Raw genomic sequence first — 144,179 nt, forward strand, 5'->3', positions numbered from 1 at the left:
CCCTCCTCTCTGGACCAGCTCTTCAGCCGTGTGTTAAACTATCTTCCTGTTCCTTGCCTTGCTACCAGATGGCATGGGAAATAATCCTGAGATTACAACACTGGAAGTCCTGCATTTCAATTTGAGGCCTGGCTTCCTGAACCCTCCTTGCAGGACCTTGTTACTCTTCCTTCCTATGACATCAGTACCAATGTATTTCCTGGCCTCTGACTGTTATGTGTCCCCTTCACTACATTCTGAGCATATTCAGAGACATCTTTGACCCTGGCATCAGGGAGGAACACACCATCCTGTAGTCTCATTTGCAGCCACAGAAACACCTCTCTGCACCTCTAACTATTGAGTTCTGAACTATCACTGCCTGCCTACACTTTGACCTGTCATCATTTTCGCGAGGAGAGCGAGAGAGCCAGACAGAGAGAGCACCAGGAGGCTGCTGGGAAGGAAATTTTTTTTAACCACTTTAAAAAGCTTACCTACAGCGGGAGCGGTCTTCATTTATTTGGGCAGCAGCTGACAATATCACAGTCGCACTGAAGGAGGGCCGCATGGAGGACTCAAGCAGTGAGGCAATATGGGTAGAACTCAGAAATAGGAAGGATGCAGTAACAATTCTGGGGCTGTACTACAGGCCTCCCAACAGCGAGCGTGAGATAGAGGTACAAATATGTAAACAGATAATGGAAAGGTGTAGGAGAAACAGGGTGGTGGTGATGGGAGACTTTAATTTTCCCAACATTGACTGGGATTCACTCAGTGTTAAGGGTAGAGATGGAGCAGAATTTGTAAGGTGTGTCCAGGAGGGTTTTCTAGAGCAGTATCTATGTAGTCCAACTCGGGAAAGGGCCATACTGGACCTGGTGCTGGGGAATGAACCCGGCCAGGTGGTTGATATTACAGTAGGGGACTACTTTGGAAATAGCGACCACAATTCCGTAAGTTTTACAATACTCATGGACAAGGATAGGAGTGGTACTAAAGGAAGAGTACTAAACTGGGGGAAGGCTGACTATACCAAGATTCGGCAGGATCTGAGGAATGTCGATTGGGAGAAACTGTTTGAAGGTAAATCCACATTTGATATGTGGGAGGCTTTTAAGGAGAGGTTGCTTAGCGTGCAGGAGAGACATGTTCCTCTGAAAATGAGGAATAGAAAAGGCAAGATTAGGGAGCCATGGATGACAGGTGAAATTGTGAGACTAGCCAGGAGAAAAAAGGAAGCATACATGAGGTCTAGGCGACTGAAGACAGACGAAGCTTTGCAAGAATATCGGGAATGTAGAGCGAATCTGTAAAAAGGGATTAAGAGGGCTAAGAGAGGACATGAGATATTGCTGGCAAACATGGTTAAGGAAAATCCCAAAGCCTTTTATTCATATATAAAGAGCAAGAGGGTAACTAGAGAAAGAATCGGCCCACTTAAGGACAAAGAAGGAAAGTTATGCGCTGAGTCAGAGAAAATGGGTGACATTCTTAACGAGTACTTTGCATCGGTATTCACCAAGGAGAGGGACATGACAGATGTTGAGGTTAGGGATAGATGTTTGCTTAGTCTAGGTCAAGTTGACATAAGGAAGGAGGAAGTGTTAGGTATCCTAAAAGACATTAAGGTGGACAAGTCCCCAGGTCCGGATGGGATCTATCCCAGTTTACTGAGGGAAGTGAGAAAGGAAATAGCCAGGGCCCTAACAGATATCTTTGCAGTGTCCTTAGACACGGGTGAGGTCCTGGAGGACTGGAGACTTGCTAATGTTGTCCCCTTGTTTAAAAAGGGCAGCAAGGATAATCCAGGTAATTATCGACCAGTGAGCCTGACGTCAGTGGTAGGGAAGCTACTGGAGAAGATACTGAGGAATAGGATCTATTCCCATTTGGAAGAAAATGGGCTTATCAGTGATAGGCAACATGGTTTTGTGCAGGGAAGGTCATGTCTTACCAACTTAATAGAATCCTTTGAGGACGTGACAAAGTTGACTGATGAGGGAAAGGCTGTAGATGTCATATACATGGACTTCAGTAAGGCATTTGGTAAGGTTCCCCATGGCAGGCTGATGGAGAAAGTGAAGTCACATGGAGTCCAGGGTGTGCTAGCTAGATGGATAAAAAAACTGGCTGGGCAACAGGAGACAGAGGGTAGTAGTAGAAGGGAATTTCTCAAATTGGAGACCTGTAACCAGTGGTGTTCCACAGGGATCTGTGCTGGGACCACTGTTGTTTGTGATATACGTAAATGATCTGGAGGAAGGTGTAGGTGGTCTGATCAGCAAGTTTGCTGATGATACTAAGATTGGTGGAGTAGCTGATAGTGAAGGAGGCTGTCAGAGATTACAGCAGAATATAGATAGACTGGAGAGTTGGGCAGATAAATGGCAGATGGAGTTCAATCTGGGCAAATGCGAGGTGATGCATTTTGGAAGATCAAATTCAAGGGCAAACTATACAGTAAATGGAAAAGTCCTAGGGAAAATTGATGAACAGAGAGACCTGGGTGTTCAGGTCCATTGTTCCCTGAAGGTGACAGCGCAGGTCAATAGCGTGGTCAATAAGGCATATGGCATGCTTTCCTTCATTGGGCGGGGTATTGAGTACAAGAGTTGGCAGGTCATGTTGCATTTGTATAGGACTTTGATTCAGCCACATTTGGAGTACTGTGTACAGTTCTGGTCGCCACATTACCAAAAGGATGTGAATGCTTTGGAGAGGGTGCAGAGGAGGTTCACCAGGATGTTGCCTGGTATGGAGGGTGCTAGCTATGAAGAGAGGTTGAATAGATTAGGATTATTTTCATGAGAAAGACGGAGATTGAGGGGGGAACCTGATTGAGGTCTACAAAATCACGAGGGGGAAAGACAGGGTGGATAGCAAAAAGCTTTTTCCCAGAGTGGGGGACTCAATTACTAGGGGTCATGAGTTCAAAGTGAGGAGAGGAAAGTTTAAGGGAGATATGCATGGAAAGTTCTTTACACAGAGGGTGGTGGGCGCCTGGAACGCGTTGCCAGCGGAGGTGGTAGACGCAGACACGTTAGCGTCTTTTAAGATGTATTTGGACAGGTACATGGATGGGCAGGGAGCAAATGGACATAGACCATTAGAAAATAGATGACAGGTTAGACAGTGAATCTTGATCGGCGCAGGCTTGGAGGGCCGAAGGGCCTGTTCCTGTGCTGTAGGTTTCTTTGTTTCTGTCCTGCTGAACAACAGAGCAAGTTGTGGTGTCACTGTTCTGGCTACTGTGGTTCCCGCGAACAGTATTTAGAATGGTATAAAAACCGAAAGAACTGTGGATGCTGGAAAGCAGAAACAAAAACAAAAGTTGCTGGAAAAGCTCAGCAGGTCCGGTGGCATCTGTAGAGAGAAATCAGAATTAATGTTTTGGGTCTGGTGACCCTTCCTCAGAACCTAAAATGGTATACCTGTTCAAGAAAGGGTCGGACACAGGGGTAGTGTGGCTTTTATTGTGAACCTTCTAGACAAGAGTTATAAGCCGGGCCACAGTGGATAGCCTTAGTGTCCAATAGGCACCTTTGATTTTCCATAGTGGTTCAAAGATAGTTGGCACCGCAGAGTAGCCGCCACAGAATGAAAGTTTTGTGGTGTCAGCAGGACAATTGTCCTTCCCTGAATAGTACAAAGCCTGTGATCACACGCCAACTGTGTACTCATTGGCTGAAACGTCTTTTGGTTCAGGTGAATGGTCAAGTTTAAAGGGTTCACAGAAAGTGATTTTTATATCAATACAGAAAAGATTAACCCATCTCTGTCTCCACAGACAACCTCAAAACTCCCTTATGCAGCATTCGGCTGCAAAATGTTGCTCTTATTTCTAACAGGTGGCTTGAAGAAATAAATTCGAGCAATGCTCACTTTGACAACCACAGGCAATACAGTTCATGCCCTGCCTTGAGGTTTCGGATATAATTGCAGCAATTAGCATATTTCTGTCATAGCCTCTTTAATGAAGGAAATGATCTCAAAAAATAGTCACTGAATTCATGTAAGATAATTGCTCTTTAAAGACAATCAGCAGATATGACCCCCTTCTCTCTTTTTTTCCTCCCTCTTCCAGCAGTTTATCCTTCTCTGTACGACCTCTCTTCATTCTTTCCATCGTGCTCAATTACAGTTCCAATGAAAGATCACAGAGTCAAAATGTTAACTTTACTTCTGACTCTCGTGTCAGGTAATCTAAACAGAAGTATGAAGCAGGATTTGTGTCTTTCTAGTTGAACTCATTTTATTTTTAATGTTTTCACAGTGTCAGTACTTCCTGTGACTAGTCTACGACTGAGCAGCCTAGTTTGTTATTTTACTAGACCATTGAGAGGCAACTAAATTGCTGTTCTTGCCAGGTCTGGCCACCATGTAGCTCAAAGACCAAAGCAGATCTTTTCCCCATGAAAGAATATTTGTAAAACAGTTGAGTTTTTACAACAAACAGTTGTGGCATCCTTAAAATTAAGTTTGTGTCCCAGATTTACTCGATCACGAGAATTTAAATTCCCTGACTGTCGAGATTTGAACTCCTGTCTCTGCAACTACGATGTGGCCATATGCTCAAATGGTGAGATAGTTGTGTGACATTCTAGAGGATAGTGGGTGGCATGGTGACTCAGTGGTTAACAGTGCTGTCTCACAGCACCAGGGAACCTGGGTTTGATTCCAGCCTTGGGCGACTGTCTGTGTGGAGTTTGCACATTCATCCTGTGATGATGCAGGCTAGGTCAATTGGCCTTAGGATAATTGCATGAGGGAGGTGTAGATTATTTAGGTTATAGAGGGATGGGTCTGGGCAGGATGCTCTGAGGGTCAGTGTGGGCTTTTTCGGCCGAAGAGATTGTAGGGATTGTAGGGATTCTATGATAATCCCAGCCTCTTTATATAATTGCAGATTATTAACTTGTTAATGTATTTCACAATCTCAGGGTAGCCCAAAGTTTTTTGGGGTGGGCACAGTGGCTCAGTAGTTAGCACCATTGCCTCACAGGTCTCGGGACCCCAATTTGATTCCAGCCTAGTTTGTTATTTTACTAGGCCATTGAGAGGCAACTAAATTGCTGTTCTTCCCAGGTCTGGCCACCATGTAGCTCTGTGTTTGCATGTTCTCCTGACGCCTCCATGAGCTTCCTCCAGGTGCTCAGGTTTCCTTCCACAGTCCAAAAATGTACAGGTTTGTTCAACTGACCATGCTAAATTGCCCATCGTGTCCAGGAATGTGCAGGCTAGGTGGATGAGCCATGGTGTTACAAGGATACGACAGAGGGGATGGGTAGGGGTGGGATGCTCTTTGGAAGGTGAATGTGGACCAGTTGGCCTGCTTCAACACTGTAGTGATTCTATGTTGCTTATAACCAATATTTTTTGTCACAACTGTAGATATATGGAAACAGCAGTAAATTTGCACACCATTTCTCACTGTCAGCAGGAAAGCAAATGACCAGATAATCTGTCTTTTGGTCAGGACACAACGTGGGAGGAATTCCCTTATTTTCCACAAATAGTATCATTGGATCTTTCACATCTGGGTCTAACGTCTTATGAACAGATGGCACATCTGACAGTGCAATACCCCTTGACTCCTCTGATGTTTAAAAGCTTGATTATGTGTTCTGAAGCGTGTTTTCAATCTAACAACTTCTGATTTACAAGCAAGAGTGCTACTTCTGAGCTACAGTTGGGAAGAAAGACATTTTCAGACACAAAATATGGTCTTCAATTACTGAAAATGAACTAATAATTGCTTTCTTTAATAACATATCAATGTAAGGACAATCATATGCATTAGTCGTTAACAACGCAGAATTTATTTAGCAATTGCAAGAGGCCAAAACATATCTAATTCACATTTTACCAGCTGAAACAGCCTTTAAATTCCAGCTACACCATTTTTTATACATAAAAATAGCACATCAAATTATTCTGAATGACTTCAGAATTGATAACCTTTCATAGAATTCAATAACAAAAAAATAAAATCCACATGAAGGTATCAAGTTAACAACTGGAAACTCTGATGGCTCACCAAAACCCTGCTGCGAAATCTGGGCCAATGTTTCTAGGTGGCAGGATACCTGACTCTTAACAAGCAGGCATGAGTTCAGTTCCAAAGATATGCCTCATTCAGTTGGCCTCCTTCCTGATAACACATTTAGCCACTCGCTTGGACAAGTTAGTGATGTGCTTTATGGCACAGGTCAGTACTTTGATGTGCCCTCCCCAAAATTGAGAGCTTTCTTGGGAACAAAGAACTTTATTTCCAATAGAAACCTCAGTTAACAGGATTGATTGTAATATTAGTGTGTATCCCAAGTTCCTTCTTCAGGCTGCACTTACATAATTTTCTTGTGACATATTATAATATTATAACAAGGACTTGTTATAAAGCAAAAATCATTCCTATAATAAATCAAGGATTTTTTTCAAATACCTGCCACTGTTGACCTGCTAATACCAGGGTGAGGCCTGAACAAATGGAGTTATTCCCTATTTATCATTTTTGGTCAATGGAAAATTTCAGTATCTAAAATTTAAAAAGAAACTTGGTCACTAAACAGTGATTAGGTCTGAGCAACCTTTGTGCTTAGATCTTTCAATGCTGAAAACTCTGAACAAAGAAAAGGAAATGTTTTTTGATGCTTAGGTTAAATTGCCTGAATCAGGAGATCTATCAGCATTGTTTTCATCTTTTTTCTATACTTAAACACTTACAATTTGATGCAGAGTAAGGCTTTAAAAAAAAACATGCAAAGAATCAGAAAATTGTTCTGGTGCAGCAAGAGGCTATTTGGCCCATGTTATCCAAACTGGCTCTCTAAAGAAGCATTATGATTTCTCCTGCTTTTTTCTATACTGCTTACCTAATCCTAAATAATAAAGCCCTGTAGAATCTCATTTGCTAGTATTCCTTTTGCATCTTCCAGAATATTCTTGTACAATCAGAGGTTGCTTACGTATTTTATCAACATTCAACTGTAGCATGATATGAACCATTCTGTCTTTTGATGGTCATTTAGTTCTTGATTTATTCTGTTTATAATCTGTGTGTTTGTGTTTGTTGCCATTAAATTGGAAAAAACAGTGCAAAGTTGGCAAGTATAGAGATAACAAAGTATGGACTTGGATGAACACAGCAGGCCAAGCAGCATCTTAGGAGCACAAAAACTGACGTTTTGGCCAGTAGGTGACTTGCCTGTATCATAGTTTCAGATAAACAATGGATGCCCTAGGACTTTGTTGTCAAAGTAATGAACTTGTTTATTTAGGCCTGTACAACAAACATCTCAGGTCCACCAAATGGTCAGAAGCCAGCATTGTCATAGTTTTATTATACTTTGTTGAAGTAGTGCTAAAATAGTGCAGGATCTCGATGCATTTTATTATACTTCATCTCAGCATCCTGAATCCTTAGCATCAGAACAAAAAAAAAGTGAATATTTAATGGGGCCAAATCTTTAGAAATGGAGGCAGAGGGAAGTTGGCTGAGGATTTAACTCGGAAAAGCGAACAGACTGCTGCCATAACCCTCAAGTTGGAAACCTGTCAAGTAAAACAATCCAAAATGTAGAGTTAACTGTCTATCAACTTTAAAAGGATATTAAAGTTTTCAAATACAGCTTATGGATGTGGAACTCAAAATAAAAAGGAGACAGATATAGAATACTTGAGTTTAGAAACTTTAAGATGGAAGCACTCTCAAAGTTTCAGGCATTACAGAGGATCTCAGTGTGGCCAATCAGACCTGGAGATCATGAGAAAGATATCTCCAGCACATCCCTCACCTTCCTGGACCTCTCAGTCTCCATCTCAGGCAACCAGCTTGTAATTGATGTCCATTTCAAGCTCACCGACTCCCACAGCTACCTAGAATACACCTCCTCCCACCCACCCTCCTGCAAAAATTCCATCCCCTATTCCCAATTCCTCCGCCTCCGCCGCATCTGCTCCACGATAAGACATCCCACTCCCGCACATCCCAGATGTCCAAGTTCTTCAAGGACCGCAACTTTCCCCCCACAGTGATCGAGAACACCCTTGACCGCGTCTCTCGCATTTCCCGCAACACATCCCTCACACCCCGCCCCCGCCACAACCGCCCAAAGAGGATCCCCCTCGTTCTCACACACCACCCCACCAACCTCCGGATACAACGCATCATCCTCCGACACTTCCGCCATCTACAATCCGACCCCACCACCCAAGACATTTTTCCATCCCCACCCCTGTCTGCTTTCCGGACAGACCACTCTCTCCGTGACTCCCTTGTTCGCTCCACACTGCCCTCCAACCCCACCACACCCGGCACCTTCCCCTGCAACCGCAGGAAATGCTACACTTGCCCCCACACCTCCTCCCTCACCCCTATCCCAGGCCCCAAGATGACATTCCACATTAAGCAGAGGTTCACCTGCACATCTGCCAATGTGGTATACTGCATCCACTGTACCCGGCGTGGCTTCCTCTACATTGTGGAAACCAAGCGGAGGCTTGGAGACCGCTTTGCAGAACACCTCCGCTCAGTTCGCAACAAACAACTGCACCTCCCAGTCGCAAACTATTTCCACTCCCCCTCCCATTCTTTAGATGACATGTCCATCATGGGCCTCCTGCAGTGCCACAATGATGCCACCCGAAGGTTGCAGGAACAGCAACTCATATTCTGCTTGGGAACCCTGCAGCCTAATGGTATCAATGTGGACTTCACCAGTTTCAAAATCTCCCCTTCCCCAACTGCATCCCTAAACCAGCCCAGTTCGTCCCCTCCCCCCACTGCACCACACAACCAGCCCAGCTCTTCCCCTCCACCCACTGCATCCCAAAACCAGTCCAACCTGTCTCTGCCTCCCTAACCTGTTCTTCCTCTCATCCATCCCTTCCTCCCACCCCAAGCCGCACCCCCATCTACCTACTAACCTCATCCCACCTCCTTGACCTGTCCGTCTTCCCTGGACTGACCTATCCCCTCCCTACCTCCCCACCTATCTTCTTTTCTCTCCATCTTTGGTCCGCCTCCCCCTCTCTCCCTATTTATTCCAGAACCCTCACCCCATCCCCCTCTCTGATGAAGGGTCTAGGCCCGAAACGTCAGCTTTTGTGCTCCTGAGATGCTGCTTGGCCTGCTGTGTTCATCCAGCCTCACATTTTATTATCTTGGTTTGTAAGTTGTTTGTTTTAAATATCTGGAAACCTGACTGCAGCATTGGTATACACCTAAAAATTCTACTTGCCACTTTAGTCAAAGGTATTCAATGGGCATGTAATGTTACAATCCCAAGGCACACAATAAGAGTACAAATTGCTCTTGCATTGCAATCAAAGTGAAAGTGAGTCAGTATTGCACAAACTGCCTGTTATATCCCCTGCCTAATATTAGGCCCGGTGGTGTGTACAATATGTTACTGATGCACTGTTACCTGCTTTAAGTGGAAGAATTTCTGCTCCAGATCCAGCAGTCATGAGCTAACAAATACAATCACAAGACCAGAAAAAATAAACAACAATTGCCTGCATTGTTCATAAGAAGGCAAACAACAATCTTTGGTTAACACAGCCATCAGAGCCCCGAATCTCTTAGCATTTCCTGTCCTAATATCAGTGTGAGGCTGGGGAATCAAATGGAGAGCTTTTTAATTCAAGCATTTTCCCTCGAGTTTGGGAGAAGTTGCTGCTGATTTCCTGCCTGGATTACGAAAGGATACTGTGGCTCTTTCCATGAATGTTAGAGCCTTTGCACTGTAAGTAATTACAGTTGCTCCCTGGACAGTAGTTCATAACAGAGCAACTTTTCCTTAATTTTATGAGATAAATGCATCATAAGAACTTCTGGCATCAGGTGAAGTTTAAGGGGTAAATTTGCACATTCAGAGATTCGACAGTCATCTGGAAGAGGAACAAATTGTTTGTTCAAATGAATTTCAAATTGAGGGTCATCTATTTGGCCAGGTTAAGGTCCAGACAATGAAAATAAACAGTTCACTCCACTTCCCCCTTCCCAATGAAGTTTATGTTTCTTTCCCTCAATTTAAAGAATCAACTAACTTAAGAGCCATATATTTAGAAAATTTGTGAGAAGTGACATTGCCGACTTTGGCAAAGTTATTACTGTACAGCTTGTGAATTTACTTCCCCCAACCTCTCACACCATCTAATGATCCTGACCCAGAATAATCATGTTACCCATGTTGATTTTAAGCAAGAACCTGTCAGCGCCATATGGAATTTATCTGGTAAATAAGATTTCATGCATAGTGATTATGTGACCATAGCCACACAATGAATGAAAGTATAGGTTCACCGCTTTGTTTTTATTAGAAGTTGCACAAAAGAAACTTGCTATACATTTGCAAACAGCAATAGGTGGCAAAGGAAACTGTCCATCAGGAAAGACCAACTGCCAGGGGGAGCAGACACCATATTTTTACACATTTATAACTTGATGAGTCAAAGTCCATTTTGCAGATTTAAATCAGCAAATAATAATTTGCATTTTATCTTGGCCAAGTACAGGCTTACTCCAGTAGATCCTGGTTTGGGGGAAAAAGGAAAAGAACATATTTGATATTAAAGTATATGTGTAACATGTATCATGTAATAGAACACCCATTCAAGGGAAGCCAAGACAAGCCAACAATTCTTTTCAGCTCACATTAGTCCACTCTACTTCATAAATAGCTGTTGGTCCAACATATATGGTCACTGACAACTTAAGTTGCGTGAATTAGAGTGTCAGTTCTGGGATAAATTAACAAAAATACTAAAATCAGGGAGACAATATCAGTCTATATTCAACAGCACAAGGTTTGTTCAATTGTGGCTGTGTCTTTGGTAAATTCTATCCTGTGCAATAAAATATTTTCATGAACTATGGGTGACCGGCTTTTTATTGATACAGTATTTGAGGAATAATAAACTTCTGACAGTGTAACCTTATCATTTTTTTTATTCCTTAATGGAATGATGGCATCACTGACTGAGCCAGCATTTATTGCCCATCCCTAATTTTCCAGAGGCTACTTAACAATCAACCACATTGCTGTGGGTCTGGAGTCACATGTAGGCCATGTGACTCCAGACCCAGGTAAGGATGGCGCTTTCCTTCCCTCAGGGGCATCAGCGAACCAGGTGGGATTTTCCTGACAATTGGCAATGGATTTGTGGCCATCTTAATTCCAACCTCTGCCATGGCAGAATTCAAACCCAGGTCCCCAGAACATTACTTAGGTCTCTGGATTTACACTCCAGCAATTAAGACTGTAAGTCTGTCGCTTCCCCAAGCATTGGAGCACAAAAGGGGGCCATTCAACCCATCACGCGTCCTTGACAGAAATATCCCATCAGTCTGTTCACTCCACTAGATTTTTCCCCACATCTCAGGGTTCATAAAATTATTCCACATTGCAGAAGGGCATCAAAAAACTACACATGCTATTTTAATTCGATTCATAATTTCAGGATGGAATATGGTCGCCGCAACCGCACTGGAGGCTAGGCAGCTGTCATAAGACGACAGACATTCCACAGATTCTCCTGTCTGTCTACTTTGGAAATCACAAGGTAGTGGCTTGAATGTTGGTGTACAAGAATAGTCCTCTTGCTGTGAAAAATTATCCCCAAATGAGTACAACAGTGCAGAATGTCCAGGTAATTTCAAAATGAAACGCAGGTCACCGTTCTTTTTGATGTCGGTTAACGTTCCCTGTGATGTATCATAAAGTCAGAGCCCTTTATGGCACAATGAATACCAAATGGCTCACTGAATATATGTTGCAGAATTGGCAGAGGGACCCACTCTGTCCCATCATCCGACTGCACCACTGTGGCCATGCAGGTGAAATTCCCTCAAGTGGTTATCCAATTTCCTTTTCAAGTTCAGTACTAAATAAGAACCAAAAGAACTGCGGATGCCGTAAATCAGGAACAAAAACAAAGTTGCTGGAAAAGCTCAACAGGTCTGGCAGTATCTGTGGAGGAGAAAACAGAGTTAACGTTTTGGGTCCAGTGACCCTTCCTCAGAATGAAGGGTCACCGGACCTGAAACATTAACTCTGTTTTCTCCTCCACAGGTGCTGCCAGACTGGCTAAGCGTTTCCAGCAACTTTGTTTTTGTTCCTTTTGAAGTTATTAATTATCTCAACTTCTACCACTTCTGCAGGCACTGAATTCCAGTTTAGAATGTAGTTTTAAGTTGGCCACAATGTAGCCTCATAATGGGACAGCCTGTAGGTAGTGGGAGTGAAGATTATTAGGATGTGGAAATGAAGTTAAGCCAAGTTTTGGCTGCCACAGCGCAGGTGAAAGCATTTTCATGTAGATCTAGTGTCGACATCAATCCTATCTGTTTCAGGCATGTGGCTGTTCAGTTATGCAACTACTTGGACAATTTATTTTAGGAGTTCAAATGTAATTACAATGTTTCCGTGGGGGGAGGGTGCACTGTATATGCTCCACCCATTTAGGAGAGGCAGTAGTCCAAGCGGTGACAGTTGGAGACAGCCTCACAAAAGAATCCCAAGTTGCCTTTGATTTTTACACACCGGCACTGAAAGAGTACCGTAGCTCAATGTTGGCCTATGATAATGGCCCAACCTCTTGGGCTCAACACCAAGCCAGCCATTTCCTGAATTCCGGGGGCTAGCTGTAATCCAAAGCAGCCCAGATCAGGAATTAGTTCCCGACTTCCTCATTCGACTGCTCTGTTCACTCACAATTCGCTCAGTTGGAAGATGAAAATCCCTCCTCTTGTTTGATTTGTAAGACTTGTGCACAATGCTCATGTAACGCAAAGGGCCCCAGCACAAGGTGTGCTGAGGAAAGCAGGTTTGCAGAATCAAGAATGCCATTTCCACGTCATTATAAAGCAATTTCTTTCCTAACTAAAGTAATAACTCGGCATTTAGGTGAGACCCGCTGGAGAAGTTGCTCATGGTCAAGATATTATCACAAATGAGGTAGCCACTTTTCTATAAGGTGATCAAACATTTGACTTTATTCTCTTACAATTCACTAGACAGTTGGAGTTTATATTCTTTATGAAGCCAAGGAACACGGGCTAGTTTTTTAAAATTGATTGGCTTGAAGTCTATAAGGGTAAACCATCAGTACTGCCACAACTGGGAACTTGTGGACCCACAATGTGAAAGGACAAAGTGCACTGTCAAGTAAACAAAGATCTGAACAATAAATACAAAGTAAATGCACCATCCTCAGCTCACTCACTGAACACTCTTTAAAATAGGTGAGGTACTCACAACATCAGAATCATCGTGATAAACTCTTTCAGTGTTTGTTCTGCTGCTGTCTAGATTATCAGCAATGCAGGTGTCATCAGTATTGGTTTGCAGGACTGAATAACGATAGATCAAGGTCCTACACAGAAAGAGAAGAAATTTAGCTGTTTTGGACAATTCCATTTTTTTGGAACCGATAATGATATTGGATCAAAGGTCTAAAATCTGATCACCCTAAAATGAAATAAGAAGACTGAAAGACTTAATCATAGAATCCATACAGTGTAGGAACAGGCCATGTGGCCGATCAAGTCCACACTGACCCTTTGAAGAGCATCCCACCCAGACCCAACCCCCTACTCCGATTCCTGTAACCCTGCATTTCCAATGGCTAATCCACCTAGTCTGCACACCCCTGGATATTATGGGCAATTCAGTCTGGTCAATCACCAAACCTGCACGTCTTTGGACTGTGGGAGGAAACGGTAGCGCCTGGAGGAAACCCACGCAGACACAGGGAGAATGTGCAAACTCCACACAGACAGTCGCCCTGGGGTGGAATTGAATTGGGGTCCCTGGTGCTATTAGGCATCAGTGCTAACCACTGATCCAATGTGTCACCCACAGGAATATCCTGCTATGAATTGGATGCACACTCAGACAGTCCTCTAGCCAGAAAGGTGTGAACCAGTGGTTCAAGTACCCACGTAGGAAATTAACATTCAAAAGTAAAAAAAATTGCAAACTCTTAATTGCTTATTGATGGTGCAGTTTGTGGCCAACTCCCTTATGTTTCTATATCGTAGCTTCTTAAGTGCCTCTAGGTATTGTTGGGAGGAGCTTAGTCTGATGATTTGCTTTATAAAAAGCAGAAACTTTCAAAACAGACAAAAAACAATTCAGCTGGAACAGCACCATTTATTTAAAGATCAGTCATAACAGATGATCAGTGCTCAGAACGACACTGTTTGAAATGAGAGCCTGTATCGTCCACACTATCAAGCTTCTGAGTGTGCTCACTCTGAAATGCATGATTGAAATACTGTACAGCAGAGGTGACTTTCACTTGTTTGACTTTGGAAAATAAAGGTGACTAAAACAAGGAAAACAAATTTGAAATTTCAAACTCTTACCTTCCTCCACATACATATTTCTTAAAAATAAGAACAAGGCTAGTCATCATCAGCGCTGATGCTGCCAACACACCTATTACAATGATGACAACTGTAATCTTGGGTAACTGTCAATAAAAACAACATTTATAGAATTCAGGCAACTGAAGCTCATTTTAATTGCATGCAATATGCATAAAGAATTTACACTCATATCACACTGCACTACATCTAGCACAGAATTTTCTTTAATTTATGCTTGAATAGTAGTGTTAGAAACATAGAAATAGGACAAGTCGTAGGTCAGTCAACCCTCAAGTCTGCTCTGCCACTAAATATGACCATGGCTTATGATCCAATTCAGTATGCCGTTCCTGTTTTCTCCCCCACACCCTATGATCTCCTTAGCCCCAAGAACTATATCCAACTCCTTTTTGAAAACATTCAATGTTTCGGCCTCAACTGCTTTCTATAGGAGAGAATTCCACAGGCTCACCACTCTTTGGTTGAAGAGTTTTCTCCTCATCTCAGTCCTAAATTGTCTACCCTCTATCCTTCGTCTATGACCCCTGGTTCTCCATTTCCCAGTCATTGGGAACATGCTTCTTGTGTTTACCTTGCCTAGGAAGCACAGTGTAGTACTAGAGATAATGGGAACTGCAGATGCTGGAGATTCCAAGATAATAAAATGTGAGGCTGGATGAACACAGCAGGCCAAGCAGCATCTCAGGAGCACAAAAGCTGACGTTTCGGGCCTAGACCCTTCATCAGAGAGGGGGATGGGGGGAGGGAACTGGAATAAATAGGGAGAGAGGGGGAGGCGGACCGAAGATGGAGAGTAAAGAAGATAGGTGGAGAGGGTGTAGGTGGGAAGGTAGGGAGGGGATAGGTCAGTCCAGGGAAGACGGACAGGTCAAGGAGGTGGGATGAGGTTAGTAGGTAGCTGGGGGTGCGGCTTGGGGTGGGAGGAAGGGATGGGTGAGAGGAAGAACCGGTTAGGGAGGCAGAGACAGGTTGGACTGGTTTTGGGATGCAGTGGGTGGGGGGGAAGAGCTGGGCTGGTTGTGTGGTGCAGTGGGGGGAGGGGATGAACTGGGCTGGTTTAGGGATGCAGTGGGGGAAGGGGAGATTTTGAAACTGGTGAAGTCCACATTGATACCATATGGCTGCAGGGTTCCCAGGCGGAATATGAGTTGCTGTTCCTGCAACCTTCGGGTGGCATCATTGTGGCAGTGCAGGAGGCCCATGATGGACATGTCATCAAGAGAATGGGAGGGGGAGTGGAAATGGTTTGCGACTGGGAGGTGCAGTTGTTTGTTGCGAACTGAGCGGAGGTGTTCTGCAAAGCGGTCCCCAAGCCTCCGCTTGGTTTCCCCAATGTAGAGAAAGCCGCACCGGGTACAGTGGATGCAGTATACCACATTGGCAGATGTGCAGGTGAACCTCTGCTTAATGTGGAATGTCATCTTGGGGCCTGGGATGGGGGTGAGGGAGGAGGTGTGGGGACAAGTGTAGCATTTCCTGCGGTTGCAGGGGAAGGTGCCGGGTGTGGTGGGGTTGGAGGGCAGTGTGGAGCGAACAAGGGAGTCACGGAGAGAGTGGTCTCTCCGGAAAGCAGACAGGGGTGGGGATGGAAAACTGTCTTGGGTGGTGGGGTCGGATTGCCTCTTTGTAGGTTACGTGGAACAGTCCATCTTCCGCACCTACACAGGCCCCAAACCCCACCTCTTCCTCCGGTACATTGATGACTGTATCGGCGCCGCCTCTTGCTCCCCAGAGGAGCTCGAACAGTTCATCCACTTCACCAACACCTTCCACCCCAACCTTCAGTTCACCTGGGCCATCTCCAGCACATCCCTCACCTTCCTGGACCTCTCAGTCTCCATCTCAGGCAACCAGCTTGTAACTGATGTCCATTTCAAGCCCACCGACTCCCACAGCTACCTAGAATACACCTCCTCCCACCCACCCTCCTGCAAAAATTCCATCCCCTATTCCCAATTCCTCCGCCTCCGCCGCATCTGCTCCCACGATAAGACATTCCACTCCCGCACATCCCAGATGTCCAAGTTCTTTAAGGACCGCAACTTCCCCCCCACGGTGATTGAGAACGCCCTTGACCGCGTCTCCCGCATTTCCCGCGACACATCCCTCACACCCCGCCCCCGCCACAACCGCCCCAAGAGGATCCCCCTCGTTCTCACACACCACCCTACCAACCTCCGGATACAACGCATTATCCTCCGACTCTTCCGCCATTTACAATCCGACCCCACCACCCAAGACATTTTTCCATCCCCACCCCTGTCTGCTTTCCGGAGAGACCACTCTCTCCGTGACTCCCTTGTTCGCTCCACACTGCCCTCCAACCCCACCACACCCGGCACCTTCCCCTGCAACCGCAGGAAATGCTACACTTGTCCCCACACCTCCTCCCTCACCCCCATCCCAGGCCCCAAGATGACATTCCACATTAAGCAGAGGTTCACCTGCACATCTGCCAATGTGGTATACTGCATCCACTGTACCCGGTGCGGCTTTCTCTACATTGGGGAAACCAAGCGGAGGCTTGGGGACCGCTTTGCAGAACACCTCCGCTCAGTTCGCAACAAACAACTGCACCTCCCAGTCGCAAACCATTTCCACTCCCCCTCCCATTCTCTTGATGACATGTCCATCATGGGCCTCCTGCACTGCCACAATGATGCCACCCGAAGGTTGCAGGAACAGCAACTCATATTCCGCCTGGGAACCCTGCAGCCATATGGTATCAATGTGGACTTCACCAGTTTCAAAATCTCCCCTTCCCCCACTGCATCCCTAAACCAGCCCAGTTCATCCCCTCCCCCCACTGCACCACACAACCAGCCCAGCTCTTCCCCCCCACCCACTGCATCCCAAAACCAGTCCAACCTGTCTCTGCCTCCCTAACCGGTTCTTCCTCTCACCCATCCCTTCCTCCCACCCCAAGCCGCACCCCCAGCTACCTACTAACCTCATCCCACCTCCTTGACCTGTCCGTCTTCCCTGGACTGACCTATCCCCTCCCTACCTCCCCACCTACACCCTCTCCACCTATCTTCTTTACTCTCCATCTTCGGTCCGCCTCCCCCTCTCTCCCTATTTATTCCAGTTCCCTCCCCCCATCCCCCTCTCTGATGAAGGGTCTCGGCCCGAAACGTCAGCTTTTGTGCTCCTGAGATGCTGCTTGGCCTGCTGTGTTCATCCAGCCTCACATTTTATTATCTTACAGTGTAGTACTGTTAACTTTCAACACGACCCAGATTTCAACCCCTCCCCCCAGCAGTCAGCTGGAAATTGAGAAACAACTTTGTAAGAAGGTTTCAGTCATCTATGAAAATAACAGGGTCGTTACGGTAGGGGATTTTAATTTTCCAAACATAGACTGGGACTGCCACAGTGTTAAGGGCATGGATGAAGAGGAATTTGTGCGTGCGCAAGAAAATTTTGTGATTCAGTATGTGGATGTAGCTGCTAGAGAAGGTGCAAAACCTGACCTACACTTGGGAAATAAGGCAGTGCAGGTGACTGAGGTGTCAGTGGAGGAACACTTTGAAGCCAGTGACCATAATTCCATTAATTTTAAAGTAGTGATTGAAAAGGATAGACCAGATCTAAAAGTTAAAGTTCTAAATTGGAGGAAAGTCAATTTTGACGGCATTAGGCAAAAACTTTGAAAAGATTCATAGAATCCCTACCTTGTAGAAACAGGCCCTTCGGCCCGACAACTCCACACCGACCCTCAGAGCATCCCACCCAGACCTATCCCACTATAACCCACCTAATTTACACATCTCTATGGGCAATTTAGTATGGTCAATCCACCAAACCAGTGCGTCTTTGGACTGTGGGAAGAAACCGGAGCAACCGGAGGAAACTCACAAAGACACTGGGAAAATGTGCAAACTCCACACAGACCGTCGCCCGAGGCTGGAATTGAACCCAGGTCCCTGGAGCTGTGAGGCACCAGTGGTAACTCCCTTGTTGACTGGGGATGGATTTTGCAGGTAAAGGTACTGCTGGAAAATGGGAAGCATTTGAAAATGAGACACTGAGAGCCCAGAGACAGTATGCACCTGTTAGGATGAAGGGCAAAGCTTGTAGGTGTAGGAAAAGCTGGATGACTGGAGAAATTGAGGTTTTGGTCAAGAAAAAGAAGAAAGCATATGTCAAGTACAGACAGCAGAGATCGGGCGAATTCCTGAAAGAGTATAAAGGTAGAAGGAGTGTACTTAAGAGGGTTAAGGAGAATCCAAAGGGATTCTACATATACATTAAGGACAAAAGGGTAACTAGGGAGCGAACAAAGCCCGACATGTCCATCATGGGCCTCCTGCAGTGCCATAATGATGCCACCTGTAGGTTGCAGGAACAGCAACTCATATTCCGCTTGGGAACCCTGCAGCCCAATGGTATCAATGTGGATTTCATCAGCCTCAAAATCTCCCCTCCCCCCACTGCATCCTAAAACCAGCCCAGCTCATCCCAGCCTGCCTAACCCGTTCTTCCTCTCACCGATCCCCTCCTCCCACCTCAAGCCACACCTCCATTTCCTATCTACTGACCTCATCTCCCCCCCCCCCCGTTGACCTGTCCATCCTCCCCGGACTGACCTCCCCACCTCCCCACCCATATTCTCCTTTCCACCTATCTTCTCCTCTATCCATCTTCAGTCCGCCTCCCTCCTATTTATTTCAGAATCATCTCCCCATCCCCCTTTTCTGATGAAGGGTCTGGACCCAGAATGTCAGCTTTTGTGCTCCTGAGATGCTGCTTGGCTTGCTGTGTTCATCCAGCTCCACACTTTGTTATCTTGGATTCTCCAGTGTCTGCAGTTCCCATTATCTCAGCACACAATTCTATAGCTGGTACTTCAGGATGTAAAATATGCTCGTAACACCTTACGCAAAGGCTACAAAATACACATGCAGAGAAGAGAAGCAAATCTGAGGACTGGAAGGTTGGGTACACGGGACGAGTACACAGAGTTGGGAAGGTGTGTCACACCCATCCTGTTTCCTGGGTCCCAGGCTGCATTTCCAACTCGTTCCTGGGTCCCAGGCTGCATTTGCCCTCCCCATCTAGAATCCACCCCCCCCACATGAAAATGTAAGTGCCGCACAGAGCTCAGTGTCAGCCAACGAAGACTTGTGTATACACAGACAAAAGACGACAATTAGACCTAACAATGTGCATTGCATCATTTCACTATAAAGCATATAGCCCATAATATTCCATCCATTACAGACAGGGAGTGTACTCACAACTATCTAAACTGATAGACGGTGCTTATCTAAGAACTTCCCCTGATGCTTCAGCCATACTCTGCTCAAGTATATTTCCAAAAATATAAAAGTATAAGTTTCTCTTTTTTTCCATATAGTTCAGCTTACTTACAGGATCTTTCAGTGACAAAACCATTCCACATTTCATGTTTGTCATTTGTTCTGATCGATTGGGCAAGAAACCACCTTCACATTTATCACCAGGGACTTTTCGATACCTTTAAGTTTTAAAAAAAGACATAAAAATTCATACTTTTTGAAAACTATTATTATACATGTCTATCAGCAGGAGATCACGAACCAGCTGTGGTGAAAGGCTTTTCCATTCTCTGTAGAGATGGACTGCAGCTACAACTTTTCAGATATACCTCTTCAAAATAAGGGCTTCTCATGCTACCAGCAACCAAAATAAATAACCATTAGTATTTGCAAGCTTATTCTCTTATATAATACATTCCTTCAATAGTAATGATGATAAAAGGACATAGCATGTCAATGCAGACAAATTCAAGCATTCAAGAAGAGAGTGTCACTAGAAGTCATTATTTTCACTCTGATTTTCTTCGGGTAATTTCCCCACAGGGATAGCTTTATACACCTCTGTCCACACTGAAGGTGAATTTTTATACTGGTAGACTGCTCTGAACAACATGACTAATCTGAGAGGAAATGAGTTTCTATTTACATTTGGAGAGTTGACCAGCACAGAATGAGGCCCTTTGGCCCATCAAGTCCATACTGGTCATCAAGCACCTATCTATTCTAGTCCCATTTTCCAGCACTGCATTACCCTCATCCACACAAACAATTTCACAAAGAAAAATCAATCACAGATGATTTCGCCCTGACAAAGCCATGTTGACCATCCCATATTAATCCTTGCCTCTCCAAGAGGAAATTAATTTTGTTCCTTCGAGTTTCTACAACAATTTCTATACCACTGATAACAGCATGCCCTATAATTGCCTGGAGTATCCCTCCCACCCTTCTTAAAAAATATAAATTAGCATTCTTCTCATTCTACTTCTGTGTTAGTAAAATATTTGAAAGTTAATGTCAGAGCAGCTGCAATTTCCTCCCTTGCCTACCACAGCAGCTTGGGATGCATCTCATCGGAGCCTGGGATTTATTGACATCAAGTCTGATAAAACTGTGAATACCTCCCCTCTCAATACTAATTTGCTCAATTGTATCACAATCTCCCTTTCTGATTTTTATACATTTGTTATCCTTCTCTATACTGAATACAGATGCAAAGTACTCATTTCAAACCTTACTATTTGGGTCCCAAATGAGCCCCACTCTTTCCCTGGTTATCCTCTTGCCCCATTAAACTTTTAAGATGCCTTTGGATTTTTCTTTATTTTACAACCCAGTGTTTATTCATGCTGGCCTTTCACATTCCTAATTTCATTTTTTTTAAGCAGCCCCCTGCGTTTATTGTATCTAGGGCTTCTGGTGTTCAGGGTCCTCAACATTTGCTGCAAGTTTCCCTTGTTTTCTTTATCCAATCTTGTACATTCCGCACATCCACAGTTCTCTGGAATTTCTTGGTGCTACCATTTCATCTTTACAGGAAGTTGTTGACCTTGCACAGTTGACTGTCGCTACTCAGACATAGATTTTCCTACAAGTAATTGCTCTTAGGCCACATCGGCCAAATTCAGTCTTAGAATAACAAAACTGGCCTTCCCCAACTTAAAAAGTATATTTCTGGTCCTTTTCCATGCCTACTTCAAATTGTTTCACAGAGTTTTGGTCGCTATCACTGAAATGCCTTCCCTCTGACATTTTCACCACCTGCTTGACTTCATTCTCTAAATCTAGGTCCAGCACTAACCTGTCCCTCGTAGGAGTTTCTACAGGCTGGCTTAAAAAAGTCTCCTAGGCACATTTTAAGAATTTCACCCCCTCTAATTTGTCTGTCCCAATTAACGGTGATGAAGTTGAAACTCCTATTATGTTTACATTTCTGAACTTTGCCTCTGTTTTGCCTTTCTATCTCTTCTTGACTATTTGAGTGTCTACAATAAAGAAAAGATGCTTCCCTTTGGTTTTAAGCCTCAACTGTGGAATCCACGATATCATACTTCCTTGTTACAGTAATTGACTCCTGGATCAATGATGCAATATCACCTATTCTTTCACAACCCTTCTCATCTTGCTTAAGGCCTCTGCACCCCAGGATATTGAACTGCCAGTCCTGCACTTCCCTCAACTATGTCTCTGTCATAGTAACAATGTCTTGTCCTCATGTGTAATCAGCACCCTCAGCTCATTTGATTTACTCATAAGACTCCTTTGAAATAAAATTCTAATCTAACCTTGCTGAGCTCCTGCTTCTTAACTTAACAATATGTATTCTGCCTCAATAAAAACAAAGTTTCTGGAAAAGCTCAGCAGGTCCGGCAGCATCTATGAAGAAAAAAAACAGTTAACATTTCGAGACGGGTGAACCTTCCTCATTCTGCTGAGCTTCTCCAAAAACTTTGTTTTTGTTCCTGATTTACAGCATTTGCAGTTCTTTCGATTCTTACAGGTATTCTGCCTGTCAGGCTGACTTGACTTTCCTTCTACATTTCTGTGTGCATTGACCTCTATTTCATCTTCAATCTGTATCCCATTCCCCTGCCAAAATTGAAGTTGAAATTAGTTGAAGCCCCCACTAAAAGTGTTAACAACTCAAACCCCTTCCACAGCAATGTCACTCCTGTTGTTGCTCAAGTGCAATCTACTGGACTTGTGCACCCCTCCCAGAAATAGACCAAGTGACCAAAGAATTTAAAACCCTTCCTCCTGCTCCAACTCTTCAACCATGTATTCATCTGCTGTATCCACCCATATACTCTAGTACATTGTGCTAGGAGAAATTCAGAGATTACAACCTTTGAGGCCTGCTTTTCAATTTGCTGACTGGCTCCCTAAATTCTTGCTGTAGTTCTTGACTCATCTTTCTACCCGTGTCTTACACTTTGGTATTCGTTATAAGGAGATACATTGCATCTTACAGAGAGGTCAAAACACAAACTAAGAATCCAGTGGAATGAAGGACTCACAAAGTTAGAATGAGAGCAGATGCACTAGGTGTTGGCAGCATTGATATACATTCAGACATCTTGCTTTATTTGCACTTGGCTGGTTTCAAACCTTTCCAATTTATTCCAATTTATAGAAGTTACAGGCACTCCCTGTTTTGCTGCATCTAACCTAGAATATTAACTTTAGATAAATAACTATTCATCCTTATTAAGCGAAGACATTGTTATTTAAAAAAACGAATCAAATCATTTTCTTGACAATCTTTGAGTACGTTCCATTCTGTCGTATCAGAAATTACAAAAAGATAAGGTACTAAGATAAGCAAAAGAACAGCTCACATGTGTATACCACAACAGTTCTGATGCAAACTTAATTCTTTCTCTCCGAGTAGATAATATATTTGCAGTACATTCTTTTGTTAATACAATTCTCACCCCCATGCTTCTGAGATCTCTGATATTGCCACACACTTGCAGCCTTTGATGACTGAAGTTTCACATATGGCACACAGTGACCTGGAGTTCAAAGAAAAGAGGAGCTTCCCTTTCATTGGACACTTCTTAGTTGTCTCTCAGAGACTGAAACCCCTGCTTCAAGTGGGCTAATAAACTGCCTTTGAATGTAGTCACAGGATTCTGCGGACCATTACAATTAAGCTGAAAAAGCATAAATTCAGCGAGTGCACAAATGATTTTCTGAAGCCACACCCAACAAGTTAAACATCTAAAAGCAGCCACCTGCATTTTAGAAATGTTGGTTAAAACGTATGGAAATTAAATAGAATTCTCCGAAGAGGTAATTCTCATTCACCTGAAAGGTCGCTGCTGTGAATATCGCCCAAATTTACAGTAACAAACAGAAATGTGAGCTCTTAGAGCTGCTATTTGATGAATTCCAAATAGTTTTAGTACAATAATGCTTCATCAGTGATGCTTATTAGCTTGCACTCTCTCCAATGCATACATAGGTTTATAGACCTCTCTCCAAATGACAAGCGCCGTAAGGAATAAAAATTTTTAATCAAAAAATCGATTGGCCTGTGAAACTACAAAACTACGTTCAATACTAATTCAAAGATTACAAGCTAGCTTCATGCAGTGTCATACAAGGTACCACGGAGAATAGGATCACTTTCTTACCTATGACTTCATTGTTTATGTTACAGCTCTATTTTCTATCAATTCTTATTTCTTCCCATAATTCTAACTTTAATTATGGTTTTTCACTGCCCTTCTCTGCTTCTCTCTCTCTCTCTCTCTCTCTCTGTATTTTTTTTTCTTCCTTTCAGATGTGAAGTGGTTAGGCGTTATGGCATGGTGGATGAATGAGCCACTAGGAGCAGCAGGCAGTTTTGAGTTGGGGTTGTATGGAAAATACGTCCTTCTGCAGCTTTCTTCTAAACCCCTTCCATCAGCACTCATGCTTTTCCAACCCTTACTCCCTTGACCCATTATCCTTCCCTTCCCTTTGCTCCTCTTAGGATTATTCATCAGTTCTGCATATTCTCCCTTCTTCCTTGCTTTGTGTTGTTCACTTCACTCTTAACCTTCCAGCCATTCCTCCCAAATTCCATCTGCTTCCGTCAGTTGTGAATAGCGTAAACACACAGAGCCTCTCATCTTCAAACAGTTCTCCTCCCTCCCTCCCCTTTCTGTTACTTGAATAGATATTTGTTCTCTTGAAATTCAATTAATTGCAAAGTGAATGAGGAAAAGGGAATGGTCACCTTTTTCTCCTTAATTCCTTTCTCCCATTTTATTCCTTCAGTCCCGTAAGGATTAGAAATCAGGCTGGCTCGTGTCAGAAATATAAATTTCAGATATTATTGCTTCCAGGTTTATAGTATATTGGGACTGTTTAATTATATGTAGCTACTGGGCAAATTCTTAAGCAGTCTATAAATAGACATCGCTGAAAAATGTGTGTATTGGATGAAGTTGCGTATGCTTGTTCTTTACAACTTTTTAAATGAATCAAAATGTCCTTCAAGAGCTAGCTTTGTAAAAATTGATTTCTTCCAAAAATAATTCAGGAAGCCCAACTGGAAAAGAACATTACTTGTTGTTGAAAGCTAAATAAAGCCACTACCATTCAAAGGCCAGTCCCAGCCCAAGTCTGGCAGTTCTGCAGACCCATTTCTGTCTGGAGGCGCGTGGGGGAGTGTGCAGTGTGGCGGAGGTGGACACTTTTTTTATATTCAGAAATGCCCTTAAATATAACTAAACATTCTTTCTCCTTATCACCAAATCATTGCTCTTTCCTCTATTAACCACTACCAGTAAATCATGCATGTTTCCAATTGAATACTTTGCATGTGGTGACCACTAAGGGCAAATCAAACCATCAAAGGTGAGAGAGATGCAGAGAGAGCAGGAAGGGGCAAAATCAAAATGCAGTTTAATGGGGAGATAAAGCACTCTACCGCTTTGTGGTATCCACCTCTCTCCAGGGCATTGAGAGTATTAGAGGACACTGCAGGCTCCCTCTCCACACCCAAGTATGAATGTCCCCTGAAGGAAAGTGGGAGGACTCCAAGCAGAGAAGGTTCTCCATTGGGAATCCCCAGAGCCTGGTGATAAAAATGCTTGATGAAAAGCTTGGGTGATGAGTTCCTGCTGGGCAAGCCATACCCAGTGGAAGATTAGTGATTCTCTGTGGACCTCAGAGGTTATCATGTCTCTCCCCCTCAGAGTCTGAGGGGGCCCTCTTGCTCCTGTGATGATGAGTCCTCCTGCGTCATTAAGACCATGGTCCCATATCTGTTGCTTTGTAAGAAAGTGAACAATTCAAGAAATCCTCACAGTCCTCAGGGCTGGCCCTTGAGCTTGCAGAGGGCATGTTTCCCACCTGCTCGTTGGTGCAAGTGACATGTCTACCAAAATAACTGCCTCTGCCTCTTTGCCAACAAAGTTGATCAACATTTTTTTTTGCAGCCTCCTCTCCAGTTTTGACCATGTACAATACCAGTCCCTTTTTTTTAATTTAAGGATAACCCCTGGAATCCCTGGAGAGTTGTCACTGGAGATCCTAACATGGATGCTATCTCCCCCTAATGATTCTTGAGACCTAGCAAAAGACTGCAAAACTTTGTATTCTTTGGAGTTAAAGCCTTTTATTATGGCTTTCAATGTCTCTTCAACAGCACATAATCCATCCTTGCCAACACTGTACCCAAGGCATGTTACCCATTTCTTTTTTTACCCGGAATGCACATTTTCCCCTTTGTAAGGGGCTGCAAGCCTCAGAAAAAAGCCATAAGATCTTTTCTAATCTCTTTACATGCTCCTTTGCAGTAGCCCTGGAGTTTAATATGTCATCCAGATAGACTGCAACTCTGGGTACTCCTTGGAGGATGTTCTCCACTACCTTTCGAATGATGGCACAAGCTGAAGACACCCCAAAGGGGCGAGTGTACTCACACAATCATTTCTATGTGTTCATAGTGACATACTTCCTGGATCACCCCTCAAGCTCCAACTGGAGGCAGGGGTGGCTCATATCCAATTTAGAAAATGTAATCCCCAGCCAGTTTTTCAGACAAGTCTTTTACATGTGGCGTCAGGTATCTGTCTAAGCAGGAAGCTCTATCTGAGTATTTATAAGCCCCACAGAGACAGACTATGTTGTCAGGTTTTACAGCTGGGACTACCGGCACAACCTATTCAGCAAATCTTACTGAGTATATACTACCCAGTTCCCCTAGCTGTTTCAATTTGGTCTCTACTCAGGTGAACAGGGGATAGGGATCAGTTATGTCCTCAAGTATTCAGATCGGGCCTCTGGGACTACAAAGATCTTGGCCCTGATACCTTGTTAATCTTCCCAAGACCCTCTTGGGAACATTGTGTGATATTTCCCAATGACTTCATTGTACACATTGACTACAGTGCACATTTTAAAGATTTGTTGCCAAGTCAGGTGGATTTTCTGTAGTTAGTCCTTTCCCAAAAAGTTGGGACCTGATTCTTGCACCAACATTATTAAGGCAAATCTGACTGTCTGTTGCACACATCTAACTGTGGTCACAGTGGTCCCAATAACACGCAAGGGCTGCCCTGTACATGTGGTCAATCTAGCCCTAGTGTCTTGCAGGCTTCAAGGTAAGATGCCCGATAGCAATTTCCCGAAAGGAATGCTCCCCACAAATAGATGTAGCAATACCTGTGTCTACCAGAACCAGAGAGTGGCAGAGAGATGTCATTAAGGAGCATTGTGGGAGAAGTCAGCTCGTCGCCATGACTGGACCCAGTGTCAAGGAACAGGTCCCTGGGTCTGCCTTATATTTATTCAGTGCAACAGGTTAAGCAGAAGATGAAAAAGTCCTAAGCAACATGTGAGTGATTTAGGATTAAAAAAAGTTCTAATCACTGGTTCAGAAATGTTATCACACAATCTTGAGCAGATGGGATTTAAATCTACGGCTCCTAGCCCTGAAGTACGGACATTACTAAATGAAAACTGAAAGAACTGCAGATATGGTAAATCAGAAACAAAAACAGACATTGCTGGACAAGCTCAGCAGGTCTGGCATCATCTGTGGAAGCATCACTCAACCCAAAACATTGACTCTGACTTCTCTCCAAAAATGTTGCCAGACCTGCTGAGCTTCTCCAGCAATTTTTATTGGTCTAGGCCCGAAACATCAGCCTTCCCGCTCCTCTGATGCAGCTTGGCCTGCTGTGTTCATCCAGCTCTACACCTTGTTATCGCAGATTCTCCAGCATCTGCAGTTCCTACTATCTCTGAAACAAGTTTAACCCTTGCCCTGAGATTGCTTTTTTGTTTCCTTTTATATCCAGAAATGTCATCACACTCAAACAAACAACTTTCACATCACCAAATTCCTGAGGATATATTTTTAGTTCTTTAACTCTTAACCACCACATACACACCAGATCGAACTTTCAAATACAACAGGTTTACAAGCATTGACAAAGTGTGATGGCTGGGAATGGAACCTAGCTCAGCTGCTTGGGAAACAGCTACACTCACCACTGTACCACCATCAGTCACTGCCTGGGTCTGCTCTATGGCTATTTCTCATCAACCGACATATTATTACACACCTTTGCAGCAGGTGGCACTTGAACTTGGGTCTCCTGGCACTGAGGAAGAGATACTACCACTGCACCACAACAGTCCTGATATGGGTCTGCTTTATTTCTTTTTCTACCCAGAACTGCTATCAAACACAACTGACAGACTTTGCCACCACCAAAATCATCATGACTCTTTTTAGTATTTTCCTTTTTTAAACACTTATCACCACCTGTAAAACACCTGTATAGCCAATGAGATAACTACATGCAAAGCCCATTATCACCAATACAAACTATCAAAAGTGAGGGGGAGGTAGGAAGAGAGGGAAGGGACTAAATCAAAATTGATTTGGAAGGGATATGGGTTGCCTTTATAATTTTTTAAAAAATTTAACATATTTTTCTAATCACCCTGTTCAGGGATATTGTTACACACCTCTGGAGCAGGAGGAACATGAATCTGAGGCTCCCAGACCAGGGGTAGGGATACTACCACTGTGTCACAATAGGGCCCGGGGTCTTTTTTTAATTTAAAAATTATTTTCCCTTGGGTTTTGTAGGGATTCTCTCACTCTGTGTCCCTGATAAGGTATTTTCATCTTGTGTCTTCAGACTTAGATGCAAGAGGTAATGTCTCTAAACTCTTCTGTTTCTAAACAAAAAAATCACACTTTGAAATTGCTTCCTTAGCTATAAAAGTTATTGGGGATGTTTTGTAGTCGTGAAGGGTACTATAATAAATGGCAATGTCTTTTCTTTTAGCAGATTTGCTGGGGAAATGTTCTATTAAAAATGTAAAATAACCTCACACCTGGTATAAACAAGCACAATCACATTCCTGTTGCCTCGTGAGGGAATTTCAGTATTCAAAGGGCAGGAATTTAACTTTTATTAACAGAGAATTAATAATTTTGATGTTTGTAACACATTAAATGGTAAACTATACTCAATGTGAATATTCAGATAGATGTATCCTTGGCAGCAATTCATTTTAGTTAGAGCAGGCTTTGCATAAACGCTCTTTTGTCAAAAATAACAAGTTCTGAGTTCTCTGCGAAGGAATGTTAAAGGCTTGAAAATCACTAATGAGTAGAGTGGTGATCAGAGATAATGGGAACTGCAGATGCTGGAGAATCCGAGATAACAAAGTTTGGAGCTGGATGAACACAACAGGCCAAGCAGCATCTTAGGAGCACAGAAGCTGGCGTTTCGGGCTGAGACCCTTCATCAGAAGGGTCTAGGCCCGAAACATCAGCTTTTGTGCTCCTAAGATGCTGCTTGGCCTGCTGTGTTCATCCAGCTGCACACTTTGTTATCTATAATGAGTAGAGTGGATTGGATTAAAAGACAATGGTATAAAAATTAATCAAACCAATTCCCAGCTGTACAGTCCACACCTAAGATTGCCAATTCTGCGAGCATTCCTGGAGGTTTCACCACATTGGCTGTTGTCTCTCTGCTGTGTGTCAAGTAATGATATGTGTATGTTCTTAACTTGGTTTGGGCACCCAGACAGAATTTCTGGAAGTTTGGTCAATTTTACCAGACCACTAAAACCCAAAACCATGTTCCTGAATTGGAACAATATATCTGTCTGAGGCAACTAGTATAACGTCAGAGTCCCAGAGGACCACTGGGCTGCTCTCTCATTAGAGAGAGACAGACAACTGGTGGTGGTTTAACCTGAGGGTTATTACACCTTAGCATGAGGGGAGAGGTGGAGAAGAACAGTCCTTCTTGGTAGCCTTAGCTGGCGTGGGAGTTGAAACCATGCCATTGGCATCACGCTGCATTGTCCAGCCAACTGAGCTAACTTAATGCAGGTTTATTATCAGATGTTTATAAAAAGTGTCAAAGGCATATTGCAAAAACAAAAGGCTCACCCTTGTGTTTTCAGCAGCTCTTCTTTTCCATGTAAACAGAATTCCAACACATGATCAGCTAAGTCGGGCTGCTCTATGCATTCATCACTATCTCCCTCACGGTAGTATCCAAAATCACTGTGTGAAACCAAAGGCAGAAATACATATTAAACTCACTGAGACTTGATGAAATCTCTCTTTCGAATCGACAATGAATATAACATGCTTCACCAAAATAAATACTTCATCTGTTTAACTTAATGATAAAACACGCTTTTTCCTCATACAACAATATGACAGTGAAGAGGACTTAGGAACACCTTGATTGAAAAGGAATCCACTTCACTGTAGTAAAGCTTAGTGCTATTTCTATTTTGAAATAATAACCATTTGATACAGAAGTTACAGATATAATTCAAGAATGCAATATCATGTGCTGTCGTGTCACATGTGAAGCATTTTCATCTATGGTACTTTCAGCATGTGCACTGTGCAGTATTTAAAAGTAAGAATTAGGATTCATATTCACATCATTTTTTATCAGGCTATTTGGTTACTGAGTAATTTTTCCAGAGTTTTGAAAATGCAGCTTGGAGACACCAAGTACACCCATTCATGAAAGAGTTTCAAATCAAGTTAGCAGGATCAAGTCGGAAATCCCAGCACTTTCATGCTTCATGTTAACTTTTGTACTTGGAAAAAGGTGACAGCCCTAAAAATAACCTCATTAAACTAGGGCATGATTTCCCTTGTTGCACTTTATAAACTAGATTTTGATTTTAAGCAATGTTCTCAATTTATTCATACAAACTCCTTTGAAAATATATTGTTTGGAGGGCCAATACGTCAAAATCTGTCACCCATTCCTCTGATTGAATAAAGGCAATAGTCCTGTGGATGCTGGAAATCTGAAATCAAAACAGACAGTGTTGAAGACCCTCAGAAGGACTGGCAACATCAGTGCAGTCAGAGAACCAGAGCGTTAATGTTTCAAGTCCAAATAACTCTTCTTCAGAAATACTTCTGTTCCAAAGAGGAGTCATACCAGTCTCAAAACGTTAACTGTTTCTCTGTCCATAGACACATTCCAGACCTGCTGGGTTTCTCCAGTACTGGTTATTTTTATATTACATCTGATTAAAAACTATTTGATCTACCTACTGTAAACTTCTCTTTCCCCCTCAGGTCTGCCTGCCAGAAATGACTCCCCACTGCCAAGTCTGCTAGTTGTAAACGTCTCTCCTTTCGCTAATCTACCTCCCACTCCAACGTTCCACCTACATGCAGTAATTTGCTTCTTCAGTATCCGCTGATTTCAAAGAGTGACCCAGAGAATCCTGTCCCAGCATCCCTTGTAATGAGACAAAACATTCCTTATACTGAAAATGCAAAGTTTTAGGATTTCCCTCAATCTTGATTTCTGTATGTGGATCCATGATGAAAATTAAGTGGGAATGACTCTTTTTATTGCATAAACAAAGCTAAAATTGAAAACTGACAAACTATATTGAATATACAACTCGTGACATTAAATGAGATACACAGAAAATGAATCAAGTCTTAAAAACAGAACTTTGTTGAAATTGTTGAACTTTAAAGAAAGATTTGTTCAAATTTTTCAAGTGAAAGTCATATGATGTTAATGAGTATCACAAAACCAGATTGACATATTCAACAGAATAAGGTGACAGACCAAAGTATTTAAGGACTACAACATGTGAAACAAGTTGAACAAGCTAGTTTGACACATACCACATGTAGTCATCCTTCGTGCACGGGCATAAACTTTGATCTTTGCTCACAATATAGTCCCTTCCATTTCTGCAAACGGACGCCTTTGCAAGCCTCTGGTATGTTTCTTTATATCCCAAAATACAGCCATCATTTTTCTCACCAGCATCTGTGGAATGAGCTAACCACTTGACATAATCCTTTTCTTGGCCTGAATGAAGAGTAAAAAAGCCCCAGTTTTGGGAAGGTATTTTCAAGAATTGGAAGATTTTTGAGGCAGTGTTCTTATGGAACACAATGTTACATGCAACAAAGGAGCACAGAATAATCACAGAGAAGTCACCAGCAGCAGAAACCAATTGGAGGGTTCTCAGCATCATCTCACAGTGCTTCAAACACAGCTTGGAATGTGACAGATCATGTCAGAGTCAAGCTACTTTTTAATGTGGGAACATTTACATCTGGAAATGTTAAATTTGCTTCAATTTTAAACTGCCTGACGGATCCAGTAACTAGGGCTCCAAGGCATACACAAACACTGTTGTGGGGTGATTTGATTAAGAAACAAGACACACAGACAATGCACAGGATAACCAAATTAAGAAATGGAGAAAGCTACTGTCAGTGGTTCATCCTCATAAACCTTATAGGAAGAATATACACATTCTTTAATGTCTTTGACAAGGACAATATGGGATTATGTTCGGCATGGACTGGTCGGACCGAAGGGTCTGTTTCCATGCTGTACAACTATGACTCTAAGGCTCCGAACACAATTACTATACAGGAATACCATTATTAGCATACCAGAAGCCATTGTATTATGGCCTTTGTCTATTTAATATCATCAAGCTGTCACTGATAATGAAAAATATATAAACTGTGTACATTGCAACTTGGTGGAGAAACACCTGGACTGCCCAGCATTAGCTCCCCGTATGTTTTTGTTCACTTGTGGGGTGTGCATGTTGCTGGCTGGGCCGTCTCAAGTTGCCCTAGAGAAGGTGGTGAGCTGATTTCTTGAACTGTTGCAAGATCCTGCAGATCCACAAAACTGCTAGGGAGGAAATTCCAAGAATTTGGCCAAGTGACAGTGAAGGAATGGTGATATATTTTCAAGTCAGAATGGCGAGCGCTTTGAAGAAGAACTTGTGGATGGTGTTCCCATGAGTCTGCTGCCCTTGGCTTTCTAGATGTTACTGGTCATGGGTTTGGAAGGTGCTGTCTAAGGACCTTTGGTGTATTTCTGCAGTGAATTTTGTAGATGGTACACACTATTGCTGTTGTGTATCGGTGGTGGAGGGAGCAGACGTTTTGTGTGGATGTGGCACAAATCAATCTGGCTGCTTTGGTCTGGATACTATCAAGTTTCTTGAGTGTTTTTGGAGCTGCACTCATCCAGGCCAATGGGGAGTATTTCATCACACTCCTGACTTGTGCCTTGGCCAGACGATGGACAGGCTTTGGGGTATCGGGAGGTGTGTTACTCGCCGCAGTATTCATAGCCTGGGACCTAATCTTGTAGCCGTTGTGTTTATATGGGGAGTCCAATTGAGTTTCTGATCTGGTAGAACACAGGATGCGAGCAGTGGGGGAATTCAGTGATGGTCACACCAGTGAATGTCAAGGGGCAGTCATTAGATTGTCTCTTATTGGGGGATGGTTATTGGCTGACATTAGTGTAGCGTGAATGGTACTTGCCAATTGCCAGCCCAAGTCCATATATTGTACAGGTCTTGCTGCATTTGAGTAAGGTCTTCTTCATTACCTGTGGAGTTGAGAATGGTGCTGAGCATTGTGCAATCATCTGCAAACATCCCCACTTCTGGCTTTATGATAGATGGAACATCATCGACGAAGCAGCTGAAGATGGTTGGGCCTAGGCAACGACCCTTAGGATCTCCTGCAGAGACATCCTGGAATTGAAATGACTGACCTCCAATGACCACAACCATCTTCATTTGTGCTTGGATTGACCCCAACCAGCGAAGAGTTTTTTCCCCAATACCCACTGATTACAGCTTTGCTCATGCTCCTGGATGGCATTCTTGCTCAAATGCGGCTCTGATGTCAAGAGCTGTTGCTTGTACCTCAATTTACCTCATGTTGGTCCAGTTTTGCCTGTAATTACTCTTGGTATAATACAAAACCCTGTCTGTCCTTCCACTAATACGCTCTAGCTGATCCTTGACCACTTGAAGCTTCTGTACACGCTGACAGCTTTCTTGAGAATAAGTCTCTCCTTATTAAGCAGAAATGTACTGATGGCAGGATTGCATATGTCCACGACAATCCTATCTCTAATTCAGCTAAATGTATCACTGTGGTCACATGCTGATCAGCAGCCTCCACATCACTTGAATGCTGAACTGCAGTCTGAGTGCTGAAACTTTACAAACAGAATATTTCCTGGGCCTTTCACATTCAAATGGAAATAAGTTGACTGATCCACCCTTTTTGCCTTGCATTATTTTGGCACTTAGCCAGCTCCACGTTATTTCTCTCCAGGGGAATAAAATAATAAGCAACAAAGTTTAACTTACAGTCTCTTGTTAGGAGCTCCTCAAAATCAATGGTTATTGACAGCCAAGTTGTTGAATAAATACTTTCTTGTCTGTATCCCCAGAGACTAATATTCATTGACTTGGTTCCTGGCTCTGATATAAGTCCCACAAATATAAATGATTCATTTGTGAAAATATAATTTTTCCAGCATTGTCCTTCATCAGTTGAGTACCTTTTATTAAAAAATAGAATGGTGTTAATATGTATGAGGGTACACTTGCTGAAAGTATACAAAAACCCAACACATATTAGATAATGGTCAATGTTAGCCAAGGTAAATAGCAAGATGTACTTAAATGGACTGTAAATCTATTCATTGGTCTACTTGAGTCAAACTGGCTCAGAGTTGAACTCATGATGTTAGGGTTAGAGATCAGTTTTAATAGTTTGAGAATGAGCATTCAATTATGGCAAATTTTGCACCTTTAAATTCTGAAACAGGTAAACTATCTTCAACCATGCATTTTGCAAAAGAATGTCTCATCATTGATATAGGTTTTAAAACTAACGGGTGGGCCAGCATGTTTCAACAGGTTACAGCTGCTAGAAGTTAGATGACCTACATGTTTGATAATATGCAATAATTTGCTTCGAAAGAAAACAACCTACTTTATGTTGTCAATGGCCTTGTCAGGATTGGATTCCACTGCTACAATTAGGCCGCCTGAGTCGAGAATGGCGTAAAAGTGTGGGCCAGTCAATGCTTTTGACCATGTATACCCTCCATCATCAGACACATAAACATCTGGGATCATAGTAGAAATGGCGTCTCCTACACTACCTGTCACAATTGATTCGCAAAGACAAAGATTTCTCTTACTCAGCAATCCAAAGACAAATTGCTAGCAAAAGTTAAGCTCCAAGTAAAAGCTAAACATTGTTCAAAAGGAAGACTTACCATGGGCTAGGATCAATCCAACTGCATTTGCTGCACTCATTGGAGCTAAAGGGACCTTCAGGTTCTGGGAGATACTGTATGCAGCATGGATGTGAAGGTTACACTGTAAGCAAAAACAAACAGTGTGTAAGTAACACGGCAGAAACTCAAACAGCTCATAAAATTGATCTTTAGATTGACTTTAGATCACGGTTTGTTGGCTTACACATGTAACTACTCTATATTAATTAAGAGACACAAGCAATGGCTCATTGATATCTTATAGTCAATAACCAAGTGCATTTTAAACATACTTGGCCACCTGTAATTTTACAAAGCAGATGTAAGCGCAAAGTACTTCACACCAGTAAGAAAGGCCAGTCATATGTGTAGCTCTGAAGATTGTTTCTATCCAACAAACTGTTTACAAGCTTTAAAAGGACATTTAGATTGTTAACTTTTGGTCAAGGATAACCATTAAAAGTTGCCTGCAGGTTTGTGCAGGTGGGAAATCATGAGGCGAGAAAAGGAGAATTAATAAACTGGAGTTCATGATTTCAAGTAAACTTGTGTGACAACCTTTGACCTGGAAACTGTAATAGAGAGGGAAATTCATTACTTCTTTGAAATCTTTTTGCAATCTGAAATTGTTTTAGATAATGGATTAAAAATACTTTCAGGTATTTGCATTCGTTGTAAAAGGATCAATTGTAAATTTTCTTGAAAAATATGAAATAATAGTCAAACTGACATGGTAATCCTTGATCTGGTGCGAGTACAAGCAAGTAATTAAAATATGAAGAAAAGGTGTGGAGAGATATGCTGATGTAGACAAGATGGCCTAAATGGCCTCCTTCTGCATGATAAGAATTCTCTCTGTGATTCCATAAAAGCTAAAAGGGTAAAGTTGCAGATGTAGGAGTAAGCAAAGAGAGACAGAAGAACACAATTCACATGAGGAGAAACTAGCATATCTCTTGGTGTCGATGTTCTGTTTGCAATAATGGAAAACAGAACTGCAAAAACTCCTAGATAAACGTTGGGACGAGCAAAAGAAAGGGGCCGAACGCTCATTAGTAAAACAAAAAGAAGTTGCTGGAAAAGCTCAGCAGACCTCGCAGCATCTGTGAAGAGAAATCAGAGTTAATGTTTCAGGTCCAGTGACCCTTCCTTCGAACTGATGGTAGCTCGGAAAATGTCTGTTGAGATGCAGAAGATTTGATGGGGGTGGGGGGTGGGGTGGGGAAGGGATCAGGAGTAAATGACAGGTGGGGATAGAGCCCAAAGACAGAGAAAACAGTTGGATAGACAAAGGAGTGAATAGCAATCTGGTTGGAAGAGTGAATAGCTGTTAATGGAGACTGTTAGTGGCTAACAATTGGCAGTGTGTAATCGCAGACTATGTGATGACAAGGCCTGGGGTGTGGGGAAGGGGGCTAGGGCATTGAACAGTTTAGGCTCTAAAAATTATTGAACTCGATATTGAGTCTGAGGGCTGCAAGGTCCTCAAGCAGAAAATGAGGTGTTGTTTGTTCAGCGTTGCTGAGCTTCACTGGAATACTGCAGCAAGCCAGAGACAGTGATATTGGCCAGTGAACAGGATGGTGTGTTAAAGTAGCAGGCTACTGGAAGCTCAGGGTCTTTTTTTCCACGCAGAATGAAGTGGTCACCCAGTCTAAGCTTTGTTTCCCCAACGTAGAAGAGAACCACATTGTGGACAGCGGACACAGTCACTAGATTTTGTGAAATGCAGGTGAATTGCTGCTTCACCTAGAAGGTATGTTTGGGCCCTTGGATACTCAGGAAGGAGGAGGAAAGTTGGCAGGTGTTACACCTTCACTGGCTGCAGGGCAAGGTGCCATGGGGCTGTCGGGGGTTGTTGGTACTGAAGGAAGAATGGACCTGGATGTCCCAGAGGGAACGGTCCCTGCAGAAGGTGGACAAGAGAAGGGAGGACAATGTGTGTCCTGTGGTGGCATCTCACTAGAGGTAGCAGAAATAGCAGCTGATGATCTTCTGGATGTGGACAATGGTGGGATGACGGGTAAGGACAAGGGCAACCCACTGCTGTTGCAGGAAGAAAAGGGGTGAGGACAGAAGTACGGAGATGAGTCGGACATTGTTGAGAGCTTGGTCGATAATGGTGCTGGGGAATCCTCAGTTGAGGAAGGTGGACATTTCAGAGGATCCCTTGTCAAAGTTGGCCTCATTGGGACATATGCAACGGAGATGGAGGAACTGGGAGAATGGAACAAAATCTTTACAGGAAACATGGTGAGAAGATGTACAGTCCAGGTAGCTGATAGAGTTGGTGGGTCTATTGGCCAGTCTGTCCCCAGAAATGGAAACAGAAATGTCGAGGAAGGAAAGGGAAGAGTCAGAGATAGACCAGGTAAAAGCGAGGGCAGGGCTGATATTGGAAGCAAAATCAATGAACCTTTCCAATTCTGGATGAGAGAGGAAAGCAGCACCAATGATATCATCAATATATCAGAGAAACAGTTGTGGATGTGGGCTAGCATAGGACTGGAACAAGAAATGTTCCACGTACCCCACAAAGAAACTGGCACAACTGGGGCCCATGTGGGTACCCATGGCCAACCATCTGACCTGAAGAAAATGAGAAAAGTTAAAAGATAAGTTGTTCAGGGTGAGAACAAGCTTACCCAAGCGGAGTAGGGTGGTGGCGGGAGGGGACAGTTCAAAACTTTGCTCCAGGATAAAGCAGAGAGCCCTGAGACTATCCTGGTGGGAGATGGATGTGCAAAGAGATTGTGCATCCACGGTAAGGAGGAGGTGGCTGGTGTCTGCAAACTGGAAAATCTGAAACTGGCATAAAATGTTAGAGGAATTGCAGATGTAAGTGTGCAAGGAATGGACCTGGGGAGAAAAGACAGGAAGAGATAGGAAGAGATGAGTTCCGTTGGGCAAGAGCAGGCAGAAACAATGGATCTGCCAGGGCAATCCTGTTTGTGGGTTTTCAGAAGGAGGGAGAAGCGAGTTGTGCAGGGCTGGGAGTCTTGGACCCTATATGTTCATAAGTGCTGTAGATAGCTCAAGCATGCAAAAGAACTGAGAGTGCATGAGAGGAACAGGTTACGGTGAGCGCAACTGGAGGACTGAATTGAATGTACTGGAAAGGCAGGTTGCCCATGGTATCACAGTCATCTGAGTGAAACATGGACAGTCGTGGGTTTCCTCCGGGTGCTCCGGTTTCCTCCTACAGTCCAAAGATGTGTAGGCTAGGTGGATTGGCCATGCTAAGTTGCCCATAGTGTTCAGGGGTGAGTGGGTTATAAGAGAATGAGTCTGGGTAGGATGCTTCAAAGGGCAGTGTGGACTTGTTGGGCCGAAGGGCCTGTTTCCACACTGTAGGGAATCTAATCTAATCTAATCTAATCTAATCTACTGTTGCTGGTGCTTCTTGAGTAGGTTAAGAAATAGCTTCATCAAATTGATTATTTAAAGTGAATTCTACACCTTTTTATTGGCTTGTTAGTTCATGGTTAACACAAATTAATATCAATGTAATTAAAATAACAGTTATAGAAGTGAAACTTCATCCGTAATCTCTTAATTTAAGCCCTGCTCAGACTAAAATCAGAAATTATGCTTGATTTACAATGCCCAGAACTCATGAATAAAGGCTATCCCCCTTGATAGCAAAGCCTAGTGATGACCATGACCAGTTTCCTGGATTTATGTCCGTACTAAACGGCATAGCAAGACAGCAGTAATATGAGACTAGCATCTGGCTGATGCTAGGCCAAGCAGCATCTCAGGAGCACAAAAGCTGACGTTTCGGGCCTAGATCCTTCATCAGAGAGGCTCTGATGAAGGGTCTAGGCCCGAAACGTCAGCTTTTGTGCTCCTGAGATGCTGCTTGGCCTGCTGTGTTCATCCAGCCTCACATTTTATTATCTTGATGCAGCCTGGCCCAGTCCAAACAAAGAACTGCAGATGCTAAAGATATGAAACAAAACCAAATTATTGGTGAAACTCAGCAAGTATGGCAGCGTCTCTGGGAAGAAATAAACATTTGAAGTCTCTTGAATCATTATAACTGATAGCAGCTGAGAAAATTTGATACTTACACTGAAGGCAAGGATGGTTGTTAGAGATGGAGCCAGCAAGCAAATGGGTGAAGATGGAACAGAGACTGAGAAAGAGGGAGACAGAGAGAGAGAGAGAGAGAGAGAGAGAGAGGAGAGAGAGAGAGAGAGAGAGACAGCGAGCGACACAGAGAGAGACACACAGAGAGAGAGAGAGAAAGAGAGAGAGAGAGAGAGACACAGAGAGAGACACAGAGAGAGAGAGAGAGAGAGAGAGAAATGAAAAGGATAAGTAAATGAGGTGATTACAGGTAGCTGGCCAGGACAGAAGAGAAGCTGAATAAGTGATAATGAGGATAGCAGAGAATGGGTAGTCTGTTCTGAAACCAAACCCTGTAATGTCATAAGCAGCCCAGGAGTGCATGCTAATGGGGAACTGTTCCAAAGCCAACCTATGTCGTTCATAACAGGACTGGGTGTAGAGGTGGGTAAGAAAACGAGAAAGGATGGAATCAGGTTATAAAGTTAGTCAGCGAACTCGATGTTGAGTCCCAGAAGGCTGAGGAAAATGAAATGCTGTTCTTCGAGCTTGAGCTGAAGCTTACTAGAATGCTGCAGTAGGCCTGAAATAGAAATGAGCGTGGGACATGGTGGCAAGTTGAAGCGGCAGGTGACTGGAAGGTCTGGGTCATTTTTATGGCACGAGTGTAGGTGTTCTGCAAAGCAGACACCTAGTCTGCATTTTGTTTCTCCAGTGTAGAGGAGGCCGTACTGTGATCAGTGAATACTGTAGACTAGTTTGAATGAAGTACAGGTGAATCACTGCTTTACCTGGAAGGTATATCAAGGCCCTTGGATAGTCAGGAGGGAGGATGTAAATGGGCAGGAGTTGCACCTTCTGCGATTGCACGGGAAAGTACCATGTAGGTGTTAGGAATGGAAGAGGAAAGAATTAGGATGTCCTGGAAGAAACTGCCCCTGCAGAATGCTAATAAAGGAGGGGATGGGAATGTGTGTCTGGATGTGGCATCCTGTGAGAGGTGATGGAAATGGTGGCTTATAATCCTTTCGATGTGGAGGCTGGTGGTGTGTTAAGTGAGGACTAGGGGACACCATATTATGGTGTTCTATTTGCTTTGAGTTGCCTGACAATATACAGCATTATAAAACAGGAGGAGCCACCTCAGGTGGTGAAACATATGAGTAATTGTTGATTTCATACGAGTGCTCCGCAAAGGCAGAAAACAAAAGCAAAGCATTTCTTAGTCTGAGAAGCATTATAATAGTACCCTAAAGCTATAAAAACATCAGAAGTGCTGAGCAGTTACTCAGAATCTTCATTGAGATACTGATCCTGGAAAAGAAAAATCTCTTTCACATATGGTTTGATTTGAAAAGGAGACTTTTGTTATATTGTATTTTATTTCTTCTAATAAAGGCACAAGTTACAGAGGCAAAGAAGGTAGAAACCTTCTACAAATGACATCTATATCCATGTATTGGAAGTACAGCCCTTGGAATGACTTCAACTGTCCGACAGCGTGCTGTATTGTACAGCATAGCACTGCATATTTGTAATCTGTGAAAATCCTCTGAGCTACCCTCACAGGTTACCCATATATCTGTCAGATGGTCCGGAGGTTGCAAGTAGGTTATGCACCTTGGTGGTTCTCTCAGCATTTCCCTGCTTGGACACCTTGAGCGAATAATTGCCGAGGCCAAGTTGGATAGGCATTGCAAGGTCAGGACTGATCTTTGGACAGTCATTGACAGCTACACACAGGGAGCAACATCTCCTAATTTCAATACAGTCGGGCTTGGAGATAAGGCAAACAGCAACAATTGTAACTACGCTCCCTGCTCATCAAGTGCCAATGAAACGCCATTGAAGCTCTACCAGAAAAGGATGCTCTATAGCAGCAAATTTTTTTGTACTGACCATCTGTGATTCCTTGGTTGTGCTGCAGTGACTATTGTCCGGCTTTTTCAAAGGCTTCCACTCGCCTCCACTGTCAAATGTAATCACTGATCGAATATTGTTATCTACAAATGTGTTGAAAGGGAAGTTGTTAACAGGAGGAGAAACTCCATGACTTTGCTGATGATTACTTGAGAAAAAATGCATTTATGTTATGACAGGAATGTTAAACTAACCACTGCTGAACAACATTTTATAGGGTGCCTGAAACAGGAGTACCGTGCCCTCAAGGTATTTGTGAAAGGACCAGCATCTATTTCTGATGCTAAAGCTGGACTCATAGCTTTTCCAATGTAGAAAGCACCACACACTTGCAAGAGTGACCATACATTCCTATTTACCACAGTCGTTGGCTGTGATACAATGTCACCTTATTCATCAAACACGTCCCTGAATGAAGATCCTAATTATTGAGGGCTGCATTTGTTCACATTAGCTGCTAGTTGACCCTGAACTGTCCTGGGATCAGTCAACAAAATGGGCAGTGAGGCTTTCAGATGTCTTTCTTGTTGCATGATTGTCCAGTTCTCATTGTCTCAGTGTCATCTTTTTGCATCCCCTCTCCTCAGTTGATGAGTTCTTCAGCTTGTGTCCAATGCCTCTCTAATTGGACAATGCAGAGGAGTAGACAGAAGTCACAGTTGCTTTAGTGAGAATCACAGTAAGCAGAAAAAAAGACTGGGAGCTACTTATCGGGGTAGCACCACACTGCAAACTTGCAGTCTGGGATCACTCTTTATCGACAATTACAGGGTCGGAATTGGGGATGAAAAGGTGCTGACAGTAATCATGGAAGGTGTGAGATGTATACCTGGCAGCACTGAAAGGGAAGGGGCTGGAGGTTCTGATGTTTCAACTTCAAAAGAAAGAAGGACTAAAGGTAAAAGTGTGGAAATCAAGATAAGTTAAGATATTATGGGACACAGAATATTGTTTAAGTTCTGAGAGTGCTGGGCATGCATGAGTTTCTGAAATAATGACAAAACTCCAAGAGAAACACAGTCTTAATTGCTGTTTACCTGGTTAACATCTCATAGGCGAACTCCTGTAGAGGTTTGGGCACTAGCGTCTGTAATGTTTTAGTTAAAATATAGCAAACTTTGTTTTAACCAACACCCTTCGTAAACAGGCAAAAATTGTATACCTAAATGGCAAAAAGTTTATTGTATTACCACGATCTACCGCGAAGTTTGAGTAGTCAGTTGAAGATATGAGTGAGAAGGCTCTCTGCTGTTAAGTTTTATTTAAAGTAAAGTTGCATTGTTATTCATGTGATTTATGACATTGATAAAGTATAACAGTGATATATGTACTCCCTGCATTACATTTCTACTTCTAAGCATATGTTTTTACATTGATTATGTGGATCTCTTGATCAACCAGAATATTGGACCAACTGGCACACTCCAGGTCTCATCAGTGCCAGTTAACAAAATGTTTGCAGTATTAATACATTATAAATGAGCTTATACAAAACAAAGATCTGGCCTCCTTCTGCAAGCTGTGCGGATAATCAAGACTTGCATTTATTTGGCTCGTACCTAATTGAGTTTACACTGCAAGTAAACATGGTTGAGTGCAGGTTTTATGCAATTGTGTTCTTCATACCACAGCAGAACTGTAGATTCTTTAAATCCACACTTTGGTATTAAATAAACAGGAAATATAAATTCTGGTCACAATCCTGTTTCAGCATCAGCATGATTCACTACGATGCACATCATGCTCTTTTTTCTAGCCTCTCTCCAAGGACCTCAGCCCTGAGGGAGTGCTACATGGTTTGAAGGCACGGTCATTCAGATAAACATTGAACAGAGCCTCCAAATACCACCTGACTTGTGTATTAAGATCCCGTGTCACTGTTTTGAATAGGAACATAGGAACTGTACCATTACCTGGGCCAACATTTATTTCTCAACCAACATCTCTAAATAGAATCATTACCTGACCATCATCTCTGCTGTTTGTGTGACATTACTGCACACAAATTGGCTGTCACTCTTCTTACTTGCAATAGGAGCAACGTTGTTAAAGTACTTTGTTTTTGTAAAGCACTTCGGGCTGTCCTGAGTTGTGAAATGCGCTACAGAAAAGAAAGTCCATCCTTCCCTTATAAGTCAAATATCCATGAACTTTTAAAAGACTGATTAAGTCAAATCTGATTTACTTATGAATTTCTGATGATGAGATATTTGAGTGATGCATCATAAACACACTTTACAGCTACCTTCAATAATTCTGAAAAAAATATAGGCATAGACACCAGCTTAAAAGTAGCAAGCTTTACTTTAATTGAAAAGACCAGGAAAGCGTGTATTTTTACCTTCATCCAGCACGTTTGTGATGTAGACTCCACGTAGTGATGTTACATTTGTAAAATCAGATGTACTGCTTGTGTCAGAAAACAAGTGACGCTCTAGAGACTTAGAGAATAGAATTCCTCGATCATCAGAAGTGTAGATTGTACCAAACCCAGTATCTAACGAAGAAACATTAAACTTCAAGCAATTGTGTATGAAATCTTCCATTTAAAACATGCCTGCTGAAGGCAGAATATTAGAATGCTTCCTCGTGATGGGACCTTGGTTTCAACTTCCCAGTGAGACATCACTCAAACTCTTGGAAGTACAACAATATCCACATGTAAATTGAGGAAAACTACCCAGGACACAGCAAAACATGGAAGGTTACCCGAGAACTCTTGTGCATGTTTACGGCTTTCAACAAGTGAAGAACAACAGTGATACAAAATTAAAATACTGTGGGTGCTGGATGTCAGATGTTTGCTGAATAAACCACTGGCAGTTTGTAACTGGGGTTGGGTACTGCCATGAGTGGGAGAGGATAAACCACTTAATGACAAATGTAGCTTATTGCCTGATACCATTGCAACTTGTACCTATTGTATAGTTAGACAGCATCAGCAAGACAAAAAGGAGCCAGAGGTGACATGTCTCTCTCAGTCAGAATCTGGAGCTGGACTCCTCAATTCTCTAACCTGACAGACATCATCAAGTTAGATGGAGCTCAATGCAATCTCCAACATTAACCCCTTTGGAACAATTGCCACATACAACACTGGAAAGTTGAAATAATAACCAGCAGGTCATCAATCTCAAACAAGCAGTCTCTCCACAGTTGCTACCCGATTTCCCCAACAGTGACTTTGCTTTGCTATTTGCTTTTAAGCTCTTAATCCTGCTTTTAGTTTCATTTCTTTTTGTCTGGCACCTCTGAAAGAAATCACAGTATCCACTTTCAGGGCAGCCAAATAGCCGCATATTGAACTCCAAATTCATATACCAACGAGCATTGTGGTCAGTTGGTATCAAATCCAAGATAAAGTGATCTTTTGGCAGTTGTTATTCTTTGCTGCCAATGTTGTATTATTACATTATATGGCACCTGAGAACAGTGCAAGTCTTGACTCGTAAATTTAGTTAGCCAAACCCACTCTGATTTCAATATGGAAGGTACCATGCGATAGAACTGCATCTTTCAAAAATCAAAAGGACAGGTGAAAATGGAGTCACTAAAGACCTAATTGTGCCATTCATGACTGTTTTGAGATGGATTGCATTTTTTCCCCTTTGGTTTAGTATTGTGGCTAACCACAGTGACACATCTGAAACAAGTATGAATGCAACCTCTCAATTACAACATTACTTGGGTGTCAGCACAAAAGGTTCAGCGGTTAGACACACACACACACACACACACACACACACACACACACACACACACACACACACACACACACACACAGTTGAACAAGTGTGCAATTTTTTTTAAAAAGTGTGAAATTAAAATGATGTGCTACTCACTGCCTGGTTCATCCACATGCATGAAAATCATTTCACTGTCTGCTGCAAGTATAGAGTAAAACTGGAAAACAGAGCATGCACTTAAGATTACTCATATTACCAATTGCCTTTCTCCACTGATACAAACATTGTATATGCACTTTTGTTGAGTATGGAAAACACAGACTTCAGCTCCTAAATAATTAGGTCACTTGCATTGTTTCCCAATAATCTGCCTCCAAACAAAGAAATTCTCATAAAGAAATATTAAAAATCTGAAATACATTAGAAGCCCATCAACAGGTGGAAAGACAGGTTTGCGTTTAATATACATCCCTTCCATTGATTTGATGCACCTTTGCACCTGATATATGAAGCTCTTTCCCTCTGTCAGAGGGTGACAGAAAATGACTGGAACATAAAGCATTTTGTTTTCCTTCTACAGACTGCCTTGTCCTCATCTACTCCCCTTCATTTTCTTGGGCTATAATACTAGAGTGAATAGAAATAAACTACTTTTGTTAGAAATACAACTGGTGCAAATCAATGTATTCCTGCTGTCGGTCTGGCAGCAGTGGTGAATTAATATTCTGAGTCTAAAGACAACTCTTCAGAGTAGTTATAATGAAGTCACACCAGATTCAAACATTGACATTGTTTTTCTCTCCACAGGTGCTACAAGACTGGCAGAGTCTCTTCAGCACTTTGTTTTTATTTCAGATTTCCAGCAGCTGCAGTTTTTTATTTTTATATAATCCCGTGATTCTGCTTTATTAATCACATATTACACAATCATCTTATACAGGAAACCTCCAAGATTTTTCTGGGTGAAGAAAAAATTTCACAATCCTACCACTCCACATTATACAGCCCTCTTGTAGTCAGACACGTGGAATCCTATCACTTTTGGTTAACCTTGATGTAAAGGTTTAAACACAGCAGTAAGAAAATCAGGGATATAGGAACAGGGTGGAAAGTAGATCAGTCATTATACAGTAGGTCTAACTTGAAGTGCTACACAGTTTATCTCTGCTCTAGGTTCTAATATTCCTAATCATAGTAGTTTGCAATCCTTGTTGGCAGGAATAAACAGGCCCAGGAGATTGAACAGGAAAACAATTCGTTGCAGCCATGTCAGGGCTGTTAACACAATTATAAGAATTATTCAAATGCAATATCTGACCTCTGGTGGAGACAGGCAGTACAAATTGGATATTGCTGGGGAACACTAACAAGTGTAGATAAATACAACTACTTCATGTGTGACACCAGCTGCGTTGACATACTTGAAGCATTGCAGTCAAACAAATGGACAGATTTCAACTGCAGAATTGTTTGCCACCAATACAAAATAAACAACCGGGAATTTATAATTTCATTACTGCCATTCTAAATCCCTTTGAACATAGCAGTAAAAAAAAGTTCACTAATATTGTTACTCAAATATTCAACAGGAATTACTAGAAAAACAAAGTGGGGTGAAAGGACAACTGTATGAATAAACTAAATGGATGAGGAAGATTAGAAGCACATGATGCATAAAACCCAAAGAATTGAGCTAATGAATCTAATTTACAGTCTACCCCACTGAGCCTATGACAGATACTCAAGGGAAGTTCCATCATATATGTTTGTGAGCCTTTCTTTATTGTGTAGTATATCAGCAAGTTCCCCAATGACTGACCTATTTGTGAAGTCTTTTCTCAAACCACTAATTGCTCAGTGAAAAACATTCTGAAATGTTCCCTCCCATTTTTGAAATGATAAAGAATTGAATTTCTGTCGATTGTTTAGGTTCCTGGTTTCAACTATTCAGAGTTGTTCAATACAGTTGGACCCCAGCTGACCTGAACTTGGGGAAAGGAAGGAGCAGCAATATTGATCGCAGGCTCATGAGTGACGCAACAATGGTAGAATAGCTTCCAACAATGCAGAGAATATGGCCCAGATTTTACTGCAGAATATATGAAAGATGCACATGCTGTCATATATATGTATAACTTTAAAATCACATTTTTGGTCTTGTCCCGGTTAGTCCTGAGTATATCTACTTATAAGAATTCAAATAAGGTAAATCATCTGCAACCAGCTCAAAACTGTCCTCATCCCGAAGATATGATTCAACGCTTCCAAACATAAACAAGATTAAGCTTACTGATAAACAGAAGCACCCTTTGGAATACCAGATGTAAAAACAAAGAATGTAATTTTATAGTCCAGAAGGAGACCACTCAGCCCACTGCTTTTGTGTCTGCTGTCGAAAAAAAGCTCTCTTATTGGTCTTATGCTCTAATTCTTACTCTAGACCTTCTTATTGCATCATGGTAAGTGTAGATTTCTACACTTAAAAATAGCAGCTAATAGATTTCCACTCTTAGGCCTAGGAAACCTAGTTAATGATAATATCATTAAAGAACAGAAACAGAATGAGCACTAAAGCAAATTGAATTGTGTTTGGTGAATGGTACAGTACTGAAACACATGATAGATAGAGGAATGAGAGAGTGCAGGGTATGGGATGGCAGATCAAAACCAGCAATTCTCATGTTGCAGTGAATGCCAGTCATGATTTTATGGATCAGATTGTTCAGCAAAATGGAAGGCTGCTGACAGTTGTCAAATTATCTCTTGTAAAAAATAAGTACATTGCATTATCCCATTTTCCTCATTTCCCAAAGTTACTGCTCCATAGTTTACAAAAAGTCAGTAGCTGACTGAAAGGGGCTGAAGATTGTGTTGAATTTACCTGTTCATGGCTAACAGGAGGCAACTGAGCTTTATTCCAAGATTCACCCTGATCAGCAGATACATAAACAGATCTGGGCAGTGTCTGAAAATAAAAAGAAAATCATGTCATTGAGTCTTCAAATGATAAGTATATCTTTAAAACGCAAAGCTATCTACACATCCTCTAGTTACGTACCAAAATATCAAAATGACAAAGCAAAATTAGACAAATCACTTAGTGCACTGGAGTTCAGAGATTGGCATTATTTTATTAAGTTTTGAGCAAACTCTCTCAACGTGAAGTGCAAACAAGGCTAATTACTTTAAGGATGTACAAATAATACTGAATTAATTCCAAACTTTGAGAAGTGATGCTTTGATTGATTTTAGTTTGAGACAATTATATCATATTGTCTATCATATTATCTATTATATGATTCTATGACATAGCTGCAAAGACTTTCGTGTCAGAAACCATGCAAGTGAATATGTTACAAATCTATTGCTTTTCACACAAAAGATATGTAATGTAGAATTTCAAAATGCCAAGTGTTATACTACAATGTGCAAATGCATGTCATAATTAACACAAGGAAACACAACAGTTTGACAAAAACAGGCATTAAGTTGTAAGCAGAAATATTAGCAGAGCTGACCAAAGCTTAGTCAATAAGGGCCATTAAGTTACACATGTGCACTTGCTTTAGCAGCTATATGTTTTATCTGTCCATTAATACTGGGGTTCTATGATACACAAATCAAATTATTCACTGTTATTGAAAAGCAAACTTATTTCAGTTGACTCCAATGAAACTACCAACACTCAATGTGGGATTACACATTGCATGGTACCGTAGAGCACCCTGGTATGGTTTGCCTGCTGCATTTTCTAGCTGTGAAAAGTGTAATGATTCTGCTCTATGCTTTCTTACTGAATAAGCAGTATGAACTTGGAACTCGACACAGGATGCAACAAAAAGAGAAGACCACGTGCTTGATACTGATCTTCCACATCTATTCCAAAGCAGTAATGACTCAAAGGGAAGTATAATACAACTGTGCTGAATCACCTCGCATGCACAGACTTCACCACATTCCATGCAGGCACTAAATGGTGGTTAGCTAACCATACCAGAAGATACTTCATGTAAGTGTATAGCTCTTTCTTCAACAACAACAACAATAAAAGAGAAGTTGCTGGAAAAACTAAGCAGGTCTGGAAGCAGCTATGAAGAAAACGTTTCAGGTCCCATGACCCTTCCTCAGAACTCAGAGCTCTTTGTTCCTGATTTCCAATATCCACAGTTCTTTCGGCTTTTATTCAGGTCTTTCTTCAAGTTTCATGAACTAACACATTATGTATTATGGCCAGATCCCAAATGAGGTTCCTTGGTTTATGACAGTACCACACAGGATAACAATTGAACTCCTGGGTGAAGAGGAGTGAACTGGCTCACCATGGTCATTCACCGGCCCCCTTGTTTGTGTACAACAAGGTCAGTTTTAAAAGGATCCCTTCACATGTAAAGGGACAGCAAGAACTGCAGATGCTTAACTTACATAGCAGGCCAGGCAGCATTAGAGGGTCCCGACCTGAAATGTCAACTTTCTTGTTACTCTGATGCTGCCTGACCTGCTGTGTTCCTCCAGCTCCACACTTTGTTATCCTTCACTTGTAAATACCTTTCTCCCAGATCCAAAACAAACTTGTGTTTTAAAATATGTTAATTTAACCAGATTTTCTTGATGTAGCAAGAGAGTTATATTATTATCGACTAAATTGTGACACAAATGTGCACAAGTTATAAATAAGAAGCCAGTCCAACACAGTGAAGTTTTGTAAAGAATGGTTATGTGGGATCAGTCTTTGAATTGTTTACTAAGCGTGGCTTGTTGAACATTGCGCTTTTGTAGTGGAGGTTACAAATAGTGTTGACAATTGTAGTTGAATGGTCAATTTCAAGATTTCTTGCTCCATAGGTTGATTGAAACTCTTTTGTCCTGATTCATTTTGGTAGCACTTGGAATGAGAAAGTATCTTTTCCCTTTTATGTTACCTCTGATGCAGGTATGATTAAATGGCTGGTCTCAAAGCCATGATCCTCACAGCATACTTGTCTGCACACTAAGATGTCTGAATGAACTGAATGATTTCTTCATAACTTGAATATTAGACAATATACAATATTCCAGTTGTGGACTGATTAAACCAGCATATTATCGCAGAATCTTAACTTACGGAATTGGCAATTACGATAGAAATAAGGCAATTGGCAGCTAAGATAGAAATAATGAAAACAAAGTGCTGGAAATACTTAGTGGGTCTGGCAGCATTTGAGGAGAGGTAAACAGAATTAATGATCCAGATATTCCAATGGCCAGACAATTGCTGTAGCAGCGTAAATTGTAAGTTGTAACTCAGTACCAGACAGACTTCTGGGAAATTAGCTGGGAAGCTGAATTTTCTAATGGGCAATTCCTCCATGTCTGGGTCTCTCTTTAAAAGTCAATTGAAGCTGGAAAATTTGAAGAGTAGCGCATCACTTAAGCCCAGGAAGAACTGCTACTGAACTCTCATACTGAGAGAGGGAGAGCTTGCAACAGTGGTTGACCGGGGTCACTGCAAGGTAATGGGGTGAGAAGAAGGAAGAGCAGCATGGGAAAGCTCAGGAAAAGAATATATGTTGATGAATACCTCTGATTCTGCTTCTCTGCATGTCCTAATTACTTCATGTCCACAAAGGTACTATGTGGCAGAATCATCTAATAAAGGAGGTAGTGCAAATGAAAAAGCGCCTGAAAACCCAAGCTCTGAAAGGCAAAAAGTAACCTTCACAAAAATATGAAGAGAAGTTATCAAGTGAAAACAAAAAGTGGCTTATTACACAAGCGTCTCTCTTACCTGGTTATTGACAACAGAGACAAAGAGGAAACGGCCAGCAAAACCGAATGCGTAAACCTTGGTGAGAAGTGTTCTAGATGTTTTTCCAAAATCTGTCGTCTTCTTCAGGTCCAGTACCCCTCTTTCATTTATATCATCTGCAAAGTAGTATAAGATGTTTAATTATTGGACAACTGAATGGTGTTTGGAAAGCATTTCACGTATATTTGGTTCTGATGTGACACAAGTTTTCTTAGTTAAGATGAATCTATAGGCTTGGCCCCATAAGGAATTGGATGCATAGTGAATGCAGAATACATTGGATTCAAAACTTAATTGTGGTGCTAGTGCCAAGTTGCATTCTTTTATTTTCAGATAGAGACTTCTAACTAATCCTGTCACTGGAATCCCAGCCATGACTCAGAGGAATCACATCAGTTAGCTTAGGTCTAAACATCCTCACAGATGAACATTGTTAACTATAAGATGCATAGGATGACACAAGGTTCCCACACCATCTCCAAAAATACAAATGAACTTTTGCCAATTTCTATCTTTATGGTCTTTACTGAAGGTAAATAACTAACATTATCACTGTAATGAGGAAATTATTCAAAATTGAATCCAGTTTTACAAAATAATTGTGCAAATACAAGTCAGGAATAATTGTTTTCAAGTTGCATATAACATAACTTATGCATGGTCAGAAAACACCTCCTAATCATGTTTTAAATATATCCAACTGCTCGCTTGACCCACTTAGTTCACATAATCCCCTGATTAAGTCTGTTGCCTGCAAGTTCATGTAAGATTGAAATTATGGATTTCACTCATTTAGTTTCTCTGCCAGTGAAAAATCATTTAAGTAAACAAACAATCTCACCTTTGCAGTTACAATGTGCAATCTTCAAAATGTTAGCAATTTTGAGTGCTCAGAATTAATATATCATTCATTACTATTATATCATTAGTCTAATAATACATTAATGATAAAGGGACACCAAATTAAGGCTGAGATGAGTAGAAATTTCTTCTCAAAGAGTTGAGAGCCTTTGGAACTCCTTGTTATAGAGCGCTCGGAGGCAGAATCCTTGTATACATTTAAAACTGAGATAGATAGAGTCTTAACCAGTATAGGAATCAAAGGGTTATGGGGAAAATGCAGGAAAGTAGATACAAGGGATAGCAAATCCATCATGATCTTACTGAATGGCAGCGCAAGTTGGAAGGACTGAATGGCTTCCTCCCATTCTTATTTCTGATTGGTCTTATTCACAACTTATTCTTGTCCATTGTATTATGTTAATGAACACATCACATTTTGTGCAAGAAGAAAGAGCTTTTCAGTTTTAGACTCACGGGCAGTTCTGTTGTCACCACATTCACCTTCTCAAATTGTACAATCAGTAAACTTCTAACCCATATTTTGTTTTTTTTGAATGAGCAAGAAAATACAACACACTGCCAAGTAAACTATTTGTTAATTCTACATTCAGGAAATTAAAGGTAGACTTGGACCAAGCTTCAATAATCTGGGCAGCCTGATGCACTTTGTATGGTTCTGTCTGCCTTAACAGCATGCAAAACAACAATTTTCACTGCATCTTGGTACATATGGCAATAATAAACCTAATCAATTAAATCTGGATTTACAGAGAATGTTAACATACACAGCTAACACAAGCATTTGAAGGAGTAATGCTTTGAAACCTATACTGTCTTCAACAAATTTGAAAATTTGCTATATTTTACTAACAGAATGGATGAAAATACATTTTTGATTTTCTTTCAAACAGGTCAACCCACAATATCTAACCTGCAGAATTTAAAAGATGTGACAAACTCATATATAAACTTCTAGAAAGTAGCAGAAACTAGCAGGAAAATAAACAACCAAAAAATCAAAACATAGAAGATGGGAAAACAAAGTATGGTGCGGGGGTGGAAAGAAGTAATTGGAGATAGAAATTTAGAAAACAAATGTCTTTATTTCAGAGTTAATACATACATATATTTTTCACTTTATATTTTCAAGACAAATGTACGTATATTTATGCAGAAGACCAAAAGAAAAGCATTACATAGAATTTTTCAATTTCACAATGGTTTCAGTGAGTACTGGACTTCAGTGCTATTAGACAATTGTGATTCTAAAGACAAGAAGTTCATTACAATGACACACTTTAATTATCATTGTCTCTCTGCATCACTTTGTCTCAAGGATCTAAAATGAGCTTTGAGATTCAAAAGGATTCTCCACTCTAGATCATTGTTGGAGAGACAAAGATGAATGTCAAACTGAGCAAGAGTTCCAGAGCTATTGTGAAAGACACCTTCATGATTAACATAGGTGCTTGGAGCAGCTCAGAGGCTGGTTTCCGGATTTGCAGCAGTGAGCGTCTTGTTCAATGAGCAAGGCAAATGTGCAAATGCAAATCTGAGTGCTATCATATTGTACACCAACCTGGATATCACCATGTTTCACAAGGTAGCACACAATAACTATCAACAGGCTCTAAAAACAGTGAGCAAACCTTGTCTCAGGTGGTCTCCTCCTAAAGCAGCCCAGACAGGATCAGGCAGGGGACAAATTGTTTGTTTGCTCCTTTTGCATTTTTTTGTCAAATATGAGAAGGCCAGCAATCTTTGTCCATCCCAAACAGGTCATTTCAGGAAGCAGTTAAGAGCTAACTACATTGTTTTGCATCTGATGTCACATGTAGGCCATGTCAGATAAAGACAGCAAATTTTCTTCTGCATAGGAAATTAGTGAACCAAATGAATGTTTTACTTCAATTGATGATAGTTTCATGGTCACTAAGACTAGATTTTATTAAATGAATGCAAATTCCACCAGCTGCCTTGAAGGGCTTTAAGCCCATAGGCTCAGAACATTAGTCTGGGCAACTGGATTTTAGTTCACTGATATTATTATTATGCCACCACCAACAGAGTAGGGCACAATTCCTGGCTTGCCATTGTTGGATTTCATTATAGCATCTAAAATGTCACAGACTTTGCAAATTTCTCTGACACCTGAATTCTTTCAGGGATGAATTCAACAGATAATCAACACAAAGGAAGGAGATCCATCTGTCAGAACACAACTCACAATTTTTCATTAACTCCAACTGAAACACAGCAAATGTAGGAGGACATCTGTAGAAAAGCACCAAATAATTTAATGGAATAGTGTGGGCGGGGGGGGCGGGGGGGGTGCTGAAAATCATTGAATTAATTCCACCACCTCGAGTGTGGTAGAACTCTCATGGCTGACCTCCAATCCCAAACCAGTTAGAATATTTTATGTCAGAGGAGATTCATGCTTGACTGGCACTAGTGTCAATATGGGAACACCGGGCACCAATTCAGGAAAGTAAAAGTGAAGAAAAAGCAGCCATCGTAAGTTGCTCAGAGACCAGCCTACACTGCCCAGGAAATATCCTTTCTTAAGGAGGCTCTTATTGAGGAATGTAGCAAGCCAAGAACCAGGAGGTGGGTCCCCACATACTCCCATAAACTAACTTTACAAGGGATTTTTTTTCCAGCATGCAGATCATTGACCAGAATGGAAGCTAGAACCGAAAGAGTTTCCATCATGATCATTTCCTGCTCCCTCCTCACCTCCCTGTCCTCAGGAGTCATGGGCTATATTTGGGGCATGCAGAACTTGCACCCACCATAAACACCAAAAAGTTCTCTGGGCGAGGTCCCATCCTCCTGGCTCCTCCCTAGGTCTTGGTCTTCATGCACATGGCTCCTTCAGGGTCTGCCTCCTATCTCAGAATGCCAGTAGCCCCAAGATTCTTTGCATTCAGAATGCTTCTCATATGTTTTCACAAATTTGCAAACTAATCTTTACAGACTTGACTTGTGATTGTGTTAACATACTGTCTCAACTGTAAAAGGACAAGAGTTAATAGAAATAAGGTGTACATTTCACACTTACAAGAGAGTTCTAATCATGAAGGATAATGTTGCCTTTATCCAGATTTGCTGATGTTGTGCTCAACGCAACTTTAGTATTTATTTAAATATAAATGCTTCCTGGCTTCTTCACGGTAATGCGCCATCAAGTTTCATCATTAGTGCCCTCTCACTGATAAGTAGAAATGCTTTAAACCTACGTCATGAAGTCTTGGAAGCTGTGTTGACCGCATGCATAATCAATGATCAAGGTTTCATATGCGCACAAGAGAATATACTGTTAAAAAAAAGGCATCTTTATGTTTCGGCTTGAGCAAACAGCTCTGCTTTAGAAACTTATCATTGTTGCACTGGTTTTGCACTTCATTTTTGATCCTTCACCAAAACTGGCAAGAAATGTCATATTCACTGGTGTTGGCCAATTGTCTCATTTCAACTTATCAAAATAGAAAATGTGGATAAAATCATCCTACATTGAATTCAGTGCCACTGAAAGGAGATTTAGATTATTTATCAGAATGTACAGCATTTCCAGCTTTGTGCTAATTGGATCCATTTACCACAGCAAAACCACCTCAAGTGAAAACAAATGCTGGAGATCACAGCTGGTCAGGCAGCATCCATGGGGAGAGACCAAGCTACCACTGAGTCCAGATAACTCTTCATCAGCGTTCTGCCTTTGTTGTTTTCAGTACAGCTTCCAGCATCTGCAATAATTTGCTCCTACAAAACTACCTCAACACCTTTTATTACGAGTTTTGCCTTTCTTGTGCTGACTTTTGCTAAAGTAAAATTCTAAAGGTATTTATAATCATCTACTTGCGACGGTACAAGTGCAATTCAAGACATGATAAAATAAAGGGAGCGAAGTTAATCGAAAAGAGTAATGCAATAAAGGCAAAAGTAAACCAGGAGTCACCATGATCAATTTAATACAGTACTGATTTAGTAAAACAAGCAGATTTGCTTTTGCATATTTTGTGCCAAGACAACTTTCGCCTTGCTTATGTATCAGCAACTATTTGACTGCCAAGGGCATCAGACAAAGATCAATCCTGTTTTCAATGCTTGCCACTCAAAGATGGAATCACAGAAGTGTGGGAAATCTGGCTTAAATTTCCCTTTTTTTGGCCCCAGCCTGTTGAGGGGTGGGGGAGCAGTTAAACTGTGGAACTCAGATTAGATTCCCTACATTGTGGAAACAGGCCCTTCGGCCCAACAAATCCACACCGCCCCTTGAAGCATCCCACCCAAGCCCATCCCCCTATAACCCACACATCCCTGAACACTACGGGCTATTTAGCATGGCCGATCCACCTAGCCTGCACATCTTTGGACTGTGGGAGAAAACCGGAGCATCTGGAGGAAACCCACGCAGACACGGGGAGAATGTGCAAACTCCACACAGATAGTTACCCGAGGCTGGAATTGAACCCTGGTCCCTGGCGCTGTGAGACTGCAGTGCTAACCACTGAGCCACCGTGCCGCCATGGACGAGTTCAAACAGGGTACTAAGAGTAACATTCTATACATATACAGCTATGGTACTGTCAGGCCACTGACAAGGGCTTGATCACAGGTAGCGATGAATATAGCGTCCACCAATTTTCCAAAGAAACCTGGCAGGAATGTACTGAAAGAACAGTAACACATATCCAATCATCGCAGTTACATCTGAACCATCAATACAAATCTTTTTGTGTAGGGATAAAGACAGAAACACAGGGAAAAGGACATTCTCACAGGGAGAGAGAAAGGGACTGTGGGGAAGAGGGGTTGGTGAGAAAGAGAGACAGAGATAGACAAAACATATTTGCAAAGTGAAAAGGAAAAGAGGATGTCTACCCACAAGGAAGCAATCTGAGTCAAGAGAGAGAGAGACATAATCGGTGGGATAAAGAGTGAGAGAATTGAGACAATGACAGAGTTATCAAGTTAAAAACTGACTTGGATTTTAACTTACAAATGCCATCAGGATGTGTTGTGAAGAATATGGTGTTTCCAGGTCCCCTAAGAAACAAATAACACACAATATACAATTACCAGACCAATGTAACACTGCATAATTTCACCATGTGACAGACTGTTCCACTGCAAAGACTATATAAAATATCATGTTATCTCTGCAAGTCTCTGTTTTTAAGAATCATTCTCTTACTGCTTTGATACAAAATAACTCAGTGACTAGTGTCAGATGTCAACACAAGCTGTTCGTACAGTTCAGATGAAAACAAAACAGCAAATTGAAAAGGGTACTCAGTGGAGCACAAACCTCCTTCGCACTGTGCTAACTCAACATTCTTGCAACTACATAGCTCTTCTTTGTAGTTGGAGAGCATTGGTCAGGCAGAAAATAGTCTCAAATTAAAAAAAACAGTTTTATCAAGGGCTTCCATCTCATCAAAGAGACTCCAGGTCAATTCACAACTAACAATCCGCTCAGAAGATTCTGCTCAGAGATAATGGGAGCTGCAGATGCTGGAGAATCCAAGATAACAAAGTGTGGAGCTGGATGAACACAGCAGGCCAAGCAGCATCTTAGGAGCACAAAAGCTGACATTTCGGCCCTAGACCCTTCATCAGAAAAGGGGGATGGGGAGAGGATTCTGAAATAAATAGGGAGAGAGGGGGAGGCGGACTGAAGATGGATGGAAGAGAAGATAGGTGGAGAGGAGAGTATAGGTGGGGAGGTAGGGAGGGGATAGGTCAGTTGGAGGATGGACAGGTGAGGGGGCGGGATGAGTTTAGTGGGTAGGAAATGGAGGTGCGGCTTGAGGTGGGAGGAGGGGATGGGTGAGAGGAAGAACAGGTTAGGGAGGCGGGGACGAGCTGGGCTGGTTTTGGGATGCAGTGGGGGGAGGGGAGATTGTGAACCTTGTGAAATCCACATTGATACCATTGGGCTGCAGGGTTCCCAAGCGGAATATGAGTTGCTGTTCCTGCAACCTTCAGGTGGCATCGTTGTGGCACTGCAGGAGGCCCAGGATGGACATGTCATCTGAGGAATGGGAGGGGGAGTTAAAATGGTTCGCCACTGGGAGATGCAGTTATTTATTGCGAACCGAGCGGAGGTGTTCTGCAAAGCGGTCCCCAAGCCTCCGTTTGGTTTCCCCGATGTAGAGGCAGCCACAATGGGTACAGCGGATGCAGAATACCACATTGGCAGATGTGCAGGTGAACATCTGCTTGATGTGGAAAGTCATCTTGGGGCCTGGGATGGGGGCGAGGGAGGAAGTGTGGGGACAGGTGTAGCACTTCCTGCGGTTGCAGGGGAAAGTGCCGGGTGTGGTGGGGTCGGAGGGGAGCGTGGAGCGGACAAGGGAGTCCCGGAGGGAGTGGTCTCTCCGGAAGGCAGACAAGGGTGGGGATGGAAAAATGTCTTTGGTGGTGGGGTCAGATTGGAGATGATGGAAGGGTCGGATTGGAGATGGTGGAAGCGTCGGAGGATGATGCGCTGCATCCGGAGGTTGGTGGGGTGGTATGCGAGAACGAGGGGGATTCTCTTTTGGTGGTTATTGCGGGGTCAGGGTATGAGGGATGAGTTGTGGGAAATGTGGGAGACACGGTCGAGGGTGTTCTCGACCACTGCGGGGAGGGGGGGGGGGGTGGAGTTGTGGCCCTTGGAGAACGAGGACATCTGGGATGTATGGGAGTGGAATGCCTCATCCTGGGAGCAGATGCGGCAGAGGCAAAAGAATCGGGAATAGGGGATGGAATTTTTGCAGGAGGGTGGGTGGGAGGAGGTGTATTCTAGGTGGCTGTGGGAGTCGGTGGGCTTGAAATGGATACCGGTTTCTAGGTGGTTGCCTGGATAGAGACAGAGAGGTGCAGGAAGGTGAGGGATGTGTTGGAGATGATCCAGGTGAACTTGAGGTTGAGGTGGAAGGAGTTGGCGAAGTGGATGAACTGTTCGAACTCCTCTTGGGAGCACGAGGCAGCACCAATACAGTCATCAATGTAACAGAGAAAGAGGTGGGGTTTAGGGCCAGTGTAGGTGCGGAATCTCCCCTCCCCCCCACTGCATCCCAAAACCAGCCCAGCTCATCCCCACCTCCCTAACCTGTTCTTCCTCTCACCTATCCCCTCCTCCCAACTCAAACCGTATCTCCATTTCCTAACTACTAACCTCATCCTGCCCCCTTGACCTGTCCATCCTCCCCAGACTGACCTATCCCCTCCCTACCTCCCCACCTATGCTCTCCTCCCCACATATCTTCTCCTCTAGCCATCTTCGGTGCACCTCCCCCTCTCTCTAATAATGGGCGCTGTTGATCAAAATAATTCATTTTACATGAAACATTGGAACATCTTTCACAGATAATGGTTGATTTTCTTTTAAATTTAAAGGTAAAGAAAATCTCAGGGGAAGCAGTAAAAACAGGTAAATGAGGGGCTGGTGCATGTCAGCCATATTGTAACTGAATCATGGAATTACCTTGAAAGCTCAATGATTAACATGTGCTTTTATGTAAACATAATAGTTAGACCATAAGACCATAAGACATAGGAGTGGAAGTAAGGCCATTTGGCCCATCAAGTCCACTTCGCCATTTAAATCATGGCTGATGGGCATTTCAACACCACTTCCCTGCACTCTCCCCGTAGCCCTTGATTCCTTTTGAGATCAAGAATTTGTCGATCTCTGCCTTGAAGGCATACAACGTCCCGGCCTCCAGTGCATTCTGCGGCAATGAATTCCACAAGCCCACCACTCTCTGGCTGAAGAAATGCCGTCTCATTTCAGTTTTAAATTTATCCCCTCTAATTTTAAGGCTGTGCCCACGGGTCCTAGTCTCCCCGCCTAACGGAGACAACTTCCTAGCGTCCACCCCTTCTAAACCATACATTATCTTGTAAGTTTCTTACAAGTTTGAACTGATTTAGAGCGAGCTTCAGACAACTGTGGCAGGAGTGGTCCAGAGTGGCATACTCACTAGTGAGCGTGCATGCACGTGTACATGTGCGTGTGAGAGAGTGAGAGAGAGAGACAGACAGGCAGACACATACACACAATTACCAACAGCCCCATGACACAAAATTGCTGCTGAAGGAAAGGAGCCCTTTCATGATGATACAGCTATCATAGGTCCGGCTGGCTTGATGGACCAGGTGATCCTTTCCTGACCATCTATTTGGTACAATCATAGCATCTTTAAACGAGATGAGAAGATACATTATTGAAAGGGAGAGTATCCAGGGGAGAATCTAATTGAGAACACTGAAATTCACTTGCATGAGAACACTCATTTAAGACAGAATAATGGAAAAATGCTTCAAACCACTGTGCAGTTTTCCTAAACTTTGTTGGGACAAAACAGGTTTTCCTTAACATTTCTTACATAAGAGCCATTGCAAACACCTTTCAAAAAAAATGTTAACATACCATGCGAATGCATAGACAAATTTATGGATCGTTGACCAACTTTTACCAAAGTCCTGAGAAAGAAACAGTGTGTGCTGCAATAAAAGAAAACAAATGTCAATGTAACAGCTTCCATCAAACAAAGACACTAAAAGCTGTCTAGCAGACTTCTGACTTCTTACAGATAATTGGTTGCAATCAGAGAAAATGTAAATTAAAAAAAGGTAACTGATTTTGCCTTAGCATTACTCACATCAGTACTGTGGGCCAGCAGAAGATCTGAGTTGGAGGAATGATAGTGCATTGGCTGGTTCGGGTGGAAGGGTAGTTGGACAGATTCAAATGTTTCACCAGAATCAGACGATCGAATTATTACACCACCTTTATTTCCAGCATGTCTGAAGTATTTCAGTTCAGCAGTCAGAATTACCTTTTCGTTCAAGATAGAGAAGCACAATGAATAGGGCTTTCCCATTTTGTTGAGAAAGGAAATTTCTTGATTCAATTCTTTTGAAAATTCTCACCTTCTTGGAATGCTCTGGTCCTACATTAATTCCAAATTCCTTTCGTATATAATAGTTGTTGACAAGATTTGAAACATCATTAAACGTTTTCCCATAATCCACACTGTAATTTAAAGGACATCACTTATCTGCATCTTCAGCTAAATACAAATGAATAAAAGAAAAACAATCCTCTCCCAGGTCCTTCAACAGCAGGGATAGCAGAGAGAAGAGGAGGCGCAGCACTGAATTACAATTAACATAAATTCCATTCTCTGAAGTGAATAACAGATGGAAGGATTTAAAGCCCGAGGTATAAAGCAGGATAAACATATGCATAAACAACAAGAACAGGAACTGAAACAGAGGTAGATATTTAATGAAGTATGAAATTGTAACTGAGTGTAGCAAGAAAAAAAATGGACAAAGCAAATACAAATGAAGGAGTGGGAAGTAAACCAGTTGCATTTAATGTCTTCAATGGTTTGAAAATTAGTAAGAATGAACATATAAATATTTTCACTGTACTTAGTCTATCAAATGTAGGAAAGCCACATTAGTGTTACTGCTGAAAGTTAAATGATTTTTACACAAATGTGTCAAGAACGTCGAAGCTATTGCCACAATTTTGAATTCAGCAGCTTTTATTTTCCACCATTGCGTGCAATGAAACTGAAAATCAGAACGATACAATATATTCCTACTCTTAGCACTCCCTGTCTAAAAAAAATGATGCAGTTGTAATTTGGTTATTGTGTAATTTATTTTAAGAGCTTTCATTTTTATTTATAATATGCAGCCTCTGGATCAAGTCCTGCCTGTTGCTCAAGACAGGCTCAGCATGATTAGTTGAACCTAAGAACCATCAAAAATTAACCTCTAACCTCAACTACATATTCCAAGCCAGCTACCAGGGCAGGATGAGTGAGCATCTGGACAGCTCACTCCACCTCATAATAAAAAAAATTTGGAAATATTTAGGAGAGGCGAGGAGAGGAGAGGAGAGAAGAGAAATGCAGTTGGAACAACATACAGAAACAAGTGAGAGCAGGAGACTGCAGAAAATATAAGGTCAGGAAAGTTAATTATGCTTGTCTTGAACGAGGTAGGTGTTAGTCCTGCCCCAATCATCAGTAACACATGTTGTACAGACATTCTTCAACAGGTCCAGGTCCTTCATTAAACTATTCATAGGGCCCAAGTTTTAAAGAAAGAAAGTCTAATGAATTTCACTGGCTAACTAACAGCTAGAATGGTGTGCGTTCCAACTGTCTTATGTCCAAGTCACATAGAAAACAACTACTCAGTCAAATGTCTTTGATGTTTAACTGTCATGGATAATTAAAAGAACAACGTGAATAAAATGCAGCTTTGACAGAGAGGCAAAACAAAGCACAGTAAGTCTGTCCTCCTCACACATCCTATTTGAGGTTCCTTTTCACTGATTATGAATGGTGCATCCAAAATTTCCTATTTTGTGCCACCACAAAGCTGAATTTTATTCGCTAATGGCAGGCAATACTCTGAGGACAGAAGGTTTCTTGTTGTTGCTTGAGTTCCAGATCGGTGGGTGGAGAGGCTTTCACCTATTTTGAAGTGGAACAAGAGGTACATATGCTGCACATCATATACACTGTCTGGGTTTCCTTTCATGCAAGTTTCATGCATGGTGGGAGGGCAGGAAGAGGATACCAGAACCACATTGTGCTTTCCACACTGTCACAGTATGGTTATCAGACTCTCAGGCTATGGGCAAGAGTAGGATATTAGTATTACTTGATGCTACCATCTGTTGGGTAAATGACGTGTTCCTCCCTGTGTAGCGTCTGACTATTTGTTAAATTTACAACTGAGAAAGCTTGGCAGTCATTATTAGGGAGTTGTTACAGGTTATGCTCACTGGTGCACTGACCTTGCCTTCTCCCAATATTATGCCACAAGCAACTCACCCTGCCTAGGTTGTTATGTCAAAAATGAGCAACTGATGTGAGATAATAAGCTCCTATCAGACCAAACACTGATCGGGATTAAAAACAGGAAGTGTTGGAAGTATCCAGCAGATCTGGCCCCATTTCTGGGCAGAACCAGAGTTAATGTTTCAGCCTGATGAGCTGTCATCAGAACATCAGCACTGATGAGGAGTCACTGACAAAGGAAACTTGTTAGTTGGCATCACCAAGATATAGTGTGCAACTCTTTATTTGACTCCAGCACTAACATGTCCAAACTCTTCATTACAGCTAATGCTATCTCTTAATCTCACATGACTGTCAGCAGCAGGACAGGACCCTTTTCAAGTATGCTATTTAAAGAGATCACCAGGTTAGTTGCTAGTTGATTTCTTCTGGTTGTTGCTTCAATTCTACAAGTATTTGCTGCCTTGCATTTGGGTTAATTTGCAAACAGCCACAAGGAGTGGTGTGACTTGGTGTGAAGGTTTCACACTTCAACGTTTCAAGGTTTCTGAACAATTAAGTTACTCTCAGACAAGCCTGCATGATTCGGCCATTCCTCCACAAAATACAGCATAACAACAGAATACACAGAGATGATGGTGAGGAAGAGGAGCAGCAGGGGGTGGGTGCTCAACAGGTAGCTGTAGCTGTTCACTGTATCCAAGAGGTAATTCTGTTACACCGGCCCGAGCGAGGAACAATTTTTACACTTCATTAAGATGGTCCTTTCTGAAATCTGCCACGTACCATGACTATAACCTCAGAGCAGTGCACAGACCACACTACCAATGGCTGTGAAGGGAACTGTGACTACTAAATTTAAGTGTGGCTCCTCCCAGGCTGAAGATATGCTAGCAAGTGATGAACCTAAGTGAAGATACTGGGTGATAAGGAATAATGGCTGACATCACTCCAGTCTTGAACCCATATGTTTGTGAGTTGTTTGCCTACTGGAATTGTGATTGAACAGACTACCTAGGTGAGCTGAAACAAGGTGCTCCCACAATGCGGCCATTTGAGAAGTTACAGATCATTCATCTGGCGATACTGAAGAGCTAATGGTGTATGTCCAAATCAACAAACAATTTGCATTTTTATCATGTTTTATAATTTCACAAAAATATTATCAAGAAACTTTTGGCGTAAGGCCATATTAGGTCAGGTGACCAAAAAGTTACCAAATTTGCAGGTTTTCCTGACTATCCTAAAGAAGGAAAGCAAACCTAAGAGGTTTACCATGGAAATTCCAGACCATGTTGCCTGGCAACTGTAGAAACAGCCTCCAGTAGTGAAGCAATGATTAAACACACTGTCGGAGTCTGAAACTAAATGAGTTCTCGAAGTCTTGAAGGTTGTGTGGTGTGGTCACAGCCAGGAATTAAACCAAGAGTGAGAATTTCAAATTGTTGCTGATAAATAGAAGTCTTTGTGGGTCAGGGAGCACAGCAGTGATGGGTGAACAGGTCTTGGTGCAAATGAACTTGTGTGCAGCAGAATTTTAGGTATTCTTGAGGTTTCAGGGACGTTGAATGTGGGAGGCCGACTGGCAGTGAGTTTGGATAGTTAAGTCTAGAGGTAACACAGGAATAGTTGAGAGGTTCGGCAAATGAGCTGAAACTAAGGTGTTGTTGTTGGGTCATCGTCACTGAAGTGGAAATAAGTGGTCTTTGTGCAGGGCTCTGCTGTTTACCCTCACCTCACCCCAGGGATTCAGCTGCTTGTGAATTTGTGGATCAAGTCTGTAATAAGATCAGGAACTGAGTGCCCGCCGTGGCCCAAACTAGGTATCACTGAGCAGGTTACTGCTGAGTAAGTGCTGCTGAATAGTGCTGTTGACAACACCTTCCATCACTTTACTGACGATAGAGAGTAGACTACTTGAGGGGAAATTGGTCGGATTGGATTTGCTGTGTTTTTGTGCTGAACAGACCTGGGCAGTTTTCCAAATTGGCGGTAGATACCAGCGCTGTAGCAGGACTGAAACAGTTTGGCTTGGCGGCTAGCAAGCTCTAGAGTACTAGTCGTCGGTACTATTGCCAGTGTTGTCACGGCCCATAACCTTTGCACAATTCATCCATTTGTTAATATTATTTGAAATGAATCAAGTTGGATGAAAACTCACATCTCTGATGTTGGGGACCTCTGGAGAAGGCTGAGATGGATCATCCAGTTGGCACTTTTGGCTGAAGATTGCTGCACTCTTTTATCTTTTGCATGGATAGGTTGGGCTCCTCTGTCAGTAAGGATGGGGATTTTTGGCATGCTTCCTCCAGTGAGTTGTTTAATTGTTCATCACCATTCACGACTGGGTGTGGCAGAACTGCAGAGCTTACATCTCATCTATTGGTTATGGGGTGGCTTCGCTCTAACTCTTGCTGCTTATGCTATTTGGCATGCAGGTAGTCCTGTTTGGTTGTTTTACCAGGTTGGCACCTTATTTTTAAGTATGCCTTGTGCTGTTCTTGGCATGCCCTCCGATACTATTCCATTCAACCAGTGTTTGTCTTCTGGGTCAATGGCTGACTCTTGGGTATGCTGGGCCATGAGGTTACAGATTTGTGCTGGAGAAGGTCTGCTACTGTTGTAGTCTCTCACAAAGCCTCATAGATATCTGGTTTTGGTTCCAAGTCTGTTCCTTTCAGCCGAAGTTTGTGCCACCCAACGCAATGGGGGGTATTCTCAAGTTTAAGATGAGGCTTTGTTTCCTCAGGACTGTGCGGTGGTCGCTGTATTCAGTCCTGTCATGGACAGATGCCTCTGCAGCTGGGAAATTGGTGATGATGGGATCAGCTATGTTTTCCCCGTTTGGTGCCTCACCACCTGCTGCAGTCCCAGCCAAGCAGCTTTGTCCTTTAGGACCCGACCAGCCTGATTGGTAATCCTCCTGCAAACTACTCCTGAAGGTGGACATTGAGTGCATTTAGTGCTATTCACACTCTGTGCTTCCTCCGAGAGCTGTTCAACATGGAGGAGTTTTTTGTTTATTAAAATTCACTCTTGGGATGTGGAAATCACTGGCTGGACCAGCATTTATTACCTGGAGGGCAGTTAAGAGTCAACCACATCGCTATGTGTTTGGAGTCACATGTCATCCAGACCAGGTAAGGATGGCACATTTCCCGAAACGACATAAGCGAACCAGATGGGTCTTTCCTGATAATTGGCAATGGTTTCATGGTCATCATTGATCTCTTAATTTCAGATCATTATTTGATTCAATTTTCACCATCTGCCATGGCAGGATTTGAACCCAGGTCCCCAGAATGTTATCTCGGTCTCTGAATCAATAATCTAGCGATAATACTGCTGCCAATTTATCAACAGCGGGAGGATGGTACATCGTAATCAGCAGGAGCCATGAGACTTCCAGGCGTCGGAGTCAATGTTGAGTACTCCCAGGTCAAATAATCTGGTCGGAATAGCACTGTGCTGCCACATCTGCCGGGACAGGCCTTCACTAAGGACAGTGGTGCTGATGTGTATCATTGTTTGTAAGGTGTTTCCATGAGCCTGACACTGTTTCTTGACTCATCTTTGAGTCGGCTCTCCAAATTTTGCCTCTAGCCCCCAGATATTAGTAAGCAGGAGTTTGGGGGGTCGATAGGCTTTGTGAGGGGTAGGTCATGCCTTACAAACCTTATTGAGTTTTTTGAGGATGTGACTAGAAAAGTTGATGAGGGTCGAGCTGTGGATGTGGTGTATATGGACTTCAGTAAGGCATTTGATAAGGTTCCCCATGGTAGGCTCATTCAGAAGGTCAGGAGGAATGGGATACAGGGGAACTTAGCTGCTTGGATACAGAATTGGCTGGCCAACAGAAGACAGCGAGTGGTAGTAGAAGGAAAATATTCTGCCTGGAAGTCAGTGGTGAGTGGAGTTCCACAGGGCTCTGTCCTTGGGCCTCTACTGTTTGTAATTTTTATTAATGACTTGGACGAGGGGATTGAAGGATGGGTCAGCAAGTTTGCAGACGACACAAAGGTCGGAGGTGTCGTTGACAGTGTAGAGGGCTGTTGTAGGCTGCAGCGGGACATTGACAGGATGCAGAGATGGGCTGAGAGGTGGCAGATGGAGTTCAACCTGGATAAATGCGAGGTGATGCATTTTGGAAGGTCGAATTTGAAAGCTGAGTACAGGATTAAGGATAGGATTCTTGGCAGCGTGGAGGAACAGAGGGATCTTGGTGTGCAGATACATAGATCCCTTAAAATGGCCACCCAAGTGGACAGGGTTGTTAAGAAAGCATATGGTGTTTTGGCTTTCATTAACGGGGGGATTGAGTTTAAGAGTCGTGAGATCTTGTTGCAGCTCTATAAAACTTTGGTTAGACCGCACTTGGAATACTGCGTCCAGTTCTGGGCGCCCTATTATAGGAAAGATGTGGATGCTTTGGAGAGGGTTCAGAGGAGGTTTACCAGGATGCTGCCTGGACTGGAGGGCTTATCTTATGAAGAGAGGTTGACTGAGCTCGGTCTCTTTTCATTGGAGAAAAGGAGGAGGAGAGGGGACCTAATTGAGGTATACAAGATAATGAGAGGCATAGATAGAGTTGATAGCCAGAGACTATTTCCCAGGGCAGAAATGGCTAGCACGAGGGGTCATAGTTTTAAGCTGTTTGGAGGAAAGTATAGAGGGGATGTCAGAGGCAGGTTCTTTACGCAGAGAGTTGTGGGAGCATGGAATGCGTTGCCAGCAACAGTTGTGGAAGCAAGGTCATTGGGGTCATTTAAGAGACTGCTGGACATGTATATGGTCACAGAAATTTGAGGGTGCATACATGAGGATCAATGGTCGGCACAACATTGTGGGCTGAAGGGCCTGTTCTGTGCTGTACTGTTCTATGTTCTATGTTCTATGTTCTAATACCTCCACTGCTTGGAAGGGCCCTGTAGCACTGAAAGTAGGCATCAAGATTCATCATGGGCTGCACTACCTCACCATGAGGAGGCAGCCTTTTCCATCAGCTACACAGCAAGTAGTTGAATAGTCAGAGCATGAGGAGGAGGAAGAAAAGTTCAACCAACTCTGGCCTTTTGTAAGTTGTGTTGTCTACAAAGAATATCTCTGACTTCGATTCCAGTGAACACAATTGTAGTCCCTCATTCATCAACTATTCAGCTCCTTACTTTCCAACGTTTTCCCAAACCAAAGCATGTGTATGATTACAACATTATAAACTAAATTTCTGAATCAAACAATTCAATATTTCATACCAAAGTCAGCTAATCACCCTTCATTGCCTTAGTGCCCATCTTCTGGCTGCCCTGGGCTGTTCAAAGGATGCTGAACTTTCAGTACCAGAGGCAGCAGACAACCTTGGATGGTACCACTGAGCAGCACACAGCCTACAACACCCCACCGAAACTTGGGTGGCACCATGCATGAGGAAACCATGTGCAACGCAGCATTCAGGTCCTCAGGGCTCAACTTCCAGCACAAACCTCCACAGCCATTTGGTCCCACTGCCTTTTAAACACTAGACGGCCTCTGACTCTTTTCATAAATAAGCAAGCACTCAGTATATTGTCCAGAAATCTTGAAAATGAGATTCTCTTATGTTGTACTTCTTATTCTTGGCTTCTCAGGTATAACTCAATTCCTGCACAAACACCAAGATCGGGCTCAGCCACAATCTACCATACCATTAACAGGCACGGTCTCATTTTAAGTTACATTCTCTGGGCATGGGTTAATCATGTTTTGTATTCCTTACAACCCCATGACAAGGTTCAAGAAATGATTTTAGACCTGTGTCTATCACTTACACAGGCACGTTAATCACCATGCACTTATTATTAATAGAGGAAAAAGATCTCTCTCATATAGAGTTTTGCTCAAGCTCTGAGTAACAGCATCTCACTAATCAGAAATCTTCCCGATGTATTGAAGTAGCTAGTGCTTAGAAATGCCTTGACCTCCAATTTGCTTTTGAAGTCACGCTTGGATATGTTATGCCATTCATCCATAGTCAATGGATTAAACTCCTGCATCTTCTTACCTAACAGCATTGTGGGAGTACCTTCAGCACACTGGCTATAACAGCTTGACGAAGCAGTTGCACCACCAACTCCAAGGGACACCAGGGATGGGCAATAAATTTCCAGGGCAGCCAAATTACAAGACAAAATGTTGTCAAGGTCTCATCTCCTGCAACTCAGCTTTCACCAATTACACATGTCTTCAGAAGAGTATGATCAGTCCCCTTTTCTGTTGCAAATGTGATTGGACTCACTCTGTGCAGCTCTACATCAGAACTGCCGGATACAAACACATCAGTGGCATTGCTTACCTTCTGTACAATCTTGAGGATCCACCAAAAAACAACCAAGCGACTGGCAAATTGAAAGTAGTCAAAGCAAGAATGATCTGAAAAAAAAAGTTCATTTTAGTGCTAAAGTACAAAATAGTGGAAAAATCATACATAACAAATAGTGGTTATGTTTAAGTTTACTAGAAGAGAGGGGAGAGGGAGCAATGCAGCAAGCACATTCTTTCTCTCTCTGTATGAGGGAGTATGCACCCTCACTGTAAGAAACATAATCATAAAAATTAAGGGAATGTTTATTTAAAAGGATTAACTGTCACAAAAAGATCTACTATTCAGGGATAATGGGAACTGCAGATGCTGGAGAATCCAAGATAATAAAATGTGAGGCTGGATGCACATAGCAGGCCCAGCAGCATCTCAGGAGCACAAAAGCTGACGTTTCGGGCCGAGACCCTTCATCAGACTCTGATGAAGGGTCTAGGCCCGAAACGTCAGCTTTTGTGCTCCTGAGATGCTGCTGGGCCTGCTGTGTTCATCCAGCCTCACATTTTATTATCTACTATTCAGGGAACAGGTTCTCATTTCCTCCAAGCAAGATGATCAAAATGAGAACTTAATTTATGAAAATCTCAGAGGGACTTATATGAAAACCTGCTATATGCAAAGACATGTTGCTTTCACAGTCCAATGATCCTACTGTCTCTCCAACTTTATATACTGTAATTGTTTGAAAGATCATTGCTTTTTTCAGCATTTCACATACTCTAGAGGAAGAAGAGGGGCTCAGAGCAGAGACAGGGGCAGTGGCACTAATTCTGAAATAGATAAAAGAGCAGAGACAATGGGCAGAACATGCGCTTAAGTGCTGGAAATCTCCATGGCTCAATGTTTGAGGAACCATCCTCCCAAAATTGCATGCTGCAATGAGGCACTGGTCTGGCACACCCCACGGCGATGGAAATGAGTCAAAGCTCCTGCTGATTATAAATCGGTCCTGCTCATTCGCCGTGTCTATGCGTCTGTGCGTGCACGTGCTAGTATGACCGTAGCTTCCTTCTTGTCCTTGTGTCCAAATTATCCAATGACCTGTTCGTAATTACCTGCATTGGAAAGGTTTGAGTAGCCTTGCTTTATGTTTTATTTATGATCAAAATGGCTCCCAGAAAAGTACTCGGAGGTGGAAATGCATAACTAAATTAACCTTTCTGACAAGTTATTCACACTCCAGCAGCAACTGACATAACTATTAACTAGCTGATCTGCTACAGGAATAGATTCCTTCATCCAAATTTTGTCATTGACAGTTGTGGGTTTTTACATACTCAGCTCCAGTTAACTCTCCCCTAACATTATAGCGGTCCTACCTGAAGCAGCAGCAGGAAGCTTCCCAATGCTCTACAGCTTTATCTGGGCAAAATCCAGTAGTACCAATGCACATAGAGTTCCCCAAACCTCAGTTTTCTAGACTTAGGGAAGTGGGATATGTCCTTATGGACGGAATGAAGACACTGTATAAAACAATGAGAAGTTTGAGCCAAATAGATATGAGTTGGAGTATAAGAAATGGTTGGAGCAAAGGGAGGGATGGAGTTAAATGGAATGGAAGATTGGGCAAAGTATAAACCAGCTGATTTGTGGCCAAGATGAATTTGGTTCTTTGAATCATAACATTCTCTACAGCACCACATTTTTAAATTTTACAATCTTTCCCTTCCTCTGGGAGCAGATTTCAGAAAGGTAAGTTTACAAGAAATTGTAGACAATTTCTACAATAATAAACATGAACTTCATAAAAAAAGCAATGAATTGATGATTTTATTGAGTAATTAATAGAAATGATTATTAAAAAGCACCAAGCAGCAAAGTTTAATAATGAAGTCAATCTTTATCTGAAACGACAAGGAGTGGAGCTGGATGAACACAGCAGGACAAGCAGCAGAGGAGCAGGAAAGCTGTCATTTCGAAAGCTGACGAAACATCAGCTTTCCTGCTCTTCTGAAGCTGCGTGGCTGCTGTGTTCATCCAGCTCTATACCTTGCTATCTCAGATTCTCCAGCATCAGCAGTTTCTACTATCTCTGCATCAATCTTTATCTTTTTGGTTAAGAAACACAGCCGGAGACAGAAAAAGAATCAGCCCCAATTCACGACCACTAGGAAGATCGTGCCAACCAAAGCCGAGCTAAGGAGCGAATTCAACTTAATTTGCCTCTGGTGAGGTATACATTGAGCTGGCTTGGCAGAATTCAAATGAAAGTTAGCATTGGAAGCAAGTTGAATTTCAGCCTGGAGTTTTCTCCTCTCACAGCCTGCCTGCCCTCTCTTACTGCTATCTCTTTCCTTCTTTCTCTCTCGCGCCTATCTCCTTTTCTACTCCCTCACCTACACCCCTTTCTCCTTGTTCTCTCTCTATGCCTCTTTTACTTTGAGGAAATAATCTATGGGGCTTTGCACTCCATATATATGCACCAGCACCATTAGCCCATCAGAATACATTTCGCATTGAAATGAAAGTGACTAAGTTTACTTTATCTGAAGAGACAAATGTAATTTGGTAAAAGGCAGTTTCATTTATAAAAATGAAATAAAAGAAAAATTAGTGGGATTCCCAACAGCCAACCCAATAGCCTCACAATCAATCCCCATCACCATCATGACCTGACTTGCAGTTCCCTACCCCTATTTAATTCTTGTTGTCCCAGGGTCCTGGACAGCTCAAGACTCTAGACCATGGGCTCCTTGCAAAATCGTCCACTTACCCAGATTGGAAAACTTTGTTTCAAACACAACATGTATTAAACAAAAAAAAAGCATGTAAAAAAAAATTGCACTTGGCATCTTTTTTTTCTTGGTCTATGAATCATCTTATAGAAGGGTGTATAATTATTAATTATGGAACATCCATGACTGATACGTAAATCCTTCCACCAGTAAAGCAAATGTCAGGCCATATGAAATACTTTGGTTGGTCCTATGTGGCCTGTGAGTCTTAGGTTGGGCTTTCCTAATGTAGATGATGATATGATGAATTGCAGCCTAACATTGTGTAAACTCTGGCAGGGGCAGAATGTGCTGACAGGTCTATTTCAATGCTGAAGGAGTGAATAAGACTGACTGACAGAACAATTCTCTCCCACAGGGGCGAAGAATAATAAAAACTAATATGTTCTGTTGAACATAATTAAAAACTAGCAGAGCTGGTCATACCATATCACAAGGTAATGGATAGAAACTGGTTCCACATGAAACTGAAGAGAGTTATGAATTAAAGCAATGTAACTTTAGCCACCCCACCTTCTTAGCTAAAGAAACTACGGACAGTATGCGTAAAAAAAGGACAAATTGTATTTCTGAGTATGCTGCAGCTGACTATGCCATTTTAAAATTAAAAGCAGTTTCCATTTTCAGGTACTAACGTACTGCAGTACTGAATGTTGCACAAATTATTGTAAGGCCTGCTGTGTTCATCCAGCCTCACATTTTATTATCTTATTATTGTAAGGCTTCCCCAGTTTGATTTGGGAAGGATGAAAAGAAAGGGAACTGGCTTCCTATTACAAGTGTGTGTATTGAATATTAATCAATTAGCTAATCTGAACCTGTAAAAATAGATATTACAGGGGAAGGCAAGAAAAATTAAATAATTGCTGGAGGAATAGCTCAGCACAAAGTTAGAAGTCATACATTTAAACTGCAAAATGACTCAGCAAAATTAACCAATTGGTAATTTGTGTAAGCATACCCAACCAAGTTACTTGACTTTCATAAGCAAGTGCAGAAAGTATGAGAACATAGGACTTAAGAGCAGGAATAGGCTTTTTGGCCCTTTGAACCTTCTGCTTTATTCAGTAAGATAATGGCTGATCACTTCTTCACTTACCTGTTCTGCACCCCACAATCCTAGAGATCAGTGTCTATTCAAATCTGTGGCAGCTCAACTGACAGTTTGAGACAACTATGAATAATTCAACGTCTCCCCCCCAACCTGTTCAGCATTTTAGCACAATTTCATTTTGTAGCCACCATACCTCTCAAACTCTTGTGCCTCCTTTGATTATCTGCATTAATACTTGATCTTAGCTTACTGATGCCAAATTGCTTCACTTTATTGGCTTTGATGTGGCTGTGAGATCGTTCACCTCTCTCTGCAATGTGCTTTTGCAATTGAAAAGGATAGTAAAAGATGCAGCGGCTTTGTCAAAGTTCATTCTGAGCAACACTGTTACATGGGACTCTGTGGTCTACAGGCTGCTCCCAGGGAGGTGCACAGAGATAAAAATCAAGTACAACAGGAAAATCATCAATTAATCCGCTTCAAATTTGCTGATCACCCAGCACAAACAGTAGTCCATGACTGATGGTTGTAGACAGGCATGTTCCAAGGGACAGGGCTATATGCTGAAGGTTTCAGTAACATTTGGGGCAACTGCAAAGGCAGAGCAGGGAAAAGCCTCCGAATGGTCCCAACACCTTTCGGCCATAAGATGCTAGGGGGCTGGAAACTGGGTATAATCCTTGTTCTTCAGTTAAATATGAACTGTAATTGTAAATGCATTTAGCAATATACAGTATTGCATGAATTTGGTTTGTGCGTTATTTAATGTCACTTTTAATGGTAATGTCATATACTTTTATGAATTCTGTGAATAAAATACATTTTTGGCAAGTTCAAAGGTCTCCCGTGATGAGATGGGAAATAGTCACTACCTGAGGCCTTGCAATCACAGTAGATCAAAGAGATGAAAAACTGGAAAACTCCATGATAATTTTTGAACATTAATAAGATGACTGGCCACCTATTTGTTGGTACAGTTCACAGTTGTTCTCATTACGAATACTTGGTTGAGCTCTAATTCTCATTGACAAAATCAGGTGTTTTATGGAGGTTAAAAGTGAATCTTAACTTTGATTAAATAAGGTCTTTACATTTGTTAAATTAATTATCTATTAGTCCTTTGTGGCGCTTCAATGTCTGTATTGTTTTTGAACAAATGAGAAGTTTGAAGTGGAGTAAAGCTTGTGTTATTGATACGATGATTGGTCACGTCTATTGACAATTTTATAAAACTGTAAGAGCAGTAGATGTTTTGCTTCCTATGAAGATTTTCTTTGGCTTTTTAAAAATATTCTTAGTCGTAAGCTTTTCAAATACTTGTCACTGTCAAATAGAGACTCATTGGTTCATTATACAGAACCAATGAGATACACAGCACAGAAACAGACCCTTTGGTCCAACTCGTCCATGCCCCCCAGATATCCTGTGTGAATCTAGTCCCATTTGCCAGCATTTGGCCCATATCCCTCTAAGCCGTTCCTATTCAAATACCCATTCAGATGCCTTTTGAATGTTGTAATTGTACGCACCTCCACCACTTCTCTGGCAGCTCATTCCATATACGAACCATCTCTGTGTGAAAAAATTGCCTCTTAGATTTAATAGATAATTAATTTAAGAAATATAAAGACCTTAATTAATCAAAGTTAAGATTCACCTTCAACCTATGCCCTCTAGTTTTGGACTCCCCTGCCCCTGCAATGGAAAATACCTTGCCTATGATTTTATAAACCTCTATAAGATCACCCCTCAGCCTCCGACACTCCGGAAAAGATAGCCCAGGTCTATTCAGCCTCTCCCTACAACTCAAACCCACCAAGCCCGGCAACAATCTTGTAAATTTTTTGTGAGCCCGTTCTTTAGAACGGCGATCAGAATTGCATGCAATACTCCAAAAGGGCTGAACCAATAGCCTCTAACTCTACAGAGCACAAATGTTTGGTTTAAAAGCAGGTTACCATGTGATTATAAGAATGCTTACACTGCAACCAGAGCATAACATGCACTGCTGAATCATCAAGGTACAACATCAACACCCGACACAGAGATTTCTGCTGATGCTTAATGCAAACTTTTACTGAACTACAAAATTTTAATGTCTGTATGGAAAAATGTACAGAGCTACCGTTCAGGAGATGCACAGGAACCAAGGGTCCTTTGAAAACATCTCCTTGAAAAACAAACAAACAATCTGCAACCTTTCCCACACAGAAACAAGAGGAGCACACAATCCTGACTTGCAGCCACATTATCATTACTTCACTGTTACTAGGTCAAATTCCAGGAACGCCCTTCCTAACAGGAAGTTGGGTGTCCTACCACACGGATTGCAACAATTCAAGAAGACAGCTCAGCATAATCTCAAGGACAAGAGAATGGGCAATAAACGTTGGCCTAGAAAGTGAAGCCCATTTTCATTGATGTAAAGAAAAAATGTATGCAAAATGCCAGAGAACCACAACATTGAATTAATTTCTAAATAAATTTTCGTGCATTTATAATGATACTGGGCTTCTAGAATCATAGAATCCCTCCAGTATGGAAGCAGGTCATTCAGGCCATCGTATCCACACCGACCCTCCAAAGAACACTACATCAGCACCCACACTCTTACCTTATATCTGTAACCCTGCATTTCCCATAGCTAATCCACCCAGCCTGCACATCCCTGTGATACTATGGGCAGTTTAGCATGACCTATCCACCTAACCTGCACATTTTTGGACTGTGGGAGAAAACTGGAGCACCCAGAGGAAACCCCCACGCCAACACAGGAAGAATGTATAAATACGACTGAAACTGTCACCCAAGGGTGGAATCAAACGCAGGACCCTGGCGTCGTGAGGCAGCAGTGCTAATTACCGAGCCACTGTGCCACTCCAAGTTATGCTCATAATTATACCCTTCGACTTAAAGATAAATTTCAGATATACAGTATTATAAACAAAGATTGTCTTGAATATCATTTAGACACAGAATGGAGTATGGGGGAGGAGTTGCTCCTTTTCGCACATGGTCAGAAATATTCGTCTGGGTGGGCAGCACAGGAGAAACATCAGGTAAGGCTGTCAGCATGAAATAGTTACCACCTAGATCACTACACTGAGGCCAGGAGAAATATATTTGTAGTCATCTCTTTTAAATCACTTCTTGACCAAGAGTAAATGTCTTTGCTGTTGCCCAATCTTTAAACATATTTCCCACTGCAACTTATTCCTTTAGCCCTTCCACCACAAACAGGTGTACAGTAACACCATATTCTTGATTTATATACTTGTGCCCCATCTAAGACTGACTCATTGATTTGATATTTAGAGTTTATGAACCTTCATGTCGCACAGACCATTTACAAAATGTAAACATATCTTATATAGAACACGTTTGCACTTTTGGGATTTTTTTTAACACAGTTCCAAGTAATGAGAGAGAGAGAGAGAGAGAGACAGAGACAGGGAGTTTGGAAAATGGTTGATTTGACAAGTTACTTTTCCACAACAGTTCAACTTTAAATGAAAACACTGACTAAATTGACAAACACACTAATTCATAAAGGAACAGGTAATCACTAACTTGGCTGCACTATCATCATAAGGAGCCATTAACACTACTGTTCCATACTGTATTGGCTTCAGGAAATCAGTGAACAGTTTTAAATCTCCACTCCACAGGTCAATGGTGACTACAAATGGAACAATCTAGAGGATGAAGGGCTCCATGGATGAGATACGGACGTAATACTTAGACGATGGAAGAAGCATAAGACTGTGAGGTTCATGCAAGAAAAATGGATTTATGGCACAGAAAAGGTGTGGGCTTTAAGGCCCAATAGTCTTTAACATTACTGCATCAAAATTCTGGAGAAGCAGATGTGGTTCTTGTAACTTGCCACCTCAGTATTTGCCTGCTTTTGGCTACTTGTGAGATGCCTCCAGAGGTGGTGGGCCTAAGTTCGACTGCATCCCCTCCACAAACCCCTAGAACAAAAACATGGTGGAATGAGGTCTTTTTGAAAGTTTGCCAAGTAAGGAAGTTTCTTGACCTGATATTCCTGTCTTCTCCATGAAAATACAGCTCGTAGAGTGCCTGGACTTCTAAAATGCTTGGGTTTTGCCAGGTCCCTCATTAGTTATTATTATACCATTAATAGAACATATCTGTCAACATAAGACTTGTCTGCTACTGCTCTGCCCACTTTCAGAAATTTCTAAGCTTTTTCTTTTGATTCCAACAGCTTCACCAATAATGTTAAGCTAGGAAATGTGCTCTCTTGTAATGGCTTCCCCACTTCTGTTATGGATGCAAGCTAGGATCTGAAGTGATTTTGATAATCAGAGGAATTTCAATGGGACTTCACAGCACAATGCAACACCTGAACACAAGAAAAGGAGTAGGCCATTCTGTCTATTGAGCCTGCCCTGCCATTCAGTAGGATTATAATTGATCAAACATATCAGCACCTTTTATGCACTCCATTCCCATCTGTGGTAGAGAATTCCAAAGTATTCAATCCTCCTGGTAGAATAATTTCACCTCATCATGAGTCTAAGTGGTGCCCCCCCCTTATTTTTAAATTGTGTCTCATGTTTCCAATCTCCCCAACTTGAGGAAATATTCTAACTGGGCCTAACATGTTTATCCTTTAAGTATTTCAGCCCTGATTCTTCCAAACTCTAGACCCAGTTGACGCAATCTCACTTCAGAGGACAGTCCTACCATCCCAGGAACAAGCTTGTGAACTTTTGTAGCGCACTCTCCATGGCAATATCTTTCCCAAGGAAAGGAGACCAAAACTGCTCACAGTAAACTAAAGCCATAGTCTTTGACAGTTGTGATATCCACACTGCATTCGAGAAATTCTTCGTCATCTTTCACAACAGATCAGAATATCTTTATTCCTACCACATAGTAGTAAACATTGAGCATAATGTTGTACAGCTAACTGGACTACCTTAAATATTCAGCAGCAATAATTCTGCAGTTTTGTTCTGCAACTTTCTGCACTTGTAGAAGCTGTAGGTCAGAACCTGTGTTGCAACTCCATATCTTACTGGGATTTTCCAAGAGAACAACCTACCTACTGGAACAAGGGGATTATGGAATTAGGCCTCCTAGTTTTTTGTTTAAAAAGACAGGATACAGGGTTCCAGTTTCATCACAATGAAACTGATTTTTTTCAGTTTTTGGTTGACTTTTCAAGTGAATATAGAATGCGAACTGTCTAAATATATGCATATCATTAAACTGCTGACTTGATAACTGACAAAAACATTTGCTTCATTTTCGAAGGGAAGTACACAAATACTGTGATGTATCCTATCTATTCAAATAGATGTTAAAACGTTAACTTACCCCAGTTCCATCTCCAACCCAAGCCAATGTTACAGTAGAACCATCATCATCTTCAAATGTCCACTGAATGTAAAAAAAGTTGCAGAAAATTAGCAAAATTTACAAAAAATTATCCCAAAACAATTTATAGTCAAATTATTTGAAGTGACCAAGCGTGTCATGGATAGTGCAGTTGATGTAGTTCATATGGATTTCACTAAGGCCTTTGACAAGGTCTCACATGGGAGACTGTTAAAGAAGGTAAAAGCAAATAGTATCAAAGGTAACTTGGCAAGTTAGATTCAAAGTTTGCCTTATGGCAGGAGACATGGTAGGTAGAAGGTAGGTAGTAGAAGGCTGTTGTGTGACTGGAGGCCTGAGTCCAGTGCTATACCACAGGAATCGATGCTAGGTCCCTTGCTGTTTGTGATGTTCATTAATGATACAGATGAGAATAGGTCTACAGGGGGTTGCGGGGGATAACATGTATGTTTGCAGATGACACGAAGACTGGCCAGGTGGTTGATAATGAGGAAGAAGGTCTCCGATTACAGGAGAATATAGAAAGATGGTCAGATGGGCAGAGTAGTAACAGATGGAACTTAACCCTGAAAAAAGTGTGGCGTAATGTAGTACCACCAAAACAACAAGTAGTAACAAGACAAGTGAGTACTCAGCAAATGGCAGGGTATGAGGAAGTTCAGAGAAGCAAAGGGATCTTCAGATGTTTGTCCACAGATACCCTAAGAAAGCAGGCCAGGTTAGTAGGTTGTTAAAAAGGCATACAGGACACTTGCCTTTATAGTCACGGTATGGATTATATGAGCAGGGAGTTAATGTATTTTGCTTAGGTCACAGCAGAATTACTGTGCTTAGTTCTGGTCGGTGAACAAAAGTAAGTATCTGATTGTACCGGAAGGGGTGCAGGAGATGTTGCCTGGGATGGAGCACTTCAGATCTGAGGCAGGGTAGTTAAGCTCGGGCTATTTTCTTAAGAGCAGCGATGGTTGAGAGAGGACCTGACAGAGGTATAGAGGTTCAAGAGGCATTGATAAGGTGGATAGAAAGCAGCTGTTCTCTTTGGTTGAAGGGTCAATCAGAAGAGAGCATAATTTAAAGGTGAAGGGCAAGAAGTTTTCAGGTAATCTGAGGAAAACATTTTTCACCAAGATGGTAGTGAAAGTCTGGAATGAACTGCCTGGGAGGAAAGTTGAAGCCGGTAACTTTACAACCTTTGAAAAGTACTTGATCGAGCATTTGAAATAGCGAAGCATTCAAGGCTATGGACCTAACTGCTAGAAAGTTGGACTTGTGCAGGTTTAGCATATTTTTGGTAGTACAGACTGAATGGGCCAAAGGGCCTCTTCTATACAATACGATTATTTTAATTTAGCAGTTAATTACTGTAGGTATTATCAAAAAATAATATTAAGAAAAACAAATTTCTTAAGACATACAAATCAATTCTAAACACCTGGCTTTTGAAAGTAGCTCAAGTTTGCTAATATCGACAATTTATTGAGAAATCACAATGACGTAAAAGCTGGAAACTGTGTGATTACAATGTGAAAACATGTATTGTAAAACAAGTCAATACTTACAAGTTTCAGTAAAGTATATGGACAAAACTTAAGATAGAAGGATTTCTACATTAACGATTGATTTCAAGAGGCTGGATTTGAATAGTTAAGCTGTCACATTGAATCTTGCCTTATTTCCTCCACAAGTTCATGAATGTTATGGTTACAAAACTGGACTACATCCAGAACTTCACATTTAGAGCTCTCCAACCATATTGATGCCCCACACACAGCATTAAAACAGCCTAACCATAGTCACAAAAGACATTGTGCATCATCACAATCTACCCTTTTTCTTCTTGACCTCACTGCAAATTTTGATGCAGGCTATCCTCATCCAAACTGTATTTCTCTTCATTCTCTCGTCAACTGAGACAACAGTGTGTCATAATATATCTTAAGAGGGTGTTTCAAACATCTATCCTCTTCCAACACCTTGCTATCCAGCTGGCCGGGAATATCCTTGCTCACAGGTTTCACCCTGTTCTGTCTACTCACGGAGAAAAAGCAAGTTTCGCGTATAGGCTAATCTTCACATCTCGTAACTATCACTTCTGAAGGCTGAATGATGCCTATGACAAAGAACAAAGACTCAACACCATTCATATGCTCACAAAAACACGACCTCACCATCACCACTTTCTGTGCGTGTTATCAGTCTGTCTTATCCAGCACCTATAGTTAATGTGAAACAACTCATTTCCAATGAAGATAAACTATTTTCTTTAGCCATTTCCACTGTACCACTTACTTGATTCACGAGTCACCAGTTCTATTGTCAATCCAGGCCACTGTCTAAGTCGGTACAGCCTGTTCGCAAACTCAAGGTTATGAGCAAGTTTCTGACCCCCATCTGTTGCGGCACCACTCACTCTAATTACACTTACTTCTTATTGTCCTAAATTTCACTTCATAAAGACCCAACCTGTTTTATATTTCTGCATACGGTAAGCCCTTCATCCCAGTAATGAAGTGGGCGAATCTTCCCTGAACTGCAAGTAGTGTAATTGTATCCTTTCTTAAATAAGGAGACAACAACTGTACACAATACTCCAAATGTTGTCTCCACATTGACAGAATAAGTCGAGGCAATCAAGCAGGATTACTTGTCCTGGATAGTGTTGAACCTCTTAAGCGTGTTGGAGCGAAACCCATTCTGGCAAATTGAGATGATGCCATTAAACGCCTGATGCGCCTTGCTGATCGTGGAAAGGCATTTAGGAGACAAGTCACTCAAGCACAACAGAATTCCTCACTTCTCAGTTACTCTTGTAGCTCCAACTGTTATGATGCCAGCTGATGTTACTATTGAACAAGTCAGATTGCAGCATGAAACCTGAAATGCTAGATCATTTGTTTTCTTGTTTGTTTGATTAATTAACATAGTGCTTTATCACTGAGATATATCCACATGAGGCTACAGAAGATTACGTAGAAGAAACCAATTTTAGAAAAGCTACTCTAAACATAGAACACAGTTAGAAAGACTTTGAAATGCACTGCAGAAGAAAGTTTTCAAACGGTTTCCTCACACCCACCACAACAGAGATTCAAATCCAAAGAAATCACATATCTGTCAAATCTTTAAGTTGTAAAGTAATACAGCATGGAAACAGATGCTTCGGCCCAACCAGTCCATGCCGAACCTATCCAAATGTCTTTTAAATGTTGTAATCGTACCCACATGTCCACTTCCTCAGTAAGTGCACTTCACATGCAAACCACCCTCTGTGTAAAAAAAATTGCCTCTCATGTCTTTTTATCAAAAATATCTCTCCTGTGTGGAGGAACAGCGGGATCTTGGTGTTCAAGTGCATAGCTCCCTCAAAGTTGCCACCCAGGTGGATAAGGTTGTTAAGAAAGCATATGGTGTTTTGGCTTTCATTAACAGGGTTTAAGAGCCGCGAGGTTATGCTGCAGCTGTACAAAACCCTGGTGAGACCACACTTGGAATACTGTGTCCAGTTCTGGTCGCCCTATTATAGGAAAGATGCGGAGGCTTTGGAGAGGGTGCAAAGGAGGTTACCAGGATGCTGCCTGGACTGGAGGGCTTGTCTTACGAGGAGAGGTTGACTGAGCTCAGACTTTTCTCTCTGGAGAGAAGGAGGAAGAGAGGTGACCTGATCGAGGTGTACAAGGTAATGAGAGGCATGGATAGAGTCAATAGCCAGAGACTTTTCCCCAGGGCAGGATTGACTGCCACGAGGGGTCATAGTTTCAAGGTGTTAGGAGGAAGGTATAGAGGAGACGTCAGAGGGAGGTTCTTCACCCAGAGAGTGGTGAGTGCATGGAATAGTTTACCAGTGGTAGTCGTGGAAGCGGAGTCATTAGTGACATTTAAGCAACTGCTGGACATGCACATGGACAGCAGTGAATTGAGGGGAACGTGGGTTAGGTTATTTTACTTTTGGATGAGGAATATTCCACGGCACAACATACTTTTCTATGTTTTATGTTCTTATCTTGAAAATATGTGCCCTAGTCTTGAAACCCCCATCCTAAAGGAAAAGACAAAAACCAATAACTCTATCTATACGTCTCATTATTTTATAAACTTCTATCAGGTCACCTCTCAATCTCCTATACTCCAATGAAAGAAATCCCAGCCTATCGAGTTTTTCTTTATAACTGAAACCTTCCATACGTGGCAACATCCTGGTAAATCTCTTCTGAACCCTCTTCAGATTAATAATATCCTTTCTACAACTGGGCGAGCAGAACTGGACACAGTATTCCAGAGGTGGCCTCATCAATGTGTGTATAACCTCAACACAACTTTCCCACTCCTATATTCAAAGGACCTAGCGATGAAGGCAAGTGTGCCAAACTCCTTTTTAACCTTCCAATCATTCATGACTCAAATTCCCTGTTCTACAACAGCACCCATTAATTGCAGAAACCCTATCCTTATTTGTTGTACCAAAATGCAATATCTCGCTTTTATCCAGGTTGAACTCGATCTGCCATTTTTCAGCCCACTGACCCATTTGATCAAGATTCCTTTGTAATATGAGAAAATCTTCTTCACTGTCTACTATGCCACCAATTTTGGTGTCATCTGCAAACTTACTAACCATGCCTTCTATATTCTCATTCAAATCATTCATATAGGTGACAAATGAGAGGGGACCCTGTGGAACCCCACTGGTCGCAGGCCTCCAGTCTGAAAAGCAATCCTCCAACACCACTCTCCGTCTCCTGTTGTTAAGCCAATTATTTTTCCAACTGTCAAGCTCACCCTGAATCCCAAGTGGCCTAACTTTACTAATTAGTCTACCAATGTGAACCTTGTCAAAGGCTTCACTAAAATCCACATAAATAAGGTCTACTGCTCTGCCATCAGCAACCTTTTAGGTAATTTCCTACCAAAACTCAATCAAGTTTGTGAGACATGATTTTCTACTTAACCAATTCTCTCTCATTTCTCTCCCATGAACTGTGGAATCTTGCATGAATCCTCATAGAAGAGCTTGAACTTTCGTAGCTTCTGATAACCTGAGCTTAATAACCAAACACCTCTGATCTGCAAGTTGCACAAAGTAAACTCTGACTTAACTGTACTTTTTTTGAATTGTTCTGAAGTTCTGTAAGGAGAAAAATTATACTTGCTTCTGACCGCAAGCAGGTCTTCTCTGAACTGCCCTAAAATCTTTTAACTTCAGGTTGAAATTTCTAAACTAAAATTAATCCTCAATTATTCTGAAATCAAAACAAAACAATCTGATGGCCTTCAGACATAAAAGAAACTGCAGATACTGGAGAATCTAAGATAACATGGTATAGAGCTGGATGAACACAGTTGGCCAAGCAGCAGAGGAACAGGAAGGTTGACCTTTCGGGCCTAGACTGAAGAAAGGTCTAGGCCCGAAACATCAGCCTTCATGCTCCTCTGATGCTGCTTGGCCTGCTGTGTTCATCCAGCTCTACACCTTGTAATCTAATGACCTTCTTTTTTTTTTAAACCCTCCTATAAGACCCAAAGACATAGGAGCAGAATTAATCTGTTTGGCCATAGCGAACGTGTTTCTCAATCCCATTCTCTTGCCTTCTTCTTGTAACCCTTGATCTTCTTATTAAATCAAGCTCAAGAGGAGGTCATAAACCACAGAAGTATGAACAATTTTACATGAATAAACCAAAAGGGCAAACAACCATTTGCTTTCCAAGCACTTGCTAGAGTACAGTCACTGTTTTGGTTGAACTTTTTGACTTTTTATACATAGGAAAATGTGTCTCAAAAGTTTTAAATCCAGATTTCAAAAATCATACGTGCAGAGTATATACTTTTCATCACAAAATACGTATATGGCAGGTCTAGTTTATCCTCTGATCAAACCGTAATCATCCACCAAACCCCAAGGATGTTGATAGTGAAGGGTCTAGCGATTATAATGGCATTAAATGTCATGAGATGATGTTCTCTCTTGTTGGAGATGGTCATTGACTAACACTCAGGTGTGAAATAACATTCACGTCACCCAACAGACCAATGTGATTGAGGTCTTGCAGTGTATGGATATAAATTTGCATTCTTCAATCATCAATAAACTTTCCACTTCTGACTGTATGAGGGAGGGCTAGTTATTGTTGAAGCTACTGAAATTGTTGGTTCTAAGACATCTTCCTGAGAAACTACAGTGATATTTGACCTCCAACAAACAGAGCGATCTGCTTTGTGCTAGGCGTAACTCCAAGCAGTGGGGAGTTTTCTGTCGATTCCCATTGACTCCAGTTTTTGCTTGAAGCCATAAATTGGCAAAACAGTGCATTGATGTCAAAGGAACACTTTCACCTTGTCTTTGGAGTTCATATTTATCCCTGTTTGAATCAAAGTATAATGAGATCAGAAACTGAGATGACTTATGGAAAACAAATTCGAGCACAGAGTAGATCATTCAACCACAAGTGGCAGTCGATGGCACTGCTGACTGTCCCTTGCAACATTGGCTGTGATTGAGAGTAGACTGATAGTGGGAATGTTGCCGTCCTGTGTTGTGCAGCCACGCAGCCGCTCTGAAAGTCTTTTCATGCCATTTAGCATAATCAGTTTCAAAGTCGCTGCCTCACATAGACCTCTGAGTTCGATACACCCGCCCCAGGAAAAAAAAATCAGAGTATTGTAGGGGAGTAATTCCAACTGGGTTAGAATTGCCTGATTTGTGTGTACAGGACATACCTGGGTAATTTTTCACAGTTGAGTAAATGCCAATGTTGGGAATTGTCGTGAAAAAGCTTTGTTCGGTGCATGGCAAGTTCTGGCACACAACTTCACTTCTATTACCAGAAGGTCATGAGGACCTGTAGCCTTTGCAGTGTCTGACGTCTTCAGCCATTTATTATTATTACGTGGGCTGAATTGAATTGGCTTAAGATTAGCATTGGGACGCTGGGGACATCAAGAGGAGAGAACACACTCGGCACTTCTGGCTGAAATGTTCTACCCTTGTCTTTTGCACTGATGTCCTGGGCTCTCTTATTGTGGAGGATGTGGATATTATATCATGATCATACTTCAAGTTCCAACCAGCTTCTTTGGCCACTGTTCAAGTCAAACATTGAGTCAGATTAGAGTTCGGAATTGATTTTCTTAAGATTATAACCCAAATGACTTCCACTATCTCAAACCCAACATTTTTAAAGGCTCGAATTGCACTCAGACTATCATATAGCTTCCTTCATTATTCAGATACTCTTCTGACAATTAGCAATGATTCAGCTTTACTGGTCTTTGAATTACACAAAAATCGGTATTTTTTCCTACACTGGAAATAATTATCATTTTTGGATTTCCTAATTGACAGTTTTAAAATGTTTGCAAATGTATTTAACAGGGGCAGAAAGGAGAATTCTGAGCTTCCAATTAAACCCAAGTGACTGATTTCTGATAAGGCTCCTCAGACACCACCTTGCAAACACACAACTACTACAATCCAGAAGGATATGGGCAACAGATACATGCAAGCATCACCACCTGCATGATCCCCTCCAAGCCACTCACCATCCTGGATTGGAACCATATTCCTTCGGTGGCACTGGGTTAAAATCCTGGAATTCCCTCACACAACACTGTGGGACTACCAACAGCTCACAGACTGCAGCGGTTCAAGCAGGTAGCTCACCATCACCTTTGCAAAGACTACTCGGGATGGACAATAAATGTTAACCCATGTTCCACAAGTGAATGCAAAGAAAATTCCAGTCTGGAATCTCATTGCAAATAATGAATGAGCAATTATTTTCCTTTTCCATGTTCCCCACTGTTGATAATGCTAAAAGGACAGTTTGACCTCCCTTGATACTGACTGTGTGGTATCATCACCCCAGCACAATTGACAAAAAGCAGCTCTCCAAATTAATCAGGGTACCATGATTCCCAGACAAACAGGCACCATTGTGGCACATGTTGCAATAAACAAATTGTTTGTATCACAGTGTATGGTTCAAATTAAACACGTACCAAATAAGCAAATACTAAAACTAAACTGTGGTTTCTAAGAACCCAATCAGTTCATCTTACAACTTTTCTGCCTCTTAAACTGGGGCAGTTAACTTATGGAGAAAGAAAGGTTACCTGTCCAACACTCCTGATCAGGTTGAATCCAGTCCAAGACCAAACTGCTCGCCAACTGATCTCATTGGTTGACAGCAACAAGCTTTAAACTCCAGAGAGAAGCAAGTTTACGATAAACTAACAACCTGACTGAAGCTGATGGACTGTAATGAGTTGAAGAATGTTTTATTTCAAATTCTGTAATTTTGAATTCACCACAAAGAAAACTGTTTTTTGGCTCTGTATGAGAACGTAATTCATCATTCTGCAAATCTTAGACCTACCTTCATTTATTCTACTGAAACAGAAACCATTTAGGTTGTTTCCCTGAAAGAGGACAGCGGCAGTTTTCTAATTCACGGTTGCAGTATGGTTGGCAATGCTTTTAACAGGAGCACCTTTTTTTATAATGCTCATGTCGCCTTTTCAACTAATTACCCTCAATGCAATCAAGCAATTGCCAGAAATCCCCCGTGACACACCAAATTTCCACAGCGAAACAAAACTTGCAGAAGGCAAGGTTCATTAATCAGTGTGTTTGAAGAACTATGAGATGGAAAGAGACAAACAACCAAATCAATAAAAGCAGCATCACGTCAGCAAAGCAATGAAAACTGCTAATAAAGCATATTTCTTTCCAGTGGTATAGAATTCGGCACCACTAAAATTACACTAAATGCAGGAGCCTGGTGAGGTGAACTTTGGTGTACAGTGCACAGTTCTTACGTCCATTTTAGAAAATAGATCATTGCTTTAGATTAACCCAAAAATTATTTACATAGATTATATCAGGAAAGCAGGAACAAAAGCAAAGTTGCTGGAAAAGCCCAGCTGGTCTGACAGCATCTGTGAAGGCAAAAAACAGAGTTAACGTTTCGGGTCCAGATATTTGCACTTGGGAGAATGTCAAACTAGGAGCCACAAATACAAGATGGTCATAATCAAATGTAATAAGGAAATGAGGGAGTGTTTAGAATATGAAACTCAGTACTACAGAAACAGAGAATGTTAGAGAAACTCAGTAGGTCTGGCAGGATGTGTGGAAAGTGAAACAGTTAACATTTCAAAGAACTTTCAGAAATCGTACCACGGTTGAGATATAAATTGCTTCTCTTTCCAAAGATGCTGCCAGACCTGCTGAGATCCTCCAACATTCTAGGTGATTGTTACAGATTTCTGGTGGTAGTTTGCCTTTATTCAGGACAACAGAGCATGGTTTAAGCAAGTAGCCTTCGTACTTTTAAAAGAAGACTACACATGAAGTTGATAAGGCAACATAAAGACTTGCTGAAAGCATCTGATGAGGTTGATGAAAACAGACTCCTGTACAATATAAGCACCAAGGCAGACTAGTTGGACTGAATGACCAATTTCAGTGTTCTGTATTCCATGTAAATCAGTGAACTAAAAACTTCATCATACTCTCAAAAATTGAGAATATACAATTCACTTTTCTAAGAATTTTTAAGGGCTGGACATCTTTCTGAGCATTCTCATTTTCATTTTCCTTATTGTGGTTATGAATTGGGTTAGAAAAGAGGAGAGGGAAGGCTGGTGTTAGCATAAACACTACCATAAACCATTTGGTTTGAAAAGCCTGTTTCGGTGCTATAAATGGTCAGTGATGGCAATCACTTGCTAACGAATTGATTGTCCACCTAAAAAATTCTGCATCACTGGTCACGGGTTCTCTGGGTCCCTGCATGGCTGATGGGCCCAATCCTAGAGCCACATCTCTGACCATAGATTTAGCAGGTGTTTGCAGGAGGTAGAATTGGTCCTTGACATTGTTGGAATAACTACAGAATCATAACTCTTGCAACTGCTTGCTGTTTGGCATCCTCTGGTCACTATTTGGCTTCTAATTCCATGTTTATGGTTTTCTTTGTCGCATTTCTGATAGAGTACAGAGAAAGTCCAAAAGTACGAAGAGTCTGATAGTTGCATTGTGTAAAGTGAACCAATGTAGAACAGGTAAGATGTCAACTCTGAAAACCTGACACACCTTTCTGCAGTTCATGGGAAAACAAAACAATGTGATTATAACAAACAGGAATGATGCTGTTTGATGCTGTCTTGAATTGAACCTGTAAGTTTGATGAGACCTTATAGAAGTTTATAAAATAATGAAGGGTATAGACAGGTTTAATGGTAGCTGTCTTTTTCTCGGATTGGGGATTTCAAGACTAGGGGGTACATTTTTAAGGTGAGAGGAGAGGGATTTAAAAAAAAGATACGGGGGCAATTTTTTTTATACAGAGGGTGGTTTGTGCTTGGAATGAACTTCCTGAGGAAGTGTTGGATGTGGGTATAATGACAACGTTTAAAAGACATTTGGCTAATTATATGAACAGGAAAGGTGGGCATTTGGAGGGATATGGGCCAGGAGCAGGCAGGTGGAACTAGTTTTGTTTGAGATTATGTTCAGCATGGACTGGTTGGACCAAACAGTCTGTTTCCATGCCATATGACTCTATAATATTAAACATATTAGTTCTGATGCAGGGTTCAATTATAAATCCCTCACTGAGTGGTTTTAAAAAAAGGGCCACTTTTAAAAGATGGGGAATGCATCCTACATGTTCTTTCTGTCGCTCTGTCTACACTTGACACAATTAATACACTCTTAGGTCATCCCAAAATAGAGGTTTATCCACAGCCTTGGCAAAAATTAAAAGGCAAAGAGATGGCCACAGTCAGGAAACAGGATGGCCTGTGCTTGTAGCTATGAGCATCCCATCCCAATGGATCTGTATGGTCACTCAACAAGAGTCCCAACGCCTTCGGAAGATCAGGGCTCTGGCAATATCTGACGCCAATCTGAGTGATTAATAGACCTAACTTTTACTTGCCACTGCTGGCATTGGAAAAATTCACCCTGCTTAACGGGAAAATGTAAAGAGAAATTCTGTCAACTAAAGGAATAAAATGCAGAACTTGCATTTGTATAGATCATTTCATGTCAACTAGATGTTCAAGGAAGTTTTACAGCCATTGAAACACTTTTTAAACTGTGGTCATTTTTGCAACTTGCTGCAGCAACACATTTGCAGAGTAAAGTCTGACAGTTAACAAACTGAAATAAAAGTCAAGTGAGGGATTAAAAACACCCAGGACACAGAGGGTGTATTCCTTGTTCACTTTAAATTAGATGAGCATAGAATTTTCCCAAAAAGATACTAAGTGCGTACATAAGACTTTGATTTAAAACCACGTTTGACAAAAACTCAGTGAAGCATTCCATAGGAGGAACATGTTGGGCAACAATTAACCACTGTAAAGGTTTTCCTAAAACAACAACATTGCTCCAATGTCAACATGCACTTAGGTAGCACTTTCAACATGGAGAATATCCCTAAGAATGACACAGATATATTGGAAAAAGCTGAAGTTATTCCAAAGGCAGATGCAGGAGGGGTAATCTGACCAATGAGGTGAGATTTGAGTGCATCTTGAAAATGAGAGGAAATAGATTGAAAGGGCAAAGGAATTTATGGAAGTAATTCTAGCAAATTGGAATAGTTTGTAGAAGATACATCTATTGCAAAAACGAAGACCATCATATTAGTGATGAGTTATTTCATACTTTGTGTATGGAAATACGGTGTAATTTTTCTATCCAATGAAACTACAAATTTCATATTTGCACTCTGCATCTTTTTACAATTCAGAGACAAGACCAATGCATCAATGCAGTGTTGTGATCTAGCCAACTCAATATCAGTTATAGAGATAATGGGAACTGCAGATGCTGGAGATTCCAAGATAATAAAATGTGAGGCTGGATGAACACAGCAGGCCAAGCAGCATCTCAAAATGCTGCTTGGCCTGCTGTGTTCATCCAGCCTCACATTTTATTATCAATATCAGTTAGTCAGCTTGAACTAAAGGAAAACTGCATAAACACAGGAATACCACGTACCTTATTAGAATGCAAGAGGGTCACAGGTTTCTATCTGGTATCCTGACCTCAAAATGTTCACGTGAGATCAAATATTTTCTCAATAAGGCAGAAAACAAAACTGAACAACACTTCTGCTCACAGCAGAGTAGAGAAATAGACATATCAACGTACATGTGGCAAGAGTAAACTGCAACATATGTCTTTTTAATTAATTCTTAAATTTACTGAAGCATTGAGTAAATGAGTTACCTTTGTAAAAACCCAGATAGAAAATGTGAGCGTTGTTGGAAACATTTTCACGTGGCAACTGAAAAATGCTGCATTATGTGAGTTCTGTATATTAAGATAACCATTATTACAATTTTAGTTTTCTATTTGTTTTAAGAGTAGATCGTGGATTAACGGCAACCAAAATAAATTAGTGCCATTTTAATGTGATTATATACAGGAACTCAAGACCAAGACAAAGTGCAAATTTTATGGGAAACCAGGTTGGGAGGTGGTAAAGAAATGAACCCAGAAGCAGTTGTAATTATGTTCCCACATTGAGGTGATTCATTTTTTGCTTATTTTATTGACAGCCATGTGGGAGCCAGAGAATTCAAAGATAATCAGAATTTCACAACCGAACAGACCAAGAGTAAATAGTACAGCACAGAAGGAATTTATGAAACCCAACAGGTCTTCCGACTCAACGCAATTCGGTTGAATTTGCTGTTTCCCCATTCTTCCCACAGGTTCTTACTGCTTACCAGTTTGCTTCAGAAGTTCCCATTTAATCCTATCCACCATTAACCAAACAAGGCATTGTAAAAAACAGCTAAAACTAAAAAAGCTTTTCCTCAAGTCAACACAATGTGGAGCTGGACGAACACAGCAGGCCAGGCAGCATCAGAGGAGCAGGAAAGTTGACATTTCGGGTCAGGACCCTTTTTCAGAAATGGGGAGGGGGAAGGGAGCTCAAAAATAAATATAGAGAGGGGAGGGGCTGGGAAGGTGGGTGGGATGGGGATATGTCAGTGGGATGAGTAGGATGGATAGGTGGGAGGGAAGATGAACAGATTTGTGTCAGGTCAAAAAGGCAGGGACGAGAGGGAGGGTTGGACATGGGATGAGGCCGGGGTGGGCAGATTTTGAAACTGGTAAAATCTATGTTTAGGCCATTGGGCTGTCGGCTCCCAAGGTGGAATATGAGGTGTTGCTCCTCTGGGTGGCAGGTGGCATCATTGTGACACTGGAGGCCCAAGATGGACTTGTCGCCCAGGGAGTGGGAGGGGGAGTTAAAATGGTTTGCGACCAAAAGGTTTTGTAGTTTGTCATGATTAAAAGCACAGATGCTTTACGAAACGGTCTCCTAGTCTACGCTTAGTCTCACCGATGTAGAGGAGGCCACATCAGGAGCAGTGGATGCAGTAGACCAAGTTGACTGATGTGCAGGTGAACCCCTGTCTAATATGAAAGGTTTGCTTTGGGCCTTGAATGGAGGTGAGGGGTGAGGTATAGGGGCAGGTATAGCACTTCCTGCAGTTGCGGTGGAAAGTGCTGGGGTGGTGGGGTTAGTGGGGAATGTGGAGCAGATGAGGGAGTTGTGGAGAGAGTGGTCCCTATGAAAGGCAGATAGGGATGGGGAGGTTTGGGGTTGGATTGTAGGTGGAGGAAGTGGTGGAGAATATGTTGGATACGGAGGTTAGTGGGATGATATGTGAGGGCAAGGGGGATTCTGTCTTTATTTTTGCTCGGATGAGGGGGTGTGAGGGCAGAAGTGTGGAACCAGCAAGAGATGTAGTTGATTTATTATTGTCACACAGACCTAAGTACAGTGAAAAGTTTTGTTTTGTGTGCAGTATTGGCAGATCATAACATACAAAGGGCATATACATCATAGGGTGATTGAATAGAGCAAGGAATATGGCTACAAAACAGGTGTTCACAAAGCAAGATCAATATTTGATTTGAAATTTGAAAGGTCCATTCAGAAGTCTAATAACAGTGAGGAAGAAGCTGTTCTTGAACCTGTTGGTACGTGTTGTATCTTCTGCCTGACAGAAGAGTTGGGAAGAATTTATAGCTGGGGTGGAAGGAGTCTTTGATGATGTTGGCTGCCTTTTTGCAGCAACGAGAAGTGTAGATGGAGTCTACGGATGGAAGGTTGGCTTGTGCAATGGTCTCTGCTATGTTCACAACTTCCTGTAGTTTTTTATGGCCTGGGGAAGAGCAGTTGCCTTACCAAGCTGTGATGCATCCAGATAGAATACTTTCTGTGATGTATCTGTAGAAGTTGGTGAGAGTCCTTATGGACGTGCTGAATTTCCTTAGCATCCCGAGGAAGTAGAGGAGTTTTGTGTTTTCTTGACAGTTGCATTAACATGGGTGGTCCAGGAGAGATTATTGGTGATCATCACTGTCAAGAACTTGACATTCTCAACCATCTTCACCTCCTCATTTCCATTGATGTGAATGGGTGCATGTCCTCTTCCTTGTTTTCTGAAGTCAATGTCAGCAAAACTAAAGTGCCGATCATCAGGGGAGAGATTATTATCTTTTCACATCACCTAGCATTCTCTTTCCTGTATCGTGCCTTGTCACTGTTTGATATCCAGCCTGCAACAGTGGTGTCATCAGTGAACTGGTAGATAGAGTTCAGATAAAACCTGGCCACACAGTCATGAGCGTGCAGGGAGTACAACAGGTGCTGGAGTACACATTCTTGCAAGTTGCTGGTGTAGAGGATTGTCGTGGATGAGGTGCTGTCGCCTACCTTCACTGATTGCTCTCTATAGGACAGGAAGTTGAGGATCTAGTTGCAGAGTGTGGAAGAGACCTTGGTCTTGGAATGTGGAGTTGGTTTGGTTGGGATTAGTGTTGAAGGCACAGCTGTAGTCAACCTCTGGTTCTTTTGTCAATCAAATGAAATCTGTGCCTTTTGATCAGCAATCCTAGTTGGAGTAAAGTCTTCTTTATTTACTACCTAAACCTTCATATTTTTTGAGAAGCTGTGAACAACCCCAGGGCTCTCCCTTGCACCTTGGGCTTCAATCTTGTGAAAAACGTAATATGTACAATGGAGACAAAATCTGATAGAATGTCCCAGAATTTTAACCAATAAGATATCACACTTTCTTTTGCTGTATTTGACAGGTGCAGGAAAGACAGACACATTGCTGAAGCTTTCTTATTTTCATTAGGGCAAACATGAGAATGCCAAATTTCAATTAATCACTGCCATTTTTCTGTTCCAGGCAACAAAGGATACAGATTGCTGGGCAAGGTGACGCCGATTGGACAAGGCATTGCTATGGAGAAAGCAGCAGGGAATTACAGCTTTCCCAAACTTCCAGCTAGTTCAAAGGAAATGCACATTCTTGAGGGTGTTAAAAGCTACACTAACAACCAATATAAGATGAATGGTGGAGCTCATTATATGGCTAGTGTGTTTCTAGAAATGACATACATCCAAGACCCACCTGTTCCATTTCTGAACAGGTTGATTCAATTTTTTTTAAAAATTCCCCAAGCATAGAGATCTGTTCTTGGCCAGCAGTCATTTCACATTTCCCTCTGCTCAGTGTCACACAAAAATGGACTCACATTTCTTTCAGAGATAATGGGAACTGCAGATGCTGGAGAATCCAAGATAATAAAATGTGAGGCTCATCCAGCCTCACATTTTATTATCTCGCATTTCTTTCAGACAGGTTGATCAACAGTTGTAGTGACTTGCTGAGAAGGGTGACTGAGGTCAGGGCACTAGTCAACTAATCAACAGCTAAATACTACACAACAAAGTTAGCTTCTGAAGAAAAGAGAAGATCAAATGGTCTAGATGATATCCATAGTGAAAAGTTAATTTATCAACAGCTTTACATGAGTCAAAAAAAGCAGCACCTGTACCTACAGAGTATTGCTTCCTTATCATTTATATGATAAACACAAATGCCATTAGACCAAGAAGCTTTATAACCTTTCGAAGCTCACTGGTTCACAGTCAAAGCTTATATCATGAGACCTGATATCCAAAAGGTGCAACAGCTGGTGGAATTTAAACTGAATTAATAAATCCAGAGCCAGTAATGATGAACTTGAAACTATCATTTTTGTAAAACCCTATCTGGTTCATGATTGTCCTTTATGGAAGAAAATCTCCCATGCTTACTGGTTCTGGCCTATGTCTGACTCCAGTTCTAAAGCAACACAGTTGACCCTAAAATGCCAAGCTCACCTGCTGTGCTTTTCCAGACAGCATCTGAGGAGCAGAGAAGTCAATGTTTCAGGCCAAAGCTCTTAGTCAGTCTTGATGAAGGGTTTCGGCCTGGAACGTTGACTTCCCCGCTCCTTAAATGCTGTTTGACCTGCTGTGCTTTTCCAGCTCCACATCTATTGACTCCAGTTTCCAACTCCTGCATTCTTACTGTCTCCATGACCGTTAAATGCCTTTTGAAATGGTCTGGCAAGCCATTTATTCAAGGGCAATGAAAGGATGGGCAACAGACAGTATAAAAAAAAATTGGTAATGATATCAGGAATAACAGACTGGAGTTATGAGACCAGGGAATCAGGGCTCTTCTCGTTTCAACTGAAGAAGTTAAAGGATGTCTAAAAATTACAACAGACTTTATCAAAGCAAATGAAGCACAACAATTGCACTTGTTCATTAGTCGGTATAAGGGGGTAGAAACTGAATTAAAGTGAGAATGTACTTAAAAAGCTCTGATTTCCAAAGCCTTAAGACACAAGAAGGTAAATCATGAGCAACATAAATTATCTCTGTTTACTTACCAACAGACCTAAGTTGCTCAAACTGAGTCACAGGTTACAAAGTTGCAGGGTGTGTGGGGACATGTGCTTACTGCTAAGAAGTTACAGAGCACGCATACCTCAACTGATATAATTTTGAAAGGAAGTTTCTATGAGACAATGAAGTCAGTGGTTTGCCTCAAGCTTAACAAGCTTAACCCAAAATAAATGGCAGCCTGTGCTAATTTGAAAAATATGATAAGTACATAGTTGAGGAAAATGGTCGTGGTGATGTCACTAGATTTATAATTCAGAAGACTACACACAATGTTCACAGAGCAGTAATGCACTGGGGTCATGGGTGCAAATCACACCACACCAGTTGGTGGAATTTAAATTCAAAAATCAAAGTCTAAAATCAAGAGTTAATCTCAGTAATTGTTCATTGGTTCCACCATTGATATTGTAAAAACAATGTAGTTCACTGATGTCCTTAAGGGAAGGAAATCAGCCATTCTTACCTGGTCTGGCTATGTTGAGGAACTGCAGTCACACAATATGGTGACTCTTCCCTCTGAAATGGCCGAGTAAACCAAACAGTTTAAGGACAATAATTCTGGTTTCTTCCACAATGCCCACATCCTTTTAAAAGGTGAGAGGAGAGAGATTTCAAATAAAGACATGAGGGGTAAATTTTTTATACAGGGAGTGTTTTGTGTGTGGAATGAAATTCCTGAGGAAAAGTGGTGGATGTGTTACAATTATAACGTTTAAAAGACATTTGGGTAAGTATATGAATAGGAAAGGTTTAGAGGAATACGGGCGAGGAGCAGCAGGTGGGGCTAATTTAGTCAGGGATTATGTTTCAAATGGACTGCTTGGACTGAAGGGTCTGTTTTCATGCTGCAGGATGCTATGAGTCACAAATGAAAAAAATAAAAACTAATCTCTGCACATGTATTACAAGGAATTAGGGCCCATTACTGTGGTTGATAGGATTTTCAGCTTATTTTTTCAACTGAGGTTTAGTTTATCTTTCATTTGCATATTTTCTCCTCTCAGATATATCTGCAACATTGCTTTGCCAATATAGACAGAAGTTTGTGATGTAGTTTTTAAATCCAAATCTTTTATATAGAACCTTTTTCCAAACTTGAATATGACACAACCCTTCTACAAAGTGTTACCATTTGCACTAAGAAGAAATAAATAACCATTGTTCTTGTCAAAAAGGGGTTAATTAGAGTACATAGAATTAAGAGTCTGAATTTGCTCAACTTTTCCTCAGTTGATCCACATTTACTTCATTTACAGTGTAAGTATGCAGATATGACCTGCCAGTTTAAAACCAAAACATTTGGGTCCAGTGAGTGAGCAGTCCTGCTCATGTTTACAGAAGTTGTGCACACAGATGGATTTTGAAAACTGTAGCAAACATTATCATCTTTGTGCCCATGTAGAGGTGGCCCAATTTCCTTTCAGTCACAAATAACATGCAAGTTCTTCAAATTAAACATTTGAAAAACCATGACTACAGTATTTCCTCTCTCATAATAGATTCTTGTTCATTGCCACTGCTCCCAAAACCCTAGTGTCAAACTGTAAGTGAACCAGAGAGTTTTTAATCATGGCGGTTTACTCAATTTTGCTTCCAAACCTGCTTTTAGTTCCATTTCTACAGCATCATCTACTGCTGCTTTCCATGGTAGAAATCTGTGTGTGTCTCAGTCACCTCCATAGTCTATTACCTAAATATTCTTCCTGCATGCCTAGCCCTCAAATTATATTGTACACACAACCCTGGTGCACATCTGATCCCTCACTAACCTACCTTGCAATCAAGTATTCCACATGTTATCTTTAAGATTCTACTCAGATCCTATTGGCTTTTTCTTTAAATTTATGCCCATGCTATTCTCAAAAGCTAACCTCATGTTTCTTAGACTTCAGCCTTCATGACTACTATCAATGCTACCTTTTCCAGCTAATTTGATTCTGTTTTGAAAAACTGCCCCCCAAAACAGCCAGCTTATTCTGTTCCTTTTTAAAAAATCTCAAAACTGAGCAGATTGATCAAGTTCTCAGTCATCTCCTTGAAAACAAAAAAAGCTGGAGATCACAGCAGGTCAGGCAGTTATCGCCTCTCTTCTTCCTGCTCAAGGACACCCAGCAACTCAGATTAGAGGAGACGTTATTTGTTTAACCACTTTACAGAACAGAAAAAGTTTATTTAGGATTAACTGAAAATTACAAAAGGTTATTCTAACAAACCAATCAAATATAATAAATATTTTACATAAAGAAATTGGAATAATTTGTGAACCCAGGGGGCAATTATAATTTGCTTGTGGAAGATGTTTGTTTATTGAAGGACCTGTAAACTGGCAAAATAGTACAGTTGAGGGAACCAGCTGACTATTCCTCGTGTGCAAGGCAAGAACATGCATCCTTCAAGAAATATACTCCGAAAGGTGTATAAAAGGTGAGACTGTAAAGATAAAACCCCAATAAGAATAAGGAAAATCCTAAGGGTGGTTAGTGAGAAATAGGGCCTAGGTTAAGGAGGGGGGAGATTGAGAGGCAGAGATCAGGTAGGAGATTAGATTCTGATTGTTTAATTTTGGGAAGGTGGAATGTGTCACAAACCTTTTTGTTCCTCCCTCTTAAAGGTTGCCCTTTCTAAGTCTAATATTGCAAAATTTTGTCATTCATTATTTTATCTTGCACCTTAAGATACAGATCTCAAGAAATACATCACTACAAACACTCCATCATCTCAGGTTTGCCAGCAGTGCTACAGGAACAGCAATGGGCCACACAACGGTGGGTTTTACAGGGACAGGGTGCTAGCCCATGTCCAGCTCTCCTTTTTCTGATCAGGCTTGGGACAGGATGGTCAGATGCACCATCATGACACAAAAATGAGAAGCTGGCAGGACATGCGTTTTATCTCTGGTATTGGCAGTCAAGTAGACACCATCAGACAGAATAAATTGAGGCTGGCCAAAGAAAACCTGGAAAATTAGAGGGGGACAGATCCCATTTTGCTGGAATGAAAAAGAGTGTATTGCCGACTGAGGCCTGGTGGAGTCCTGCTCCCTATAACTCCTCAGGTCCTGTGTGGAACAAAGGCTAATTCAACCACTACCAGAATTTAGGACGTCTCTGAATTGTTCAAAAAAATCCCTTGATTCCTTTATCAGTACTCTCCAACTTCAGAACTAAACTCTCGCCAGTCATTCTAGTTCTGAGTCATGCCAGATCCCACAAAGCATATAAAAACAAGTGGCTAGTTAAGAGACAAGGTATTGGGGACAAAAAGGTCAATAGATAATTAAAAGCATAAAGTAAGGTAGAGTTAGTATTTTGGATCGGTGTTTACTAAGGAAGGAGATGCTGACCAAATTTGGTTGAACCAGAGATTGAATTAATGAATGTGGTGAAAATTGATAGCCAGTTTTCCACTACATCCTGCCTATGCTTTCAGCCGATATGATTGTTATGTGCTAGGCTGCTGCAAGAAATGGGAGTGAAGACAGAGCAAGAACCATGATCATCCAATCTTCTCCAGATACAGGGGAGATGCCAGAGGATTTGAAAGTGATGTGTGACACACTTGTTTATAACTATAAGCAGGGAACGAGGTTTCAGAATTAATAAGTAAGGAAAAAATTAACAGGTACTTGGAAATATTTGAGTTAATTGAGGGGATGATGTATTTGCAAATGGAGTTTGACTAAGTTGATTAAACTTTTCACTTGATGAAAGTGATACAATGAATGTCAGCTGTTTAGATTTTAAGAAAATGTTCCATAAATTAATACGTCATACGAGCTAATCAAATGGAGGCTTCAGGACAATAAACAGCATGTTGTGGGAATTGGTTATTTTTTAAACACACGGATGATGTTTCTCAAGATTTAGTGCCAGAACCACTGCATTTCTTTTGACATATGGCTTGCAAATTAGAATACAGAGTAAAAATTTCAGAACTTGTCAATGATACCAAGCTGGGAAAACAATGAGGACATGACTGATCAACTGCAACATGACACAGCTGGGAAAACAAAGTGGGCAGACAAGAGGCAGATGAAATTTGATGCAGAAAAGTAAAGTGATGCATTTGGACAGAAGGGTCGGAATAGGGAACATAGAATTAATAACATAATCTGAAGAGTATGCAAGGGAAGAAGGACTTAGGAATGCATGTGACGATCTTTTAAAATGCCAGGCTACACTGAAAGAGCAGTTACCGAAACAGTATGTAAACTTGAGCTCCATGTTTGTAGGAATTAAACAAAAAAGGAAGGAAGTTATGTTGAAGCTGTAGAAAGCTCTGGCTAGGCCATTCCCAGAATATTGTATGCAGGTATAGTCACAACACTAAGAAGAATGTATAGGTTCTTGAGGTGATGCAGAGGATGATGGATTTTAGCTACAAGGTTGAGGATAGAGAAACTAGGCTGTATGCCTTGCATTTGAAGGAGATCGAGGGCGGATTTGATAGAAGTGAAGAAGATTAACAGTTTTAAATAAGGTAGTAAAGCAGAGTTGTTTCCAATTACTGATGGTGCTATACACTCTAGTCAACAAAGGATTCAAGGTTTGGACAAGAAATAGCAGGGAAAGTATGGGAAGAGCTGTTTCATACAGTAAGTAGTATAGATCTGGAACACAGCCGATAGGGATGGTGAACGCAGAGGCAGATACAATCAATAATTTGAATAAGAAATTGGATGTACACCTGAGGGAAATAATGCGCAGGGCTGTAGGAGTACGATGAGGGTATAGGATTGACAAATTGCTCTGCAGAGAGTTAGCATGGACTCAATAGGCTGTATAAGCTTCCTGCTGTGCTGTAATGGCTCTATGGGTTGAATCTTCCGTTCTACAAGTCCTGATGGCATCCCCTCATCCAATTTTAGTCCCATTCTACCAAGCATCGTATCAGGAACAATTCACCTCTACCAGGATATCCCAAAATGGACTGGCATTCCTGAAGCCAAGGATATCTTTAAAAGACCCTTGGTACCTCGACAAGTCCTGCATGGTTCCTGACATTTTCCCCAGGCAAGGAAAAGAAGGAAACAGTAGCACCCCTCTTTGTGGGCAGAGATTTGGAGGTCATGGTGAATGGGGTGGTACACAGGCAGGATTGTCTGTTCTCCATAACCAGCAGAGGAGACCACAAAACCTGACCATGCCAGCCTTTTTTGAGGTTGCCATTTGGATCAGTACAGTCTCAGCAATCTGCAGGAATGCACAGCTTTGTAGGAAGAATGACCGTCGTCACTCTGCCAGCATTAAGTGCCATTATCTTCTCTCTGATACTTCTCTCTCAGCGCCTGTACCCACCTCCTGCCAAGGCTCATGCCCCAGTGCTCTGTCAACTGTCTCCATCACCTTCCCTCACTTGCCGTCACCCACCCAAACGTCAACACCACTAACCCTCTGTGCTGGCTAGACAGTCACTCAGGACAGCACCCACGACCTGTATCAAAACTCACAGTTGTGCCACTCATTAATCTTTCTTAATATCTGCCTCCCTCTCATTCTAAAAAGGTAAGCAGCCCGCATCGTAGAGAAAGAGTCAAGGCAAGTGGTGGGCTGCTTGACATGACATTCAACTCCTCATTCTGTGGAGAGAATGCTGACTCTGACTGCCCTAAGCAGCAGACTGAGCACATGCAAACCTCTGAGTTGGTATTGGAGGATACCATTGACTTACTGAGCTAAGATCCCCTGCCCAAAGGCCATCTCCCTATGCTTAACTGAGCACTGACGGTAACCATGACTAGGTATGGTGTCTGTGGTAAATCACATGGCAACCCAGCAGTTTTGTGAACCTCTCTGTTTGAGGGGCATAGTGAAAAACACAATACAAGGCGGGGATGCTGCGGACATCTGGGTAGGCTCAAAGTGAGTGAACACCGAGAGAGAAATTAGTCTCTGCTTTATTTCTAGATTATAATCTCTCTGTTCTTATAAAATTTCTGGTTAACTGTGATAACATCACAATACTGCCCACGTATTATAATGGTCAGAAACAGTCAATTGCAGCTTAATTGAATTCTTAAAAAAATCTTATCTACAACTTGTGAAAACAAAACTTGTGATCTTGCTCTGCACACTTCAAAAAAAGAGCCCACTAAAATCAACTTGCTTAAGGATGATGAGTCAGAAACATCATCATTCTGAATGTGTTAGTAAAAACTGTTAAAAACAGAATAGAGGTTCACTCCCTCTGCCATTGACACCCACTAGTAACAGTGTATTATCTGCAAGATGCACTGCAGAAATTCAAAGATCCTTGGATAACTCCTTCCAAATACACAACCACTTCCATCTTGAAGAACAAGGGCATCAGGTACATGGGAGCACCACTACATGGGTGCATTCCCCTCCAAGCCATTCACCACTATGACTTAGAAATATATCGCCATTGCACCACTGTCAGAGTCAAAATCATGGAATTCCCTAATGGCATTGCTGGTCAACTTCCAGTACCTGGGCTGCAGTGGGTCAAGAAGGCAACTCACCACCACCTTCTCAAGGACAACTAGGGATGGACAAAATATGCAGGCCAGTCAGCGATGCCTGGATCCCATATATGAATAAAAATAAAATTGGACATTTACATACAGTCCAGTAACCATCTCAGGACACTTGAGACACAGATCAAATCCTTTCTCTATTGGTGTTGTTAACTGCCCTGTTCCCTGTCTGGTACGATACAAGTTTTTTGAACCAGTCTTCCCATTATTCCTTGAATAAGACTGTGGGAATTATTTAATTTTCCCTCCTCCTGCCTTTTTTTGTACTAACCATGTGAACTTTATCTCAGCCAAATAAAAATCCTATTCATAATCATACAGTTTTGCCAGCTGTGGTAATATTCTCAGAGTTGAATAGAAACCTAAGCATAAAATCCAGGGTGATACTCCAGTACGGGACTGAGGGAATTCTGCACTCTCCAAAGTGCCACCTTAGGCTGAGATGTGAAACAGTGGTCTCATCACAACCTCTCAGTCGATGTGAAGGATTCTGTGGTAATTTTACAAAGAAGAACAGTGAATTCTCCCTGATGTCCTACCCACAATCAACATCATCACATTATTGCTTGTGGCTGTGCTTGCACTTGATTTATTGAAAATGACAGCAATTTCAAATGTAAAGCACTTTGGGATGTCTTGAGGTCGTGAATGAGACTATATAAAATGGTAGGTTTTCTAATGTCTGCCTTATATGTTCATAATAAAAATGAATGCAAATGCGACCTGCAATATTTGTGAGTGCAACAGTTTACCAAGTCAAAGACAACACCACTTCAGAATTAAGTATCTACAAGATAATTACAATGTTATTGCAGATACAAACTGCTAATTAAACACCTGCCTCTGCCCAAAAGAGTCAGAACGTTTAACATGCTGTAAACAACATTTTTTGAAATTGATAATAATTGGGAAATGGTTAGTGCCAGTTACCCAATTTAAATGATTAAAACATCGTCCGTTTAATTGGTAAAGACGGTATTTAAAATAAGGCAAAAATTTGCAGGATTTGAAAGTGGCAACCAAATTATTTACGCAAATGCTTGTTCCAATTGTTTTCCCCAGCTCCATAACTGTATGTCTCCAGAAGAGCACATGTTCTTCCATCTTGGCTAATAATAATTTCAAGGTTTGTACGCAATGCAAATAATGTAAGTGTGACACTTAATTTTCCCATTTTCCAACCATATATTCACCATATTTTCAGAGAATCTTAACTCCCAAAGGAGGCCATTTTGTCACTTTTGTTTATGGCAGCTATTTGAAAGGGCCAGCCAACTAGATCCAACTCCCTGCTCTTCTCCACAAGGCTTCAATTTCTTTTCCCCTTTGTCGGGCACTTAACCACTTCTCTTTTGAAAGATATAATTAAATCTCTTCGACATCTTTCAGACGCTGCATTTCAGTTCACAACAAACTACTGCATTAAAATACTCTCTGATTTCCTCAATTGGTAAATCTTAAATCTGTGTCCTCTGGTTATCTGTCATCCTGCCATTGAATAAAAAATTCTTTCTACTCTGTCTAAACTGCCCAGGGTTTTTAAATCCTTGTTGATAACAGCTTAAATATTACATGAAAATTCACGAAGCAAAGTGACACTCTGGTATATTCAACACATCTGTAACAGTTGTGACTCCTTGTGCATTACAAGATACACAGTCTTCATACAGCAGGAGCCGTGGAATCTCCAAGGACAAGCATGATGGTGATGAAAAGTCTGAACAAGAAGAAGCCAGCTCAGCGAGCAAGTCAGCAACCGTAAACTGAATGGGTATTTGCAGAAAATAAACTTGCAAGTCTACAGGTATAAAGCATAGAAATGAAACTGAGCTTATGATCTGTGGGGAGCCATTGTAGACTTAAAGCTATAAAGTAGCCTCCATCTGTTTCATACATGACCCAATTAACCCTGTAGATTACAGGGCAGAAGTATGGCATATATGTACTGACTCTTAAAGATGTTTCAACCAGGTAAGAGTGATTAGCTTCTCTCTTTTTAAACAGTCATCATTTGCAACACATATTTTTGTTTTCTATTTTTAAGAACACAGCTATGACATTTCAATTAAAAACCTGAATAAACTAGATGAAGAATGAAGGAGCCAAAACCAAAGTTTCCTGAAGTGAAAGAAAGAGAATGCTAATACTGACCACCCTCCCCAAAAAAATAGAAATGTTACACACACAAACACAGGTAATAAGCTTTCAAAGAAGAGGTGGTGCCGTATAGGCAGGAGGTAAATATTTGCGATTTAAATTTTTTCGAATCCTTCAATTGATTTTGGATTGTTGAGCTGTTACCATTCCTTCAGCAATGGCACAGGTTGCATTCTTGGGTTCCCAGTGAACGGTTGTTATGCCAAGTTGTCCGTTGTACACCAGGCATTGTTTTGTGGCACTGAAAGATACACACATGCGCACGTGTGCACGCACAGCCAGTGAGAACCTTCCAGTTCTTGCTAACAAATCCACTTTTCCTCTTCTCTGCTCTCTTGCTCAGAAACGGCTATTGTTGCATGTCTATCTGCAAACTCATGAGTCCGTTCTTTGGGATGAAAAGACTGTAGAGTATTCAGCTTGGAAAAACAATTTGTAACTTCCAGGAAAGGTGTGAATCAATGAGGAGATGAAGGTCTGAGTGCTGATCCTTCTTTACTGATGGATTTCACACAACCTGGTGAGATGATCACAATAGCTGTTTTAGGTCAGTATTCATCTTTTTTAAAAGTAACTTTTAGTTCATTTCAGGATCACCTGGATTCTAACATTACGCTATAAAGAAAATGTCATCTTCCATCTGGAATTCTAATAAAGATCTATAACCACGACCTTTTATTATTTTCTGTCTCACGCATTCAATTCAAACACCCTTTAATCTTCTTTGTGAGAAGGAGAAGAGTGTTAACTTGTCCATATTTTCCTCAGAACTGAAGATCCTCCTCCTCAGTCACATATTGGAAAGCCTCACTGTATTTCTACGGTCCTTCGATCACTCCTGGAGTGGGGCACCTAGAGCTGGCAACAACACTCCAATGAAGGCAAAACCAATGATTTATGAACAAAAACAGAAATTGCTGGGAAAGCTCAGCTCCACCAGCATCCACGAAGAGAAATCAAAGTTAATGTTTCAAGTCTGGTGAATCTTCCACAGAACTGTTAGTAGCGAGGAAAATGTTGGATTTTGTACAGAAGATAGGGTGGGCGGCAGGGGTAAGGAGTAAATGATAGTTGGGATAGAGCCCAGATAGAGAGAAGAACAATTGGACAGACAAAGAAATGGATAACAATTTGGTTCGGAGGGTGAATACCTTTTAAAGGAGACTGTTAGTGGCTAACAGTGATTTGTGTGTAATAGACTGTGTTATAAACAAGGCCTGGTACGTAGGGATGGGGGCTAGGACTTAGGAGAGTTCAAGCCCTAAAGTTATTGGACTTGACAGCGAGTCCAGAAAATGAGGTGTTGCTGGAGCACTGCAGCAAGCCTGAGACAGACGTATTAGTCAGCGAACAAGGTGGTGTGTTGAAGTGGCAGGTGGCTGGGAGCTTAGGATCCTTTTTTGCAGGCAGAATGTAGGTGCTCTACAAAGTGGTCACCCCGTCCACAATTCATTTCCCCATTGTAGGGGAGACCATATTATGTGTAGCGAATGCAGTACACTGGAATCTGAGAAACACAGGTAAAGTACTTCTTCACCTGGAATATGCGTTTGGGCCCTTGGATACCGAGGATGGAGGGGGCAAATGGGCAAGAGTTACACCTTTGGCGACTGATGGGGAAGGTGCAGTGGGGCTGTCGGTGGGAGGGGGTTGTATGGGAGTTGTTGCGAGTGGAAGGAAGAGTGGACCAGGGTGTCCTAGAGGAACGGTCCCTACAGAAGGTGAACAAGGGAGGGGAGGGGAATTTGTGTTTGGTGGTGGCATCTTGATTTATTTGCTTTCATATCCTATAGCACTAATTATAATCCATGTAATGTATGGGACTTTTTAATCATTTGAGCAATTTGCCATATTTAAGGATGTTGGCATGTGGACATCAAAATCATTTGCTCATTCACACTTTTTAAGATCATACCATTACTTGAATTTATATAATACTGATCACAACCTTAAAACACCCCAATGTGCTACACAGCCAATGTAAGTATTTCCGAAGTGCTATCAACGATATGGTAAACGCAACAACTTTCTTGCATGCTTCCATAAGACAACATTGAAATAAATATCCAGATAATCTGTTTCTTTGATGATATTGATTGAGAGATAAATACTGAATTGGACTCTGGGATAACATCTAGCTCTCCTTCAGGTAGTGTCAAAGGATCTTCTACATCCAAGAGGTGCTGAATGTCTTAAAATGCATAATGGTGGATAAATCTCCAGGGCCTGATCAGGTATCTCCTCGAACTCTAATGGATGCTAGGGAAGTGATTGTTGGGCCCCTTGCTGAGATATTTGTATCAGCGATAGCCACAGTTGAGTGTTGGCAGACTATAAGTTGGCTAATGTGCGACTATTTAATAAAGGTGGTGAGGAAAAGCCAGGGAACTACAGGCCAGTGAGCCTGACATTGGTGGTGGGCAAGTTGTTGGAGGGTATCCTGAGGGACAGAATTTACATTGATTTGGAAAGACAGGGAATTGATTAGGGATAGTCAACTTGGCTTTGTGCATGGGAAATTGTGTCTCACTAACTTGATTTTTTAACAAAGAGAATTGATGAGGGCAGAACGGTGGATGTGATCTATCTGGATTTCAGCAAGGCATTCAACAACGTTCCTCATGGTAGGCTGGTTAGCAAGGTTAGATCACATGGAATACAGGGAGAACTAGCCCTTTGGATACAGAACTGGCTCAAAAGGTAGAAGACAGAAGGTGGTGGTGGAGGGTTGCTTTTCAGAGCAGAGGCTTGTGACCAGCAGTGTACCATAAGATTCGGTTCTGGGTCCATTGCTTTTTATCATTTATATAAATGATTTGGATGTGAACATAGGAGGTCTAGTTAGTAAGTTTGCAAATGTCACTCAAATTATAAGTGCAATGGATAGCAAAGAAGGTTACCTTAGAGTACAATCTTGATTAGATAGGCTGAGTGTCAGATAGAATGTAATTTAGATAAATGTGAAGTGATGCATTTTGGGAAGGCAAACCAAGGCAGGACTTATGCCCTTAATGGTAAGGTTCTGAGGTGTGTTGCTGAACAAAGAGGCCTTGGAATGCAGGTTCATAGTTCCTTGAAAGTGGAGTCGCAGGTAGATAGGATAGTGAAGAAGGCATTTGGTATGCTTGTCTTTATTCGTGAGTGCATTGAGAATAGGAAAAGCTCAGCAGATCGGGCATCATCTGTGAAGGAAAAAACAGGGTTAATGTTTCGGGTCCGGTGACCCTTCCTCAGAACTGCAGACCCAAAAACCTAACTCTGTTTGTTCCTTCACAGATGCTGCCAGACCTGCTGCGCTTTTCCAGCGACTTTGTTTTTGTTCTTGATTTATAGCATCCGCAGTTCATTCAGTTTGAGTATAGGAGTTGTAAAGTCAAATTGCAGCTGTACAGGACATCGGTTTGGCCACTTTTGGAGTATTGCATGCAACTGTGGGCTCCCTCCTAGAGGAAGGATGTTATGAACAGAGATGCACAGGTACATAATTATGACCTTGAATATTAACAGGTACATGACATTTAGAAAGGACAGGAGGTAGTAGGAAAAGGCAAAGAGCAGCTCTGTGCATTACTGATGGTATTAGCACAATAGAGGTGAACAATCCAAGTTCAGAAAACCAGGATGTGGAAGCAATTTGGATTGGGCTCAAAAACAATAATAGGCAAGAAACTGTTTGTGAGAATAGCTTACAGGCACCAAACAGTAACCATATGGAAGGATACTGTACAAAGAAAGAAATAATTGCAGCTTGTCAGAAAGGTTTCACACTCTATCATGGTTTATAATGTGAGGTCATGATTTGTTGCTGTCTCATACGTGTTTGACAGCCCACGTAAAAAACCTTGAAAACTTAGGAAACAAATATCATACTGCAGGAATGCAACAAAGGTTCTTATTCTATATTTAGACTATTTTGTCCCCAGCGAAGACATAAATGTCATACTCCAAAGTTCTTAAACTTGCTTCATATGTCACCCAATATATATTTGCTAACACAGTAGTATGTGTGGTAAAGACTGATGATTTGCAGGTGAGGTTGTCCCAGAAGATGCTGCAATTGTAGATTTGTTTTTGCAAATGGCAGAAATAGCAGACTGTGCATGCTCATGCGCAGCACACACTTTTACTCCAGAAACTGTTTCTTTCCTTATATTTATCTGCTTTTAAACTAGAGCTAAGTGAAAACTAGATTCACAGTCAACAAAAGGTGTACAGTAAATATACGGGGATAAGCAAATTCATGAAGGATGGCCATATGAATTAGAATTTAATGTACGCCACTAAACAACATCATATTGTCTGCCTTGGTCTAGCATCACAATTTTACCACTACCAAAAGGTTGTAGTTGCAAGTCACATTCCACCAATGTTAGCACAAAATCAAGGCTAACAGTTCGGAGCAGTATTACGGTGATTTTACACCAAGGTAGTCACAACCTTTCAGATGCAACACAAACTGAGGCTCCATAGGCTTGGAAAACATCCCATCACACTATTCAAAGATGAGTTGGGTGTTTTCTCATTGTACAGGCCAATATTCAAATCATTACTGAAGTAATAGGCTGGTACAGAGACTCACTGGTTAGCACTGCTGCCTCAGTGCTAGGCTCCCATGTTCAATTCCAGCCTCGGGGGAACTGTCTGTATGGAGTTTACACATTCTCCCTGTGTCTATGTGGGTTTCCTTTGGGTACTCCCATTTCCTCCTAGTCTAAAGATGTGTAGATTAAGTGGATTGTCCACGGGAAATGAGGAATTACCAGGATGGGTTAGGGACTGTGATTTGGGTCAGATGTTGTTCGGATAGTTTGTGCAGATTCGCTGGGCTGAATGGCTTCTTTCCATGTTGTAGGTACTCCATTCTATGATTCTAGATTACCTGACCATTTATCTCAATGCTGTTTCAATGCCACATTTCCTACAGTCCAAATGTAAGCAGATTTCAAAAGTGCTTGGATGTTAAGTGCTTTGGAACGCTTCAAATGTAAGCCTTTAACTTACCTACCCTTATTTTATTTTTAAAAACCGATGCCTCCACCTTCAAAAGCCTTTCACGTTCCAATCTCATATTGGTAATTCCCAGAACTATTTGGCAAGCAAAAAGAAACCCTCTCCATGTTCCAGCTAGACTCTGAACTAACATCATCATGATAGACCAGACACCAATCATTAGAATTAAATCAACAGTCTAAACTAACACTCCTCCCCACTCCTGACAGCATATCAGGATTGAATACTTAAACAGCTTATTTTGCTTGTATACACATGGGAAATGAGGAACTTAAAAGCCTGACCATTTTATCAAGTGTTGTTAACATATGGAATGAAAACTCCTTTGAACTGTTTCTTTCAAAACATTGGTAATGCACATTATACAATGCACTCTCTCTCAGTTCAGTGTTCAAAACAGTTGGGGTAATATTGCCAACAGTAACACATAATTTAATATTTATTCATAATACACCTTTGAATCAGGGTCAGAGAATAAACTCAAGAAAACAATGTACTAAGGTTGTGATACCATCATGAACGATCAAAGCAAATTGAAAATGTATCCTGATTTACATACATTACAAAGAGGAAAATGTTCCCTAAATTAAAGAAATAAATCGTCCGGCCAAAACAGGTTATTCATGTCCTGTTTCGCAATTCAATGACAATCATGGCTGACCTGTATCACAATTCCACTTGTCTGCCTTGATTCCATATCTAAAATCAACTATCAATCTAACAATTTCAAACAACTGCTTATTTAATAACTACGGGATTTAAATTTTTTGTCACACCATTCGCATAATCTGGTATCCTGCCTGATGCTCATCCTCGTTCATCAATAACTTTAAAAAGCTCAATCTTCACTCTCGAAGCCACGCCATTTAAAAACTACCTGCTCCACAGCATTTGTAAATAGGCTGCTCACCAACTCCTATTACGCAAGTCCCTTTAAACTAACATTAGCTGCGACTGAGCTCTCAGCAGTTATGAGGAACAAGATTCAGGAGTAAGATTGACACAACACACGCATGTTTCGACGACAACCGTGATCAATTTCACTTTAAAGCTGAGACGCAAACCAACAGGCAGAGATGACGAGTCAAAACTGAACCAGACCCACTCTAAAGCGAATGAAATTTGAAATCTGTGAGAGTTGCACCCCGACGCTTTCAAGTCATGAACTTTGCTTGTGAAGTATTTTTGATGGCCACATTTGTCAAAACGAAACAAAATCAAGAAATAATAAAAAAACACTGACAGGACAGATTTGTTGGAAGTGACGAGAGTTCCTCATAAGGAGAAAGAAGGGATTGGGGAAAAGAAAATCAAAGTCTTCTTCTGATTAACTTTGAACGGCTGATAAACAGGGCTCACCCTGTGGGTGTTTCTGTTGGTTTAACTGGGTCTGGCCTGAGGCCCTGGAGTAATTACTGGTGGCCACTTCTGTCAAAGCAAAAAGTCTGGGGGGGTGGGGGGAGGCAAATGAAATCAAAACCCTGGCCGAAGATGCGGTGGAAGGTGATGGAGAGATCAAGTGGGGAAAAGTCTAAGCTCTTCTGCAGAACGATTAATAAATAAACAGGACTCACCTTGTGGGTGTTTTTGTTTAATTTGGCCTGGTCTGAGGCCCCGGTGCCACAGGAGGGCATCCCTCCCTGCTGGGCACTGCGACTGTGGGGAGCTCCTCGCTTGTACCGGGAGGCGCCCCTAAGGGTCGCCAGCTGCTGGAAGACCTCGTGTCGGTGGGCAGGTAGCTCGGGGAAGTCTCTCTTGTGGTCGCAAGACACCGGACAACCAAAGAGCAGCGCGACCAGGAGGCAGGTGCTGAGCACCGCGGCCATTCCTCCTTTCCAGACAACGATTAAAGAAAGAAAGAGAGAGAGAGAGATATGTTTTTGCAAATAAAAACGGGAAGACCCCTCTCCAATACCGAGATACAGGGGAGGGGTGGAAGAGGAAGGGGGAAAAAAAACACAAAACTCAAAACGACGTAAGAAACAAGGAAGTAAAAGGAGGTTGTCGGGGGCGGGCTGGGTGATGCTGTCAAAAGTTGGAGGCCCGCCAGCACCGTGTGTCCGGTTGCTAAGCGGTTTGTGGTGTTGCTATGAGATGATGCGATAAAGGCTCCCTGTTGTGCACCTGTCACCTGTACAACAGCCGAGGGATGGCAAAACAAAAACAACTTGCCAACTTTCACTCCTCAAATCCCCCCACCGCCACCTCTGGAGTTGACTGCATCCCTTCTCCTTCCCATCTTGACCATCCCAACCACCGACCGACCTTTGCTCTCCGCAGCAATACAGCTATTATTACTGCTCCACTGTATTCCGAGTCCCCGCCCCTCTTCGTGACCCAGCCCAAAGAAAAACAGGAAAGTTCCAACTCCGGATCTCTCTGCCGCCTCGTTTCTCTTCTCCTCCACCCTCTCGCCTTTGTACTTACAAATGGTGTTTTGCCCAAGGAATGTCCTCACTCCGCTGCCCCTCCGAGAGATTTTGAGAATGCACAGTATTTTCCCCTTGTTCACTTACGAACTATGTGCCCAATAGATGTCTCCACTCAAATTTCAAGAACTCATAACATTTCCCCTTCCTCGGAGGGTCAGCAGGCGCCACTCTAACACGGGCCTCCCGGTGCCAGAGGCAGGGACATTACCCGCTGCGCCCCAGCACCGGGTTGGATTTATTGTTGCTTCTGTCACAAACGCGAAACGAAGAAAGAGAGCAGATCCAGACGAGCACAATCGTTATGCAAATAAGCATCCGAACATTCATGCAAAATGGGACGAATGACTGAATTTTGAAAAAAAATCTCAGGCTGTTTAAAATTCAATAGGAAGACTTACAAATTCAAGACAGCGGGAGGACTCAGGGAATGATTCAAGACGTAACAGGTTTTAGGCAAAGGAAAGGTGGAATGGTAAGAAAACGTCTAAAAAAGGGAAAAGTCAGTGCTACAGCAGGAGATAGTAGAGTTTAAATGACCAAAGGTTTGGCGCCACAAGACGCAAGGAAAGGGTAATGAGACAAATAAATAAACGCACGTCAAGAGACGTGATTGAAAGAGTGACCAGCACCTGCTGTCCTAAAGCAAAAATCAAGAGAAGAAAAGCTGGAGGTTCCGACCGAAGCCAACAAAATTGGGGAAGCATTACTGGTCTGAAACTGTTGAACTCGTTACTTAATCTGACAGACTGTAAAGCGTCTAATCAAAAGTGGAGATTGCTGTTGCTCAGGCTCAAAATTCTACAAAACGGAATCATCTCTTTAACTGTGAAGTAAAAACAGAATGAAAGCATTTCTAATATGTTGATAATGAGGTAGTTTCATTGCAGCGACAGTAAAAATAAATTTCTTGTTATATTGTAGCGATATCACTATGAAGGTCTGGCCTTCTCAATTTGACTCCACATGAGGTGTGATCTTTACGTTAAACCACCGTCAGTCGTTTTCTCTCTCATGAGAGAGCAATCCTGTGGCCTCCTGGGACTATGGTGACTTTACTAGAAGCTACAAAGTAGTAACTCACCATCATATCATATCTTTTATCACATCTTGTATGAAAACTCTATGTGAATGTAATTTAAGTTCAGTGAAAATGCAAAGTGGACAAGAAGGGTCCTGACCGGGAACATCAACTTTCCTGTTCTTCTAATGCTGCCTGGCCTGCTGTGCTTCTCCATCTCTACACTGTGTTATCTCTGACTTCAGCATTGACAGTTCTTACCATCTGAGTTGCAAATCGTGTCGACAAATTCCTCAGCCATTTTTATGAATGTTTAAGTAAAACCAGAAAGTGCTGGAAAAACTTAGCAAGTCTAGTTGCATTCAAGAAAGGGAGTTAAAGTTTAGAGATCAAAATTCTTCTTCAATCCAGTTTCTATTCTTGAATAATACATGAGAGTTTTGCTGAAAACGCTCCCCAGCAGTCCCGCATCCCATCAGAGGAAATCACCTAATACTTTGCTAGTCATAATTATCCATTTTTAGAATTTATTCCTGTGGAACATCTAATACTTCTGACTTGCACAGCATTTACATATACAGGTCAGGAATCCTTTATGTGAAAACCTTGGGACCAACTGGTTTTCAGAAAGCAGATATTTTTGGATTTTGAGCCCTCTTTGGTCCGTTTGGACCTTTGGAAAAATACTTTGCTTAGTTCAAATGGGCCTGAAAATTAAGTTTTTTTCCCCCAAAAGTATCTGAGTGGACCTGATTGGACCAGTAGACACATTAGGTTTGGTTTGAGGAAAAAATCTTGCTCTTAGTTCAAAGAGTCATAGAGTCACACAGCGTGGAAACAGAGCCTTTGGTCCAACCAGTCCATGCTGATCATAATCCAGAACTAGAGATAATGGGAACTGCAGATGCTGGAGATTCCAAGATAATAAAATGTGAGGCTGGACGAACACAGCAGGCCAAGCAGCATCTCAGGAGCACAAAAGCTGACGTTTCGGGCCTAGACCCTTCATCAGAGAGGGGGATGGGGGGAGGGAACTGGAATAAATAGGGAGAGAGGGGGAGGCGGACCGAAGATGGAGAGTAAAGAAGATAGGTGGAGAGGGTGTAGGTGGGGAGGTAGGGAGGGGATAGGTCAGTCCAGGGAAGACGGACAGGTCAAGGAGGTGGGATGGGGTTAGTAGGTAGCGGGGGGTGCGGCTTGGGGTGGGAGGAAGGGATGGGTGAGAGGAAGAACCGGTTAGGGAGGCAGAGACAGGTTGGACTGGTTTTGGGATGCAGTGGGTGGGGGGGAAGAGCTGGGCTGGTTGTGTGGTGCAGTGGGGGGAGGGGACGAACTGGGCTGGTTGAGGGATGCAGTAGGGGAAGGGGAGATTTTGAAACTGGTGAAGTCCACATTGATACCATATGGCTGCAGGGTTCCCAGGCGGAATATGAGTTGCTGTTCCTGCAACCTTCGGGTGGCATCATTGTGGCAGTGCAGGAGGCCCATGATGGACATGTCATCAAGAGAATGGGAGGGGGAGTGGAAATGGTTTGCGACTGGGAGGTGCAGTTGTTTTTTGCGAACTGAGCGGAGGTGTTCTGCAAAGCGGTCCCCAAGCCTCCGCTTGGTTTCCCCAATGTAGAGGAAGCCGCACCGGGTACAGTGGATGCAGTATACCACTTCCTACAGACTAAGGGGGTGGCCATGGGCACCCGCATGGGCCCCAGCTATGCCTGCCTCTTTGTAGGTTACGTGGAACAGTCCCTCTTCCGCACCTACACAGGCCCCAAACCCCACCTCTTCCTCCGGTACATTGGTGACTGTATCGGCGCCGCCTCTTGCTCCCCAGAGGAGCTCGAACAGTTCATCCACTTCACCAACACCTTCCACCCCAACCTTCAGTTCACCTGGGCCATCTCCAGCACATCCCTCACCTTCCTGGACCTCTCAGTCTCCATCTCAGGCAACCAGCTTGTAACTGATGTCCATTTCAAGCCCACCGACTCCCACAGCTACCTAGAATACACCTCCTCCCACCCACCCTCCTGCAAAAATTCCATCCCCTATTCCCAATTCCTCCGCCTCCGCCGCATCTGCTCCCACGACAAGACATTCCACTCCCGCACATCCCAGATGTCCAAGTTCTTTAAGGACCGCAACTTTCCCCCCACGGTGATCGAGAACGCCCTTGACGGCGTCTCCCGCATTTCCCGCGACACATCCCTCACACCCCGCCCCCGCCACAACCGCCCCAAGAGGATCCCCCTCGTTCTCACACACCACCCTACCAACCTCCGGATACAACGCATTATCCTCCGACACTTCCGCCATTTACAATCCGACCCCACCACCCAAGACATTTTTCCATCCCCTCCCCTGTCTGCTTTCCGGAGAGACCACTCTCTCCGTGACTCCCTTGTTCGCTCCACACTGCCCTCCAACCCCACCACACCCGGCACCTTCCCCTGCAACCGCAGGAAATGCTACACTTGTCCCCACACCTCCTCCCTCACCCCCATCCCAGGCCCCAAGATGACATTCCACATCAAGCAGAGGTTCACCTGCACATCTGCCAATGTGGTATACTGCATCCACTGTACCCGGTGCGGCTTCCTCTACATTGGGGAAACCAAGCGGAGGCTTGGGGACCGCTTTGCAGAACACCTCCGCTCAGTTCGCAAAAAACAACTGCACCTCCCAGTCGCAAACCATTTCCACTCCCCCTCCCATTCTCTTGATGACATGTCCATCATGGGCCTCCTGCACTGCCACAATGATGCCACCCGAAGGTTGCAGGAACAGCAACTCATATTCCGCCTGGGAACCCTGCAGCCATATGGTATCAATGTGGACTTCACCAGTTTCAAAATCTCCCCTTCCCCTACTGCATCCCTCAACCAGCCCAGTTCGTCCCCTCCCCCCACTGCACCACACAACCAGCCCAGCTCTTCCCCCCCACCCACTGCATCCCAAAACCAGTCCAACCTGTCTCTGCCTCCCTAACCGGTTCTTCCTCTCACCCATCCCTTCCTCCCACCCCAAGCCGCACCCCCCGCTACCTACTAACCTCATCCCACCTCCTTGACCTGTCCGTCTTCCCTGGACTGACCTATCCCCTCCCTACCTCCCCACCTACACTCTCTCCACCTATCTTCTTTACTCTCCATCTTCGGTCCGCCTCCCCCTCTCTCCCTATTTATTCCAGTTCCCTCCCCCCATCCCCCTCTCTGATGAAGGGTCTAGGCCCGAAACGTCAGCTTTTGTGCTCCTGAGATGCTGCTTGGCCTGCTGTGTTCGTCCAGCCTCACATTTTATAATCCAGAACTAAACTAGTCCCACCTGCCTGCTTCTGGCCCATATCCCCCCAAACCTTTCCTATTCATATATCCATCCAAATGTTTTTTAAATGTCATAAGTGTACCTGCATTCACCTGTTCATCAAGACGTTTGTTCCACACACGAACCACCCTCTGTGTAAAAGAAATTGCCTCATGTCTTTTTTAAATCTCTGTCCTCTTACCTTAAAAATGTGTCCCCTCTGTCTTAGGGAAAAGACAACACCATCAACTTTGTCTATGTCTCTCATTATTTTATAGACTTCTATCAGGTCACCTCTGAACCTCCAATGCTCCAGTGAAAAAGTCCCAGCCTATTCAGCCTTTCCTTATATCTCAAAAGTTCCAGACCGGGCAACATTCCTGGTAAATCTCTTCTGAACCCACGCTCAGATTGGTAGTATCCTTCCTATAACTGGGCGAGCAGAACTGGACACAGTATTCCGGAAGTGGTCTCAGAAGTGGTCTCACCAGTGTCCCGTACAACCTCAATATAATGTCCCAATTCTGAGACTCAAAGGGCAGCAATGAAGGCAATCGTGCTAAATGCCTTTTTAACCACCCTGTCGAGATGTGATGCAGACTTTAAAAAATATTTATCCGTAACTCTAGGTCCCTCTGTTCTACAACACTATCCAAGGCCCACCATTAATTGTATAAGCCCTACCCTTGTTTGTTATACGAAAATGCAATACCTCGCATTTACACCAATTGAACTCCCTCTGCCATTTTTCAGTCCATTGACCCATTTGATCAAAATCCCTTTGTAATCTTAGAAAACCTCCTTCACTGTCTGCAATGCCACCAATTTTGGCATCATCCGCACACTTACTATCCATACCTTCTATATTCTCATCCAAAACATTTGTATAAATGACAAACAAAAGAGGAGCCAGACCAATCACTATGGAACACCGCTGGTCACAGGCCTCCAGTCTGAAGAGCAACCCTCTGTAGTTAGACTAGTCGTCTCTACTCGTACTCTCTGTCTCCTGCCCTTAAGCCAATTATTATTCCAATTGGCAAGATTACCCTGAATCCCATCATTAGTAAATCTAACTGTTGTCATTAGACTACCATATGAAACCTTGTCAAAGGCTCTGCTGAAATCCAAATAAACAAAGTCTATTGCTCTGCCATCATCAACCTTTTTGGTAACTTCCTCACAAAACTCAATCAAGTTCATAAGATTTTCTTCGCACAAAACCATACTGACTATCCCTAATCAATTTTTGCCTGTCTAAATGACCATAAATCCTTTCTTTTACAATCACCTCCAAAAATTTATCCACAGCCAATGTCAGACTCACAGGTCTATAGTTCCCTGGTGTCTCCTTACAAACTTTCTTAAACAAAGATACAATATTAGCCACCCTCCAATCGTCAGGCATCTCACCTTGTAGTGGTCCATTTGGACCAAGCAAAGATTTTCTCTTAAGGGCCAGAACTCAGCAAATCTACATGTCTGATCAGGACAGCTTCTGAAAAGATCTTCGGATTTTACGTCTTTTCATTTTCAGATCAACAGATAATGGATACCCAACCTGTATAAGAATGTGCGTCATTTAGCATCTTGAGACTGTTTCTCTGTTCAATTAAATTGTGGCTGATATTGTATATTAATTCTGTTTAATCACCTTGGTTCCATAAATCTTAATACCCTCCCTGTAAAAAAAGGTATTAATATCAGTTCTTACATTTTCAATTGCCCAGCATTGACAGTTTTGGAGGGAAGACAGTTTCGGATTTCTACTATCTATGGTGTGAGGATATGTTTTCTGACATTGCCCTGAAATGGCCAAGATCTAATGTTATGTGTCTGCTTTTCATCTGAACCCTAACCTTAACTTATCACATTATTTAATCGCTTGTTAAAATGTTATGGTCCTATAAATTTTAAAAAATAACTTGATTTCTCAACTTGGAGGAATTGTGCGACCAGATTTGACATTTTAAGACTTCTACTATAATAAACAAATGAATAACAAAATAAATAAACACTGTCTGAGGAGGCAACATTTACTCCAACTACAGTAAAGACCCTCATTTAACATTTAAAATGACTGAAAACCTCTTGCAACAGCATACATTACTCTGTCCATTCATTTTGTAGGAACCAATTGTGATTCTTATTTCATTTTCCCTTTTCTAGCCAGATAACTTCTAATTCTTAATCTGACTACCATGATGTAGGTTATCCTGGATATCCTTCCTTCCGGTCAAAGCTAGGCGAATCCTTCTGCTTCCAGTTTGGTCTCTAAGCCAAGCATAAAATCCCACCTGCATTTTGCTTGGTGAACAAGAGAGGAACAATCCCTCTGCTTACCCATGTCCTCTCTGTCTTTCCCTTAACTTCTTATAGACTGTTTCATCTGTGAGAATGAGATGTCTTTAGGAAAGAACCTGATCTTAAAATGGCTTCCTATAGACATTTCCCCTCCCAAACTACATCTCCACTGTGAATCACGTGGGCTGGTATTCAGATGGAAATACTAATTAACAATCTTTCAAACATCTCCACCCCCAAACTCTATTCTATCTTTGAATTAAATAGTCTATTTTAAGTTTAATTGTAAACAAACCTGGTATTCCTGACTGTTCCTTGGGAATTGAAGATGTACAGTCTATTCAACATCAACACAGGTGTGTTGGTCATTGCTTCCAGATGTGAATATTTTGCATATCCTCAGTAAAACTTTTGACCCTACCTGCCTGCCTTTCCTATTTAACGACTGTACCACAAAATTAAAGACCAAACAATTTGGTAAACTACATATTTGTAGCACATCTTACACATCAGATTCCCAGTTAATCTTCCAAACTCAAGGAAATACAAACTGAGTCTATATAAACTGTCCTAGTAGTTTCATTTCTTTGGTACTGTATTTTTACAATAAATCTACATTGCGTCTCTCCAAAGCCTTCATACCCTCCTTTGGGTGCAGTGCCTAGAATTGAAAGTAATGTTCTAAATGTGGTCTAACCAAACCTTTAAGCAACTGAAGCATGACTTCCTTCCTCCTGTGTTGCAGTTTTCTTTAGATAAAGGCCAACGCCTCACGAGCTATTTTATTCACATCTGCTGGATTTGAATGTTTTCTGTACATAATCTGAAATTTTTGCACTACTCTATCGTTCCTAAATTGTCGCCATTAAAACAAATGCTGAATTGATTTACACTAATTATAATGATCATATAAAATGCTAGGCATTGCTCAGACAAGAGCTGCAGTCAGATATGGTTGACATAAATTATACCATTTTAGGTACAATCTATTGTGTACCCAGGATGGACTGTCAATTTTCATTTTCTCTCATAAATAAATAATAAATGTAATAAATAATAAAGCCTAAGAAACATTCTTTCAGCAAGAAGGTTCATACTTTTAATGCTCAATTTTACTCACTTTGACTTGAACCCCTGGGGTGGCATGGTGGTTCAGTGGTTAGCGGTGTTGCCTCACGGGTACCCAGGTTCGATTCAAACCTCAGGTGTCTGTCTGCATGAAGTTTGCACATTCTCCCTGTTTCTGCTTGGGTTTCCTCCCACAGTCCATAGATGTGCAGGTTGGGTGAATTGACCATGCTAGATTGCCTGTGGTGTCCAGGGATGTGCAGGCTGTGGGGTTTAGCATGGGAAATGCAGCATGAAAGGGATAGGGGCGAGGTCTGGGTAGGATGCTCTTCAGAGGGTTGGTGTGGGCTCGATGGGCTGAATGGTGTGCTTGCACACTGTGTGGATTCTATGATTCTATGACTACTGTTATATTGGACTTACACACTGACAAGGAAAGAATGGAAAGCATGCGTTATGAATGGAGGGAGAATTTTTTCTTATCCAAGTCATTGACTTGCTGCTCTTGTGTTTTACTTCCCAAAGTATAGGCTGCTTTACATTCAAGTGCTGGTACCCTTTTTTTTAAGTTGCCTTTGACTTGAGCTTTGTAAAAGCAGCGGGCAAGTATTGACTACGGAATTAGTGGTAATATTTTTCCTTACATAGTTCGGCTGTTCAATGAATGGAGTAATGAGGTGATGTACCGGAGAGCGGGAATGGCAGAGTAGTCGGAGAATAGGTACTAATCCTGCATCACTAGTGTTGACGTAGAAACTGTTGAGTGCTAAATCTCTGTCAATCCAACAGGGAGTTAGATCCTCAGCAGCCTGGTGGTGAAAATGTAACATTAGGTTTTTACATATTTAGCACAGACATCTGATTCCTTCTGGCATAATGCAAGTAACTATTGAGTTGTTTTTTCTTCCTTTATTCATTCATAGGATGAGAACATTGCTAGCGAGGCAGCATTTATTGCCCATCCCTAATTGCCCAGAGGGCAGTTAAGAGCCAACTGCATTGCTGTGGATCTGAAGTCACCTATAGGCCAGGTAAGGATGGCAGTTTCCTTCTCTAAAGGACATGTGTAAACTATATGGGCTTTTTCCTGACAATTGACAATGGATTCATGGGTCATCATTAGATTCTTCATTCCAGTTACTTATTGAATTCAAATTCCACCATCTGCCATGGCAGGATTTGAACCTGCATCCCCAGAACGTTGCCCAGGTCTCTGGATACCACTAGGCCAGCGGTGCTACCACTAGGCCATCACCTCCCCTTGTTGTTTTATATTTACAGCATCTGCAGTGCTTTATTATTATTTAATTATCTATTATGTTTTGTGGATATGATAGAAATGAAAGAGGAGATGCTGCAACTGATCGTGGCAGCACTAAAGACTTGGAGTCTTTATTTTTCAATAGCAAAATAAACGGCTGTATACGAGCTTGCCCAATCATGATTTTCCTTGAGAAGGTGACGATGAGCTGCTTTCTTGAACTGCTGCAATCCATCTTGTGTAGTTATAGGCGAAATACTGTGGATGCTGGAAATCTGAAACAAACACAGAGAATGCTAGAGAAACTCGGCAGATCTGGTAACATCTGTTGAGAGAGAAACTGAGTTAACATTTCGATTTGGGTGTAACTGAAGAAGTTCTGTTCTGAAGTCAGTTCTAAAGAAATCATACCAGGCTTGAAACATTAACTCTGTATTTGTTGGTGTAGAAACATGCTGTTTTGCCAGGAGAATCAGATTTTACCTTTATAAAAATCTCCATGTATGAATTCCAAGCAAAACAAGATGCATGATGAGCTAAGCTGTCTAAGGATTTATGTACAATGTATGAACTTCTCCCTATAGATACTGTACATATAGTTTCTTACAACAGTATGTCCACATAATCTCTGTATATGTCCGTAATGCATTGACCTCTGCCACTGAAGATAGCAACAGGTAATGTTTTTGCCTCTGCTTCTTAGTTTGATTGGAACAAGATATCTCAAAAACAAATAGATATATTTTAACAAAACTTAATACACAGACAGGGTACAGCCTCATGAAAAAATAATATTGGTAAAGATGCAGATCTGGAACCTGGAATTTTTAAAAAGGATTCATTACCATTGGGAGAAAATCTCACTTTTCTTTCAAAAAAGGAATATAGTGGTTTGTTTTATTTAAAATGTTTTGACTATCTTAAGATGTTCTGGATTGTCTCAGATAGAATTTGTCATGGCTGTCAAAATTTGAGCAGTATTAGCAGAGCAGATTGTTGAATATGGGTAGGCTTGATGTCTCCTCAGTAAGACGGAAGATCTTAACATTTTTTCAGCTTTGTGGTTATATACCATCAAACAGGTGGTAAAAGCCTCAAGAAAAAACTGTGTAATAGTAATAATGTTAACACTGCTTGCTGGAGGTATGCAATCTGCTGAGTGCCCTCTCCACTTGTCTGTTTTCTTTTTACCTGAACTGCAAGAACAGCTTGTGTTGACATTACATACTATTCATTTACAGAGTTGTTATTTTGTGCCATAGTGTAAAAGTATGCCTTGCACATGCTTGTGGACAAAAATAGAAAAATGCCTGCATAATGTAAAATGTATTGCCTTTGCAGTAGAACAGTTTGCCACACAGTGAAACTGCACCTACATAAATGTAGATATATCAGTGATTATTGTAAACCATAACGAGCTCCAGAAAACTCATTATGTGGCATTGTGTGCACAATGCAAAGCGGCTGGCATTCAAGAAGGTGTGGGAAGCAACCAAAACACACTTAAAATTGGACTTTTCTAAATTATTCTGGCTTGTCTGTGCATTTGAGAATTCCAAGCTATGACCTTCCTTTCAATGTCAAACAGTATATCAGGTAATACTGTTTGGTGCCATGCACAAATCTGTTTACAGATAGCTGGTGCACTACACAGGTGACTGTCAACAGTCAGTGAAGGAACTTATGCATGAAAAAGGCACACAAGCGTTTCCAGACAAACTAAGACCTTATGACATTGAATCCTTGCAAACCTCTCTGCAACATTTCTGCCAGGATTAATACCCTGGGAAAAGTACTTACTTGCATCGTTGATCCAGGTTTCATGTTAAATGCAATTTGATAAACCTTTGGAGGTTTGAAACTTAAAAGTCAAAACAACATAGGTACACACCCAGCTATTGTGGAAAACAAAACCCTAGTTCTGTCTTAATGAGACATAGGAGAGCTTTTTTTAAATAATTTGAATTATAGGGTGTAATTTGGAAACTAAAATCATGAGGTAAAGAGCAGAAAAATGTTCAGTGGAAGTCTTATTAAAGGCTTTTGATGGTGTAAATAATAAGTGATCATTTCTCAGCCAGTGAATTTGTACTAAGATTGTTATTAGAAGAATAAAATGAACAACTTTGTTCATTTTGTGCTTAAGGCCAATACTGCATGACCTACTTCATATTAACATAACAATCTGAAATATCTAAGGTAGTGGGTACCTGCACATACATTGGCCCTGAAGCTGTTCGCTCCTTTTCTCTAAATGAGATTCTTACACTCTTTTATTCATGTCTGTACCTGCTAGGTTGTCAAATACGGGTCTCTAGTATATTGTCAAAGAGCTCTCTGTTCACAGGTCACTCAAGACTGTTACCCTCTGCTTCTGGATGTCAGACTCATGTGTCAGTGACATCATCTTGATTTTCATGAATCTCATTCGAAATCATTACCTGGAGTTTCTCTCAACTTAATCTATAGTATTGCAGACATTTACTTTTACTTATTTTTATAATCACTAATATCTTTATTAACATTATTACTGCTGTCATCATCTTGGATGCATCCCAACCTGCTCTTAAAGCCTAAATGCCACAGGTCCAGATGATCTGAAACTCTGACTGGATGTTTCAATTTGTTTTGCTGGTCACTTCAGTTCAAAACAAGAGTGTTATACTGTGTCTGGAACTGCTGAACTACTCTATACAAACTCTAAGATAGTTTAGGAATGGCTGTCCTATATTCTCTGATAATCATACTTAGTCTGACTTCTTGGCTCAAGATCATTGTCACTAGTTCCTCGTAAATATCCTCTCAGGATTTCTGGCAATAAACATTCTCAGTTGATACGTTTCTCTGATGTGCCTGTCTTCTGATCTGACTTTGTGCCTCAAAACCAGATTTTCTGCCATGGCTTTAATGTTGACAGACTTGTGCACTGTAGCTAGTGTTGTACCATCTCTGCTGATTTTGGTTGTGAGGGATTTTCTCTACTGGCATTAACCTTCTTGTGGTTCTGAGAGGTTATATTTGAGGTTGTGTTCTAAAACTAGTCCATCTGTTTATCCCTTAATAATTTCACTGGTGACTACCTATTATTTAATATTGTTGCTCTATAACTGAATGAGGATAATTCCCAGTCTGAATTCTTAAGCATCAGTGACTTCCCAGTCTTCGCTGCTCCGTGGGCCTACCAATGAGACCACAAATGAAGTCAAAAGCCTATCCCAGATAGTCTTGCATGTTGCAACAAGGTATGCTGAGCGCGATGTTAACATTCTCTTTCAAATTAATGTGATTCTCCTGGTTCAACTTTTAAATATATTTGGAAATTCTTGTTGACGTTCTCTCCCAACCTTATTCTGATGTACAGTGTCCTCTCTCTTAAGAGCTGTAAATGAATACTTGTTTTTCTGCTTAACAATGAGTATACAGTTTCATCAGTACTTATAATGTTTCACTGAGATTTGGTGCTCTGTGACTAAGCTTTCTGATGATTTGCCCATGTACTTGAAGGTGTGTCTGTCTTGGCCCATGGAGTTTTAACTTAGCTAGTCTGACACTCGCAGATTTGAACCATTGCAAGCTGTCTGTTAATATTGAAGATGCTTCTGTCAAATTTAAATTCTCTTTCAAACTCTTGTATCTTCACGTTGATGGTCAAGAATCTGTTTTGCCTCTCTTTGACATCCCCAGGAATTTTTTTTTCAACTTTTGATTTGTTATCTTTGATTTCATAAACTTTCTCTGTGTTGCTTGATATCCATTTCGTAGAAATTTTCCTTTTCCTTCTTTGGTTTTGAGGTGACAACAATGTTGCTCACTTCCAATATTTTGGAGAAAGAAGACATATTTTATTGAAGTTGACTGTATCGAGCCAGCCTGCGCATTGCAAAACTCACAATACAGTGTCCTATGTTAGATGTAATTCTACAATTGGATAACATTTGCTGGATAATTCTGAGTGTGCGAAGAATTATACCGGTAACTAAAATAGTATAACTGGTTACCCTGCAGTATGGTACATCTATATGTGCAGCAAGCTACATTTGTCAATACATAGGACCATGCTCTTTGCAGACAGAATAAATGTACAGTCACTACCCCTGTTTCAGTTAAACAAAATAGGTGACAGTCATTTGCTGGCTCACTTCTCAGGACAATGCCCTGGGAAATCAGAGACAACCAGCTTGGTTTGAAATCTAAAGAAAGCCTGGCAGTTAACAGTCAATCATCTTTAACTGCTGCATTCTCCATGGAAATGCCTCTACTAATCAGAATCTATTTGCACTCTCCTCTCGGCATTTTGAATATTACTTTTCCCCTTTTGTTGGTTTTCTTGTGAATTGTCCTGCTAAATGCAAGACAAAAGGCTTTGAAAGATGTGTCCTTTTTTCAGGAAGACTGCAATTGTGTACTACTATTTACTACAATATTATCTGAATGTTCCAAGTAGCCGCACTTTTAGTGCCAGCTCCCAATATTGATGTAGTGATTGTAATGAGGTCAGCCTGATTGGCCATGTTAATCTGGCCCAAAAAGGGAGCCCTGGCTGACAGATTTTTTAAAAAAGAGGAATGTCAGAGATTCTGACAGTCTAAAAGCTGACTCTGAAGAGGTAGTACTCGAGTCAAGGACTCTTCATGTGTAAGTGAAGGGCGACTTAGTGATGGGATACCAGTCTCTGTGGAGTTATTTCAATTGTCTTTGTGATTTTGTTTCAAGGTACGTTTTTCTAATATGATTGATGAACTGCATTCCATCTCTTTTTAACATTTTGATGGGTTTGTGGCTGTGACAGCACAATCTAAAGTCTTTCCATTCAACCAGAACGTATCCTTGCAACACTGACTGAATTTATGTTGGGTTGTGAGAAATATGATGTTTGGTAATAATCTAATTACTTTGATAAAGTTTTATTGAACCTATCTGGGCTGTTCCTTAAACATAGCTGTCAATCAGTCAGATAGTGCCACCCTGTCATGTCCTGTAATAAATATCACAGTTTAACTGACTTTGTACATCATCAACACTTACTAGACAGAACACTTTGAAGAGGCAATTAAAGTTCATCAGTACTAAATGGGGTGAAGAGCAAGGCCCTTGAATTCTCTAGCACCATTGATTGAGTTGTTTATTCACCACTAGTCACAAAGCTGTCATATATATCATTGATTGTGGCATACTGGTTAGCTCAGCACATGAGATGATCCCATTTTATTCAGCCCCAAAAATCATGTTTTGTGTATACTTTGATCCTCCCCTTTCAATCATGGTATTCTACATTTGCATTATTACTCAGCCTCTTTTTTTTACTCCACAATGCAGGTTGCATGTACCAGAGCCTTCTAACTGGATGCAAGGAATTAATCAGGCAATACATGCCGTCTTGTGAAAATGTACATGAAGTTAAGACATATCTATGCAGAGCAGACCCCAGGAATGACAAAGATTACAACTGAGTGCACCCATGTTGGTAATGCACTTTTAGAGGTGGTGGATTATAAGTCAGTCTCCATTTTTGTCGGACTTTTTGATGGCTTCAAATTGTCGACTTGTATACAGTCATAAACAAGGTGCTAAATTGTTGTTGGTGCTGCTTGAGGCTACTCCTGCCAGGAGATCTGCTGTCACAAGATGCAAGCTTGTCTGTCTTGCACCATCTCACATTTCTACTGGAGCTTGTCTGCAACTCCTCTGTGACATCCTGACCTTTCTGCTGCTGTCTACTTTGTATACTGGAAGAGATCTCAAGGCATTCTAGTTCTGATCAAATGTCCAAAATATTGACATTTTCTTTTCTAGATGTCACTTTATTTTAAGAGTTCCATTGTGCTTGCAATTTCAAGAATATTTTTATTCGTCTTTTCTTTCATGTCGCAAATATTTAGCAAATGCCTTGGCATATACATTTTAAAGGCCTTTGTTTTCTTCCATAGATCTTTATGTATTATTATGACCTCAGGTCAGAACCGTAAAGGCCTGTGGACATTTATATCCCTTAATTTCAGAATGTGTTGTTTTAAAAGAATACTGCTGTAAAGGGAAAATAATTTCAGGCATAAATTCAGCGGCTGGATTGGAGCAATTTTGTGTAGGACCATTGGAATATAATACCTAACACTGGTCAAATGAAACTTCAAACAGACTGGACTGTGATCCCTTTTGACAACAAAGATACAAAGATGATGGGTTCCATCATTAGTTTGCTGTGATGGTCATAGTTGATGACGCAGGTAAAGACTCTTGCTCTGAGTGCTGCAAACCAGTTTGAAAAAAAAGGGATTTGGAACACAGGAACTTTGACCAACCTATAATAGTAAGAATCTGAAATATCAACTCTTCAACTACTAATGTCAACCCTACTGGCACTTTCCATTGCAATGTTTGGAATGTTCATTTATCCACTCTTCACAAAGTATTCAGAGTCTGATCAGTACAATATGTTTTTAACTTATCTTTTTTGGACTTCTTATTGCTTGTATGTGTGTTATTTTGTTCATTCTTCTCGCATTTAGTTATTAATGGACACTCTTTATTAATTCCAGAAATTCTGACTGATCTGGGAGAAAAGTATCCATAAGGGAAGGGATCCCTTACAAATTAAAGTTGGTTTAGTGAACCAAAGGGGGCAATAAATAAAGATGGGCAGTCAGTTCATTCCTCCTCACTTGGTAGCTTAACATGATGGGATATCCAGTCTGGAACCATAACAGGTTGGGAACCTTGCCTGAATCCAGGTTTTGAAGGCTTACAGGGAAATGAATAGATTGTATCATCTTGAGGGCTTTTGTTTTGCTACAAGCTGGAGCTTTCTCATTGTTAATACATCTTTCAACTTCATAAAATTATTTCTGGCTATGTCTATACTAACTTCTATATCATATGTATTGTCATTTATTACCATTGTCCCCAAGTAGATAATCTTATCCATTTGTTCCACTGTGACACTGCAATCTTTACTCAGGTTTCTTCAAACATTTTCTATCTATTCACCATTGCTTTTGTCTTTTTGTTGTCATACTCAATCCACATACTAAAAAATTTTCTCATCTTCCAGCTCATCCCATTGAGTTACTATTAAGGTTCGATAGTGGATTCAGGGGAATGTAACAAAGAAAAACTCAATGGCTTTCATGAACTAAACTAACATGTTTATTAGCAGTTATATATATGTAAGCAGATATTAATCAGCAAATGTATATTAAACAGTAAGTGTGTATTGAGCAGTAAATAAACATGTATATAGCACAGTAAATATATGGATAAAGCAATATATGTAAGTTGACAACAAGTTTCACACCCTTCGGACCATCGTGGACCTTGCTTTACGATGGCAGGCCTGGAGAACTCAAGAATCTTGGCACCATTTGTGAATCCTGATCTGAGGTGAGATACAATAACAAATAACACATGCCAGGTTGGCACCAAGTTTCACTGCCTTCTTACTGTGGCAAATGCCAGCACGAGGCGAAGTCTGCTGAATGGGGCAAAGCCTCTGATATTAGTACTGTTCTGAGTTTAAGATTACATTCTGTGTCACTGTTTTGTGGTACTTTCAGTACTTTTCCAGACATTCCATTACTCAGAAAAACATCCCCAGGTGGCTCCATGTGACAGCCCAACAGTATTGCTCTCATTGATGCTTTGGTGTCATGTAGTCCTGTCTCACTCAAAACAGGCTGTGTTTGCCTTCGGCCTATCTCCTACGTAGTTTTCCACTTTATTTCAATTAATCATTAACCCGTGATGGTCCGGTTTGAAGACATCATTTTTAATCCTACCACTACAGTTACTTCTTGGATTTTGGCACCATTATTCTGACGAATGAGTCCCTGCTCCCCATTCACTGCATCCACTAAGCAGGATATTGGAACTTGCCTCATCCTGTGGTTGTGAAAAGTAACAGAAAATGCAAAACATTTGTTTTCTTCATCAAATCGTTACAGTCTTCCTTACTCCACCTCCCAATTCAACTTTCCCCCTCTATCCTCTCCTTCATTCCTCTGTCTGCACCTTCTCCCATCTGTCTCAACCTTCTCCCATCTGTAATTTGCTGCATCCTCCACCCTTCCCCTCTCTGTCAGGCCCCACTCTGTAAACCTCCTAGACTTGAATGCTACTTTGGGTTTGAATTTTGGTTAAATCACCACCAATTGAAGAGTTTTGTATGCTTCACTGAATATTTAGAATGAACCATGGGTGATAATTAACTAAAGCAAATCATAGGAATGGATATTACGTTCAACATACTTGAAGTAACTCACATCTACGGCAAATGAGGTGGTATTAAGATAAGATAACTTTGATCATGCTTTTCGAGCCGAATTACACTTTGTTTTAAAATCTGGCGCATATACTGTAACACAGCAGAAGAAGTACCAATGAGAATATACCCTGTAGCAGTTCCGTGCAATTCACTTGTCTTTAGCTCTCCATTGTTTCATAAACATTAGCAGTAAACAACGTACAGTAAAAATCCAGTCCGTTTGGTGGATTAATTATTTTCATATTCCCTCCACCATTATTTATATAGTCCGTACAACTAATTCTTTCTTGCATTTGAAATAATCAAACATCATTGCAATATGTAAAGGTCAAACTGACCGTTTAGTATGTACAGTTAGTTATGCTGTTGTGCACATGATTCGACTGTTTACAGGAGGAAGGAACATATATAATGTTACAACTATTACTTACTGATTGTAAAGAGAGGAATCTACTTTGCCTTAATAGTATGACAAAATGTTATTGTTTACCAACACTCTGCAACAATAAATCATTCTTGGGGGCTATTCACATTCTACAAAGTAATTCTACTTACAAAGTGAGAAAATGAACTCTCCTTGCCTATTTTTTGATTGACAGTAAGATTTAAGATCTATATTTACGCTACCACCTCTGCTGTAGTCATTGCCATACCCTCTACCAACAATTGAATTCGTTTGAAACGCTGTACTGTGGGTGAATGCAGCACACACAAAGCAATGCTCGACCAGGATTGTTATTGGGAGTAAAGTCACTGCAATTAAGCAGACAATTTTAAAATCCCACAAAAAGTGATTGCTGGATATTATGATAGAGGGAGCAGTTTGGGACAGAAATTAACTGTGCCTTTCAAATAGTGAAATGATACTTCAACTTGAACATAAAGTGGAAAATTAGATTTTCAGCCACGTGTAAAATACCACCTAACATGTTGTTCATTTTTTTTCCTTTACCACCTTACCAACTTGTGTTACCACTTTCAGGAATCTATGGACTTGCAACCAAGATCCTTTTGTATCTCAATGTCCCCAAGGGTTCTGCCCTTGACTGTATACTTTCCTCCTGCATTTGACCTTCTGAAAGACATCAACTCACATTTGTCCTGATTAAACTCCATTTGCTTTTTCTCTGTCCAACTTTCCAACTGATGTATATCCTGTGGCATCCTTTGACAACCTTCCTCACTATCCACAACTCACCATTTTTGTGTTGTCTGTAACTTACGACTCACGCCACCTATATTTTCAACCAAATTATTAATATACATTACAAATAACAAAGGTCCCAGAACTCATCCTTGTAGAACAGACCTCCAGTCAGAAAAACACCTTCCACAACTACCCTCTGTCTGCAATGACCAAGCCAATTTTGTAACCAACTTACCAACTCACGGTGGATTCCATGTGACTTAAATCCAATCACAACGTAAATTGTACGATTGTGCACTGAACACATGTAATCATGTGGCAGAGCAGGCATAAAGTCTCTATCCCACCATCAACTTATTCAACTCAGGTTGGGACAGCCTATTAAAGGCCTGCTTCTTGCACCAGAACTGAAAATAAACTGATAATCAAACCTACAGATTTGCTAGGGAAGAAATTTATCTGGATTTTGATTAACTATAAAGTGATGGTGTTGGGAAGTAGATGGAAGTTTGTTTTGCTAAGTGTTTAAAAACTTTTCAGACTGTTACATGTAGATGTTTTGACTTGTCATCTCTTGATTTTCTTTCTTTTGTGCAATAAACTTCTGTTTTATTTTTAAAACCAAACCTATAGCCTTGTGTTCTCATGTTTCAATGAAAGCCTACCACATTAAATTAAGAAGTACAAAATATGATCCTTTGAGTCATATTAATTTCTGGAATTTGTCTTGTCCAGTAGTAAGATCAGGTGAGATCATAACAATGATCAGCGTCAAACTTTATGTGAAGTAGAAGCCTAAAGGAACGGTTCTTGCTACTAAGCATGAGAAAAATATTTGAGGAAAGTTTATAGTAGCAAATTGAGGCCTAGTGTTTGTGGCATGTGTGATGCTTGTACACTCACTATATGTCTTAATATCTAAATTCCTGAATAAAGGAAGAGCATTTTTGTTGCCTGAGCCTATAAACAACTCGCATCTTCACTTTTTATTTTAAACTTGGATGTTTTATTTTCATCTAACTTTCAGCCATCATATTCAACTGATCCATTCACCTTATATATGCTGCAAAAAGGTATACATGGATCCCATCATGTAGCTATTGCCACCTATGATTTTAAATGTCCAATGTTTTGCTTCCTGAATCCAAACACAAGTTTCTACTTTTTATTTTCTTTCACTCATGTGCTTGCAACGGAAGAGAGAGATGTAGAAAACATAGAGAAGTCTAGTAATTGAATTCCAGAGCTTAGGGCCTATACAGCATAAGAGATGATCACTAATAGTTGAGCAATGAAAATGAAACGTAAAAAGCGACTAATAACAGGAAGAAACTATGCAGCTGAGTTTTTACTGGTCCAATAGAACCATTAACTTCAGCTCCCTCTTCAGGCAGATGTTAACCAATAAAAAACAAAACCAGAAGTTGCTGGAAAAGCTCAGCAGGTCTGGCAGCATCTGTGAAGAAAAATATCAGAGTTAACGTTTTGGATCTGGTCACAAGATCTGAAATATTAACTGAAATTTTTTTTTCTTCACAGATGCTGCCAGACCTGCTGAACTTTTCCAGCAACTTCTGGTTTTGTTCCTGATTTACAGAATCCACAGTTCTTTCAGTTTTTGTTTTGTTAACCAATAAACATAATTCTAAATTAGCGTCTGTGTAATAACTCTTGTATGTGGTGATTTGTAGTGACTTTTCAAGCACCATATCTACAAGTTGCAGTGCAATGATTCAAGAGAATCTGATGAGCTGACAGCACACTTACTGAAATAAACCTCGAGACTTTTGGAGTTCAAATTGAAACTCTTCTTCATTATCAATCCAACATTTATCTGAGGTCACCAAAATGGTTTCATGTTTTGCACAGGACACCAAAACAGCAAATAATCTGTATCAAGTGATTCATGTTTTCTTGGCAATTAAAATCAACGTGGAATCAAAATCCATGTTCTTTTGAGCAGGACCCTCTGAAAATCGGCCATGCAGCAGAGATTCTGGTTTGGCTGTAGACATTCTTGTTGAGTCGTTGGGTTCAGCTGCAAACATTTCGTCACCCTGCTGGATAACATCATCAGTGCACCTCCGCTGACGAGTCGGTGTTCCGTCTTGCTTGTTATTTATATGCCTCGGTTTGCTGGGGTGGTTGGTATTACACCCAGTTCTGTTCCTCAGTGGTTTGTACGCCGGGTCTAATTCAATGTATGAAGTGAGACACGGACAATGAGGGACACAAATTCGACTGAGAAACCACATTGATGATTGCACATGCCAAACAAAGACATGCCAGGGAATTCCTGGAGGCCTGGCATTCCAACCGGAACTCCATCAACAAACACATTGCACTGGATCCAGTATACAAACCTCTGAGAAACAAAACTGGAAGTAATACCAACCACCCCAGCAAACCAGAGGCATACAAATAACAAGTGGAACAGAACACTAACATTTCACCAGAGCCACACTAACGATGTTACCTAGCAGGGGGACAAAACGTTTGCAACCAAACTGACCAGCTCGGTGAGAATATCTACAACCTCATCCACAACCCGAGCTACAAATCTTCTTGTAAACTTTAATTTCTGGCTTGGCCTCTTCGTGCTGAGCCTTTATCAAAGATCATTTCTGTTACCAGCCTGGGCAGCAGCTCGTCTCCTGTATTGCCAGCTCTCCATGTACAGTTTAGAGAAATGAACTTAGGTAGACCTTCCCGTAGAAATGTAGAAATGGATTCTATCTGAAGGGCCACAAGTGGAACACTCCTCAAAGCAAGTCATGTATCTGATGAAGGGTCTAGGCCCGAAACGTCAGCTTTTGTGCTCCTGAGATGCTGCTTGGCCTGCTGTGTTCATCTAGCTTCACACTTTGTTATCATGTATCATGTATAATTTGTTTCAGAAGGAAATTCATTGCATCCCTCAGTTAGTATTTCACGTTGAACATGACAATGTTTCTAATTTTTGGTGCATTAGATTCATCACAAACGTGCCAATTGTCCATCACAGGGAGCTGCATTGAACCAATGAATAATATCAAGAACTGGCTCCACAGTGAATACATCAGCCAGGATATACACTTCTGCCTCTTTATGGGGACAATGACAATGACCAAAGCCATTTAGCATGGCATATTCTATCAGGTTAGCTGTCACCTTGTTCATTCATGAGATGTGGGTGCCATGGTGTGGACCATCATTTATCTCATGCCTATTCCTTATTGGCCTTGAGACAGTAGGGATGTTCAGTTACCTTCTTGAAACGCTGAAGACACTGGAGTGTAGGTGCACCCTCAGTGCTGTTGGGAAGGAAGTTCTAACAGTGAGTGAATGGCCATATAGCTTCAAACCAGGAACTTGTGTGTCTTGGAGGGAAACTTTACAAGTTGGATTATACCCATGCCAATTGTTGTGGCATAAATTTTACTTGCTACTTACTAACCAATGCCTGGGTATTGTCTAGGCCTTGCTGCATTTTGGGCAGAAGATACTCATATTTGAGGAATGGCAATTCAAGTTAAATTTTGTCCAATCATCAGTGCAATTCCCATTTCTGACCTTATGATGCAGAGAAGGTCATGATTGAAGCAGCTGAAGATTATGGGCCTGTGGAATTCCTCACTGCTCTCATTGGCCTTAGATAATCAACCTCCAACAACCGCAACCCTCTTCCTTTGCACTAGTTATGACTCTAAACCAACACAGCATTTTCACCTGACTCCCATTGACTCCAGTTTTTCTAGGGCTCTTTAATGCCAAATTCATCAAAGGCTGCCTTAATCTTGACAGCCATCATTATCCTCGCTTCACTGCTGTAGTTCAGCTGTTTTATCAATGAGGACTATAATGAATCTGAATGGCCCCAGCAGAATCCAAACAGAGAGTCCAGTGAGCAAGTTATTCCATTGTGTGTCACTTGGTTATAGTACAACAGGTTTATATGAAATCAGAGCACTGCTTTCAGAGTACTGCACCTTTGTCAGGTGAAGTGGAATGAAGCACACAGGCACAGAATTTTTATGCAGAAAAATAATGGTCACATAATCCAGGTAATTAAGAATACCATAAGATAAATACAAATGGTGTGAGTGGTGTGTCAACAGGCTGAATGACAAATCTTTGCAGGTGATCAAAACTGTGCGAGTAAAGTGTCAACAGCTGAATAACAAGTGAAGGGATAATTTATGCTCTGATTAGTAATTACAAAAAAATCAAAAATAGGACGGTGTTCAAGACCAGTCAAATGGGTGGAACAACATGATAGGTATAATAGTTGCATGATGAGGGTCTAACCAAAGTAACAAGTAATCCAAAACTGTACTAACTAATTAAGGTGTAGGGATAATAATGTTATCAAGGTGCTGGTGTCCAAACTGCACAGGCAAGAAGGTTTTACACAGAACAATGTGGCAGGGTTGCCTGTAGCATGATATGAACCCAAGATCACAGCTGAGGCCGTCCTTGTTGGTACAGAACTTGGCTATCAGTTTCTGCTTGGTAATTCTGCGTTGTTGTGTATATTGAAGGCCGTCTTAGAGGACACTTATCCAAAGATCAGGGACTGAATGTCCTTGACCGTTGAAGCATTCCCTGACTGGCAATGGTTGCGCAGTGTCCATTCATCTGTTGTTGTGGCCTCTGCATGGTCTCGCTGATATGCCGTGCCTTGGGGCATCCTTTGCTGCAGCATATGAGGTTGACAACCCTGACCGAGTCACATGAGTTTGTACCAGGTACGTGGTGGGTGGTGGTCCCACATATGATGATAGTATCCATGTTAATAATCTGACAGGGACTGGGTTGGTAACAACGGAGTCTTACCCTAAAGAGCATAGTCAAGATTTTTTTTTAACTACAATTGTTTAATGGTCACCATTAGACTAAGTTTCAATTCTGAGTTTATTCATTGATTTCAAATTTTACCATCTGCCATGGTGGGCTTTGAAACTAGACCACTCTTGTTTCCACTGCACTGTTGCCACTGTCCCTGAAGAATGGGTGTCACTCAATCTGGCCCATTGTTCATCTCTGTTTATCCATTGTACCCTTACCTAACAGAGTGGGTCAGTTAGCTCAGTTGGCTAGTGACTAGAGTGTGGCACATAATAAAGCAGGGGTTCAATCCCTATACCTGCTGTGATAGTTCATGGAGGCTTTGTCACATTGCCCTGAACTTGTGGAGTGGATACCATCAAGCTACTCATGACCAATTGTTGCCTATGCTCCTTTGTGGTCGATGATTCCTTACTGACAATAATCTGTTCATTTCAATCTTGAGAATTAATTGATCCAGCGTCCACAGTTCACTAGGGATGAGACAATTTGAGATTTCCACGACAACTTGCGTGGAAGTGCATCTGATCTCACTATTAAACAGCCAAGTTCTAACATTAAGAAAGTATTCCATTTTTTTCCTGGATTGCTCCATCGGAGAAATTAGCTTCTCTATTCCAACAAATCCTCTTATTGTTGTACATAAGATGCATTGAGAAAATAAAATAAAAATGGTTAGAAAGGTATAATGTTACACATGTTAATGTTCAGATTGTTCTGATAAACTGCAGCCTAATTACAGCACCACTAAGTGGATCTACTTAGTCATGACAACTATAGGAATTTATTCGTTTAGCTCCAATTCACTCAGAGGTTGACAAGGGCAGAATAAAACATTGTAAAATCACATTCTTTTGAAAACATACACTCTTTTTTGTATATCCAGTGCCATTGCTCACGGTAACTCAGAAAATCCTGAAGTGTTCTGCTACCCTTGTCGTCGAAACTGATGGTTACTAAATCAGAAAGCTTTCTTTCGTTGGAATAGTTTAGAAGTGAAAGGGACCCAAAAGTTAATCGACCAGTTTGTTGGAAGATACCACAGCAAAGGGCCATGACTTTTCCAAAGAAGAACCGTCAGAGACGTTCATTGAGGAAGGAAGTCAACGCCTCTATTTTGTGTCCCAACTGAAAATGCACTGCCACTTCCTTATTTCTTTTCATGAAGGCAATAAAAGGAATTTAATTTTTCTGGGAGTAACTTAAATCCTAACCAAAAAAGTTGTTTTCTTTGTGATAATGCCCTATCTATGGATCTGTATAGCTGTCTATACTCACAGAAACTAATGCTGCTTAAGAATTCCCGGCTGTCCAAAGCTGTTGTTCAGTTGGTCTTCAATTAGTTTTCCAAACATATGCTGCCAAGATATTGGAGTCTTTTTTTTTAGGTGGCCACTGCTGTTACTATATTGTGGGTTTGTCTTCAGCAGTGTCTTTTGCTTCATATAACCATGCTCACATTATTCTTTATAATTCAAGAATATGGGCATGGATATGGTGGTATTGAAGATTCCAATAGACATTTGTTACAGCTAGTGATATGTACAAGAATTACACCCTGGAGTTACATAAGTGATTGAGCTATAATTAAGCTACAGAGCAACATACTTCCTGCAGATATACTGATGTACTGACTGTGAGAAATAACACGATAATTATGGCTGGATTTCTATACACAGATTCCTTCAAGTTATTTGTCTCCTTAAATTCTTGCTGAGCAGGAACTTCCTATGTTCCTTGCGTGAGTATACCCAAGTCCCACTGGAGGCAAGTAGAAGAAAGGCATTTTCAAACTGAAGGCACTGTTTCCCCAGATGGTGGAGTTGTCTTTTGGCCACAGCTGCATAAACTCCTGGCCCCAAAGGACCAAAAATCCAGACGATAATCTCCGACATCCTAGGGAGGTCAGTGATGTTGAGGATATGCAAAGAAAAACTGCTTATTTTCATGAAGGCTCCGTATAGCATCACTCTGTAAATACATTCAAATGACTTCTATTCAAATTAAGAATGAATAATATGTCACCATACCCAAAATAAAAATGCAAAATAGGTGAGTATCCAGAATAAGCTGTCACCCTGATATACACACCTCTAAAACACTGAGCAGCGACTGATGCTGTGTCAGTCATGTGGACACTTGTTTTTCAAGGTACGACCTCATTGGTACTTCTGCATACTTCCTAATTCTCTGCTCTTGAAAGCATTGCTCATTCTGAACTGTTTCCTCGCTGCCAGCAATGAAGCCTGCAGCAGGTCATTCTTCTCCATTGTCTATAGTTGTCTCAGTGAAAGAAGCCTGCCGAAGCCTTTCAGCGGGAACATCACCATGAGACAAAGCAGGTGTTGTTGATGTCTGAGTTTGAATACTCCTTAAAGTAAACAGCTTTGTTAAAATAGTTGAGCATCAAGCTTGCAGTGATTCTAATGAGGTCAGGTAGGTGGTCCTCTGAGAATATGGCATCTCTTTAGAGAAAGCTGGATCAGTGTCAAGGACTGTCCACATGTAAATAAAGAGTGACTTGGTGATGGGCTACTCTGTGGAGTTATTTCAGTGGTGACGGGATTGGCATTCAAGATGTAACGATGCAAAAGTGCCGACTAGCTGAAGCCTAACTGGCCTTTGAACAGACACTACAACTGGCTTTATTATTGGAAAATGCAACAAGTGGAGCGTATGAGTTACAGAGTATTCTGATGTAAGTGGACACCCCTGCCAGTCCAACTGATCACTCAAAGCAACCCCAAGCCTTGGCCAAACAGTTAAAATTTTTTCAGGATCCAGGCCGGCAAGCCATTGTGGTTGCTTGCCGATGTGCAGACTTGAGACTGCAAATGAGTCCCATTAGATCCAAAGGGAGTAAGACAACTCTTAGGCCAGTATCCATGAGAGTGCACACACTGGAAAGTCCACCTACCTCTGGTTTGGAACAGTTAAATTGCTTCACAGCATCCAAATCAGAACCAATCAAAATAAACAGCTGGCTAAATGTTCACTCGGTTCTAATGGAAATCATTACAGGTGCAGCTGTTTCAGCGATCACAGAACCAATATTCAACAAAATCTGCCCTCGACTCCAACCCTTACATTTGCACAAGACTTCAGGTAGACTAAGAACCTACACCAGGGGATTACCGATTAAGGGCACAACTTCAGTTCTGGTCTCAGATAAGAAGCAGTTGGTGCAGTTACCACGGATTGTAGTAAAAAAGCTCAGGCCCAAACTGAAAGAGGCAAATTGTTGAGAAAGATTCCACTTGACTGTCACAACATTTTTCAATTAGAAAATGGATTATTGAATTGAAGTCCTAATTAAATACCCAGAAGTTTTTCAGGAATGTCAAGGGACTATCAAAGGAACCAAGGCCACCTTGCTCAATGACCAGGAAACAATTCCATGATTCTGCATGGCCCGCCCTGTGCCATTTGCCTTGTGTGCAACAGTAGAGGCAGAAACCAGAAAGATGGAAAGCACAGGAATCATCAAACCAGTCCAGTGTGCAGAATCTGCAGCATCAGTCATACCAATTGTGAGGCATGTTGGGGTGGTACGCCTTGGTGGTAATTTTAAACAAACATTTTACACAGCTGGATAAATACTCAATAAATACTTGCATGGAGGAATTATAAGCAAAGCTGTCAGGGCATACTCTCCTTCTAGAAGCTGGACATGAGCCATGCATGCTTGTAGTTGTGGGTAGATGAGGTGTTGCTGGGGCATTACCCAGAGTGCCAACAAGGCCAGATTTACCACCAGCAGTTCCCTTGCATTCATGGGAATAGCTGAGTAAACTGGATACACGAGAACTATGCGGTTCGCTTTGTGGGCTCGATGTTCTTAGTTATTATAGAGACCACACTCCAAGAGGCTGGACATGAGTTCATTCATCACACATGGGGACAACGATAGAAAAACTGTGCATGCCTTATGCAATAAACAGACACCCAGAATTCTTTGTTACTGACAATGGGTCATGATTTACCAGCAGGGAATTTGAGAATTTCCTAAGATGGAATGGTATTCAATATATAAGGACAGTTCCATACCATCCATCATCCAATCATCAGGCAGAAAGAGCAGTCCAAACTTTGAAGGCAGGTTTAAAGAAACAGCCTACAGCTTCACTCGATACCAAACTGTCCCAGTTCTTGTTTGAGTGTAGGACCAACCGTCACGCAACTACAAGGATAGCTCCAGTAAAGTTGCTCATGGGAAAAAGGTTAATCTGATCTTCCCAATCTTCGGGTAGGTTGGTGGGGAAGGTAAAATGACATCAGGAACACCAAGCCAGACACAAGGCTCTGTTAAGCGAGAAAGGCAGTTTATTTCCGGGGGTGAAGTTTGGTGTGGGATCCCTGGGAATGGCCCTGTGTGTGTAAGGGGCATGGTCAAACTGGGGTCAGATCTATTGACCCATTACTTTCAGGTAGGTGTAATGGTCCTAAGCAAGCCCGTAGACCATGTTAAAACTACATACTCGCGAATGGTGTGGGAGCAAAACGTGCCTGGCTCTCGACTGCCTTTCTGACTGTTCCGAAGCCCATATGTTCTCCCTCTCCATCAACTGTTGACGATATCACGAAATCAGCAGTGGACATGGCGGATGCTGCCACCTTGATGCTTTGCCACCTAAAGAAGAGAATGAATTTCCCCTGAGATGCTCGAGGTGCAAGGGGCAAGCTACTGTGCCTTAAATGCCACACATATCAGGAGCAAAGTTGGAGGAACCTGACCCGGTGCTAAAACACCCCAAGAGGAGCTAGAAGTAAAAGAACTGGCCTGTGTCTTCGGACTCAGAGAGGGAGGGATGTAGTGATTGGAACGAGGTCAGCCAGGTGGACCTCATAGAATATAAGTTCCCTGATTCACAGAATCGTACAATCCCCACAGTGTGGAAACAGGCCATTCGGCCCAACAAATCGATACTGCCCCTTCGAAGAGTATCCCACCCAGAGCCATTCCCCTATCCCTGCAGTTCCTCATGTCTAACCTACCTAACCTAAACATCCCTGGACACTACGGGCAATTTAGCACAGCCAATCCACCTAGCCTGCACATCTTTGGACTGTGGGAGGAAACCGGAGCACCTGGAGGAAACCCACGCAGACATGGGGAGAATATGCAAACTCCACACAAACAGTTGCCCGAGGCTGGAATCAAACCCGAGCCCCTGGCGCTGTGAGGCTGCAGTGCTAACCACTGAGCCACTCTGCTGCCCTGATAGGGGCTGTTTATCTGGTCCAATCAGGTACCCCTGTCTGACAGATAAGAACAGGAATGTCAGAGATTCTGTTCACACCGAGCGTTGGTTCTGAGGGAGCTGGGTCAGTGTTAAGGGCTCTCCATGTGCAAACAAAGGGTGACTTGATAACAGGATATCAGTGTCTGTGGAGTTATTTCAAAGTTCTTCTTCTGACTGAAGAGGCAGTAATCATTCAGAGATAGTAGGAACTGCAGATGCTGGAGAATCTGAGGTAACAAGGTGTATAGCAGGATGAACACAGCAGGCCAAGCAGCAACAGAAGAGCAAGAATGTTGGCGTTTCGGGCATAGACCCTTCTTCAGAAATGGGGGAGGGAAAAGGGTTCTGAATTTCAGAGCCCCGTTCGCCTCCCCCATTTCTGAAGAGGGGTCTAGGCCCTAAACGTCAGCCTTCCTGCTCCTCTGATGCTGCTTCGACTGCTGTGTTCAAACAGCTCTACACCTGTTATTTTAGGCATTAATAATTGATTTTTAACGTTGCTGGTCTGACGATCATTCTGGGGCAGGCGGTGATGGAGCCATTTAGTGTCTCAGAATTCAGTACATTCACCAGCAGTACTGAGCCATCATGGATATACCTTCCTTAGTGATGTGTAATGCATCACAAAAACCAACAAAACCAGATTTTGCTTCTGCTTTACAAGTGTTGAAATTCACATGGAGTGATGGGATACAGCTCATAAAACATAGAACAAAGAACATAACAGCACAGTAAAGGCCCTTCAGCCCATGATCTTGTACCGAACCTTTGTCCTACTAAGATCAAATTACCCTGCATACCTTACATTATACTATCATCCATGTGCCTATCCAAAAATCACTTAATAGACCACAAAGTATCTGACTTCACTACCACTGCTGGCAGCACATTCCACATGCCTACCACTCTCTGTGTAAAGATCTTACCTCTGATACATCCCCTATACCTTCCTCCAATCACCTTAAAATTATGTCCTCTCATAATAGTCATTTCTCATCATCTTGTACACCTTTATCGAGTTACCTCTTATCCTTCTTCACTCCAATGAAAAAAGCCCTAGCTCCCTCAACCTTTCCTCATAAGACCTGCGCTCCCGTCCAAGCAGCATCCTGATAAATCTCCTCTGCACCCTCTCTAAAGCTTCCACATCTTTCCTCAGATGAGGTGACCAGAACTGAACACAATATTCCAAGTGTGGTCAAACCAAGGTTTTATGGACCTGCAGAATAACCTTGCGGCTCTGAAACTCAGTTCCCCTGCCAATGAAAGGCAACACACTACTTACCTTCTTTTCAACCCAATCAACTTAGGTGGCAACTTTGAGAGGTTTATGCATGTGGACCCCAAGATCCCTCTGTTCCTCCACACTGCCAAGAATCCTGCCATTAACCCCCATATTCTGCATTAAAATATAACCTTCCAAAATGAATCACTTCACACTTTTTCGGATTGAATTCCATCTGCTACTTCTTTGCCCAGCTTTGCATCCTGTCAATGTCCCATTGCAACCTACAACAGCCCTCCATACTGTCCACAACTCCACCAACCTTCATGTCATCAGCAAACTTACTAACCCACCCTTCCACTTCCTCATCCAAGTCATTTATAAAGATCACAGAGCTGAGGTCCCAGAACAGATCCCTGCCGAATACCACTGGTCACTGAGCTTTCCATCTACTACCACTCTCTGTCTTCTATTAGACAGCCAATTTTGTATCCAGACAGACAAATTTCCCTGAATCCCATGCCTCCTTACTTTCTAAATGAGCCTACCATGGGGACCCTTAGCAAATGCCTTGCTAAAATCCATATACACCACATCCACTGCTTTGCCTTCATCAATGTGTTTTGTCACATCCTCAATGAATTCAATAAGGCTTGTGAGGCATGACCAACCCCTCACAAAGCCATGCTCACTATTTCTAATCAAACTGTGCTTTTCCAAATAATCATAAATACTATCCCTCAGAATCCTCTCCAATAATTTGCCCACCATAGAAGTAAGACTGACGGGTCTGTAATTCCCAGAATTATCCCTATTCCCTTTCTTGAACAAGGGAATGACATTTGCAACCCTCTAATCTTCTGGCACTACTCCAATGGACAGTGAGGACGTAAAAATCATTGCCAAAGGGGCAGGAATCTCTTCCTCGCTTCCCATAGCAACCTTGGGTATATCTCATCTGGCTCAGGGAACTTATCTATCCTTGTGTTTTCCAAAGTTTCTAGCACATCCTCCTTCTTAATAACAACCTGTTTGAGCATATCTGCCTGTTTCATGCTTCCTCACAAACGTCAAGGTCCCTCTCACTGGTGAATACTGAAGTGACGTATTCATTAAGGATTTACCTTACCTCCTCTGACTCAGTGCACAAGTCCCCTCCACTATCCCTGATTGGCCCTACCCTCACTCTGGTATTCCTCTTGTTCCTCACATAAGCATAGAGGTTTTCCTTGATCCTACCTGCCAAGATTTTGTCATACCCCCTTCTAGCTCTCCTAAGTCCATTCTTCAGTTCCTTCCTGGCTACCTTGTAGACCTCTAGAGCCTTGTCTGAATCTTGCTTCCTCAACCTTAAGTATCATGTTATCCAAGGTTCCTTCACCTTACCATCTCTTCCTCACCTCAGTGGGACAAACCTATCCAGTATCTGTAGCAACTGCTCCCCAAACAACCTCCACATTTTTGTCATGTATTTCCCTGAGAACATCTGATCACAATTTATGCTCCATAGTTCCTGCCTAATAGCATTGTAATTCCCTCTCCCCCCAAATAAATATTTTCCCATGCCATCTGCTCCTATCCCACTCCATGACTGTAGTAAAGGTCAGGGAGTTGTGATCACTATCACCAAAATGCTCTCCCACTGAGAGATCTGACACCTGGCCTGGCTCGTTGCCAAGCACCAAATCCAATATGGCCTCCCCTCTAGTCAGCCTATCTACCTATTGAGTCAGAAATCCTTCCTGGACACAACTGATAAAATCTTCTCCATCTATTTGCACTTAGGATATTCCAGTCTATATTCGGGAAGTTGAAGTCACCCATGGCAGCAACCCTATTACTTGTGCACCTTTCCAAATTCTGTCTCTCAATCTGTTCCTCAGTGTCTCTGTTGATGATGGGGGCTGATACAAAACTCCCAATAAAGTGACTGCTCCTTTCTTGTTTCTGACTTCCACCCATACTGGCTCTGTAGACAAACCTGCCTCCACAACCTCCCTTTCTGCAGCTGGATACCATCCCTGACCAGCAATGCCACTCCCCCACCTCTTTTACCTCCCTCCCCCTCTGGTGGCACTGGAGGTAGTCAGCCTTCCATGAGTGCTGGCCTTCCATAGGTTACTTTTGAGAGTCAGTATTGCCTCTGGTTACTGTCCCTTCCCCCTGGACAGCAGAACTTCTCAGGAGGCATCATCAAAGTGGCTCTGCTTTTGTGCCTGGTCTCTGACATTTCCAGGGTGGATTGAGGAGACGCGCAGAGGTTGAGTGTTGCCCCCTAGCTGCGGCCTGGGTGCCTTTAAAGTATGGTGCCTGGAGGTTGGAGTCCAGTCGGCATGGCACAGAATTTGCTGCCTGATTGCCTGTATACTTCTGCATTTTACTCATGTAAACATTTGCATTGAATGAGAAGAACGTAATCACGAGAGAAAATTTGACCCGCCCCTGAGCAAAAGTACTTTTGGACATGTCTCCACAGTAAATCGCAAATCTGCCCAAGGTGATTATAAATGCTCATTCGTTGTATATTCGTTGTTGAAGTAATTCTGACCTCTAGTGGACACCTCGGCACAACAGAACTGATAATTCTCCAAGATTTTACGGGAAAAGTTTAATAAGGCTATCCTTCCACAGTAAAGTTAAATAACTTAAATTATGAGTTTTCGTGTCTTTAATATTACATGATAACCCTAACTTTCAAATAAGATACAAGCTATACTTTGTTTTATTTAAATTGTGTGCAAGCTCAACTGAATAAACAATTTGTGCAGCCTCTATTTGCATTGAAGGAAGTGGGTGTCGAGGCTGATTTAAACCTTCCTGAGTGCTCTGAGAGTACATGTAACAGCTAAGTGGCTTGCTTGTCTATTTAAGAGGGCAGATAAAAGTCAACCATGCAGATTGGACTCAAACCCAACAGGTTTTCCTCCCCTAAACAACATTTGTGAATAACTTTGATCTCTCTGGCAAGTTCGTCATGACTAATATTGCTGACTGACATCTTTTTCCAGGGAGTGATTTCAGGATGGGTGAGGTTAGAATCTGAAATAGAATACCCAACATAGCAGTGGAAGTTGATAGGTTTTCCCTCTTGAACTGGAATTAAATAAGCACATGAAGATAAAACAATGTTAAAGGTTAAATGTGGAGGAAGGGCAGGTAATGAACATCTCTGCAGAGGTTGAGCCCCAAGGCCAGGGTAGCCACCTTCTGAGGGGCAGGAATGGTTATTGGATGTTTCGGGATATAGATTAGATTAAGATTAGATTAGATTCCCTACAGTGTGGAAACAGGCCCTTCAGCCCAATAAGTCCACTTAGCTGTTACATGTACTCTCAGAGCACTCAGGAAGGTTTAAATCAGCCTCGACACCCACTTCCTTCAATGCAAATAGAGGCTGCACAAATTGTTTATTCAGTTGAGCTTGCACACAATTTAAATAAAACAAAGTTTGGCTTGTATCTTATTTGAAAGTTAGGGTTATCATGTAATATTAAAGACACGAAAACTCGAAATTTAAGTTATTTAACTTTACTGTGGAAGGATAGCCTTATAAAACTTTTCCCGTAAAATCTTGGAGAATTATCAGTTCTGTTGTGCCGAGGTGTCCACTAGAGGTCAGAATTACTTCAACAACGAATATACAACGAATGAGCATTTATAATCACCTTGGGCAGATTTGCGATTTACTGTGGAGACATGTCCAAAAGTAGAACATAGAACATAGAACATAGAACAGTACAGCACAGAACAGGCCCTTCAGCCCACAATGTTGTGCCGACCATTGATCCTCATGTATGCACCCTCAAATTTCAAATTTCTCAAAGTACTTTTGCTCAGGGGCGGGTCAAATTTTCTCTCGTGATTACGTTCTTCTCATTCAATGCAAATGTTTACATGAGTAAAATGCAGAAGTATACAGGCAATCAGGCAGCAAATTCTGTGCCATGCCGACTGGACTCCAACCTCCAGGCACCATACTTTAAAGGCACCCAGGCCGCAGCTAGGGGGCAACACTCAACCTCTGCGCGTCTCCTCAATCCACCCTGGAAATGTCAGAGACCAGGCACAAAAGCAGAGCCACTTTGATGATGCCTCCTGAGAAGTTCTGCTGTCCAGGGGGAAGGGACAGTAACCAGAGGCAATACTGACTCTCAAAGGTAGCCTATGGAAGGTCAGCACTCATGGAAGGCTGGCTACCTCCAGTGCCACCAGAGGACAAATGACCCTCTGCACAACACC

The 144,179-nt window shown here is 41.7% G+C and overlaps 1 protein-coding gene across 4 annotated transcripts; it reads right to left on the reverse strand.

Annotated features, from left to right (window-relative positions):
* Positions 1-10,279: 10,279 nt before the first annotated feature.
* LOC125461103 (sortilin-like) lies at positions 10,280-110,389 on the reverse strand. Of its 4 annotated transcripts, none has more exons than XM_059652326.1 (22): positions 110,375-110,389; positions 109,433-109,689; positions 77,391-77,453; positions 68,229-68,305; positions 60,006-60,108; positions 59,735-59,911; positions 59,503-59,576; positions 56,083-56,129; positions 50,214-50,350; positions 47,331-47,414; positions 44,606-44,666; positions 43,105-43,260; positions 40,743-40,846; positions 34,773-34,875; positions 34,484-34,655; positions 33,853-34,046; positions 31,331-31,520; positions 29,600-29,716; positions 19,751-19,856; positions 14,354-14,460; positions 13,242-13,359; positions 10,280-10,517 (listed from the first exon to the last, which is right to left on the reverse strand). In XM_059652326.1, exons 2-22 carry the CDS (start codon positions 109,682-109,684, stop codon positions 10,503-10,505), a joined length of 2,457 nt encoding a protein of 818 aa, XP_059508309.1. In that variant the 5' UTR covers positions 109,685-109,689; positions 110,375-110,389; the 3' UTR covers positions 10,280-10,502. The 4 variants fall into 4 exon arrangements, with proteins under 4 accessions (XP_059508309.1, XP_059508308.1, XP_059508310.1 ...); XM_059652325.1 differs by lacking the exon at positions 110,375-110,389 and adding an exon at positions 110,286-110,304; XM_059652327.1 differs by lacking the exon at positions 110,375-110,389 and adding an exon at positions 110,124-110,163.
* Between the last annotated feature and the right edge of the window lie 33,790 nt (positions 110,390-144,179).

This window comes from Stegostoma tigrinum, chromosome 18 (assembly GCF_030684315.1).
Source record: "Stegostoma tigrinum isolate sSteTig4 chromosome 18, sSteTig4.hap1, whole genome shotgun sequence".
NCBI lineage: Eukaryota > Metazoa > Chordata > Chondrichthyes > Orectolobiformes > Stegostomatidae > Stegostoma > Stegostoma tigrinum.

Excerpts from the sequence above, each read along its gene's own strand:
- LOC125461103 (XM_059652326.1), bottom strand. The coding sequence starts at position 109,684 with ATGGCCGCGGTGCTCAGCACCTGCCTCCTGGTCGCGCTGCTCTTTGGT. Across the intron at positions 56,130-59,502 it reads TTTGTCTATGCATTCGCATG|GGGACCTGGAAACACCATAT; the intron begins GTATGTTAACAT and ends TTTGTTTCTTAG. Across the intron at positions 19,857-29,599 it reads GAGCTGCTGAAAACACAAGG|GTATCGAAAAGTCCCTGGTG; the intron begins GTGAGCCTTTTG and ends TAAAACTTAAAG.